At 42.6% G+C, this 141,921-nt stretch overlaps 2 protein-coding genes and 1 long non-coding RNA gene across 9 annotated transcripts, besides 27 other annotated features; 1 reads left to right on the top strand and 2 right to left on the bottom strand.

Annotated features, from left to right (window-relative positions):
* Positions 292–3,817: an enhancer, noted in NCBI's record as "E8I-A; 3.5 kb BamHI/EcoRV fragment". NCBI's record gives its function as "enhancer in T cells" and the evidence as "EXISTENCE:transgenic organism evidence [ECO:0001131][PMID:9354473]".
* Positions 292–7,961: an enhancer, noted in NCBI's record as "E8I; 7.6 kb BamHI fragment (TG-b)". NCBI's record gives its function as "enhancer in peripheral T lymphocytes and intestinal intraepithelial lymphocytes" and the evidence as "EXISTENCE:knockout evidence [ECO:0001091][PMID:9806635]".
* Positions 292–11,084: a biological region, named in NCBI's record as "Cd8 alpha DNase I hypersensitive cluster CIII". NCBI's record gives its function as "regulatory_interactions: Cd8a".
* Positions 1,009–1,120: a conserved region, noted in NCBI's record as "conserved region; ECR6.1". NCBI's record gives the evidence for it as "COORDINATES:sequence alignment evidence [ECO:0000200][PMID:25548254]".
* Positions 1,389–1,522: a conserved region, noted in NCBI's record as "conserved region; ECR6.2". NCBI's record gives the evidence for it as "COORDINATES:sequence alignment evidence [ECO:0000200][PMID:25548254]".
* Positions 2,280–3,280: a DNAseI hypersensitive site, noted in NCBI's record as "CIII-1, also known as HS-1; CD8+ cells; the nucleotide coordinates are approximate for this feature". NCBI's record gives the evidence for it as "EXISTENCE:in vivo cleavage assay evidence [ECO:0001075][PMID:9126989, PMID:9354473, PMID:9354474]".
* Positions 2,818–3,036: a conserved region, noted in NCBI's record as "conserved region; ECR7.1". NCBI's record gives the evidence for it as "COORDINATES:sequence alignment evidence [ECO:0000200][PMID:25548254]".
* Positions 3,064–3,223: a conserved region, noted in NCBI's record as "conserved region; ECR7.2". NCBI's record gives the evidence for it as "COORDINATES:sequence alignment evidence [ECO:0000200][PMID:25548254]".
* Positions 3,812–7,961: an enhancer, noted in NCBI's record as "E8I-B; 4.1 kb EcoRV/BamHI fragment". NCBI's record gives its function as "enhancer in T cells" and the evidence as "EXISTENCE:transgenic organism evidence [ECO:0001131][PMID:9354473]".
* Positions 6,392–7,392: a DNAseI hypersensitive site, noted in NCBI's record as "CIII-2, also known as HS-2; CD8+ cells; the nucleotide coordinates are approximate for this feature". NCBI's record gives the evidence for it as "EXISTENCE:in vivo cleavage assay evidence [ECO:0001075][PMID:9126989, PMID:9354473, PMID:9354474]".
* Positions 6,831–6,973: a conserved region, noted in NCBI's record as "conserved region; ECR8". NCBI's record gives the evidence for it as "COORDINATES:sequence alignment evidence [ECO:0000200][PMID:25548254]".
* Positions 6,992–7,961: a transcriptional cis regulatory region, noted in NCBI's record as "1 kb XbaI/BamHI fragment deleted from construct TG-h". NCBI's record gives its function as "promotes enhancer activity" and the evidence as "EXISTENCE:transgenic organism evidence [ECO:0001131][PMID:9354474]".
* Positions 9,985–10,785: a DNAseI hypersensitive site, noted in NCBI's record as "CIII-3; CD8+ cells; the nucleotide coordinates are approximate for this feature". NCBI's record gives the evidence for it as "EXISTENCE:in vivo cleavage assay evidence [ECO:0001075][PMID:9126989, PMID:9354473]".
* Positions 10,962–11,084: a conserved region, noted in NCBI's record as "conserved region; ECR9". NCBI's record gives the evidence for it as "COORDINATES:sequence alignment evidence [ECO:0000200][PMID:25548254]".
* Positions 17,695–21,194: a transcriptional cis regulatory region, noted in NCBI's record as "E8V; 3.5 kb XbaI/HindIII fragment". NCBI's record gives its function as "promotes Cd8 expression in thymoctypes and peripheral T cells" and the evidence as "EXISTENCE:knockout evidence [ECO:0001091][PMID:12049716]".
* Positions 17,695–23,094: a biological region, named in NCBI's record as "Cd8 alpha DNase I hypersensitive cluster CII". NCBI's record gives its function as "regulatory_interactions: Cd8a".
* Positions 18,020–18,233: a protein binding site, noted in NCBI's record as "L2a 200(L+S)". NCBI's record gives the evidence for it as "EXISTENCE:protein binding evidence [ECO:0000024][PMID:9218488, PMID:20884053]".
* Positions 18,020–18,233: a silencer, noted in NCBI's record as "AccI/BstXI fragment; includes AccI/SstI fragment tested in PMID:7819139". NCBI's record gives its function as "negative regulator of expression in thymic, lymph node, and intraepithelial T cells" and the evidence as "EXISTENCE:reporter gene assay evidence [ECO:0000049][PMID:7819139]".
* Positions 18,073–18,172: a matrix attachment site, noted in NCBI's record as "L2a probe; binds known nuclear matrix proteins". NCBI's record gives the evidence for it as "EXISTENCE:fractionation evidence [ECO:0000100][PMID:9218488]".
* Positions 18,073–18,172: a protein binding site, noted in NCBI's record as "L2a 100(L+S)". NCBI's record gives the evidence for it as "EXISTENCE:protein binding evidence [ECO:0000024][PMID:9218488, PMID:20884053]".
* Positions 18,183–19,183: a DNAseI hypersensitive site, noted in NCBI's record as "CII-1, also known as -4 kb site; CD8+ cells; the nucleotide coordinates are approximate for this feature". NCBI's record gives the evidence for it as "EXISTENCE:in vivo cleavage assay evidence [ECO:0001075][PMID:8350061, PMID:9126989, PMID:9806636]".
* Positions 18,476–18,528: a protein binding site, noted in NCBI's record as "AluI/Sau96I fragment for probe 3". NCBI's record gives its function as "promotes Cd8 expression" and the evidence as "EXISTENCE:protein binding evidence [ECO:0000024][PMID:8350061]".
* Positions 18,637–18,887: a silencer, noted in NCBI's record as "NcoI/HpaI fragment". NCBI's record gives its function as "negative regulator of expression" and the evidence as "EXISTENCE:reporter gene assay evidence [ECO:0000049][PMID:7819139]".
* Positions 18,754–19,089: a conserved region, noted in NCBI's record as "conserved region; ECR10". NCBI's record gives the evidence for it as "COORDINATES:sequence alignment evidence [ECO:0000200][PMID:25548254]".
* Positions 20,125–20,191: a protein binding site, noted in NCBI's record as "HaeIII/DdeI fragment for probe 2". NCBI's record gives the evidence for it as "EXISTENCE:protein binding evidence [ECO:0000024][PMID:8350061]".
* Positions 20,262–21,262: a DNAseI hypersensitive site, noted in NCBI's record as "CII-2, also known as -2 kb site; CD8+ cells; the nucleotide coordinates are approximate for this feature". NCBI's record gives the evidence for it as "EXISTENCE:in vivo cleavage assay evidence [ECO:0001075][PMID:8350061, PMID:9126989, PMID:9806636]".
* Positions 22,294–23,094: a DNAseI hypersensitive site, noted in NCBI's record as "CII-3, also known as 0 kb site; CD8+ cells; the nucleotide coordinates are approximate for this feature". NCBI's record gives the evidence for it as "EXISTENCE:in vivo cleavage assay evidence [ECO:0001075][PMID:8350061, PMID:9126989, PMID:9806636]".
* Positions 22,711–28,455, top strand: Cd8a (CD8 antigen, alpha chain). 2 transcript variants are annotated; one of them, NM_001081110.2, is made up of 5 exons: positions 22,711–23,281; positions 23,787–23,891; positions 24,043–24,153; positions 25,172–25,202; positions 26,144–28,455. In NM_001081110.2, exons 1-5 carry the CDS (start codon positions 22,837–22,839, stop codon positions 26,193–26,195), a joined length of 744 nt encoding a protein of 247 aa, NP_001074579.1. In that variant the 5' UTR covers positions 22,711–22,836; the 3' UTR covers positions 26,196–28,455. The 2 variants fall into 2 exon arrangements, with proteins under 2 accessions (NP_001074579.1, NP_033987.1); NM_009857.1 differs by lacking the exon at positions 25,172–25,202.
* A 9,462-nt stretch (positions 28,456–37,917) lies between these two features.
* On the bottom strand, positions 37,918–89,921 carry Rmnd5a (required for meiotic nuclear division 5 homolog A). 2 transcript variants are annotated; one of them, NM_001355745.1, is made up of 10 exons: positions 89,282–89,921; positions 78,302–78,444; positions 64,069–64,203; positions 62,534–62,634; positions 48,411–48,577; positions 47,645–47,810; positions 46,136–46,238; positions 43,909–44,063; positions 42,387–42,472; positions 37,918–41,261 (listed from the first exon to the last, which is right to left on the bottom strand). In NM_001355745.1, the coding sequence occupies exons 1-9, from the start codon at positions 89,421–89,423 to the stop codon at positions 42,409–42,411; spliced, it is 1,176 nt and encodes a 391-aa protein (NP_001342674.1). In that variant the 5' UTR covers positions 89,424–89,921; the 3' UTR covers positions 37,918–41,261; positions 42,387–42,408. The 2 variants fall into 2 exon arrangements, with proteins under 2 accessions (NP_001342674.1, NP_077250.2); NM_024288.2 differs by having other exon boundaries at positions 37,918–42,472.
* A 16,864-nt stretch (positions 89,922–106,785) lies between these two features.
* On the bottom strand, positions 106,786–128,433 carry Gm30582. 5 transcript variants are annotated; one of them, XR_377757.3, is made up of 5 exons: positions 128,340–128,433; positions 118,310–118,428; positions 114,667–114,713; positions 107,740–107,834; positions 106,786–107,435 (listed from the first exon to the last, which is right to left on the bottom strand). It is a non-coding gene; the product is annotated as a predicted gene, 30582 (long non-coding RNA). The 5 variants fall into 5 exon arrangements; XR_001785281.1 differs by lacking the exon at positions 114,667–114,713; XR_001785280.1 differs by lacking the exons at positions 106,786–107,435; positions 107,740–107,834 and adding an exon at positions 113,340–113,601.
* Positions 128,434–141,921: the final 13,488 nt, after the last annotated feature.

The raw sequence follows: 141,921 nt of genomic DNA on the forward strand, positions 1-141,921 counted from the left end.
TCTGGTCGGCCCCGCTCACTCTGGTCGTCCCCGTTCTGATCAACTCTGCTCGCTCAGTCCCTGATTGCTCCGGCCCAAAGATTTATTTATTATTATACATAAGTACACTGTAGCTATCTTCAGACGTGTCAGAAGAGGGCGTCAGATCTCATTACAGGTGGTTGTAAGCCACCATGTGGTTGCTGGGATTTGAACTCAGGACCTTTGGAAGATAAGCCAGTGCTCTTACCCGCTGAGCCATCTCACCAGCCCCAACCTACTTTTTTTTAACCATGTGAAAAATGAATCTATGGATCCAATCAAACATTCTCTCTCTTTCTCTCTCTCTCTCTCTCTCTCTCTCTCTCTCTCTCTCTCTCTCTCTCTCACACACACACACACACACACACACACACACACACACAGAGGCATGCAAATGTGCATTTATATTTGTTGTTAGAGAAGTTTTGCTCCAACTGATCTCATTTGCCCATGGGGCAAATGTTTACTGACATGAGACTCATTTAGTAGTCAGTGCCTACACTTAAGTATCTGCTGTACGCTTGGCACGGTGAAGTTTAACTGCACTTCCATAGCCAAGCCCTTATAATCTTATGACCTTACTGTTTTACACACAGGACCCTGATCTTTGCTTAGCCACCACACTGGAAGTGCAAGACTTGGCACAAAGGCCACCCACCACCTGGTGGCACCCAGTGGGATATTCTCTTTCTACCCCCAAGAGCCATGATAGTTTACCCTCAGGTCCTGAAGGTACCCCACCAGTCACCCCACTGTGTAAGGTCTCAGAGTTTGTGGTCAATGCACAGAAGTCACCAGCAGGCACTTTCTGCTCTTTGTGTACCCGAAACAGAAACACACCTAACTGACCCCATGAATCCAGAGTATCGATCATTATACTAGAAGAACCTACTATTCACTAGGTTCATCTTCCGAAAATAATCCATGGGCACTCTTTACAGCGTCCTACCTGTGAATACCTCCAGTGATGAGGAAGTCACATTTCACCAGTGGCTTCTACTCAACTGCACTTTTGTCCAGTGTCCCCAGATGAACTTTTTGTTACCATAAAATCCACAGTGATGTGCACACATGTGACCATTGATAAGGCTGGCTCCCAATCTGCCAGCTGGGATTCAATTTCACCCCAAACATCCCATTCCAGGAAGCCTCCTGCCTAATACAATTAAAGAGGATGATCTCGCCTTTGGTGAGGTCGGTCTTGTTCTACTTCTAGAAAGTGGATATTTTTAATTGTCACACTTCGTACTCAGCCAGGGTCACCAGAAGGCATCTATGCTGAGGGTAAAGAGGGTGAGTCAGAATTCTTTCTGTGCAGCTGAGTTCTGGCAGTTCATCTAATTTTCCTGTCATTCTTGCTGTGTCTCCTGCTTTTCCCAAAAAGTCTATGGGTGGCTCCCTGACCCAGAAGTCCTGCAGATTTCAGCGTTGTTCTTGTGCACTGATCAGTGGTTTCTGTTTACCAAGCTTCTCAGAATAGTCCACTGGTGGCAAGAAAGTCTACATCTGAGAGTTCATCTTTGCTCCCAAAACAATTTAGGGTATTTCCACTGTTCGTGGTTGTCACAAGTAGATGGTGCGACCCTATCACTGAAGACGTCGCATGTTCCTATTGTGAGACATAGAAGAATCATGTGAGGACTCAGCTGGAGGCTTCCCCCTTGCTGGACAGCTTTCATAGAGCCAGAGGTGCTGTGCAGGCTTCTAGGGGAGAATTGTCACCGACCCGTCTCACTCAGCTGCAGACTGTGAGCTATACTGCCAACCTGCTAGGCAAGATATACCCACTGGTGTGATCCTGGCACAGCATGATGAAGTAACCAGTTGCTTTCTAATTGGATTTAAGACCTTCTCTACAGTGGGGAATTCATGCCTGCTACTGCGAATGTGGTCAAAAGTCCATGGCTGGACATTCAGAGTTCTTAATGGATTACTGCTGTTCTGTTTTGGGTTGTTTGTTGTTATTGTTGTTGTTGTTGTTCAGTAGAGTTACTCTTTGTCTTGTTTTCATTGTTGGGAAGCACACATTGGTTTCAAAGTTCCATCACCTGGCCACACAACTATGGAGGAGTTGCTGGCTAGTGAGGGTGCACAGGTGTTCCCCTCTCTCCCAGTGAAGCTCAAGATGAACTCCTCGAGGAAGGAGTAGAGCTAGAAAGAAAACTCAGGTTCCCTGACCAGCACTGTGGAGCCCCTCCCAAGACCACACTTCCTCCCTGGTTGTCAAGGGTACATTAACATGAGATATTGACACTTTCTAAAAGCCACCCGAAATTAGGGGTGCCTCAACCTGCTTTGTCTACAGATTCATCAGAGCAAGAGGTTGCTGTCCGGGATGGTTCCCTCCACAAGCTCCGGTCAGAGATGACTACATTCAGGTAAGAACGTTGGTTCAGGACCAAATGATGCCTGTATCTTCCTGGAGGGTGGGGTGTGCAGTTACTCCTTGTTGCATGCCTTTTAGATGGCTGACAGACACGTGCTATGCCATGAAGCCCGCCACAGCTGGGCAATGGGAGTAAAACGTGGGTGAAGGATAAACAAGATCTGAGTAGAAAGTCAAGACAGCGGTTCTTTCTACAAGGCCCCTACAACTCCCGTTTGGCATATGCACCATTTAGACTCAAGGGAGAAGAGAGATAATTCACATTTTCTTTCCTGATGCTGAGGGTACTTTTACTTTTCTTTTAGTTCCCTTTTATATACCTGTGGTATCTGGGGCAACTCATCAGCCATTAAGAAAATGACCAGGCACCAGACCATGCTTTTAGGTCCACCATAGAACCCAGGGTATATACCTGCCACGTTCTTTCCCACCTAGCGTATGCCAGGTACCTCCAGCCAGGGAAGCCATTGACTCTAGTACAATCACAGGGACAGCAAGCCTGCCACAAGCCTTTGTCTCTGTGCCTGAGTTTGTTGTGACAGTCATCAATTCAAATGGGGAAGATTAAAATGACCAAAAAGTTCATTGTGCCCTAGACTCCCAAAGGAGTTCAAAAATGTCTTAAGAAGTGGTTGGGAGGGACCTTTGAGGAGAGAGTAGCTCCCTCCCCAGAGTTGAGGGGAGTCAGGCAGAGCCTCTGGCCCCCAACCCCAAGCTCCCAGCTGCACACCTGCACTCTTTATTGTGGGAATGCTATATAAGGCAACTCTCTACCATACAACACCCCAAACCTTTGTGCTGGTTGGGGCAGAGGGAGCTAGCACGGAAAGGCAGACAAGCCCATCACCTATTCAGTTCCCAGGCCCCTGCAAGTGTCCGGGCCACCCCAGGCTCACTCTTGCCTCTCTGCCTTTTCTAATTAGCTCTGTCCCACTGCCCTGTCACCTTCAAAGCTCACAGTAGGTCCCACACATCATGAGTGCACAACAAACATGACATTAAACAAGGACTATGTGTAAAATAAAGGCAGATAGAGGTTTGATCCTTATTATCTGAGAGCTCAGGTTTGGTTTGGATTTTTTTGAGACAGGATCTTAGTATCCTAGGTTGGCCTAAATTAGGATGGCAGGCCTACAGGCTTAGACCAACCTCAGCCCGTTTATAGAGAGCTCTCTTTTTCTTTTCTTTTCTCCTTTTCTTTTCTTCTTTTTCTCTTCTTTTTTTTTTCCCTCTGTGTTGTACCTACAGCTTCATACGGCAAGTGCTCTACTTAGCTGTATCCTTAACTACAGAAAACTTTAAAAATTGATCTTTACAAATATAATATGATTCTACTTATAGGAGGAACCCAGAGGTCAAATTGATGGAAACAAACAAACGAACGAACAAACAAAAAATAGAGCAGATATCAAAACCACTAGCCAGTGTTTGATGAGTTTGAATTTGTAGTTTAAGGAGTTGGAAATTATGAGAGACCGTGTCTCAAAAAAACAAAAAGGAAAAGGAAAAGAAAAAGAAAGGAAGGAAGAAGAACGAAAGAAAGAGAGGGGAAGGGAGGGAAGGAGGAAGGGGAAAAGGTGGTCCATATTCCCGAGGAACCACACCCCAGGTGATTCTTTGGCTTCTGAGCACGCACACATACAAACCCACACACAAAAATGTGCAGAATACACACACACATACAACCAAAAATTCTCCAACTTCTGTAAATGAAGAATGGTCAAATTCATGGGAACAGAAAACAGAATAGTGGTTTCCGGGCTTTGAGGAGGGGACCAAGTGTTTAAAGTCCGGAGTTTCTGCTTAAGGCAATGAAGAGAATCTCATCTGTGATGGACGGGGATGACGCTGCACACGGAGGGAGGCGAGTTTAATGCTATCGTGCTACTTGCTTAACACAGTGGAGGGGACACTTAGTCCATGTGTGTGTTCAAATACAAACACAAGTACCAAATAACTCTCCAATTAAGTGACTACCTATGAAGAAAGGGAAAAACAAAGCCAGGCAGTGGATTGCCGCTCCAGTGACCAGATGTGGAGGTTCCGTGAGTGGAGGCCACACGGCTCTGTGGGTGGAGCCCACGTGGCTCTGGCACCAGGAGAGCTCTGGAAAGGCAAGCCGCTTCCTACGCTTTTTTTTCCCCTTTTATATACATTGTTTCTTCTTGTGAATTATCTTTAAATTTTGAAGTTTCTTTAAAAATAATCAGAACAAACATCAGGCATGGTGGTGAGAGCCTTAAACTCAGCACTGGGCCAGTGGAGGCAGGAGAGTCAGAAATTCAATATTATGGGCCATTTTAAGGCCAGCCAGGGTTACCTGAGATCCTGTCTCAAAAGAAAGAAAATGTATATTATTAATCATAATAATATACATTTTATGTCATTGTAGAAGCTTAGAAATAGGAACAAAAGAGCAAGGGACATCTTGATATTTTTATTTCTTATATTTAAAAAATTCCACATCATCATGGCCATATTGAGTGTATGTATCCATAAAATATACCGTAGCCATTTCCCAGCTCCGTACATGTTTTTCATAATTCTAATATTTCACAGTAATGTTTAAAGGTGTGCTGGCTGTTCCTTTTGGAGAACAGTTCAGTCTCACCCATGTTCACGTCTCTGTGCCTCCCTCCCCTGCCTCCCTTCTGAGCTGACCTTAAGATTACACCCATGACAGCAGATTTCCACCTTGGAATGACTGAGCATATGGGTGCAAACATTTTAATAGATCGGCCTCTTTTTATAATTTTTTTTTTTACTTTTCATTGGTATAATCATAATTTATGGGATACAGGGTGTTTCCCCCCTTCTCCAAAAGTTGCGTGTATCCTAGACTGGTCTCTAACTCATCATGTAGCCAAGGATGACGTTAAACCCTTGAAGCTCCTGCTTCCACCTGCCCCGTGCTGGGAATGCAGGTTTGGCACCACCACGCCTGGCCTGGTTTTCCCTTGGCTTATTTGCTGGTCGGTTGTGTTCTTACTGCTTTGGATATTCATCCCTCCCTGGATTCTCTGTAGTTATTTTCTCCCTCTTGGCAGACTGCCTCATCACTGTGTCTGTCGAAGCTAATTTGTTTGAAATAGTTCATTTGTCAATTTTGGGTTTTGTTCCCTGTGTTCTGGGGATGATATTCAAAAGATATTTCCCCACTTTTGTATTATAGATTTTTGTTGGTGTGTGGGGAGGTGGTATGCATGTGTGTATGTGCAAGTGTGCCATGGAGTCCAGAAGATAAGCTTATAGCGTTGGTTCTTTCCGTTCACCTTTATGTGGGTTTTGGGGATCAAACCCAGGCTACCAGGCTTGCACAGCAAGTACCTGCTAAGGCATCTCACTGGTCCTAAGTTACAGCTTTTTAATATCTGATGTGAGATTGCTTTCTGGGACACTGCCGCTCCCTCCCACAGTAAGTACCATCCTGTCCCATGTTGTGTTACAAGTGGGAGCTCCTTTTCTGCACTGGTGCTGCTCTATACAAGATTGCTGCATCTTTCTCCCATTTTATAAATGATCAAATGCGCATTGTGCAAAGTGACAGATTTCCACGTGGCATTTTTATGTTTGTATCGTGTTCTTGTATCATCGTCACATCCTCCATTATCCTTTCTGTCTCCTATACACCCCCTTCCATTTTCATGTTATATATTTCCTTCTTTGTAAAAATATAGATTCCATATATGGGCACAAACATCTGGCACCATCTTCCCAAGTCTGGCTCATTCCTTTGAACATGATGGTCCAAGGCCCCTTGTAATAAAATCCATAGTCATAAGTAAGATGGAGTCTTCTGTTTGTTTTGTTTTGTTTTTTGTTTTTGGAGATAGAATTTCTCTGTATAGCCCTGGCTGTCCTGGAACTCACTCTGTAGACCAGGCTGGCCTCAAACTCAGAAATCTGCCTGCCTCTGCCTCCCAAGTTCTGGGATTAAAGGCATGCGTCACCACTGCCCGGATGTAAGATGGAGTCTGAATACAGCTTTGATAGATTGGCAAAATCTTCTTAAAAGGCATGCATTTCCTAAGTGAACACCTTTACTTTGAACACACAGTCCAGTGTTTACAGAGCAAAAGCAGAGGGTTTGGGCTTTGATGCTGTAAACATGGCAGAAACTCAAAACCCAAGACCCAAAATGCTCAGGGACAAATCAAGGCGTGACAGTTCTAGGTACAATCCAAGGAATGGATTGTGCAGAGTTGCTGAATCCAACATTGGAGAGGCAAGGACTCTGATCTGAGCCATGGACAGAGCCTGACATCGTGCCCAAGTCAGCATCAACCTTCCCATGAGGAACAGAGCTGGAAAAGCCCATCAGAAGGGCAGCCGACAGGGAGAAGAGACTTTTGAACAAGCCCAGCCACCCAAGGATTCACCATTCAGAGAGACCTGTCTATGTGGGGGCTACCTCTGTCTCCCACAGCTGTGCTGGGGTCTTGTTAAAAGTGAAACTGACTTTCAGAGGGTTCTGGGGGCGTTTGCTACAGGAAAGTCGATGTTCCACTTCAGGGTCCAACTAGCCTCAAACAAAGCCTCTTGCTTGCTTTCAGCTTCTGGGGCCCCTTGGTTGCCTCTGCTACTTCTAGATGTTTCTGAGGTTACAGCAGGCCACAGCATGTTCCAGTCTAGGCAGAGGAAATATAAAAACCAATGCGAATGTGACTCAAGACCCCCTCGTGCTTCTACAGCACCACACAGCTGGAAATGGCAAAGTCTGCCGGCTTCCGGGTTCCACCATTGCCGGGAAGCCACTTCCTTTTCTCCCAACCAAATGAGATCGGCATCTGAGATCCATTCAGTAGATGAGGAATAAGATCAGAAAGGCTCAGGTCATACTGATCACACCGCATTAATAAAGTCCTGAGCTAGGACTCAGCCCCAGCGGCCTGACCTGACTTAACCTATGAGTGGGATGTGACAGAGCTCAGTGGTCCATTCACAAGCTTCATGGACGTAGAAAAGGAACCTGGGAGCAGGCCAGTGTAGCCTTATACAAACCTGGGGTTATTGGATTTGAGGGGGATAAGACAACAATATAGTTCATTATAGTTGAGTCTGTAGTTCAAAGCAGATAAAGCCAGAGAGTCAGAAGCTGAGTATGGTACACAAGACACTTGGGGGGGGGGGGAGATTGAGAGAAAGCGCTAAGGAGATAACTCAGTAGTTAAAACACTTGCCACTCAGAAGTGAGGACCAGAATTTGGATCTTCAGAAACATAAATATTGAGTGGACCTTCTGGCCTGACTGTAAAAGCAGGCAGAGTCCTCAGCAAGATCCACCTTGGTGAGTAAGGTTGAAGAGTCAGAGAGGACGATTCCTGACTTCGAGTGTCATGCATACCCCACTCTGGAAAAACAAAGTGAAAAAAGCCATTTAAAAAGGCACAAAAGTATAAAGCACTGGAGCATAACTAAATGTTATTATATTGGTTTATTTTTAGTATATATATTTTTTTGGTGTGGCTGGGGCTATAGCTCTGTAGGTCAAACATACATGGAGCCCTTGATTCCATCTCCCAGGGCTGGTTTACAGGATGCTGAGTATGGATCCCGCAAGGCAAGCTCTCCGAGAGACTGAGCTACAGTCCCACACTCATTCTTAAGTCCTTGTGTTACATTTTTATTGGAGGCAAACCTTGGGCGAGCTGTCCAAGCTGGTCCTGAACTCACTGTATAATCCAGGTAGGCCTGCACTCAGCCTGCACTCAGCATCCTTCCGCCGCAGCCTCACTTATAGCTGGGACAGCACCACCAGCCCCAGATGAAACGTTCTCGAACCCAAATAGCAAAGACCATCTTTGTGCATTCCGCACTGACATCCACCTTGATTAAGCATGGTGTTAAAACTGAGTATACCACTGCAGTCACCAAGTCTCTGTGTGTGTCCTTGTTCTCTCTGTTGAGCACATCACAGTTGGAGTCTGAGTTTGTGGGGTTTTTTTCTTCTAAGAAAAAGTTAAAAGAAACAGGGTTTTCTGATTTCTTGGTACTGAAATGAATGGGTTTGGACTCTAGCCCCACTGAGTGTTCTCATCCCATAAGGAACATATTTCAATACCCTTGCCTGGAAACTACAAACATTTATTAAGGAAAAATTGCTGAACAGTGGTGGCGCATGCCTTTAATCCAAGCACTCAGGAGGCAGAGGCAGGCAGATCTCTGTGAGTTCAAGGCCAGCCTGGTCTACAAAGTAAGTTCCAGGACAGCCAGGGTTACACAGAGAAAACCTGTCTCTAAAAACCAAAAACAAACAAAATAAAATAAAAATCCCAGGGCCAGTGAGATGCTTAGCAGGTAAAGACATTTGCTGCCAAGCCTGGTAGAAAAAGACAACTGACTCTCACAAGGCATCCTCTGACCTCCATTCGAGTGCTCACACATACAAATAAATAAATAGGGCTTTAAAAATAGAAGATATAGCTTTGTCCTAAGTACAAATTTTCATACCCAGTCACTCATGCAAATTGATGCCTAAAGTTATTTACTAAATCAGACATTAATCAAAAACCTCAGATTCCAGAAAGCACAAATATAGCTATAACCTTGGTCTACAAAGAAACCAAATTATATAGGAAAGGCAATATTAACAAGAGTGCAGATATTGGCTAAACATGAGATATAAAAATTTTTAAAAGCAGATTGGAAACTGGAATATTCACCCCCAACACCTTAACTCCTCTCAGATCAACTCCCATCAGTTTCATGTCTTCTTTTTAGAGTCTATTTTGTGACAATTTGGGTATCGCTTTTGCTTGTAGTGGGTGTTGGGAATTCCATTTCCCCATTCACTCCCCACCCCAACTCCATATTGCCAATGTGGATCCAACACAGCCCATGTAGGGCTGGTGGTGCTTTCACTAAAGACCGTGGGTAAGTTGGTAGAATACTCATTTTTCCGGGACTTTTATATCTTTCATATATTCTTCCCCTTTACCATTCTGCTACAGCACACACACCCCTTTCCTGTCTCCTTAAAAGGAATAATGTTGAAACAGGGCATGGTGGCACACACCTATAATCCCAGCACTTGATCCAGCAAGAGGCTTAGGAGTTCACGGCCAATCTCAGCAACATAGAATTCAAGGCCAGCCCTGCTACTTTAGATACTGCCTCAAAAGTAAAAGTGTTGGCCTGGATCTTCTCTGAGTGCACTTCCACCTCTACATTCTGACCCACTAATCCTCTAACCCATCAGGACACTCAGGCGATGCCTCCCTTTTATCCCTGCTCCCCTCCCGACCCGATCTAAGTAAGTACCAGTTTCTGCCTTAGTGCTGTGTCTGCTCTAACTTCAGAGTGCCAGACTTGTCCCCTGGGGCAGCAGTAGGGTAAGTGTTGTGGGCTCTGCTTTGGGGCTTTCTATGAACAGGAAAATGAATTCCTGTGCCATCGGGGAGGGGGAACTCTGTATCAACCTAAGTTTTAAACCCTGCCAAGGCTAGCCCAGAGACCTGATGGACCTTCTAGCTCCTCTACCTGGCTGTTGTCATCCTGTCTTATCTCTCCAGCCAGTGGGCTCTGTATTTGTTAGCCAAGATCCCTACCTTCCACCTGCTAGCTAGGCTCTTACCCTTTCTTAGCTCCACATTCCAGTCTGTCAAGGCATTGTTTCTTTTGATTCTGTCTCTGGTAGCCAATTGCACCTCTCACATGGTTTGGAGCCCTTTGGCTGGGCTCCTGTCCACCTAAGAGAAGCTGTGCACTTCGTTATATCATCACCTGTTCTCTTATGGCTGTAGTCTTTGCTCCTGTGCTCCTGAGCACAGAAGACCGCCAATCAGCACAGAATCAGCCAGCTGCAAACAACCACATCTCTGCATGCTGCTCTTAAGAAGCTGCATAGAGGGCAATGAGGAGACTCAAGGTCGTGGCTCTGCCTCTAGAGTTGCAGGGGCACCCCCAAAGGACCCTGCATTAAAAATGCAAAAGCTAAACTGGGAAAGATCGAGTAGAGAGAACTTCCCAAGAAAGCCCCTCCACACCAACCAAAGGAGGATGGACCACGGGGACCAGGGGAAGAAAGAGGAGCAGCCCCTGATCTTTCCCTATCTTCATTCTCCTCACTGAAGAGAATTTCTAACTTTCATCTCTAACTTCCTCCCTCTGCACTCCCCCTGCCCCCTCCCCCCAAGAAATTCTCCATGTGTGGTTCCAGACTTCAGGAGTTAGACCCATGGGCTCTGGTGGGGAGTGGAAACAAGGTGCACCTCCCCCAGGTTCCCATCGCTGCACAGCTCGGCTCTCACGGAACACAGACTGCTCAGATCCCTTCAGAAATCTGACTCGGGCTTGGCTCTTACCAGTAATGAGGTCACAATTTGTAGAATGAAGAAAGGAAACATTTATGGTCGAACTGAGGTTGCTATCTGCCTCCTTGGCCAGTGCCCAAATGAAGGTGTTGGGATTAAAAAGTACAAAGTTTCCATTGACTTTTAAAAGTTTCAATTTGGAGTAATCTGTTTCAAGACTTAACCTCCCACACCAGAAAAAGAAGAAAGTCTGCAAACACAGGGCGGGTGCGTGCGGAGGGCGTGCGCTTTTCCTGGGGCTGTTTTGCCCGAGCTTTCGTTGGCAGAACTCAGGACAACTATCAAACTAAAGGAAAGTCGAAGACTCATTTGGTTGTGGTACATTGGTTAGGAAAGAAATCAGATTCACTAAACACCAATAAAATTCCTCTTTGAGCTGGGCATGGTGGGTCGAAGTTGTAATCTCAACACCATGTAAATTCAAGGACAACCTAGGTTACAGGCTAAGAAAAAGAAATTCTATTATAAGAAATTTGAATATGGAATATTAAAATATCCATGTTCATATATATATATATCCAGTATAGGAAGGTTCCTCAGATCCTGTCATCCTGTTGGGTTGGAACTCCACCAAGCAGTGGGCAAAGGATTCAAAGAGGTGATTTTTGAAGAGGAAGGCTGAGTTGCCAACAGACAAGTGTCAATATACTCACTTTATACCTTAGCAAACTGGAGAGTTCAAGTTCAGACTATGAAATATCAACTCTCCATCTGCAGTTACCAACACAACCTGTAGCCACTTGGAAGGAGGGAGCAGAAATTGAGGAATAGCCTCCATCAGATTGGCCTGTGGGCATGTCCGTGAGGGCATGATCTTGATTAATGATTGATGGGGGAGGACCCAGCTCACCGTAGGCAGCACCCCCCCCCCCCCCCAGGCAGGGGCTGTCTAGGCTATAGAAGAAAATTATCAGAACATAGATGTGGGAGCAGACTTTCAAGCCGTATTCATTCATTCCTCCATGGTTTCTGCTTCAAGTTCCTGTCCCAACTTGCCTCTGGGATACTGTGACCTGGAAGTATAAGCCAAATAATTTTTTTCCTCTTCAAGTTGCTTTTGGTCAGTGTGTTTTTATCACAGCAGTGAGGGTGTCAACACACACAGATCTGAAAGACCAAGCATTGAGAAGTGTGTTGATAAGGTATTTATCCACAGCTTGTGTGACTGTAAACTAATGCCACTGCTTTTTTGGGGGGGGGGCAACTCTTACCTACAAGCACCAAAGGGGAAGAGAAGCTTCGGGTAAGGTACTCTTCTCCAGGTTGATACACACTTCTCAAGTCATCCACTCATTTCCCACCCCAACACTCACAGAAATACCTTTAAAATAAAAAAGTGTGTGGAGCTGGAGAGATGGCTCAGCGGTTAAAGAGTACTGACTGCTCTGCCAAAGGACCCTGGTTCAATTCCCAGCACCCCCACAGCAGCTCATAACTGTCTATAATTCCAGTTTTAGAAGATCTGGCACCCTCACACAGACATACACGCAGACGTGTAAGCAAAACATGAATGCACAAAGTAAAAATAAAAATCATTTAAAAAGAGTGTGTGTGAAGGGAGGGTATAGGGAACTTTCGGGATAGCGTTTGAAATGTATATAAAGAAAATACCTAATAAAAAATAAATTAATTAAAAAAGAGTGTGTGTGCATGTGTGTGCCTTTGTGTACCTGTGTACATGCTAATGTGTGTGCACGTGTGTGTGTGTGTGTGTGTGTGTGTGTGTGCTCCTGGGTGTTCAGATGTCCGTGAGGAACAGATGTGTCAGATCCCTTGGAGCTTGACTTACAGTTAGTTGTAATGTGGGCTGTGATGTGGGCTGGGAGTTGAACTCAGATGCTCAGATGATCACTGGGTGATCTCTCTAACTCCAAGAAATCTCAACCCTTTCTCTCCCAGTTGGAGTTTCATGTAGTCCAGGCTAATCTTGACCTTTCTATGTAGCCAAGGATGGCCCTGAACTTCTGATCTTCCTGCTTCCATCTCTCTAGTCATGGGATTACAGTCATGTGCTGCTACGCCCAGTTCATGTGCTGCTAAGGATCACATGTGTATCTCAAACAAGCAACCCCATTCACTTAGCTACATCCACAGCCTGAGAAAATTTTATATTTGATCTCTAAGTAACACAGGCTAAGATGTTCCATCCAATGTTGATTGTAATAGTAAAATCAGCCTTAAAGATCAGTCAAAAAAGGAATAGATGAATGGCTGCAGTATCCTGTTGTTTTGGGATTCCTCTTGCCTCAAACTTGAAAGCAAATGCAACCATTTATTCATTAAAACAAGAAAGATTGTGGCAAGATACCCATAAAGTTATTGCCTTCAATCTTGTAAACTTGGATACTTAAGTAGCAAAGAATTCACATTGTTACACAGGTGGCCACAGCCTTCTCAGAAGCACTTCTGGTCTTGCAAACATGAAACTCTGTGCTGTTGAATAGTTAACTACCTACCCCACACCCTGTCTGGCAACTGCCACCCTATTTTCCGGCTGATGTCTATCACACTGGAGCCATAAGGAGCCCACTCGTCTCTTGTGAGTGGTTCATATCACCTAGCAAGATATTCTCAAGGTTCATCCATATTGAAGCACTCTCCTGAAAACCCTCCCTTCTTAAAGCTGAACAGTATTGCTTATTTTTATTTTATGTGTGTGAGTGTTTTGCCTGAATATATGTAGATGCACCACATGCATGCCTGGTGCCCTTGAAGGCCAGAAGAGGACATCAGATTCCTAGAAACTGCAGTAACAGATGGTTGTGAGTCAGCACGTGAGGGCTGGAACCAAACCTCCATGCTTAACTGCAGAGCAGTCCTCCAGCTCCTTGAAGTGTATTTCATTGTGTATGCATATGCCATCTTCTGCTTGTCTGTTCACCCATGCATGGACATTGCTTTCACAGATTAGCTCCTGTGAATAATGTTGCTATCGGACTTGTTTTTAGCTTGAAATCAGTGGTTTTTCATCATCAAAACCACTATTTCCAGTATACGTATTGTTCTTTTAAAATGAAACCCCAAAGAGCAACCCTGAAGCCCACACACAGCATGTCATCCTTACTTCAACCATTGTCCAGTTTAAAGACAGAAGAATATATGTTCTTTAACTTTAGGGAATTTTTCATTTCTCTTTTTATCTACTTGAATATAAGATTAAAAAATTTAGGGGGGGTACAGTCCCAAAAAACCAGCACCCCATGTTAAATTCAAACTCAACTATGTAAGTCAGCTGAGAATGGCCTTGAACTGAGCCTCCTGGCTCAGTGTCTCAAGTGTTGGAATTACAGGTGTGCACCATCATGTCCAGCTCTGAACAGAGGAATGTCACCTCACCTCCTCTATAGAAGTCTAATTTCATGTAATATGTGTTTATGCTCAAAAAATCTATGTCCTACTTCTTGGCTAAGCAAAGCACACAGCTGAAATTTTAATTGCCTGTAATCACGTCTCCCTACTTTTCTTTCTCTCTTTCTGGAAGAACGGGTGCTTTTAACTTCTGAGCCTGCCTCCTATTTTCTGAGACAGGGTCTCATTTTGTAGCCCTGACTGGCTTTAGATTCATAAAGATCCACCTGCCTCTGCCTCCCCAGTGCTGAGATTAAAGATGTGACCCACCACACCCAGCCAATAAAATTTTAAAGCAAAGTAACCTATACTATCACACTAGAGTTACTTAGGGTGATGGTGTTAGGGGGAGTAGATGGAGAGCACGGGTCTCTCTTGTGTTGTTCCTTATAACTGAATGTCAATACATAATCATCTCACAGTAAAAACCTGTCTTAAAAGTAGATGGGGGAGTGTTCAGCTCTTGATGAAATAGGTCTATTTCTACAAATTTATGTAGAAATATGTAAAATATTACATATGTGGAAATATGTATTTCTACAATGAGACAGAGTTTAACATCTATGATTTTCCTCTTTTGTTTGCGTGACACGTGGGGTAAGCACTGGAAGTCTTAGCCCGGCACATGAACAGTTGTTACACGTCACTACGTCACTACTCTTTTGACTTTTGCTACTTTTTTTTTTTTTTGGAAAAATAAAAAATAGCAGGCAAATAGTGGTCTCTCTTCAAATTTCACTTAGTCTCATTTACTTATTTATTGCACTGTGTGTGTACCCATTTGCCGTACTGCACATGTGGAGGTCAACAGGACAACTTCTAGGAACAGTTTCTCTCCTTCAGTGTTGGGCTCCAGGTCAAAGTCATGCCATCAGGCTTTCCAAGGAAGTGCATCCACACAGGCATCATCCACACAGGCATGTATGTAAATGGCATGTTGTCAGAGGACAGCGTGAGAGTCCGAGGGATCAAACTCAGGTCATCAGGTTTGGCAGCAAGCATCTTACAGGCTGAGTCATTTCACCTTCAGCCCCTGAATAAATATTTCTTGAAAACCAGGTATGGCACCCATGGATCTGGTAGGGAAGTCCAGATATGCCCAAAGTCCAGATGACACAGAGAGGGATATACATGGTCTTTATAGCTTGGAACTGGGAATACTGAAAAGCATAATTCCATCAGGAAAGCTGGCTCACTGATCAGGTGTGCTTTTATTTTGTCCTGTTTTGTTGAGGTGGACTTTTATATAGTCCAGGCTGGCCTTGAATTTGCTAGTAGCTGAGGATGACATTGAATCCCTGATTTTCCTGCCTCTACTTTTCATGTGCTAGAATTATAAGTGTGCACCGCAATATACTGCTTGAGCTGAGTCTTGAAGAAGAGCTTGCAAGCAGAGAATTGTTCATTCAGTGGTGGGGAGGCAGAAGCAAGCAGAGTATCCTCCGAGGAATAGATACCAACCCTAGGAGAAGTGAAGAAGTTAAATAGGAAAAAGCAGAGATGGGGCCATGGGATGAGTATTGCAGGACCTCACAGGCAGCATATAGGACCAGCCAACATTCTCATAGGATCCCATGGGAAACCCTTTTGGTCCCAAGTACTGAGCTAACAGGATGAGATTTTCACCGGAAGAGATCAAAATAAAGACAAGCTGATATTTCAGAACCCATTACAAAGGCCTAGGCTAGATCTAAAAGCAATCTAGTTGAACTTGGGGGTTCCAGGCAGGGGAAAATAAAAATGAAGGAAATGTGATTATTCTTTTTATTATCTGTATGTATGTATGTAAGTAAGTATGTGTGCATGCATGCGTGTGTGTATATATATATATATATATGCATACATGTGTGTATGCATAAAATATGTGTTCATGTTATATATGTATGCATGCATATGCACAATTCATGTATATGTATGTGTATGCATACATGTACATATGAGTATATGTATGTATGCATACATGATATATTTGGGTATAGTATGAGGACTGAACTCAGGATCTCACATGTGCTACATGAGCACTCTACCACTGAGCTACCTCCTGAGTCCTTGATAGATATGTTTATTCTTTGAGGAATTCATACATGTATGCAATGTTATTTTGATGTTGTTACCACCACTCTCACCCTCCAACTCCTCCCAGATCCCCCATCCCCCTTTCTCCACTTCATATACTCCGGCGTCTAATACATGCTGCCAGTATGCACATGGGTGTGGGACCGTCATCCACTGGAGCACGGTCAATCTACCAGGGACCACACCTCCCTCTCCTGGTAGCCATCAATTGCCAACAGTACCTACACTAGTTGTGGGGCCTCAAGCAAATGCCCCTCTCCCACTAGGCTCAATTGTTGATTGGCTTGTTCTTCTTTAGATCTGGGGCAGGCAACTACAGCTGCTGTGAGTTCATACAACTGAACAGAGTTCTCAAAAGGAGAAATATAAATGGCCTAAAGATATTTTTAGCCATCTGGGGAATATAACTTAAAACTACTTTGAGATTTTTCTCTCACCCCAGTTAGAATGACAACAAATGCTACCAAGGATATGGGGAAGGGGAAGCTTCATGTGCTGTTGGTTTCTAACAGATGCAGCTACTGTAAAAATCAGTTAGAAGAGCCCTCAAAAGGCTAGAAATAGAACCACTATGTGACCTAGTGTATTAGGGATTAATTAGGGGTCTCTGAAAGAACAATTGTTAGAATTAAAGTACACACACACACACACACACACACACACACACACATGATATGTTAGTGTGGCTTATAGCCCATGGTCTGAGCAGCTCAAGGATGACTGTCTCCTGACAGAAAGGCCAAGGATCTGGCAGTTTGTCAGTCCATGAGGCTGGAGTCTCAGCAGTCCCAGTCTGGTGCTGGGGTCCCAGGAAGGACCTAGAGAGTGGTGAGTTTTCAGACCATGCTGGAATCCTAAATAAGTAGGTTTTAATACCAGTGAAGGTACAGAATAGAGGAACTTGCCAGTGAGAGTGAGGGCAAGCAGGCAAAAACAAAAGCTTCCATCTTCCACGTTCTTCTATGTGGGCTGTACGAGAAGGTGTGGCCCAGATTAGAATGGATCTTCCACTCCAAGTAATCCAACCAAGAAAACCTCCCACAGGTATGCCCAGCTATTAGGATTTAGTTAATTCCAGATGCAGTCAAATTGACGACTAAAATTAGCCATCACAGTAAGCTATACTCTCCTGGGAATTTACCCGAAGGATGACATATCCTACTGTAGAGACATTTGCTTATCAATGCTCAGTGATCCCTATTCATAATAGTTAGGACTTGGAAACAGCCCAAATACCCATCGACTGATGAATGGATGATAATGAAAATGTGGTATCTATACACGATGGAATTTTATTCATCTGGAAAGAAAACTGAATGCACAGATTAATGCAGCTCTCTACCATAATAAAAGAAGCTAACACAGTGGAAGGTGGTTGATACAGGGACTCACAATGAGTCAAAGTACAGAGAATACCGAGGGTACTGTGGAGTGCCCAGCCATAAATAGGACCAATACATCATCATACCCCATCTCCGCAAACAGCAAGGGATGTCGTGGAAGGGGGGATGGGGGAGATCCTAAGAGCCAGAAGTTGCTGAAACAGTATCTTCTAGATGTAACAGAACCTCTCGGCAGGTCTCTGTGACTGAGATCAAACTAGGTCCTGATATCTGCCGAGTTACCTGCACCATCCCTAAGGGAAGCAGTGAGCAACTTCAGAGTTAATAGTTCCAGGTTGTCTGCTGTCAGTGGCACAAGAGTCCCAATAACAAGTGTCTTTCCCTCTGCTGTAATTCTGACTCGCATAAGTTAAAATTATTTCACTGCCATGTTTAAAAATCATAAGGCTACTGCCGGGCGTGGTGGTACACGCCTTTAATCCCAGCACTCAGGAGGCAGAGGCAGGCGGATTTCTGAGTTTGAGGCCTGCCTGGTATACAAAGTGAGGTCCAGGACAGTCAGGGCTACACAGAGAAACCCTGCCTTGAAAAACCAAAATAAATAAATAAATAATCATAAGGATAAAGCTCACCCTAGGGTGCCTTATTTATTTTTCTATTACTGTGATAAAACACCATGACCAAGGGTACTTATAGAAGGGAGCATTAACGTTCCAGAGGGACAGGAGTTCATTGCCAGCATGATGGGAAGTATAGTGATGGGCAGGCAGGCATGACACTGGGTCAGAAACTGAGAGCTCACATTCTGATCCACAAAGAGGAAGTAGTGAAAGGACACACTGGGAAATCTTTTGTAACTTCAAAACTTCCCACAGTGACACACCTTCTCCAACAGAAAAACCACACCCCCTAATCCTTCTCAAACGCTTCCACCAACAGATGGCCAAGTATTTAAACAAATAAGCCAGTGGGCTCATTCTCATTCAGACAGCTCAAGGGGCTACTGCTATCTATTCTATCACATCTTATGAAAGAAAGGGCCAGCTATGGTGGTCATATCATTAATCTCAACCCTGGTGAGACAGAGGCAGCCAGCTCTCTGAGACTTTAAGGCTAGCCTTTTTTACATAGTGAGGGAGTTTCAGGCAAGCCATGGCTACGTAGTGAGAATTTGCCCTTTAAAACCAGGAGGAGACACTTGTGTGACAGAAGACAGTCACTGTTCTTTGTGCCATCCCTTTATTCGAATCACTCCATGTGAGTATCACAGAACGGGTGCAGGAGATCAGTTGCTGTGATGGATAGACACAGCCCCAGCCTGCACACCTGGGCTACAGAAAGCAAGCATCTCAGAGCATCTGCTCTGCTGCCTGCTTCAGGGCGGATGTCACTGTGGTTAACACTGAGACCCCACCGGCTTCTGTGAATATTATTGGGGTCACAGAGCCTCTTGGGGGGGTTGACATGTTGCTTTGGCATTCCCCTCACCTCCCATGATGCTCTGTACAAAGGAGAATGGCTCCCCCCATGGCTGCGCTTTCTTAGCTGCAAGACTTGAAGGCCCCTACGCTAGCTATAGCTCACTGCATGGAGATTAAAATGGAATGGCCATTTTCACCCCAAATCCACCCATCATCGTACTCCGGAACCTGGTTCTGAAGATGCACATATCTGAAGGTTGACTGTGGCCCTCATCTGAAAAGGCATATTTTTGTGTCTTTCCATCCTCTTTCATGTTCTCCTGACTGAACACTTTGGCCAGCAGGGTCCTGTGAACATCCTCCTGTAGGAGAAGCAGTGACCAGGTAAAATGGGAAATTGTCAAGTAAAACAAGACAATTTTTTGAGTGGGTGGCCTAAACCTACCTGCTTCCTTGTTGTCTTCATTCATATAAGAGAAGCACTGTGTCTTTCCAGCCAGCCAGCCACATATACAACACACACACATACACACACACACACACACACACACACACACACATATACACACACACACTCACACTTATACTCACACACACACATGCACACCATATGCACACAAATATATACACACACCACACACACATATACAGTATATGTGTATACACACCCATGCATGCATACAGCACCCTATATGCATATACACACACTATACATACTTTTACAGACACAGGCATGCATATATACTTGCTGGTCATTACCCAGGTTTTCCCTTCTTTAACTCGCTCATCTTCCACTTTAAAGCATTATGTGAGGCATGAGTGAGATAGTTACAAGTTAAAACGACTTGCTGACACCTTGACTTCAATCCCTAGGCCCCACCTAGTAGAAGGAAGAAACTGACCCCCATAACTTGTCCTCTGACCTGTATGTAGTGCTGAGGCAGGTTAGTGAACACACACACACTAAATAAATAAATATATATTTTGAAAATTGAAAGTGTTATATGCACTTTATGAATTCAGCGACAGGAATAATGTATCTTTTCATACCACAACCTTGATGGTACAGTAATTATTAAAAGGGGAACTGGCTTAAAGGCCTACTAGTAGAATGAAATAAACCTAACAGCAATGTGAAAGACATCATGCAAAGGAATGAAGTGGGTCTCCAACTGCTAGTGTGAAAAGGTTCTCTTCCATTATCAAGTAAGAAAATTGGCCGGGCGTGGTGGTGCACGCCTTTAATCCCAGCACTTGGGAGGCAGAGGCAGGCGGATTTCTGAGTTCGAGGCCAGCCTGGTCTACAAAGTGAGTTCCAGGACAGCCAGGGCTATTCAGAGAAAGCCTGTCTCAAAAAAAAAACAAAAATAAATAAATAAGAATAAAATAAAAGAAGAAAATTGAAAATAGATTTTGTAACACTACCCCTGTAACAAATAATTTGAAATGATAAACATCTGCACCCAGATTACATCTAAGAGATACAGTCAACTATTACCATGGTTTTACCTGAAGAACTGAGGGCAATGAGGAGAGACGAGACAGAGGGCTTTCTCTGTACTTACTCTTGTACTGCAAGGCATTCAAAATTTATAGTTGTTTATATGTATGCATGTGTGTCTGTGCGGGGGTGCACAAGTGTGGGGTTGCAGGTGCACACATTCAAGAGTGTGGAGGCCCAAAGCAGATGTCTTTCATTGTTCTCCACTTTATATGCTGAGACAGGTTCTCTCAATTGAACCCATAGCGTGATGATTCTGCTAGGCTAGCCAGCTGGCTTGCTTCAGGCATCCCCTGTCTCTTCCTCCTGGCAAAGGGTGCTACGGATCTGAACTCCGGACTTCATGTGTAGCACATACTTTACACACTGAGCCATCTCTCCAGCCCCTTATGTAATTTTTTTCAGGAATATATACTCTTGTGATTTAAGAAGCCACTTTGGAAGCCATAGTAGGTACTGTGCTGTCCACAAAGGCTGTTGACCTAAGTTCCATCCCCAGAAGGAAGCCATGAAGAGGTGGGAGAAGAGAACTGACTCCACAGAGCTGTTCTCTGATTTCCACACTCATGCTGTAACATGTCTGTCCCCTCCCAGGCACACACATCACACACATTAACACAAAATAACAATAAACTACATTAAAATTGTACTTTAAACAACTCTAAACATAAAATGTTAGAGTCAGCATTTGGGTATTCTTAAGAGTAGGGAATACTGAGACCAAGCAGTTTCTAAAGCCCACCCAATACTTGTTTGTATATATACAGAGCTTGGTGGCTCAAGCTTGTAATCCTAGCACCCTGGAGACTAATGCAATTGGACTATCATGAAACTAGGGCCTGCTTGAACTATGTCGTAAGTTCCAGGCCAGCCTATTTGAGATCTTGTCATCAAACATAAACAATGACAAAAGGCAAACCTATTCAGAGGGGTGCAGTTCAGTAAACACAAATAAGAATATAACATCAACAACACACTTGTTTGTGTAAACTGGACATGGTGGCCATACCCAGCACTGTGGCGGTTATGGTAAACAGCGTGCCACTGGGCAGAACTCAGATGTGGGGTAGAGACTGCCAGGCAACCTGTCTCCAACTAGAATGAAGCAGTAACGTGGGAGGCACACCCTGTATGGGGTTCCAAGTGGAAAACCCCACTAAGTACAAGCCACATACAAGCAAGAAGAAAGCACATCCCTGAGACTGGCAGCTTTCAGGACTGCAGTGGGCAAGAAAGAATGAAGTCTATGTGTGCCAGGGACAGAGAAGAGTAAATGCCTGCACCCAAGATTCACCCAGGACACACACATGCATACAAGCAACAGAGAAAGTCAAAGGCCCAAGTCAGATGGCAGGGGCCCAGCATTTGCCAGGCAGAGAGCAGCAAGACCTTAGAAACGTAGAAATAAGTAACCAGGGAAGTGTCTGTCTATGAGGCAGTGGCTGCAGGCGGGCACATGGCAAAGCCAGGGATGGTGGCTTGGGTGGAGCCAGCACCTATCCAAGGGCTAGTCCCCAACCAAGTCAGAGAGGTGTTTTCCTCTAGCTGTGCAGGCCATGGGGTGATGCTGTCAGATCCCCTGGATAAGAATGAGGGTCAAAGTGTGTAGCTGGATCATCCAGTTGGCGAGCATTTGGTGTGGAGGCTGTTGCCATGGTTCTAAGAAGGGATGAGACTGGGAGGTGAGCTTTGCTCCCTGGGTGGGAGGCCAGGGAAGGATATTGTCAGCAGCTAAGAGTGCCACTCAAGGCTCCCATTGAACTGCCCCCTTGCAAGTCCCCTTGATGGGAGGTGCAAGTCCCTTCTGGTTAGTGTCTGGTCTGCTCTGCTGGAATCTCTGTACATTTTCTTTCCACTCAACCTCCAGACAAGAAGCAAAAACACAAAAAGACACTACTGCCAGCAAAAGAAGTGGAAGGGCAGGAGGGTCTAGAATTCAAGGCCAACCTTTGCCATGAAGTGAGTCTGAAGCAAGCTTGGGGAACCCAAGAACCTATCTACAAGAAAAAGAAAAGGGAGAGTGGGCACTCCTCTCCCTTCATGTCCTGTCACTCTCATATTTTTTTTATTAAGATTTAATCTTTATCCTTCTTCTTTCAGCCACTCTTGCAGAAGAACAATTCCTAAGGGTCCCTTCCAAGTGTTTTCTCTTCCCCAAATCTCAGTTTTCAATTCCTCCCACTTGCTCTGCAAGGGTGCATTCTCACTCTGAGTTCCCAGGCCCCTAAAAGGTGGTTGACACTCTTTGGTGGGGACTTTGGGTGACATCATATCCTCACATAGGAAATCAGCTCTGTCTGCAGCTGGCTAAAGGAGCAGTTTCCCCGACCCTACACGCCTCCCCCACCGCACCTCCTCCGCCCTGTTCCTGGGCCCCTCCCCTAGAGCCCTAGCTTGACCTAAGCTGCTTGCTGGTGGAGAGCACACCATGGCCTCACCGTTGACCCGCTTTCTGTCGCTGAACCTGCTGCTGCTGGGTGAGTCGATTATCCTGGGGAGTGGAGAAGCTAAGCCACAGGCACCCGAACTCCGAATCTTTCCAAAGAAAATGGACGCCGAACTTGGTCAGAAGGTGGACCTGGTATGTGAAGTGTTGGGGTCCGTTTCGCAAGGATGCTCTTGGCTCTTCCAGAACTCCAGCTCCAAACTCCCCCAGCCCACCTTCGTTGTCTATATGGCTTCATCCCACAACAAGATAACGTGGGACGAGAAGCTGAATTCGTCGAAACTGTTTTCTGCCATGAGGGACACGAATAATAAGTACGTTCTCACCCTGAACAAGTTCAGCAAGGAAAACGAAGGCTACTATTTCTGCTCAGTCATCAGCAACTCGGTGATGTACTTCAGTTCTGTCGTGCCAGTCCTTCAGAAAGGTTTGGAAGTGGAGGTTCCCGTCTCCTGGGTTTTAGGGGTCACATCTGAACAAGTTTCACGCAGATTCCCTCTTCTTAAATCTCTTGGGGCCTCTTGGAGGTGATTTCTATACTGTCCCCATTTTACAGACCAAAAAGTTGAGGCTGAGGTGCTGGGTGGGATTGGAAGTGATTTTTAAACGCCCTGGATCTGGGCTGGAGTCTGGATGCACGTGTGATCCTGCCCCTGTTGGCTCCAGGATAGAATTTTGGTATTGACTCCAGCTTTGGGTTGGTGGAGGGCCGCAGTCGCTTAGCTGCTGGATCTGATCTAGGCACATTGGCCCCAAATCACACTTGGCTCCGCGTGTGCGAGCAGCGGAGTAGCCCAGCACGTATCCAGGGGTTCCTTCTTCCTCTAGTTAAAAGCTAGGAAACGGCTCCTTCTTGGGTAAAGGCTAAGTGGAAAGGGGCTGGTGCATCCACAATTCCAGCTTGACCCGCAGGCACCCTATTGCTTTTGCAGTGAACTCTACTACTACCAAGCCAGTGCTGCGAACTCCCTCACCTGTGCACCCTACCGGGACATCTCAGCCCCAGAGACCAGAAGATTGTCGGCCCCGTGGCTCAGGTTAGGTGCTCTCAAGCGATTGAGATAAGCAGATAGCCTGGGGTGGAAAATCCTGATCTTGGAGGGAGACCTGGACCGGGAGACGTGCTGGGGGCAGGGTTGGGGGCTGTCCCAGAGGGTTTCTAAATTCCATTCATTCGGATCTTGTCAGTGAAGGGGACCGGATTGGACTTCGCCTGTGATATTTACATCTGGGCACCCTTGGCCGGAATCTGCGTGGCCCTTCTGCTGTCCTTGATCATCACTCTCATCTGCTACCACAGTAAGTTCTGGGGAGTTCCCCCCATCCAGCCCCCCACCCACCCCCCCACCCCACCCCCGCCAAGAGACTGCTTTGTGCTCCAGGAGGAGTCTGCACTTTGTGCCTGCTCCAGACAGCCCTTCAGGGAGATTACTTTTAGGTTGGGGAAAAGGGGGAGGGCGTTCCAGCTGACCTATAGGACCAGTGTAGTGGGTTCTTTCTTGAAGGCAGGAGACAGGTATACCACCCCACTGCTCTTTCCACCCTCTGGGAACTTTTCAGAACAGAGCCCTGTTCCAGGATCCCCAAGAGCAGCCAAATCAGCAGTTAGCACAGCCAGGATAACTTAAGCACACTAAGGAGGGGTTTACATAGCCCTGAGACCAGGGCCCAAGAAGGCTGAGTCACAACCATGACTGGCTTGAGATTTGCCTTAATCCCACCTCACAAACCATTCACTCCTCTGAGTCTATACAGGTGATTACACCAACCAGGTCAACAGATTCCCAGAGACACTCACATCTGCATTTACAATGCCTCTCCCTTCCCAAGAAAGGGTTTCCTTTCATGTTGTCTAGACTATCCTACAACTAGTTAGGTAGCCTAGGATAACCCCAAACTTCTGATCTGATCCTTCTGCCTTCCTTCATTTTGGGAGTGCTGGGACAACGGGCATAGGCCACCAAACCAAATTTAAAATGTTTTCTTTTATTATGTATTTATGCATTTATTTATTTGGGTTTTTTTTAAAGGCAGGGTTTCTCTGTGTAGCCCTGGCTGTCCTGGAACTCACTCTGTAGACCAGGCTGGCCTCAAACTCAGAAATCCGCCTGCCTCTGCCTTCCAAGTGCTGGGATTAAAGGCGTGGGTGACCACAGCCTGGCTGAAATGTTTTATTTTTAATTGGAACTTGAGGAAAGAGTAGGCAAAGTAGTGTTCACTCCAAGTCTGAAGAGTTCTGAGACTCAAAGTTCTGGAGCAGAGGAAGCTATAGAAACGGTATCTGGCAGGTATTCATTCTCCCTTCTTCCTTGTCTAGGGAGCCGAAAGCGTGTTTGCAAATGTCCCAGGTGAGTAACGTCTCTGATCTGTAGGTCTGCTCACGCTGGGCAGCCGTGGTCCCAGTGGTGAGGTTTGGGAATCTTTCCTAGAGAGAGAGGTCATGCCAGTGAAGTCCTGGTGGCAGGGGACCAGGAGTCAGCCAGATCCTGAACTAGGAGAAGCAGAAAGCTGGTGAGGTGCTGGAATTCATTCCTGAGAAAAGGAAGGACCACAGACGTGCTCAGTGGGACAGCAGCAGGACTGAGTTGCAGGGGACTAGCTGAACGAGGAAAGGTGTTCAGTATTTTCAGGACCTGGAGTGAGCTTGGTAGCTTCTGCAAGACAATTACTTATGCTTACTTTTTCTGAATACTCTCATTTTGAAATGTAAAATAGAAAAGCCCGTCCTTGCACTAAACCCCGGAGCTATGCAAATTAGTTCCCTAGACAGTCACAGGTCCAAGTCTCAGCCTAAAGGCAGAGGGTTTCTACAGGGCCACTCAGGTCTCTCACTTTTCGTGTGACATTAAGCTCAGCACTGTGCTTGGTTGAGGGTGCACCTCACACTCTTCTGGATTCTCAGTTTTGGGCTACTGGGATAAGAGTCAGGCCACCCGCTGACTTAAAACAACCAGCTTCTAATCTCACCCTCCTGGGACTCAGGAAGGTTCCAGGAAGCCTAACTGGGCATAGATGCTACTTCAGCTGCCTAAGAGTTGTGTGACCTGAGGCAGGGTCTTTAAACTCTCCTGAGCAGTGCAGACCCCTCTTTGGGTGCCTTGAGGACGAAAGGAAAGGGTGGCTGAGGTAATTCATTCATTAATGTCTAAGGACAAATTCTCAAAGCCATCAAAAACTGAGTGTGTGTGTGTGCGCGCGCGCGTGCGCGCGCGCTCGCGTGCTGGTACTACTTTAAAGAGGTTCTAGCCACAATGATAGTTGATCTCTTGTGTATCTTTGTCTCTTTCAGGCCGCTAGTCAGACAGGAAGGCAAGCCCAGACCTTCAGAGAAAATTGTGTAAAATGGCACCGCCAGGAAGCTACAACTACTACATGACTTCAGAGATCTCTTCTTGCAAGAGGCCAGGCCCTCCTTTTTCAAGTTTCCTGCTGTCTTATGTATTGCCCTCTGTATTGTTTTAGTAGGGGTGTGATGGGGACAGTTCCTTTTTCTTTATGAATTCTCTTTGACACAAAGCATACTTGTATGCATACAATGGGAGTAATGAGCAGACTGTAACACCAGAGCTAGTTCCAGTTTCGGGGTCCATGTCGCTGGTGGCCTCAGCACCCACTTGATATAAATCTCCTGTCTGCCCATCATATAGAAGAAGCTGAAGATCAGAGGTGGAAACAGCAGGATCTGTAGACCCGGAGAGAACCCAAGCTAGAGGAACCCTCACTGACTGGTGCAGGGATCTCACCCCCATCCCCTGAGCTCTCTGTTTAGGTATGTGTCTTTAGTATAGCATGCTTGTGCCTCAAACTGCAAGGAAGCAAGTGGTATGAATCTGTGATCTGCTCAGCTCTGGCTGTGAGCATCAGATGTAACAAATCAAAGTCAGGAGAACTGCCTTTAGCGGTGCACCTGGACATCAGAGCCCCTTGTAAGAACTGGGAAATTGCTGGCAGTCTAGTGGAGCGGTACGGTAAATCTGGAAAACACTCCCCTCTGTCACTGAAGGCTGTAGTAGAATCCAATTAAAGCTATTCAAACCACTGCCGCAGACCCTCTGGGTCCCTGTGTCTGCGTGGAATGGGTCTCTCGAGCAGGTGGGCAAAGCGTAGGATTAAACTGACAAACAGATGCACACAGGAGAGGCGTTGAATCTGAATGTAATGTCAGGTCGAACCTCGGACTTTTTATAATACAGAAAAAATTCCAGGGGCGATATGTCACACCAGACAAGGTACACTGAAATTTACCAGATACAAGAGAATGACTTCGAAAGGAATTTGCAGGAACTAGATAAATGTTTACAATAGAGATTATCAGCCCTGCCTAGGATCATCAGCCTAGTGCCAGGTAAGAATTTCACACTTTAGTGTTAAAAGCACCAGGGGGTAATTACTCTTGGCAGGCCTCAAGAATAATGTAGTGTCACGGACCCCTAAATTCCTAGGCCTTGTTAAATCTTATCTTGTCTGGAGAATCCCCATTTATCAGGAGAGTATCTCAACTTGCTCTTGGCATGGAATGTAGCCTGTACTAAAGATTTTTATCTCAGTGAGATTCCCAGGCTCTTTCTGCAGACCAGATGAGCTAATGGCCTTGTTTATTGTAATGCTTAATTAGTTACTGAATAGGTTAAACTCCTTGCTGTTATCTGGGATCTTGGAACAATGGGGGCGCTGGGGGGGGGGGCGGGGGGGCTTTAGCTATGTCAGAATTCAATCTTAAAAGGCACTTACAATAGGGTAATGCTTAATAGAGGGCACATGGATCCATACACTAGACTAACGCGGGAGTGGAAAATTAATTTATGGTTTAGAGGGAACGCCAGACTCCAGGAGGGAATTTCTGTGAAACTCTTTTCCTTGTGGGCAGCTTCCAAGCTTCCGCTTGTCAAACTGACCCAACTGGAGAGCGTGGCTTTCACCAGACTCCAGGAGGGAGCTTTCGTGAAACTCTTCCTCATGAGATAGCTTCCAAGCTTTCGCCTGTCAAGCTGACTCCACCAGAGTGCGTGGCAAACCACCACTGTGAAATTCCTGTAGAATTATGATTCTCTCTGCTCTTGGACAGCAGAGGGTGAGGTTTGACAGATACGACTCAGGCATCAGAGAAGCTGCAGGCAGGCCCTCTCCCATGTCTAAACATGAGACTTGGATGTGCTCCTGGGATCACCAGCATGCTTTATACTCTATAAACATAGAATCCTTGGAGAACATTCCTTAGCACCCCCGGAAGGCAGATGTAAAGAGGCAGACTAGACGTGGAGGAAGACGCTGACTGTCAAAACTGCTGCCCCAGAGCTAATTTCCTCTCACAGTACCATATAAGTAACAAATAATAGGCAATAAAAACCTGAAGGAACTAAGAGTCACCCATGGTCCTCTATCTATTGTTACTATCATTTTATACCTGATTATTTCCTATGCATATATATGTAAGAAAGATTACACCCTGGGTTTTAAAACACAACAGTTTTTGTAAGCAGATTTAGTAAATAAACATGTATATTATCATTTAATGGTTAAATAGCATTTCATAGTTTGGTTGTATCCATTTAGTATTAAATTGTTTCAAACTTCCCCCTACTATTACACTACTAAACTTGCACAAATCTCTGGATTTTTATTTTGTTTTTTTCATTTGTTTTTGTTGTTCAAGAAAGGGTCTCATGTACAGGGTAGACTTGAGTTCCCTGTGTAGCCAAAGATGACCTTGGATATATGACCTCTCTGGCACCACCTCTGAGTGTTGGGATTCGGGGGCAGTGCCGCTATGCCCTGTTTATGTGCCGCTGTGTGTGGCTGTAGGTGATTAACCTCTCAAATATTCATGTCAGTGGCAGCTCGAGTTCCTCCCTACCTGCCCCAGTGTTCTGGATTCCCGAATGAAAGATGAGTATGCACACACACACACACACACACACACACAGAGCCTTATATTTAATATGCCTTAATCAGCTCAATGGTTGGGCCACTCCCAAACTTCACATTACTAACACCTCCCCTCTGATATTCCTGAATTATTACTTACTAAAATCTATATTCCATCTTTGCTACTCTAGACCCAGTGTGGGTGAGGCAATTCCTAGCTCTTAGATGATTGGCATGTTCTCTACTCTGCAGCCCTCAAGCCTAGATCTTATTCCCTTCCTGGCATGGTATTCTTCTTTTCTCCCTGGTCCCCTTGCCCTTGAGTCCTAAAGTCCTGCCTCTGTTCTCTCTCTTTCTCTCTGCCCAGCCATTGGCTACTGGCAACTTTATTTAACAATCAAAACCAACCAAGGGCAGGGACCCTCAGTGTCTTACACATGTGATTCTCATGCAATTTTGGGAACTCAAATGACATAATACAAGCATTAAACCAAATCCACGACACTGCAGGTATAAACCATACAAGCATTCTACCAACTGTGCTACACTGCCCACTCCTGACACGTCTTTCTTTAGGGTATGTACCTGAAAGTAAAATTATCAGGTCTTTCTCCTTTACCACGGTCCATTATCACATTGGTGAAAATGGATTGATCAACTCTTCTGTTGCCTTCCTTTTCTCTTGGTGACAGATGAAATGACAATTCTCCCACCAGCAATCACAAAATCTTCAATTTTTAGTTGAGATAAAATATGCATACTAGGGTAGGGAGCATACATACAAGCGCCAAGTGCTCATTACAGAGTTAGATCACCCACATAATCAGGACTGGGTCAAAACAGAAACTCACCAGCAACCACCACCACCAGCTAACTGGTCTTCCACTACCAGGCGCCTTGGTATCATGATTTCAGTCTCAGCACTCAGGAGGAGAAGGCAGGCAGACCCCCTGAGTTCAAGGGCAGCCTGGTCTATATGGCTCACATGGCTTGAACTCTGTCCAGTGTGGCAGCAAATGCCTTTACTTACTGAACAGTCTTGCTAGTCCTGACCTTGGCATTCTTGACTTCACTGCTGAAAAAAAACCTTCAAGACGGGCTAGTATGAAGCATGGCTGGAGTTTCTGAAGAGATTTTAACACAGGTGTATCTGAGTTAGCAGAAAGAGAAGCGCTCAGCAAAGGACAATACACGCTCGGGTGTAGGCGAGGCACCTCCAGATTCACACTAGAGTGTCCCAGAGGCTCTATGCAGGATTTTGAAAGCTCAAAGGACTTTTTTTTTTTATGGGTACACTGTAGCTGTATTGATAGTTGTGAGCCATCATGTGTTTACTGGGAATTTGAATTTAGGATCTCTGCTCCTTCCGGTCAGCCCTGCTCGCTCCAGTCTAAAGATTCATTAATTATTATATATAAGTACATTGTAGCTATCTTCAGACACACCAGAAGAGGGCATCAGATCTCATTACGGATGGTTGTGAGACACCATGTGGATGCTGGGATTTGAACTCAGGACCTTTGGAAGAGCAGTCAGTGCTCTTACCCGCTGAGCCATCTCTCCAGCCCAGCTCAAAGGATTTTTAAAGGAATCTTTTTTTTTCCTTTTGTAATAAAGTTCATATATATGTGTGTGTTTGCATATATACATATATATGTATATCCATATGCATAAACACATTCCCCCCCCTCCTGTACATTTTCTCTTCAACTTTCAGCTTAGATACTGTGGTAGCCTGAATGAAAATGAAAATGGAACCCGTAGGTTTACAAAAAGTGGTACTCTTGGGAGGTATGGCCTTGTTGAAGTAGGTGTGGTGATGCTGGAGGAATAGTGTCACTGGGGGTAGGCTCTGAGTTCTCAGCTCAAGCCAGGCCTAGTATGTCTTGTTGTCTTCCTGCTGCCTGCAGATCCAGATGTAGAACTCTCATCTCCTTCTCCAGCACCACATCTGCCTGCATGGCACCATGCTTCCCACCACAATGATAATGGATTAAATCTCTGAACTGGACCCCAGCCTCAATTAAATTCTTTCCTTTATAAAAGTTGCTGTGTTCGTGGTGTCTCTTTACAGCAACAGAAACCCTAAGACAGAAGTTGAACAGCACAGAGGGGTTAAACTTGGAAGACTCTAAAAGGAAATTTGTTTTTTGTTTCTGTACTTGTTTGTTTTTTAGTGATGCACCCACAGAAAGGATTATCCACTTCTGGGTGGGGGGCGGCAGGAATTAACATCTTACTTAATAGCAAGGTCTGATCTTGAACTCACATGTTCCCCATTTCTTGCCCCCAGTGCTACAACATCAAGTGTGAATCAGCCGGCTCTCTTGTGCTGGTTTGGATCAGGAGCAGCTAGACCTTACTGGTCTATGTGTCTACGGGGGTTTTCCCAGAGATGCTCAGATCATGAGTGCTCTCACCTCATCTATTGGTGGATTCGAAGTAGATTATTGAGGTGGTGGAACATCCTGCCTTGTGAGGGGAAGTAGTCATTGGGAACGTATCTTTGAGGTCTGCATCTTACTTTTTGGATGCTCTCTCCTTCCTGTCCATGATGTAAGATGCTCTACTCTACATCTTCTCTACCATACAGCAAACAGCTGTCCTCACAGGCTCTTGCAGCCACGTTTCAGGAGCCCAGAAACAGTCAAGTAAACATACACTGAACCCCACGAACTGTTCTCCCTGGGCTGAAGATGCTCAGTGGTTAAGAGCGCTGGCTGTTCATCCAGAGGACCTGGGATTGAGTCTAGTACCCACAAATGGGTTCAAAACTATTAACTCCAGTTTCAGGAGATCTAATGCCTATTCTGGTCTCCTCGGGCACTGTACATACACACATCACACAGGTATGTATAAATGTGAGAAAACACTCATGTACATAAAAATAAAATTAAAAGCAAACCTTTATCCCTTGAATTGTTCTCTTGGGTATTCTGTCACAAGAGATTTAAGCAACTTACAAGTAAAATGGTAAAAAGCACTTGGAATTAAAAATGAGGACTATTCATCAGAGCTAGCCTTCTGACTCAGAAGACAACAGGAAGTCAAACTGATGGCCATGCAGCCTACTGTATGCTAAGGGAGGGCTGTAAATTTAGACTCGGGCTCACAGATGGCCAGGGCCATCCAATCTGTTTGTTCCTCACATGCCCAAGGAGAACACCACAGTACCTACCATACTGTTAACCTCAGGCTCAACTGCCAATCTGAAGCATTGTTTCTACAAGACCCCAGGGACAATGGCTGTAATACCTTTTTTGAACCAAGGGGCAAGAAGTTTCAGGCTGTAATCTTAGCTGGCTAGAATCCAGCCTCAATATGGAATTAACAAGTATATAAAACATATATCTCGGAGGCTAGAAAGATAGCCAGCTCAATATGAGGACCTGTGCTTGATCACTAGCATCCTTGAAATCGCAATGATGGGGAGACCAAGGACAAGGATCCTTGCAACTCCCTGGCCAGACAACCTGGTCTAAAGGTGACCTTTAAGTCTCAGTGAGACCCTATAAACCAAAGCAAACCAAACTAAACCAAATCCATACAAATCAAAGCAGCACAAAAGAGGAATGCCAACCAAGGGTGTCCTCTGACCTACACACACACACACACACCTACCTCTTCCCTCTCCACAGCTCTACTATGTACATACACTCAAAAATTATAATTTATGTACAGAATCTAGATTTAAATATATATGCATTATATATAATGTTGTAGGATATTTGGTCACACTGTGAACCCCGAGACTGTGCTATTTACTGACAGTATCTGTTTCTAGTTGTGGTGTGGCTTAGCCGTTATCACACATCCTTAATTCATTTGGCTGGAATAGAGACACAACCTTAGTACTCACACACACCCCTACCTTTTCCAAATCACTCCCAAACAATTAAGTTTAAGTAAAGTTAGTTTGTAGAAGGGATCACCGGTGTTTGAAAGTGATGACTAATTGAGTGGCAAAGTGACAATCAGAGAAAGACTTGACAGACCAGGTAGGCCTAGGTTAGCAGATGGAGGCAGTAAGCCTCAGAGAAAACAATTACTACAGGAGAATAAAAGTTACATTTTACATATTTATACACACACACACACACACACACACACACACACATATACTTTCTGCATAAAGAAACATCAGAGAAAACTTTTTTTCTCTAGCTTTTAAGCTGCTTTGAAGAGAGCTTACATCCTTAGAAGGAGTCTGCCGGGCAAACAGCTCAGTTGGTAGAGCATTTGCCTAGAAATTCCCTGAACCACTGCCCAAGAGTAGATGGCTCCCTTTTCTACCAGCTGCCCCTGCAGGAGCTCAAATCCTCCCAGGAGTTTGAGAACCTGAGGTAGCACTTACCTATCATCTCCACAGAAGAGAATCAACAGGTAACAACAGCAGGGGCTAAAGAGGAGGTGAAACCACCTTCTTGGCTCAATTATTTGAATGTGTATTCTCCTGCAAGGGTATTCTCTTGCAAATGACTTCATTTCTGGTAACAAGTGCCCCCCACTTGTAAAATGGAATACTATTCTCTATCTCAAAAGAAGGAATACACATTTATAGAGTTCTTTATTATCTACAACCACGCTCCCAGGACAATAGATATTGAAGAAGTGAACTTGTATTGAATTTTTCTCCCCAGAATTATTTTCATTTATGCACATGAGTGCCTGTGGGTGCACCCCTGAAGCTGGAGTTACAGGTGGTTGTTGAAGGTGGGAATGGCTTTTTTTTTTTTTTAATATCTAATGCCTTCAGAAACTGAATTTATACCAGACGTTGCAACCAAGTTAGCAATATGCCGAGGCCACGTCCATGAAATCAGTTTACAATCTATGCTAAGTGCAGTTTAATTTTAAAACTATATTTTCCTATGCTCCTAACCCAGAATAAATGTGTGTTGTAATCATTTGCTGAAATCAGTCAGTAAGATTGAAAGCAATCTTAAAATCAAATCTGCCATAAATGTTGGAAGTCACCAGCTGTAACCTGTTACGAGAATTAATGTTTGTGATTCTGAGTGCTACTCTGGGTCAAGAGAGCTCATAAAATAACTTCTTTCCTTGTGAACTCTTCCCTTCCCACACCATGTTTCCCATGCTGCTCAGTAAAGAGAAAGCAAAGCCTTTTGGAAGGGACAGACCAAAGAAAGAAACAAGTGGAGAATTCACATCTGGGCCCACTCTTGGTATAAACTACTCCAGGAAGAATGTCTTATTTTTTTAAAAAAATATTTTAGTAGATATTTTCTTCATTTACATTTCAAATGCTATCCCAAAAGTCCCCTATACCCTCCCCCGCCCTGCTCCCCTACCCACTCACTCCCACTTCTTGGCCCTAGCGTTCTCCTGTACTGGGGCATATAAAGGGGCCTCTCTTCCCAATGATGGCCTACTAGGCCATCTTCTGCTACATATGCAGCTAGAGACACAAGCTCTGGGGGTACTGGTAAGTTCATATTGTTGTTCCACCTATAGGGTTGCAGACCCCTTCAGCTCCTTGGGTACTTTCTCTAGCTCCTTCATTGGGGGCCCTGTGTTCCATCCTATAGATGACTGTGAGCACCCACTTCTGTATTTGCCAGGCACTGGCATAGCCTCACAAGAGACAGCTATATCAGGATCATGTCAGCAAAATCTTGCTGGCATATGCAATAGTGTCTGAATTTGGTGGCTGATTATGGGATGGACCCCCGGGTGGGGCACTCTCTGGATGGTCCATCCTTTCGTCTTAGCTCCAAACTTTGTCTCTGCAACTCCTTCCATGGGTATTTTATTCCCTATTCTAGGGAGGAATGAAGTATCCACGTGTTGGTCTTCCTTCTTCTTGATTTTCTTGGGTTTTGGAAATTGTATCTTGGGTATTCTAGGTTTCTGGGCTAATATCCACTTATTAGTGAGTGCATATCTAGTGACTTCTTTTGTGATTGGGATACCTCACTCAGGATGATATCCTCCAGATACATCCATTTGCCTAAGAATTTCATAAATTCATTGTTTTTAATAGCTGAGTAGTACTCCATTGTGTAAATGTACCACATTTTCTGTATCTATTCCTCTGTTGAGGGACATCTGGGATCTTTCCAGCTTCTTGCTATTATAAGTAGGGCTGCTATGAACATAGTGGAGCATATGCCCTTATTACCAGTTGGAACATCTTCTGGGTATATGCCCAGGAGAGGTATTGCTGGATCCTCCGGTAGTACTATGTCCAGTTTTCTGAGGAACCACCAGACTGATTTCCAGAGTGGCTGTACAAGCTTGCAATCCCACCAGCAATGGAGGAGTGTTCCTCTTTTTCCACATTCTTGCCAGCATCTGCTGTCACCTGAATTTTTGATCTTAGCCATTCTGACTGGTATGAGGTGGAATCACAGGATTGTTTTTGATTTGCATTTTCCTGATGATTAAGGATGTTGAACATTTTTTCAAGTGCTTCTCAGCCCTTTGGTATTCCTCAGGTGAGAATTCTTTGTTTAGCTCTGTACCCCATTTTTAATGGGGTTATTTGAATTTCTGGAGTTCAGCTTCTTGAACTCTTTGAATATATTGGATATTAGTTCCAGGAAGAATGTCTTAGTTAGGGTTTCACTGCTGTGAAGAGACAACACGACCAAGGCAACTCTTATAAAGGACAACATTTAATTGGGGCTGGCTTACATGTTCAGAGGTTCAGTTCATTATCAAGGCAAGAGCATGGCAGTATCCATGCAGGCACAGTGCAGGTAGAGCTGAGAGTTCTGTCTTCATCTGAAGGCTGCTAGTGGAAGACTGGCTTCCAGGCAGTTAGGATGAGGGTTTTAAAGCCCACACCCACAGTGACACATCTACTCCCACAAGGCCACACCTACTCGTACAGGGTCACACCATCTAACAATGCCAATCCCTGGGCCAAGCATATACAAACCATCACAAATCTTTGTTCCCCCTCTGTGATAGTAACCACTAATGTAGGTGCTGTAAACTGAACTCAAGTCTTCTGGAAGAGCATCAAGTGCTCTTAACTAGGGAGCCATCTCTCCAGTCCCCATGGTCTCCCCACCTTAATCACTTTCCAAGATAGACAGTAACCCCTCCTAGGATATAAGCTCTCTTCAAAGCAGTTTAAAAGCTAAAGAAAAAGTTTTCTCTGATGTTTCCTTAAGCAGAAAGTATACACACACATATATATATATGTGTGTGTATATATATACATACATATATAATAACTTTTTTTTTTTTTGATTTTTCGAGACAGGATTTCTCTGTATAGCCCTGGCTGTCCTGGAACTCACTTTGTAGACCAGGCTGGCCTCGAACTCAGAAATCCACCTGCCTCTGCCTCCCGAGTGCTGGGATTAAAGGCGTGCACCACCACACCCGGCTACATAGTAACTTTTATTCTCCTGTAAATTATTCCTAGGAATCTGAGCCCCAGGTAACTAAGAGCACCCCTGCATCCTGTAAGACCTTGCCCTAAGGAGAAATGAGATGCCTAGTCTTACTACAACACCTGATTAGTCCCAAATGTGCCTGGGAGGGACCCAGTTTCCCAGATACTCTATCATACTCAGGTATCAAAACATATGCCATAGGAAATCAAAGTCTGAGAGAGTAAGTGTTGGCAATAAAAGATTTATTCAGTGGCAACAGAATGAAAAGGCAGCTTTGTACATAACTTAGCTTCTCTACTCCTGGGATGTATGGTGATCACAGCTAAAGGCTAGCAGTAAGGGAGATGGACCAAACAAAAGGATGGCCATTCATGTCTTTTCAGCATGGAGATCTTTTAGGAACCCAAGTGCTCTGCCTGCATGTATGTATGTGCACCAAGTTCATGCCTGGTGCCTACAGACATCAGAAGGCATCAGATCCTCTGGAACTAGAGTAATGGTGCTTGTTCTTCTGTAAGAATAGCAAGTGCTCTTAATCATCAAGCCATCTCTCCAGGCCCTGTCACTTTTTCCTCCTACTGTCATGGCCTGTGTTTAGTCATGGTGGTTAATAGGTATCACTAGTCTTCAATGGGAGCTGGCAGGGGAGAAACCACCTAAATCTAGCTCGAGTTAATGATCAACCATGTCTACTACACATGCAGACAAGTAGAATCTGACCCAACCTAAAGGTTGGCGCAGAAAAGGAAATGGATGGAACATGAAGGAAGAGATACTAAGCACTTTATCAACATCAGTCATCAACACCTGCAGGTCCAAGTGAAGTGCGTTTCTGACAGACATGTCCTTCAGCTGTTATGTGGCAAAAGCTGCAAACGCAGTGCCTAGACACGTAACACCACGCCCAGTTAGCAATTTTTAAGTCAACCAATGGCTGTTTAGGTTCTTTCCCTCCGTGATATTGTACTGGCTAATTCTTGTCAATGTGAAGAAACCTCAACTGAGGAACTGCCTCTGACAGACAGGCCTGTGGGTAAGCTGCTTTTGCCATGTTGTTTATAACAGCAATAGAAAACAAACTAGTACAGATACCAAGAAAAACCAAAATCATGGTGGCACCAAGACTCTGCACTGAAGACTACTCCATAGCCAGGATGCCTCTAGGGCTTTTTCAAGCAACTTCATGAGCCAAGATTTTTCCTTGGTAACAATGTCTCTTTAAAACCTAGACAAAATGAACATACCTCTTGCTCTGTATGGATGGCCTTCGTTTCCCATTGAGGCTGACAATGCAGCCTCTGCTCTGAGGTGCTGACCCCCAACCCCGTTCCCCAGCCCCAGCAACCTGCTCGACTCTTGGCAGAGCACAGAATGGGCAAAAGGGAGAACCAAGGAAACATCTCAAACTCTAGGAGGTGTCCAGCCACCTCTTCTCACACTGCTGGTGTTAAGATGTTGACAAAAGCCGGGTGTGGTGGGGCACGCCTTTAATCCCAGCACTTGGGAGGCAGAGGCAGGCGGATTTCTGAGTTCCAGGCCAGCCTGGTCTACAGAGTGAGTTTAGGACAGCCAAGGCTACACAGAGAAACCCTGTCTCGAAAAACCAAACCAAACCAAACCAAACAAAAACAAAAACAAAAACAAACAAAAAAAACCAAACCAAAACAAAGCAAAACAAAACAACCCCCCCCAAAAAAAGTTGACAAAAGATATTACTCGCTTCCGCTCCCCCAATGCATGCAGACGCTGGCAGATGCAGACAGGGGCTTTCTCCTCTGACTCTCCAGTCCTTCTGTCAACTGATAAGTTCACAAACTGGATCCACAAAAACAGTTTTTTAAATGTGCAAGTCTTTAATTTTAAAAAATATACACAGAAGAAGCCATGTGTTTTACATAGGAATACACACATTAACAAAGCATTTTTTATAGTTTTCCAAAACTCTATTTTTTTATCAGTCCGAAATTTATAAATTAAATATATCAGAGTTTTTAAGTTAAAATGAAATCCCTGAAACTACTGGATATGTTAGACATCCTCCCTCCCCCACCAAATCAAATAAGCAGAGAGTATCAGTCTGATTTGTTAAATAAGGTTTATTGTTATCTTTATTGCCTATAATCTAGAAGATGCAATTTTATTGTGCCTTTGCAAACAGGATACATCTCTTAAAAAACTGATCAAAAATTTCCATACATATAGCTCTATATGATAGATTACAGTGCAACACTATTCATAATTATAGAAACACCATAGAACCCAGGAGCACGGGGTAAGCCAAAGGAATACATCCTGAGCATCTGAGCCAGATGATCTGGTGACTCCTTAGTGAAGGTGAGAGAAGACATGGTGAAGAGATACATGCACGCTGCAGTCATGAGTGAAGCTCGGCCAACAGCGGTCGCTTGCTAGCTTCAAGGGTTATGATGAATTCCCACACATGCACACTCACTCACAGTCCTATTTCCTTCTGCTCCCCTCCCATACCCAGTACATTCACTCCAGCCCCTTCCAAAAGAAATGTTCAGGCACTAAATCCTACAGAAGCCCACCCCTGCCTGGCAGTGAGGAGTTTAAGACTGCTACTGACAAGTGTAGGTGTCCACCCATACCATGGAGCGAAGCATGTGCTGTAAGCGAGTCTAGCTGCTTTTGCCTCTTTGGAAGAAAATGAAGCATACGCCTGCTACAGCTTTAAAATGCCTTAAAAACAAAACTTTCTCTGGCTACATCTTAAAGTAAAATCAACAGTGAAAAATTCACCCTAAAACTAATTGCCTCAACTGCTACTAAAATACACTTGCCACTCTGTTTTTGGTATCTACTCAATTGTAAATCAGTATGAAAAACTCATGAAGCCTGTACCTGTTTATGGTAAACACTGCAGTACCACATACAGCTGTCAGCAGGCATGCTTATGAAACACCAAGCCTTGTATGTGATTCTCGCTACATGTTTCCTCGGTGTGTTCCCCAAGACTACACTAGTCTAGTGTTACCAAAGATAATGTACAGATAGTTCAATGGTGAAAAGTATTTGGTTTGTCTTCACTGTATACATCCTGGAGATGAACCGAAACAAACCATGCCTCCATACCTTCCCTGAAGATAACCTGAGTCGGCTGACTAAACAGAGTGCAGGCTGTCAGTCCACTGTATGAGAGGCTGCGCTGGGAAACCAGAGGGCTAGTGTAGTCTACCAGCAGCTTGTACTGTGCAGATAAACCAAGAGCTCTTGGCTTTTGAGAGCCACTGTCCCAAAGGCTGACAGCACTGAGGTGGGAACAACACAGCATAAACATAGGGAACTGAGCTGTACAGCCTGTGGGATTGGCGACCTAGAGAAGAAGATTGGGGGTCCTCAGCCCCTCATGATTTGGTGTGGGTTTAATGTCTCCCTACACGTTAGCTGCTGTGGAAAAAGTAAAACGAAAAATTTACTTAATAACTTTCTTATTTCCAATCAAATGCTCACACACTCACAAAATACACACTCTATGAATATGAGGTGGCTCTTTTTCTTCAAATTTTTAAAAATAAAGAGGCACCAGTACCCGTTCATTTATGTATTAAAAGTCTCATATAATCATCAATAAAACAGAAATGGCATCTGTGATGATCACACAAAGGAGAAAAAGATCAACAACAACCTTAGCCACTGTGGAGAGGCTCTGGCTTCACCAGAATCTAAAGGTTTTATTGGGTTAGCAAAGTCCTAAGGCAGCCTTGTCCACAACCAGAAAAGGAAATAGGGTCTCAAAGAAGCCATAGTGCGGCTGTTTCCAATGCCTGTTATCTGTGTGACTGAGTCTTCCTCTAGCATTACCTTCTCTAACAAGGCTCAAAGAAACAGATGGCATCCTCCTGCATGCTAGGTAGCATGAGCATGACATCAGTGATGGCATGGTTCCAGAGTACAAGGATCCCAACACTGTATTTCAGCATCTTTGGTCAAGGTCTGTCTTCTTTGAATCCGCTTCTGCTATAGTCAGTCTCTCACAGATAAAAGTACACACATTTAAAGAAGAGCCTAAGACCTCATTTCCATGGTAAATTTTAAGATCAAGTTTCAGTTCTGGGCCCTTGTCCTGCTTGCCCACTGGGTCTACACGACCTCCCAGAGGAAGCTGTAAGGTCAAACACTTGTTAAAGTTTCATGAGCTTCACAAGAGGCCATCAAAGAGATTCCCAGCACAGGAGGACCAGCAGAGCCTTCGTCCTTAAAATGGCCTGAGCTAACTGTGTGAAGGGTCTTGTTTTTTATTTTCCACCAACCTCAAGGGCATGTCTGTACCACATAAACTTTATGTGTAGTCTAAATGTTATACAGACGCTTGAGGTGGGAAGGCAAGAATAAGTTATAGAGAAAAAAAGAAACCTAAAAACTAAATTTGGCTTAGGAATAACAAAGTTTAAAAAAAGGAAAAGAAAAGAAAAAAGAAAGCCTGACACGCTACAATTTAATTCAAAGGAAAAACTATCCATAGTAAACGAACGTACACCCTCCTCCCTCCACAGGATACTGCCTGGCACGACGCCTTTCTCCTGCAGTCCAGAGGCACCTCTGTTCTTTCCCTGCTTCACAGGGATGAGGAACTTTACAGAGCATCCTGACAGTGAAGCACAAGTCACTGTGAGCTAGGCTGAGTATGAACAGAGCATGCACTCTAAGCTGGACCAGTCTTGACCCAGGTAACCTACACAGTACACAGTAGCCATCACCATGAAACTGACCACGTGGTCATTTCTTGGGTTTTTCTACAATACCATTCTTTCCCTTACAAGCAAATACCGGCTCTCCTAGGAAAGCATCACCCAGGCTGGCATACCACTGTGCATGCTCGCAATTTCTGATTAACTTAGCACCAAAGCTGTCGTCCCCATTCCCTTAACCCAAGTCCGTCTGTGGTTTAAAATAACAAGAGTCACATTTCTCGTTGCTTCTGTGTTTATGCTTTTTCATTTTCTCATGACAGTTTTCCTATGTTGATGTTCAGATTTACACCAGATGAAATAAAGTTGCGAGATATTTGGTGATTTCCACATAGCACTCTTCTCAAGATGAAGTATTTCATGGGTTTAAGTCAGAAGTCTTTTCCATGTAGTTAGTTCCTCAAACAGAGAACAACTCTTACACATGGCTCTTTCTGGGCAGTGCATTAAATGAAGAGACCTCACAAAAGAAAAGAGCATTATCTGTAGCCATTTGAATAATATACAGGTTCACAGTCTATGAGATGAGACACTGCAGAAGAGAGGCATGAACAATATACTAATTAAACACAAAACAGCAAAAAACGAGGTCCATACACGGAAAGTTGCTAGAGCCTGCCCGTAAGGACCTGAAGTGATGAGACTGGCAACTGCGTTTAGAATGGACAGGCTTCTTCCCTTCCACACACACAATGTTTGATGCTGGTGCACACACTTCTATACACATGCATAACACTGCGTATCTGTGATGATAAACTAATGAGACACTCAGCCAAGTCTTAAAGGCAGATGTCAAAGGACAGTATGCTAGACTGTGAAACCATACATCAAATTAGTAACACCCTAACTTCAATATCCATTTATTAAAAAGCACCTCTTGGTAATAAAAGCAAAACAAATAAACAAACAACAACAAAACCCCAGTAATATCTATTTCATTCTCACATCAGCCTGTTAAATTCATGATGGGATTTTAAACAGGCAGCCTGCTGGGCTATAGACAGAACTCAAATGCAGGTGAGTGTGCCGACTCTGAAGCAAGAGCGGGAGCAGAGCAAAACATTGAAAAGCTATGCAAATTTGAAATTTATCACAGCTTTCTTCCTTAGGCCAAAAAAGAAAAACAAAACAACAAAAAAGCAAATTCGTTTTATAACCACAATTCATTTTGTCAAACTCCTATGAAGACTTTTCATTTAATTATGTATACATAAGAAGAAAGTAAGTTCTTCCACAAACACTCTCAAGCTTACAATTATCAAGAAAACGTCAGAATCTGTAAAAGCAGGAGGAATATTAAACACATGTCAGGAAGGTCAACTTCTGTTTCTGCTTTTAAGTAAAAAAATCACCATATAGAAGTACAAAAACCTGCACTGAATGACAACTGCTGGTGTTTACTTGATCAGAAACGAAGACCAAGAGTGAAGAAAGCCCTGTGTGATTCCCATCTGGAGCACCCCCTCCGTGCACACGAGTGAATCGGCAGCCTCTGGAGCATAGCTTATGAACAGGCGGTCCTTGGATAGCTGCAGTCAATGGAACACTCTTGTCTTGAATGTACCCATAATTCAGTTTCACTTACAAATTGCAAACAAACTCATTCTTCAGAAAAATATCTGTTTGGCATCTCCTGGACTCTGTTCCATTGGGCAATATGGACATTTTAATCTATATATAAAATAGAAAAGATTGAGACAAAGAATAGTATCAGTACTGAGCACAGTTATAAAGTACACTTTCACACCTGTATGCACACCTGCAACACGTGCAAGCAAAGCTGAACTGCTTCTTTTGCCTGGAGGATCAGCTATGCTCGTCAGCCAGGCTTTGAGGAGTCACAGAAAACACCACCTAAATCAGACCCTAACCTGAGAGCCTCTCTGATACTTAGTAATCGGTGAAAACTGTTTTGCAGGTAAAATAAAGACAATTTTTTGAAAACTGATTCTTGAGCTTTAGAAGTAATCTAATCTCTGCCTACCGAGGTTTACATTGCACCTGTCCCTAGATGAATTTCCAATGTGTGGCTGTGTAATCTATTCAAGAACAGCCAATCTATTGTGATCTACCAGCCTGCATTAAGAACAGCCCACACGGCTTTCAGTGACAAAGAGCGCTAGTTCCTTGTGGCCACAGTCACCAGTGATCTGTACTGCCAGGATTTCTGTGTGGTCTGGGAAGGTTATAAACACTTTCTCTCAAGCGATAGACCTCCCAGGAAAGGGTCTTCCCACAATAAGGCCAGAACAAACATCAGTGAAGACTAGCCTAACTACCTAAGCCAGAACACCTTTGAGATCTGTTTTGTTTTAAATTGGGCTGTCTGTAAAATTTACAAATGTCTGTGCACGCTGAACCACGATTACACTGGTAGCAATTATCACATATGGACAACACACTCTGGCACTGTATTCACCAAGAAGAAATGGCTAAATAATGGTATTTCCACACTGCAGAGTAGTCTACACTGGTGGGAAGGGCAGTAAAAGTAGGCTGAGACAATCTTATGTAGCTCAAGATGACCCCTCTAACTTGCTATATAGTTGGGAATGATCTTGAATTCTGGGTCCTACTACCTCTACCACTCAGGCGCTGGGATTAGAAGCATGCACCACCATACCGTGCTCCTCTGTAACTTTAACAACAATCACAAACGGCTCTTTTGTGATATATAAAAATATAAAAATAGCATATAAAAATAGCTCCACAATAATGCTCTAAGTGAGAGAAGCGAAACCCAGAAGGGAGAAGGATATGCACAGAAGACAATTCTTAAGCCTTGGAGAGAGGGCCACACAAGGATCCGAGTACATTTATAAGTCTAATTTTCAAATCCTTGAGCTGGCTAAACTAACCAAAGAGATTAGATGCAATCCACTTTCTATGACTAGTTAAGAAAACTCATTTCTAAATATAGTTATGGCTGAGCACAGTGTTACACACTAATTCCAGTACTCAGCCATGGCTATACAAAGAAACCCTGTCTCGGAAAACAAAACAAACGAACAAACATACAAAAGATTTTGGATTCACTCATTTATCCTTATTACATCTTACTTCCTGCAAGACAGATCTACTTAATGCTTAAGAAGTCAGACACTTACTTGCTACCATTAAACATTTTATTCAGGGCGTCTCTTGATATAATATGACCACAAACCAATTTCATGGGTGGATTGTTATCTGTTGTTTGCTGACGAAGAATGGGACAGGCAAATATGGAGTGATACCAGCACTTTTTACCAAGGTCCACTTCAATCTATTCAAAAAAGAGAAATGCACAAAGACTAGTTAAATCTCCTATCTGAAAAACTACAACACTGCTTTTCAAACTGCAATCTGAGGTCTGAGAAAATCAAACATGATGCTTCAGAAGTTGAGTATCTGTTTGTGGTGGTACCAGGCAGCCTGGCCCACCACTAAGCTACATCCCCTGCCTAAATACCTTGTCATTTCACCAGAACATATACCAAGAGCAGAAGCAGACAGTCTGACTGCTCTGTAGAAGTGCTTGGTTAGGTGATAAATTCAGCGCAACAACTCCTCCAAGGGCAGTCTAAATATAGTTACCTTCTGGGTGACTTCAGATCTGAGTTTCCTATGTAATTTGTATGAAATGGTCCAGAAAAAACCTGAAGCAGGGAGGTAGGCAAAGTTTCTGTTTTTGTTTCTCCCCGGTGCTGGAGTCCAATGCAGGGTTTGCATGTGGCTAGGCGAGCTTTAGTCCAGCGCCCCATCCTAGCTCCTGACCATCACCCCTGTGCATGTGCCCCCTTTCTGTGCCTTTTGAGATAGGATCTCCATAAGTTGCCCAGGCAGGCCTTGATTTTACAATCCTCTTGCCTCAGCCTCCTACATATCTGGAATTGCAGGCTTGTGACATCAGCTTAAGCTTAATCGCAACATGACTTTTAGTCATTTGTTCACATTAAAAGCTCACGGCATGATATCAACATTGTGTTTTTGCCACAAATAAATCAAACCATATAAAAGTTTGAAATTATCTATCAGACCTGCTACTGAATACCAGAGCCTCCACAAATACTTCGTGTTCCTTCCTTCTTATTCTCAAAGTCCATTACTGCCAGGTGTGGTGGCACACACCTTTAATCCCAGCAGAGAAAGGGGATTTTGAGTTTGAGGCCAGTCTGATTGATACAATCTAGACAAAACGAGTTCCACGCCAGCCAGGGACACACAGACTTAAGTCGATTAATAACGATCTTTAAGAAAAACTGACAAAGGGGGAGGAATTCAGTGTGCACAAGGATCTGAGTCCAAACTACAGTACTGCAAAAACGGTGGAACACACCTATAAACCCAGTGCCCAGGGGGATCAGAGGAAACCCCAACTGGCCTACATATTAAGAGTATCCCCTGAGCCCCCAAAAAGAAAAGGGGGGGGGGGGCAAAAGCCAAAAGCACAACAAATCTTTCCTGAGGAAAGATTACCAACCACTACCTCTTGTTGCTTTTCCAGTCAAGAGCATGCTGTTAGCTGAGATCCCCTACAGATTACTCTACTTCAGTGTGCATATTTCAAAAACACTCACAGCAAGATCATGCAACTGCCAGAAGCTGGTTATCTGCTTAAGAAAAAGAGTTCTTCATTTGCTCCAGCAGCAGCAGCAGCAGCAGCAGCAGCAGCAGCAGCAGAGTACAGTGCTGCTTATATCCTGAGCACATGTAGCACTGGGAAGACACCTGTGCCTTTAACACAAAGCATCCTCTTGACAAGCTGCTATAGTTGGTGCAACCAACTGACAGGCTTACAACTGAAAGAACAAGCTAGCTACAGACAAATCTGTGTGCAGGTGTGGTAAAAAAAAAAGCAGCTCATGTCAATGGCTGACTAATTTAACCCTCCGGCATCTGTGACATAATTTTCTCACAAATGGAAATTACAGGTTAAAGTCCCTCAAATTTATTTTCTTGTTTCATTTTTGTTGTTGTTGTTGTTAAGATAGTGTCTCACTAAGAGGCCCTGATTACCCTAGAACATAGTATGTAGGCTGGTCTCAAATTTACAAACATCTTCCTAACTCTCCCATCACCTCCCTATACCTATTTTAACTTTAACTAGTTAACTGACTTGTTTCCTTTTTAGAGCGGTGCTGAGACTAGACTCAAAGCTTCAAGCCTGCTAGGCAAATGGTCTTCCACTGAGCTATACTCCCAACCTTATTTTTCACTCATGTTATGTGCATTAAAACAAAAACAGAAACAAAAACAAACAAACAAACAAAACATGTTGAATAGCTACAATAGCGTTTTCTGGTTAAATGGCGAAATTTAAACATTCATCTTCAAGGATTGTCAAGTTGAACTCACAGGTAATTCGTCTTTCTGGTTCCAAACTCCAGTACACTGCCTCTGCTCAATCACAGCTTTGATGTTAATTAGCGCAGGCAGCGCCACACAACCTGCTGAGAAACTGAGGGCAAAAGAGGAAGCATCAGTGCCAACCCCAGGGATGCTAACCCTACAGCAGGTGCAGGACAGCTATTCCTCTAAAAAGAAAACAACTCAACTTTTTTCTCCCTCATGCTCCCAGTCCTCAGCTCTATTTCCTATAATTACTAAAACGTAATCCTCTTTACAAGTAAAACACAAACTTCTAGCACTGTCACATAACCCTAGGCAGCGTGGGAGAAGGAAGAAGAAGAGCAAGCTTTCAAAAGATTGCGTTCTGATAGGACATTTAATTTCCACTAACCCCTCAGTAATTAAAAAGATACTTGGCTTGCCTATCAGGAGAGAGGTAGCGCTGGCCTTCTGTGCTGAGAGGGACGAGCCGTCATCATGAGCACAAATCGCATCACTTCAAGGAGGGGTGAGGGAAATGCAAGGCCTAAAGACCAGTGTGCCTCAGACACGGTGGACTTGTGCTTTAGCATTTAAAGGGGAGGAGACTCTTCTGGGCCTGTCTTCTCTTTAAGTATGATTATGCAAGGTTATATGAATAAAACATTCCAAAGTTTTCCCACCAGTTTACAGTTATTTTTTTTAAACTACAATGTCTTCGCCAGTCTCATCAGAAAAGGCTTTCAAGCTCAGAACCAAAACTTTTAACTTTAGTCTAAAATCGTGACCTTTATCACTGTATGGAAAGATGCACACACTTGCTTCCTTTACTGTGACAAACTTACTTCATTCACTTGGAAAAATAACTTAAAACCAAGAATGTCAATAAACTGTGGTTTGGTTTTCATAGAGTAGATCACTTTTTGTTAGAAATTAAATTTACTGATTGATTCATTTATAAATCACAATAAACACAATAAATTTGAGTGTCTGTCGCAAATGAGTTCAAGTAAAAACTGTATTCTGCAACAAGACATAACACAGGTGCTTTGTCAACACAAGCATCATACTGTGGTGAGAAACTAAACGCTTTATGCAAATGCCCTATTGTGTCACAGAGAATGCTAAGAAGATCCAGACCCAAATATCAACTGAAAGCAAGTATCTATTGCCCACCCAAAGTACTGCAGAGCTCAGCAAGCATTTCCTAGGCAGCCAGCATGGTAGTGATGATACCTGCTGAGGCTGGCATCAGTGTCCCCACAACACAGACCCTGACATTTAACTTACTTCTGCTTCTGCATCATCCGTGCAAATGTCAGCAGTGGAAAGGGTTTTGGGACTCCCTGGCTCCCGGGTCACATTTGGAGAACTTGCTGACCTAAACTGTGTCATTGCCATCTGTGGCAAGCACTTCAAGTACCAACTATTATACGTCTCCAGAAAGACAACACAATCTACTGGTTTGATTAAAGGACCAGGAAAAGCCACCCAGTATAATGCCCATTTCAGAGCAACCAGAGCCCATTACTACACCTGACACTGAGAGGAGACTCCACGGAGAGCCCCAGGAGGGCACAAGCATCCCGTGTAAAGATGTCACAGATGTCAGCCCACTGGTTTGCATCAAGTAAGTGAACATATGGTGAGTTTTCAATCCCTTGTCGCAGGTACACGAGGCTTCCCATCAATACCTGAATGTCTAAAAGAAAAAGCTCCAGCACAATGAAGGTGTGTACTCACGTCTCAAACAGCACTGACTTGTGAAGACATGTCCATCCCATGTGACACAGCCTAAAATAATGTAAACGTGGTCCCTAAGCGTGATCGCAAATCCTCCTCCTTAATTAAGTATACAGGAGAGGAGAAGAAGAAAGCACTGAAAATAACGAGCTCAGACTTTCTAGTCTTACACTGCCATATGTGTTTGGTGAATACGTAGCTACTCTGACACGTGTGGCAGCAGCACGTGGTGAGAGGAAAGTGGCCAAGGAGCAAGCCACAGCTTGGTCTTGGTGTCCTTATATTAAAGAGTCCTTAACTGCCAGTTATCCCAACAGTTTTAGTCATTAGAAAATATGTATGAGAGACACAAGTAGTGGCTACTAGCTCCCCCCAAACACTAAAGACCTCCTCCTCATTGTACTCTTAGCATTCTGGAGGCTGACCTAGGAGAATCACAAGTTTTGAGACCAGCCTGGGCCATACACAGAGACTGTCTCAACTCCTTGTACTCTCTCCACCTTGCCCATGCTCCCTCCCCAAAGAACAAAGGAAAACAGCAGTCTGATTCCAGACTCACCTTTTTGATGATTTAGGGCAAATGGCTGGAAATTTTTCGCATATTGTAAGGCTTCTCGCTGATTTGTAGTTCCACCCATTAACAAGCTAATAAAATACAGTCGGTGTAGCTTAAATTCCAAGGAACTGTTTTGGGCTATGAGCATTTCTCGGTTTGATACTGCCCACCTAAGGCAACAGAAAAATGTGTCAAGGGTAATCAAGGACATGAGTAGGATGCTTTAAAAACTGGTTGACATCTAGCATAAGAGGGTCTAGTTTGCCCTCTTGTGGGAGGTTGTGGTAATATCAACCATTAGGAGATGCAAACACAAAGGAAATTATATTAGATGATAATTACTTCTTCACTAAGGTATTACAGTGAATGGCTCTGGTATGTCACATAATACACTTGGATTTGAAGGGGGCCACACTCTGGAGTGTAAGCCTTGAGATTCACACCTAAATCACTTATAGCCACCCTTCTTCCTATTAAGCAAGCATATTTGTAAATTAGCCAAAATTCTGAAGGGAGCCCCTTACTTTTTAAATTACACGCTTCCATTTCTTACGCTTCCGTTCTTTACTCACATCATAACCTTCCCGGGAAGCTGGAGGACAGCCATGAACTCAAGCAAGGCTTGGTGCAGGCACCTTTACCTGCTTCACTACTTCACAGGCCTGGAATCTCTACTCTGTCTAGCATTAAGAACCTGCAAACATTGAGGCTGTGGATGCAGCTCAGTGATGGGGTGGTTGTTTACACAAATAAAAGGGTCCTGGGTTCAACCCCCAGCACTGCAACAACAAAATACACCAAAGAAACAAACCCAGAAACCATAGATATTTCTCAAGGTTCCCAGTCTTTTTTAGGATTTACTTTTATGTGTGTTTGTGTGTTGTCCCATGTATTATGCACGTGTGCATGTCGCGTACCCTCAAAGGCCACAGGAGAGCACTGGGGTCCCTTGCACTGGGGTTATAGTTTTGATCTATCATGTGAGTGCTGGGAACAAAGCCCAGGTCTTCTGGAAGTGCGACAAGTGCTCACCACTGAGTCCCAGTACTTTGAGAAGATAAAAAAAAGCATACATACACTATGTGCTCTCATGACAAAAAGATTTGTATAGCTATACTATCACTATATCTATACACAGGGAAATAATGTTCTGTTCTGAAACTCTGAAGTGCCATGAGTGATCAGGCAGCAGCTGCACAAGGAGGGACTAATTCATCTTTAACTTTAACTTTATCAGCTGTTAAAGTCAAATTTTACAAATGTGATAAGAAAGCTTCATTTTGATATTCAACTATAAAGCCTATCCTTTAATTGACTTTTATTTGGACATTTTTCAGCTAACCCAATTCACCAAGGACCACTTGAACATGAACCAGGTATGAATATAAAATGTGAGCAAGCCGAGCTGGGAATATATTCTGTGGTGGAGCGCTTGCCCAGCATGTACAAGGCCTCTGCCTTGATCCCTGGCACATGGGGAAGGGAGAACAAAGTAAAGGTGACATAAAATACGAGTAACTCTTCCTCCATTGTACCCAATAGCACCTTCCTTATCTAATAATTTCCCAACAGTACTCTTGTCCCTATCACTAGCTTGCTCAAGTCACCTAACACTAATAAATGAATGACAATTTGAGTGGATGAAACAAAAACAAACAACAAACAAAACAAACAAAAAAAACCCAACAATGTTTTTCCAGATCCTAGACCTGAGATTACAGTCTTCTCCCGATGACTCAACCAACTTTAACATTTAGGCTGCACATTAAGGAAATAATTTTTTTTAAAAATAAAAGTAAAGGCTTTTATACAAAGCAGAAGTAAATATGTCACCCAAGTACACTCACCCTCTTGACTTTGTGACATGATGGTGTCATATTTAAAGTTCATGCTAAAGAATCAGCAGGATGGGAAATAGTGTATGTTTTGTTTTCTGAAACTGGCTGATCATATTTAATATATATTCTAAGTTCATGCATTTCCCTTTAAATTTCATAATTTCACTTTTCTTTAGAGCGGAATAATGTTACACATTATATATGTAACATACTATCATGGTCCATTTATCTGCTGGACTAGGTTGGTTTTATTTCCTAGCTACAGTGATAACTTGGGGTGCAGATCACCCTGCAACACAGGGTTCTTTGTGTATATGCCCAGGAGTGGACTGCAGGCTTTAAGGAAGTTCAGATTTTGTGTTGGAGCACTCACAGGTCTCTTGGGACACATGCAGCTGAGGGCTGGTCAGCTTTTTGCTCACAGTTCAATTCAAATTGAAAGAGACAAAAGCTACTCTGCCTTGGTTTTTACTTTATACTACAGGTTCCTAATAGGGAGAGGGCACAGATTAGCATCACTTTGCTGTTGCCAAAGGATATGTAGATATCACAACCCTTTAGCCACTGCAATCTCTAAATAAGAATTTTGGGATTCTCATAATCAGACCCCCCACCCCCAATAATGGTACTTGGTGACCTAATCAGTAGTAGCCCACACTGACACTCACACAGCACCAACAGCAGCATTCTACCCTGCTCAGACTATGAAAAGGTTTGGGATATTTAAGGCTCTGTATATATAATTTCCATCACACACACACACACACACACACACACACACACACATAATAACATGATGTTACTCACATGGTTAGCTCTCCCCTCTTCTCTCCTAAATTTGCCACTTGGATGGGGTACTATTTCTGGTAAAAATGCATCTGGCCAAGGCTCACAGCCCTCACCACTATACCCATTTTCAGCATGTTAAAGACTACAAATGCCCTTCCCTTCTAATATTCCTGTGGAAGACTTCCACCACTCTTCTTATTTTTTTCCCCCTCTTGGGAATGACTAACAATACTCAGCCCTACAAGTACAAACTTAATGGGAAGCTATTAATAGTATAATCCAAATGTCTTTAAAATTCAAAAAATGGAAAACACCACAAATCAAATTCAGTGGAAGAGCTAGCAATTTCCTAACATCACTGTGGAAACAAAAAGACCACCAACAGTTCATTCAAAGGTATTATCAGCAATCTTGGTGTGTACTCAGGGTCCTGAGCCTGTATCTCCCGGCCTTTCCTCTTATCCCATCTTTGTGTCCTGCTGACCCAACCCACAAAAGCACTCTCAGCCAGTAATCATATACCAGCACAATTAACTAGGATCCAGACAGGGCAACACCAACCAAAGCATGGGATACCCACCCCCCCAAAAAAGACAAGACCAGATAGCTATACTAAGAAACACCTCAAATATCCTAACTGCAGATACCTAGATCCAAGTCCCCAAACACAAATATAAACAGTAAACATTTGGATTGTTCCTCCAGAAACAAATCTATTGCAGTAGGCCTGTGAAATGCAATTTAACTGACACAGAAGATAGGAGCTTCAAAATACCAAGTATAGTATGTTAAAAGAAGGTATGAAATGCCTCAGTGAAGACGATGGAAACACAAAGAGTGGAATGAAACAATAAAAACACTGTAAGACATGAAAGCAGAAACAAAAAACTAAAACTCAGACAAAATTGAAAATGAAAAATTTAGGAGGTCAAATAAAAGCCTCATAGGTAAGCCTCACCAACAGAACAAGACACAGAAGAGAGAGAATTTCAGGTCTTGAAGAGAAAGCAGAAGCAATGGATCACGCAGTCAAAGGAAATGTTAAATCCAAAAACAATCCAGGAAATCTGAGACACTATAAAAACACCGTATCTACAAATAATAGAAATAGAGGAAGGAGAAAAACTCAAGTCAAAGGCAAATAATACAACTTTTTAACAAAATCGTAGAAATTTCCTCATAAGGAAGGAGCTGCCTATTAAAGTATAAACACACAAAACACCGAATAGATAGGACTAGAAAATAAATTCCCTACAACACGTAACAAAACACTAAACACACCGTGGGTGGGGAGGTAGGGGGAGGGAAGGATGTTAAAAGCTACAATGGATAAAGAGCAAGTCACATATACAGACAGGTCCATTAGAATATGGCCGACTTCTTAATGGAGACTCTGAACACTGGAAGGGTCTGAATGGATGTTCTATAAACTGAGGGACCGCAGATGCCAGTCCAGACCTAGTACAGCTCTCTCTCACAACTGACAGAGAAAGAACCATTCCATGGGCTGGTGAGATGGCTCAGCGGGTAAGAGCACTGAATGCTCTTCTGAAGATCCTGAGTTCAAATCCCTTCAATCACATGGTGACTCACAACCACCCATAATGAGATCTTACGCCCTCTTCTGGTGTGCCTGAAGACAGCTACAGTGAACTCATATACTCATATACATAAAAATAAGTAAATAAATCATTTTTAAAAAGAGTGGTGGTGCACACCTTTAATCCCAGCACTCGAGAGGCAGAGGCAGGCGGATTTCTGAGTTCGAGACCAGCTTGGTCCTACAAAGTGAGTTCCAAGACAGCCAGGGCTATACAGAGAAGCCCTGTCTCTAAAAACCAAAAAAAAAAAAAAAAAACCAAGAAGAAACACATTCCACAATAAAAACAAAACAAATTTAAGCAATTTCTATCTACCAATCCATATCTACAGAAGGTGCTAATGGGAAACCTTCAGTCTGAAGAGGTTAACTATATTCAAGAAGACACAAAAAAAATCAGTAATCTTGGAACAATAAATCAGAGAGAGAGTGTGTGTGTGTAAAAACAACTTACATCATAATAACAAATAACAGGAATCAATAAACACTGCTCACTAATAGCTCTCAAAAAGCAATGCCCTCAATACCCCAAATAAAAAGACACAGACTAACAGACTGAATTAGAAAACAGCATTCAGGGATGGAGAGATGGCTCAGTGGTTAAATGCACTTGCAGAGGATCTAGGTTTGATTTCCAGCACCCACATGGTGGTTCACAAACATCTGTAACTCCAGTTCTAGGAGATCCAACTCCTTCTTCTGACCTCCCTCCGAAGGCACCACCAAGCATGCACATGGTACACAGGCACACATGCAGGCAAACCCAAAAAAAAATAAGTTAATTTTAAAAAATCAAAACTGAGTAAGATTCATCTTTTGGCTGCATCCAAAAATATACCTCATCACCAAACAGACATTCCAGGGTTAAAAAAATGACAAAAATATTTCAAGCAAATAAACCCCAAAGCAAGTAGATGTGGATATTTTAATATCTGACAAAACAGACTTCAAATTCAACTGAATCGAAGAGATAGAGAAGGGCATCATATATATACTCACCAGAAGGAAAAATCCACCAAGAGGATATGGCAATTCTAAACATCTATGAACTGAGCACAGGATACCCAAGTTCATAAAAGAAACACCACTACAGCTAAAATCATATAATGACCCTCAACCAGTGACTTTAGTACCCTACTCTCATGAACAGACAAGACAGGCATCAAACCAGAGAAATGTGAAGCCAAATAATGTCATAAGTCAAATGGAACCAGAAGACATTTACAGAATATTTCACCCAAATACTAAAAAATACATTGTCTTACAAGCAACTATTTCAACTTTCGCTAATATTGGACACATATTAGGAAAAAAAGAAAATCTCAATAGATGTCACTACTGAATGAAAAATGGGTCAAGACCAAAATCATGATGAACATATAAAATGTTTGGATCTGAATAAAAAGGAAAAGACACTAGGCAGTGGTGGTGCACACCTTTAATCTCAGCACTGGGAAGGCAGAGGCAGGCAGATCTCTGACTTTGAGATTAGCCTGGTCTACAGGACAGCCAGGGCTATACAGAAAAAGCTTGTCTCAAAAAAACAAAACAAAACAAAACAACAGAACAAAAGGAAATCACAACATACTTATGGGACACTATAAAGGCAGCTCTTGATATGGAAGTTAAATCAAGATCAAATAAACAACTTAATCAGACCCGTAGACCCCACTGAAATAGGAGCAGCAATTAAGTCTCACAAAAAGCCCAGGGCCAGAGGTATCCAACTCAGAATACTACCAAAACCTTAAAAGAAGAATCAATGCCAATATTCCTCAAACTCTTCCACAAAATAGAAATGGAACATTTACTAATTCTTTTTATAAAGCCACTCCCACCCTGATACCAAAACCACACAAAGACCCAACAAAAAAAAGAAAATTATAGATCAATATCCTGTATGAACATAAATACAAAAATCCTCAAATTTCTTGCAAACTAAATCTAAAAACACATTAAAAAGGTTATCCATCATGATTAAGTAAGAGTCATCACAGAGATGCCACGATGGGTCAACATACATAAATCAATAAACATGATCTGCCATATAAACACAAAAACCACATGATCATCCCATTAGCTACAGAAAAGGCCTTTGACAAAATTCAGCATCCCTTCAGGATAAAGGTTCTGGAAGACTTCAAGTACAGGGAAGCACCACAGCACGATAAAGGCGGCTTCTAGCCGTCTCACAGACAACAGCAACCTAAAGTGGAGTTTGGTTTTTTTGTTTTTTGTTTTTTCAAGACAGGGTTTCTCTGTGTAGCCCTGGCTGTCCTCGAACTCAGAAATCTGCCTGCCTCTGCCTCCCGAGTGCTAGGATTAAAGGCATCTGTCACCACACCTGGCTGCAGAGAGAAATGTAAACTATTTCCACTAATATCAGGAGTAAGACAAGGGCGTCCATTTCCTCCATGCCTGTTCAATATAGTACTTATAAAGTCTCAGATACAGCAATTAAGACAACTGAAGGAGACTGTGGTGGTTTAAATATGCTTGGTCCAAGGGGTGATAGTAGGTGTGGTCTTGTTGGTGAAAGTGTGTCACTGTGGAGGTGGGTTTTAAGACCCTCCTCCTAGATATCTGAGGATGCCAGCCTTCTTCTCTTTGCCTTCGGAACAAGATGGTGAACTCTTAGCATCTCCTGTGCTACGCCTGCCTGGACACTGCCATGCTCACACCTTGACAATAATGGACTGAACCTATGAAACTATAAGCCAGCCCCTATTAAACGATGTCCTTTATTTATAAGAGTTGCCTTGGTCATGGCATCCCCTCATAGCAGTAAAACCCTGCAACTTTAATTTTTTTCAAATCATATTTTTAATGATGGTTCTTAAATGCTTTAACCTCCCTTTTAGCCCACCACCCACCAGAGGTAGTGGGAAAGAAAGGATATGGGGAAAGTGGACCTGATCAGCTAGGTTCTTTGGAGTAACTCCCATCTGTGTTGTCTCGAAATCAGCAGTTTGGTTTACAGGTGAGCAACTGCAACTTGATCCACTCGGAAACACTTCATGGATATACTAGCAGTACAGTTCAGTAGAATCGGGATAGCAAACTCTAATCAGTGGTGGTGGCACTACCTAGCAGAAACAGCTAGGTCTCAGCCTTGGCTCAAATCAGCAGAAGTGACATGGAGGGACACCAGGAGAAGTTCTCGGCTGTGCCTCTCTCAACCAAGATCAGCAAAGATGCAAGATCCACTTCAAAACTCTAAGACAGAAGTTGGTATCAGAAGTGGGGTATTGCTGTGATATGCCTGACTGTGCTTTTGTTTGGAGGAATGTGGATTTTGGAAAGCAGTGGAATGATTTAAGCGGGTCTTAATGGGCCATCCTAGTAGGAATATGGAAGGCTGTGTTCCTGAGAGTGCTTTGAACTGTGCAGACCTGGCTCAAGAGGTTTCACTGTGGTATTTTGGTGAAGAATGTGGCTGCTTTTTTCCCTTGTCTGCAGAGTCTAGCTGAGGCTAAGATAAAGAGATTTATATTAGTTGCATTCACAAAGGAAGTATTAAAAAATCCCAGAAGAGACTTTGGTTCTCCAGTTTAGTCTCATGCATTCTGATCAAGCACAGCAAGCTTAAAATATACAAGCTTAAAAATACAAAGTATATGGTTCAAGTAATAATAAAGGGGCACCGAGAGTGAAATGGACCTGAATCCTGTGTTCAGGAGATAAAGAGATCAAGGGAGTGGTAATCTCTGGGCAAGAACACACCCAGCTAAATTTACTGTTTGTGTTTGCAGTTGAGCAAGGAATAATTTGAGCTTTTAATCTGGAAATAATCACAAAAGTTAAGTATATGACAAGGCCAGAGAGGATCTCCAATGGAAAGGGGTAATAGAATACAGTATGATGGACAGATGAAGGGAAAACTAGAATAGGAACATTAAATAGAAGAGGGGAGGGAGAAAAGGGTAAAAGAGAATTTGGGTAGGGACAACTAATACTAAAAGCCATTTGAAAAATCATATGTAAACCTACTATTGTAGAAACTTCCTAACACAAATGAAAGGAATCCAAATGGAGTCACCAAATAATAGGGGAGACAATGTCTCAACTAGATATTCCTACAGTTCCAGAAATGGGTTACTTTTTATTGCATTGTTGGTCAAAGGGGCTCTACCAAAACTCCAAACCATCATAGACTATTGCCAAAGTTATTGTTTATTCGTCACAACCTGATAGTAAGGCTCTATTGTAGAAAATATTTACTTATGTTCTCCAACACAAAGAAGTTAACTTGTGCCCTACTAGAAGCTTCATCCCTGCTAACCAGCGGTCATGGTATCATGGTATGTTACTTGAGAAAAAAAGTCATCATTAATATCACTCGCTACAAACCCTAAGACCTACAACAGTGATCTGCCTGTAAGATAAATATACTGGGTGCAATAACAACATAAATGTTATGGGTGCAACCAACCATTTTCTGATTATATATAAGGTCTACTCCATGAGATGGAAACTGTATTTGACACTGCTAAAATGGCCAAGAATCAGAGTCTTACACTGATAAAAAAACATAGCATTAAAATGACTCCTAGATTCAGAGATCACTGCCTCAACTGAACTCACATCAGAGAAATTGTTTTGGTAGCTGGAAATCTATTTGGATTCTTTTCAGTAGCTTTCAGTAGCAAAGACACACAACTGGACAATGTGCAGACAGTGAGGTAGAAGCCCCATGCCCAGGTGTAGTTAGCCAACACAAAATGAACTCAATTGTTTTTTTGTAAACTTTTGGGTTTTTTTTTTTTGTCTTATTGGTCATTTGCTTATTTAGATTTTCCTTGCTGTGGTTTTGTGCTTTGTGTGTGCTTGGTTTTTTTGTTTGTTTTTGTTTTTTGTTTTTGTTTTTAGAGACAGAGTTTCTCTGTAGCCCTGGCTGTCCTGGAACTCACTCTGTAGACCAGGCTGGCCTCGAACTCAGAAATCCGCCTGCCTCTGCCTCCCAAGTGCTGGGATTAAAGGTGTGCGCCACCACTGCCCGGCGTTCTTGGTTTTTTTGTTGTTTGCTTTATTTCATTTTTGAAAGAGAGAAAAAAAGAACACAAAACATAGGTAGGGAGGCTGTGAAGATCTTGTAGAAATTGGAAGAGAGAAAAATATAATTAAAATATAGTATATATATATATTTTTTTTTTCACAAATGGGGGCCTGTTATTTCCAAATAGCGAAGTCGTGGTTACTGGCTAATTCCATCATTAGAAATACTAATGGTTTCTTCATCTCAGAGATGACATGCCTTTGATTTTTTTTTAAAAAGATATTTTTATTATTTTTAAATTATACCCATGTATGTACATATCTGTGTAGAATTTAGAAGAGTGTCAGTTCCCTGAAACTGAAGTTACAGATGGTTGTGAGTCACTCACTGTGTATGCTGGGAATTGAACTTGGGACCTTTGAAAGAGCAGTGAGTGAGTGCTCTTAACTGCTAAGCCATCTCTCCAGCCTGTCTTTTTTGTTAGCTGTTTAAGAAACTATGCACAGGAGTAAGATTAATTAATGGGCAAAGACAGTTGCCACAGGACTGACAATCTGAATTAAATTTCCAAGGTACATATGGGGAAAAGAACAAATTCCTGCAAGTTACACACACACACACACACACACACACACACACATTAACTATTTTTTTTCTTAAAAGAGTCATAGTCATATATGACGGTACATGCCTGTAATTCCAGCACTAATATTCCAGCTAATATCAGCATGTACTACATAGCATTAGTGAAATTTTGTTTCAAAAAAGAACAGGGGGAGAAGAGGAAAGCAGGGAGGATTGTGGTGTTCCACAGACAAGCTGGCCGCTGGCTCCAGCACTTGTGAGGTCCAGGTTGTAGGATAATCAGAAAGTCAAGTCCAACCTAAGCTTCCTAAGACCTTATCTCATAAGAACAGAAAAGATTAAAACAAAACATAAAACACATATATTCAACTTTACTTGAGGTTCTCAGATATATAGGCTGACTTTGTTCCAATGCTGCTGAACCCTCAGTAGGATAGTTGGATAATGTATATTCTCTTCCTGAGGAATAGGCTTGGATCTTCCTATAGCCTTCCACCAGCAGTAAATTTAAAACAGAAAAAGATGTTATCACCTCAACTATCTTCTCTTTCTTTGTTTTTTGTTCCAGTCTCTATCGAATCCTTTCCCATAACCCTGACACCTGGTATCTCATTATACTCTTTTCTGAGACAGGAAGCCCAGATTGGCCTTAACTTCCTATGTACCAGACAATGACCTTGAATTCCTGATCATCTTGCCTCCATCTTCCAAATGCTAGGATTATAGGTGTGTGCACCATGCCCAATACTCATTTTAATTAGCTTCTCTTTAATTGAAGTGTTCTTTCTCCATCACTTAGCGTATACAGAGAATTAGTTTTAAATGGATCACCTTCCCTTTTTTTTAAAAAAATTGTCTTCTCAGAATTAAGGCCAGTTAATTGGGTAAAAAGAAGAAAATCAAACTCTAGGGGGAAAATCCAACTTGTTTGATCTTGGATACCCTTCACGTGTCTCCTCAGGAGAGCTGTTTCTTCTTCTGTCTGTGGCTACTAAGAGTTGCCTGAAATGAAGGGCTGCACACCTGTGAGAAGCTGTGCACTGAAGAACAAGAAACAAACATCAGAAACTCTTTAAAACTTAAAAAAAAAAAAAGTTTAGATGTTTTGCCTGTATGTAACCATGTGCATACAGAGTCCCAAAGAGGGTAGCAAATCCCCTGGACAAGAGATACAGATGGTTGTGGGTCACTGTGATGGTTTGAATATGCTTGGCCCAGGGAGTGGCACTATTAGGAGGTGTGTCCTTGTTGGAGGAAGTGTGTCACTGTGGGCGTGGGCTTTAAGGCCCTTATCCTAGCTGCCTGGAAATCAGTCTTCTAGCTGCCTTCAGAACAAGAGGTAGAACTCTCAGCCCCTCCAGTGCCATGCCTGCCTAAAAGCTGCTATGCTTCCTACCATAAGAATAATGGACTGAACCTCTGACCTGTAAGTCAATGTTGCCCTTTATAAGAGTTGCCATGATCATGGTGTTTCTTCAAAGCAATGAAACTCTAGGACAGTCACCACGTGGGTGTCAAGAATTGAACCCTGGTCCTCTGAAAGCAACCAGTGAGCCCTCTAAACCATCTTTCCAGCCTCATCCAGAAACAATTTAATCATTGCACCCTCAATTTGTACTTCAAATCTGTGATCATCAGGTGCTTTGTTTTACTTATTCACGCTATAGTCTCTCTTATATTTGACAAGGATTTTCTAACCATAAGATCACTAGCCAAACATTATTCTATGAAAGCATAAGGGCAGTCTCATACCTATCCTTCTGACTTTTCTTTGCACTCCTACCTAATTTCTGGCCCGGGGAGACTCAGCAGTCTGCCTGGTAGTGTTGATAGCCTGTCCCATTAAAACCCTTCTGTAGGGGGCTGGTGAGATGGCTCAGCGGTTAAGAGCACTGACTGCTCTTCCAAAGGTCCCGAGTTCAAATCCCAGCAACCACATGGTGGTTCACAATCATCCGTAATGAGATCTGACACCCTCTTCTGGTGTGTCTGAAGACAACTACAGTATACTTACATATAATAAATAAATAAATCTTTAAAAACAAAACAAAACAAAAACAAAAAACCCCCAACCCTTCTGCAGTATAAACCAAGGCAACATTTCTCTCTTATGTGAAAAACGCTGCAACCTTTACTTTTCTCTTTTCCTTTTTATACCATTTAGTTATTTTTGGTTCCTCAAGTTGTAAAGTAGAGGGTTTTTCACTAACAGAGGCAAGAAGGGATTGCTCTTGCAGGTCCCAGGAAATCATTTTATGTTCTAAGATGGTCAGATATATCATCCATAGTGAGCCTAAGACGTTCCCTCCAGAATCAAAAGATTAAGTAAAACTCATGTAGAACCTCAAACAAAATACTAAGCAGCCACTTTAGAAGAAAAAGTTTTGTCTATCCCATTGTAAGCAAGCAGTTCAAAATTTTCAAGTTAAATGTGTGCATGAGTGCATGCACACACACAGACACACTCACAGTGTAGAACAGTCAACATACAGTGTACAAAGGTAGCACACACCTTTTACAAAGACACACTGTTAGCTCTAAACAGATCATTTATATTTTTAATTTATACAAAAATCTTGTAACATACAGATTAACATAAGAACCTTCTGTTCATCTTGGCTAGTTCTAGCAATATACAATTTAAAAAGAAGCTGATCAAAAGTAAAAAAAAAAAAAGAAAAAAAAAAAAAAAAGAGTATCCTCTACCCTAAACACAAAATTCAAACCCCACATGAGTTATTTCCAATCATTAACACTGATTTCAAACATTCCAAGTTGTAAAACACCAGCATGCTACCTTTCATTATCTTGTTCTTTATCTACACTTCATGTGATTTACTATAAATATCCTAGTAATTGCCACACTAAAAATTTTAGAATGGATTTAGGGTCTCTGGCATTAGATAAACAAATAACTTGTTCCCTATTTTATGTGACACACACAAAACTGTGACCAAATATTTTACAGTGCCAGGCATGCGCTGGAACAGAAGCTCAGAGTTTCCTATCTGATCCACAACTGGGAATGATGTAAGCTTTTGAAACTTTAAGACCACTTCCAGTGACATACCTCCTCTAGAAGAACCCACAACTCCCCCCATTTAAATTACATTTAAATTAAGAAAATGTGACAAAAATCTCATTAACCTGTAAAACCTAAAATAATTATTATTTGGCCTGTCTTATTTAGTGATTTTTTTCTGCTATTGAAGAGACATCATGACCAAGGCAACTATTAAAATAAAGCATAATTGGAAGCTTGCTTACAGTTTCAGAGGGTAAATTCATGACCATCATGGCAGAGGCCATAGAGCAAGGGGGCAAGGGCAGGCTGGCATGGTGCTAGAGCAGAAGCTGAGGTTTTTTCTGATCCACAACTGGGAATGGTGTGGGCTTTTGAAACCTTAAAGACCACTGCCAATGACATACCTCCTCCAAAAAGGCCCACAACTCCCCCAACAACACACCCCTATTCTTCAAATATATAGGCCTGTAGGGGCCATTCTTATTTCAACTACACACCAACCTTGTTCTAACAACAATTACTCAGGTATATTCTGGTAAGTAAATGGCATGTTCACAGAAAATCATCAAAATCCAGTTATTCACTTGTGCATCACTCTGGGTTCAATCCATAGCACCATGTCCACCATGGCGATCTCAGCCAGTGGCATGCCTCAGTTAGGTAAAGGGCTTGCTGGTTTGCAGCAGAAACCTGATGACTTGAGTTCAACCCCGAGAACCCACAGTGGAAGACAAAACTGACTCCCAAAGTTGTTCTCTGATCCCCACATATACAGTGTGACTGACACCCATAAACCTGAACTCTCTTATCTTAGACTCTTAACACACACTCTTCCCTCTCGTCTCCTCTTCCCTCCCCCCCTCACACACTCATGCACATCTTTCATACAGAATTTTTGCTCTGTTCATGAATATCACTTAGTTTCCATAACCAACTTTCAGAATGACAGCACAAACATCAACACATTATAGGAGCTCAAATATCATGTAAAGATTGCCAAAACAAAATGCTTCAGTTTTAATGCTGGTCTACCCAAAGAGGTGTTGCAGCATAGATAAGTAAACCTATTTCTCTTCTGGAAACATGATCAACTGTTACGTTAAAGAGGCTGCCCATGTTCTTCTATTATACAGCTGTATTTCACTTTGTTTAAAGACATCCAGATCTCCTTTCTCAAACCCTCATTAGTCTACCCTAGGTAAGACAGACCGATCCGAATATCTCTCCTGTGTTTTACAAATAAGTGTTCTTACGGAGTTACCCTCACAGCACCTACAAGAAAGAGTAACTTACTCGAGAGCAGGCCTTAGAACTCTGACTTTTAATGCTTCTAATATTCTATTTAACTCCACAAATGGTTCTTTCTGACTTGGGTCTACAGACAGACCAGATTCCTGGAAGGGAAAAACAAACAAACAAACAAATAAACAAACAAACAAACAGAACAAACCTGTTAGTATATTCATTCACAGTGGAAAAAGCTGATCTAGATTATAAAATACAGGACTGTCAAAGATAATTTTCTTTTAGCAAATACTTTTGGGGCAGAAACAGAGGTTGTCCCACCTCTATGCTACCATCAAATCTTCGCAAATCTTCGCACCAGCCGTGGACTCCAGCTGAGTGTGGTTCTGCACACTCAGGCCAATACAATGTAAACACACACTCTTTCCTGGGATGTAAGGTGCAGCTGGAGGTCTGACCACAAGAAGAGGACTCACTGGAAACTAAGTGCAGAGCTACAAGGAGTGTCTAAGAACTTCACAGGACAGATGCTATGAACCTCTCATACTACCTTTCTTTCTAGAAAAGAAAACCAAACTTTGTTTAAGCTGCTATCTTGAGTCTGTTACTTGAAAACAAACTAATTTTCAATGACACAGTTTACTGTGAGGTCTGTATGGATACACACACCTCAAAAGGCACAAAGCTAGACCCACTACGATGGATTTAAACTGTTTCAAACAGAAGAGGCTTAGATTATAGACTGGTTTATGATGCCCTTTACATTATTATATCTTCTGAGTTCTTCTTTTTTTTTTTTTAACAACATAAAAATGCAACAGAATGGAGTTTGGAGAAATGAATGGGGACTAAATCCCCCTGTTCCTTCACACATGCTCCCTGGATGGCCCTGGGTATATTCCTTGGGTATACTTCTTGTGTGTGGAACAGGAACAGTAACTCCTATCTCACAATGTAGTAGAAAGGAAAAGCAGGGTGTGGCCTGGAGAAAACACATAATACACAGCAGCTACTACTACCATGAATACATGGTGCTCCTGTCCAACAGAAACACGACGGGCAATGCCCACTGGACATAAATTTTAGCCTGAAATTTCGTTTGATATAGCTCTACTGTATCAGAAAAGCAAGCACTAATATTTTTGTTTCTTTCCTCTTTTCTGCTCTATTAACATCTGTATCACAGGGAGAAAAGGAGCCGGAGTGAATGGTGCATGCCAATAAGTGTAGCACTAGGGAGGCTGAAACAGGGGAGCCTGGGTCACACAGGAAAAGTAGTACTACTTTCCATACTCTGACTCATGACCAGCAATCAACCTAACAGACTCAGTATAAAGAAACAACAATTTGAATGTTAACTCTGAGTCTAATTTTTTAAGGAAAGGGCAATTCAGATACTAAATTATAGCATTATAATTTCTAAGAACTTAAAATTTTTCTAGCAAAATGACTTATCCATGATAATTAAAATATTACAAATCTATCTACAGTTTGAGGTACACCCAAGACCCATCTGCAGACACTGCAAACTCCACCAGCGCTGTCTTGTTTGTTTTCCCTATGCCTCACTGGCATGTGCTTACCTGGCAAAGCTCCTCAGCTACATCCAGCATTCCTTGTCGGAAGAAGTGTTCCACCATGACCTCATTGAGAAGCCGTTGGCTGTCTGCCTGCCAGCAGCCATCTATTCCCACACTGCTAATGTCAGAATCAAAATTCTGGGGGGGAAAAGAACAAGAATCATGTATAGATGACTTCCTTTTTCAACCTCACCTAAGAGAAAGAAACGTCTTATAGAAAGGTCTAAATCTTACTTTGGTGTTATCAGAAAGTACCCAATTCAATTCATCTACACAATCATAGGCAAGGATTTTCCTATTGCTTCTTTTAAATCTTTTCACTCTTGGGGATTACTGATGGAATAAACATATTTTTTTTAAAAAAAATTGGGAAACACTCTAGGAAAATATAGATTTAACACTGACTTCTGTGAAACCAAAATCAATAAGCCAATTTCCAGGCATTATATTATAGCAATATTTTCAGAAGTATGCTATAGTAAGCTGTTAAAAGCATGCTTACTGCAGCACTGTCTGCAATGTGAAGGACAGAAACCACACACACACACACACACACACACACACACACACACCTCAATCAACAAAGGACTGCTACATGACAGCCCACTAGCTGCAGCTCTGAGGCTGAGACTGATGAGACAGATGATGAAAAGGGTGGTTTCTATTACTAGGCCTACATTTGAGCTATGGATACTAGTTTTGACCCCACAGAGCACACTTTAGACTTTGAAAACTGAAGTAAGGTAGACTGGCTACTCAGAAGTACAATCAAGACAACTGTGAGCCACACCGAAATTGCCACCCACAGAATACTGGCATCCGCTCGTCAGAGGGCAGCTCAGATTTGTTTGGCATACAAGGAACTGAGCACAGTTCACAGTGTATGGAAGAGGAAGTGTCAAGCACCAAGGCCAAAATGGCAAATGCTGAAACCCAAGACTTCCAAGCTATCATTACAAATGTTCCCCCAAAAGGGCAAACTCTCTTTTTAGAAATGTATTGTTGTTCTCTCTTTCTACCACATGAGTTCTAGTGACAGAACTCAATTTGTCAAATTCTGAAGCAGTCTTGCTGGCTGAACCCAATCTCAGGCCCCAGAAGGCAAACACTGTTGAAACATCAAGGACACAGAGTAAAGAATTAGAGAAGACACAGTACCCAAAGTAAACTCACTAGAGACACAGAGAAGCAGGAACAAAGTGGCAGTGCAAGAAGCCAGCATGTATTACCCAGTTAGAAAACAGAAAAACAGGATGCAAAGGAAAACAAAACACAAATTAGCAGAGCCTCAACAAATGGGCAAATAACAAGATATAGTATGTGTCACCAAAGAACCAAAGGATAGGAAAAAGAATTGCCAGAGAAATACACTTAGATACAAAAAACAGGAAACTTCCAAAAAGGACAAGAAATCCCACTTGAAAGCATAAAAATGTTAACATCTAAACGAAACAAAATTAAACAAAAGCCCAAGGCAACCAGCTGAGGAAAAAATGGCCTGTTGGACTAAAGAGATGATGGTTCCGTGGAGCTAAGACTAGTTCAGATCCCAAGCACCCATGTAGAGCTGAGTACAGTAGCACACATCTGCAATCCCAGAGCTCCTATAGCAAGCAAGGCAGGAGGCAGAAACAGGAGAATCTTCAGTTCACAGGCCAGCTAGCTTGACATACATATACAGCAGGAACAAGAACACCTAAAGATGCCATGTACAAATGTGCATGTGTGCACATGTGTGTAGACTTAAAAAAAAGAAGAAAAAAAAAAAGAAAAATGGCCTGTTACTTACAGAGGGACTATGATTTCAATGATTATAATTTCGCAACAGAAACTATGGAGTTAAGAGTATAGTACCCTACCACCCCACTCCCAAGAAAAATCAGTATTCCAGAATTATATATCTAATAAAAATATCCTTCAGAAAGAAAAATGAAGTAAGCATTCTCGGACAAAGAAGATTTTGTTTTGGCAAATTTACATCAAAACTAAAAAAAGAAGTTGGGTGAAGGTGACACATGCCTTTAATCCCAGTACTGAGGCAGGCGAATTCGAGGCCAGCCTGGTCTACAGAGCTAGGTCCAGGATAGCCAGGGCCACACACACACACACACACACACCTGTCTCAAAAACAAAACAAACAAACAAACAAACAACAACAACAACAAGAGTGAGGAAAGCAAATCTGTATCCTGGTTTCAAGGTTTTCTGGCTAGTTCGTTTTTGCCTTCTTTGCCGTTCATAAGTCTCTACTGTTTAATTTTTAAATTTTTTGGAGGAGGGGCTGAGACAGGGTTTCTCTGTGTAGCCCTGGCTGTCCTGGAACTCACTCTGTAGACCAGGCTGGCCTCGAACTCAGAAATCCGCCTGCCTCTGCCTCCCAAGTGCTGGGATTAAAGGCATGTGCCACCACTGCCTGGCTTCTTATCCAATCTCTTGAACTAGACCCTAACCAGTGAAAAAAACCACAAATAACCTAATGCTAAAATGACGCACACATAAACTGACTGGTCCCCAGTACTAATGAAGCACAATCACCTATAAACGTCCGAGTTTCACTTCTACTTAACAGACATCCTACATTTCACAGTTGATTCATGGCAGCTCACTGACACTTTTTAAAAAAGCAATTTACATTTTGTGTGTTGTCTGTAACAACCAGAAAACTGGACTGGTGATATTTTGCTTTTCTTCTAGACTCAGCTAGAAACCCACAGTACACTGGGGCTATTTTATACCCTAGAGGCCATTCAAACAAATAAATAATGGGTATCTAAAGATGTGATTCACTACAAACTCAGAATCTGCCTATAATTCTCCACATGCCTAAGCATATGTAATAAGCAATATCCACCTGACTGAGTTACATCCCTCACTGGTTTGTGAATAAACATAGCCCCGGGTAGAAATGACTTGTCTAATAATTACTTCTCAATCTTATCAACCAGCCTACAAACTTGTCAACAGCGATTTAATTCACTAGGAAAGAAAGAAAACCACCACGGAAAATAAAAAATGCTTTCAAAGATATCTTTACTCGTTAATATATATTATCAGTTTGCTTGTTTTTAGAAACAGGGTTTTATGTAGCTAAGGTGGCCTCAAACACAATGTAATAAAGATGATCTTGAACTCTTGACACCCTGCCTTCCTTACAAGTGCAGAGACTAAGTATACAGACTCCATAACATACAATCAGAATTTTAATAGTTACTGGTAGCTTCCTGCTGAAGGACTATACCTCCCAGCTTCTCTTGAGGACTATGGAAGTCATTTCCACATCCCATCTTCCTCTGTAGGCATTCTGGCCATTCAAACATGTGGGTAATAGTGAATATTCATGCAGTGAATAGACATGTCTTAGGGTTTTACTGCTGTGAACAGACACCATGACCAAGGCAACTCTTATAAGGACAACATTTAATTGGGGCTGGCTTACAGGTTCATAGGTTCAGTCCATTATCTTCAAGGCAGGAGCATGGCAGGATCCAGGCAGGCATGGTGCAGGAGGAGCTGAGAATTCTACATCTTCACCTGAAGGCTACTAGCAGAATACTGGCTTCCAGGTAGCTAGGATGAGGATCTTAAAGGCCACATTCACAGTAACACACCTACTCCAACAAAGCCATACCTACTCCAACAGGGCCACACCTTCTAATAGTGCCACTTTCTGGGATGAGCATATGGAAACCATCACACTGCCTAAGGTCAGACCAAGCCTTTCTTTCCTTCTGCCTTTTTTCTCTACAGCTGCTTTTAAAATAATCTAACAGTTACCACTAACACTATCTGTTCAAATAATACAATTCTTTGGATAATTAATTTCCTTGAGATATATACCAAAAAATAAATGCTTATTGAGAAACCTTTTAAAAGTCTAGCATTTAAACAGTGGTATGTATGGAGTTTTACAAGGATGCCCTTCACATCTTCACTTTCCCTTCACAAAGCCTTCTATGGTTACTACTACATAGGTAAGAAAAACAGAACACCCTTTCCAGTAGGATTATCTTTAACCACAGTGAAACTTTCTAACATAGTTGCGGTCTTGGACAGAAGAATACATGTTTCTAAACTCCCTTCAACTATCTATTCTTTCATTTTAAGCAATTAAGGAAGACAAGAAACCCTTTTACAGTTTATGTTCTCGTTGCACGTAATAAAAATTAAAGCCAAAATATAAATGGATGTTGAGGGATGAAATACAAGTCAACTCCCTTTGTGGTAACTGTAGGTTCTTACTCAGTGTTGCATCAGAGCTGGCATTGCTTCCAGCTTCTGTTACTAGGTGACCAAACACATTTACATGGCTAGCCAGGAAATCAACAACACGGTAAACCAGCAGAGGCACTATGTGAAGAAACACCTCTATTATTAGCACCACATGCTTGACTTTTCCCTTTCATATTTGTAAAACAATGAGAGTTACATACCATTTAGGAAGCAGAGGCCTGAGGATCCTGAGTTCAGTGTCAGCCTGGGTTACACAGCAAACTAAAAGCAAACAATATGCCAGGCATGGTGGCACATACCTTTAATTCCAATATTGGTAGGCTGAGGCTGGCAAATCTCTGAGTTTCAGGCCCTGCTGGTCTACAGAATGAGTTACAGGATAGCCAGGTTTACCCAGAGAAACCCTGTCTTGAAAAACAAACAATAAAGCAAAGAGAAGCCTGGCATGATGATCTTACACTGGGAGAAGGAGTCAAACAAGAACCAAAAAAGGACAACAAAGTGTGTCCATTTATGCAGGACACAATAAAGCTTGGAAAAAGAAAACCACAACATACTAAACTTAAGAGACTGAAGGGTAGAGAAGTCATGAGAACTAAATTACAGCCTATATATGCTATCTCTTTAACCACTTCATATATACAATCAGGTAGGTTTAAAGAGTAGTTTTTATTGCTCACCTAAATGCATTCGTGAATCACAGTTACTGAGCAGTCCATTGTAAAACAGTATTTGCTTTAATTCCTAAGTGCCAATTCTCAGTGTTATTTCTAAGCTTCCCATCTACTTATGAAAAACTGGCATATGAACCCAACAATTGGTTACTGTTGGACCTACAAGGAACTGGTTCTTTCTCAGCATCTAGTTAATCTGGGTTAGTAAGACAAAGCAAACTCCAAAGGACTCTCAACAGAGTAAGGAGACCTGGATTGAGAGAAATCACTACTTCATATTCAACTCACAAAGAGTATTGAAGCAACCTCCAACTGAAAAGACAGACAGCCAATCTAAGAGGAAACCATGGGCAAAAGAATATGAAATTCACAAGAAGTCATCCTAATGTTAACATGTGAAAAGATGCTCCACTTCAAAACACAGGAAAGGCAAGGTGAGTCTGACCAGACACTATTTCACACCCACCTGGTTACTATCTGGCCATTGCAAATGTGATGAGAAAAGAGGGAACAGCACTGCCCCAGGTGTGCTGAACAGGACTGTAAACTGGTATAAACCCTAAGGGGAAAGTCTGGCAACACCCTGTAAAGCTGATGCTAAGGTTCAAAACCTATGAGGAAATAAACCTGTACTTAGCATATGCTAGACCACAGTCCTTCACAAGCTATGGCTGGGAAATGAGCCTGGTAGTGTAGCAGAAGCAGAAGCGTAGGTGGACTCTAGATGCCAACACTATCTTTTTTGACATCCTATTACCTCCTCTGTACAATACTCACACCTCTGCTTTGGTATTTGAAGTTAAGAGAAAGACAGGTTCAAACTGCTAAGCTTTTACTTTATAAACATAAAGACATACTAAGCCACACCACAGGCTGCACACTTACAAAGATAACATGCTCCACAACCTGTCTGTCGCTTCCCTATCTCCCTCAAGGACAGAGAACAAGGATAGGACAGAGCAGAGCAATGCCAGTGACTTATTCTCCCAAAGATGGCAAACATACTTTCCCATTTTACAAGGAAAGGAGAAAGACTCCTGTGCATACTGCAGATCCTCCAAAGACACCAATTCCCAAGGAATTCTACTTGAGAAGGTTCCTTAAAATCTCAGCTCTAGGTTTTAGTATCAGTTTTCCCCATTTGCTCTCTGGCTCTAACATAAACCTCAGTTTTCACATCATACCTAGGACTGAAGTTGCTGGGATTCAAATTAAACCATTATTCAAGAAGATGTAAACAATGCACAAAGTGTTCTACCAATATTCATCCAAAGTAAATATTTAACCTGCAAAAGGTGAGTCAGTCCTTTCCGCCGCCGATTCTGATGCCACATGTAAGATAATCTCCACTAGAAGCACAAATTTTTATTAAAGTTTTATCAGTGTTGTTATGTGTATATGGTGTGACTGTAAAAACAGGCGGATAATTTCTCACCACGGCACATCCAGTTCTCTCCTTCACCACGAGTTCTAGGGATCAAACTCAGGTCACTAGTCTTGCTCACTTTGCACTTTGTTTTTCTGCTGAGCCATTAGAAAATGCAAACAAAACAAGCACATAAAAAACCAACAAATTCACTAAGTGGTGATGGTACCCACCTTTAATCCCAGCAGGTGGCTCAGAGTTTGAGGCTAGCCAGGTCTATAGAGTGAATTCCAGGATAGCTAAGGCTATAGAGAGAAACCGTGTCTCAAAAACACAAAACGCCACAACAAATTCCTTAATTCAAAATCACTTAAACTGGGTGTGGTAATAAATGCGTGCACACACCACTTGAATCCAGTCACAGCCCAGATTTATTTGCACAACTTAATGTATAGGTCTTTTTGTGCTTTTTGGCCTAATGTGCCACAGGTGCTGGACCAAGCCCAGTATTCCATCTTCTACCTTCGTGATCACATGAAGTGGGAATACACCAGTCCAGAGAAATCTTCTGGCCCTAATCTATGAGCCCCGACTACTAGGCTTTCTTTTGTGGTCGGCACTATAGTTTAATAAACAGTTATCATTTAATTAATGTAGCTTCATTCAGTTTGAAACAATTTTATTTTAAAAACAAAAACAAAAAAACGTAAGGCTTATAACCTAGAGCAGATATAAAACAGATGGCAGAGAAGGCAAAACTCCACTCAGCTTCTGTACGGAAAATGGTGTTCAGGCTATGAGGGGCAGAGGCAGTGTGGTTCCACACCAGTGCTTATGTTCAGTAAGCAAGGAACCACAGATCATCTAGCTGTTAGGATGCTGGGTTCTTATAGGGAGTAGTTCTTTTCACTCAAGCAAGCTGGTTTTAAGGAAAGTGGTGGGCAGGGGGATAATGCTTCAGAGATGCTCCCTCCTCTCTTGGCACCTGTGCTTTGTCTCCCACCTCAGACCAGATTCCTTCCAGAACCACTACCCCACTCCTAGGACACCTTCCGACCTCATACACTCCCAGATTCCCTGTTCTAACTAGGGTTAATATTGTTGTTAGGGAACACCATGACCAAAGCAACTTAGGGGAGGAAAGGGTTTATTTGGCTTACATCTTCACATCATAGTGTGCCATCAAAGGCAGTCAGGACAGGAACTCAAAACAGGGTAGGAACTGGAAGGCAGGAGCTGATGCTTGCTCTGCACGGCTTGCTCAACCGGCACAGCCACTCACCATATGCTGTTCCCTCCTCCATTAATCATTAATTAAGAAATGCCCAGCAGGCTTGCCTGCTGCTTGATCTTATGGAGGCATTTACTAAGTTGAGGTTCCCTCCTCTCAGATGACCACAGCTTGGGTCAAGCTGACATAAAACTAGCCAGCTCACTCCCTTCCCTAAGGCTCTAATAAACAACTACCCCGCCCCCTCACATACACACCTGGGGGAAAACTGGAAAATGTCTGGGGCACAGTGCACACATCTGATTGGGAAAGGTCCATCCTCAGAAAAGTACTATGACCCAAGTAGACAAGAAAGAGAGACTATAGCAGCTCCTACTGATATCCATGCAATTTCAAAAGAAAGACCTTCCATCCTGACCACGAAGGTCAAGCTACTTTACACTTTACTGCACCTAAATAAGGTTCACCATGGCAGGCTGCATTTTTTTTTTTTTTTATTACTCTTAGTTATTTGGGGTGGAGAGTAGTTTGGTATGTTTTATTTCATTCTTAGGGAATGCCTTCCTTGCCTTTTAATCACCATTTTCTCTTTATATCCTATATATTTATGTCAGCTACCAATTCCCTTTCACTAACTTAAAAAGTACTTTCCAATATAAAAAAAAAATTACATTTGTTCTTCAGAACTCAATTTAGCTTTTTCTTCTTAATCGGAGACAATCATCTACTCTTCTTAATGCCTTTTTTTCTCTTTTTAATAACATTTCTCTACCACAGAAGGATGCATTCACCACACACTGACTTTAAAGTCAGTCTGTATTCAGCTTCACCCAATTCATCTCAACCGTCGCTGTAAGCTAAGCACGGGATTTAATTGCTGCATTGTCTTTTATCTATTCTTGAAAGTAGTTATACTGACATAGAATTCAAATAATTACCTTAGTTATTTAAAAAAATATTAGCTACTTAACTTTTGATAGTATCATTCTTTAACATCAGCATTTTGCTTCTCCAATGTAGCTGCCCCACCTAGTGGCAGAAAACCAGTTTGGGCAACACAGTTAAAACTTTTTTTCTTCATAATTTCATTGTTTATTAATACCAAAAGGACCCTTCTTTTATAATCCTGACCTATTTTATTTCTTTGTTTAGAATTTGTATTGTTTTAAAAAATGGATCTCTTTTGTTATTGATTAGTAGGACTTATTTACAAATTGAAATCTTCTTATCCTTTGAAATTTATCTGCTTTGTTTTTTACACTCCCACCTCATCATTATGTATATTTTCAATATCTCTAAAACCTCAACTATCATTAATGGCACATTACCAGAAATTCTGTAGTAATAAGAATATTCATAATTATATGCATCTATCTATGCATGCTTTCATACTGGGTTGACTTTGAACTGTGCCTATGCTCAACATGCCATTTGACGCTGAGCTTGCAACCCCACCCCCAGGCCCAGAATAATGTTTTAAATAACAGTAAGTAACTCAAGCAAACATTGGGTTATTTATTCTTCCAAAAGTAAATGTTTCCTCATTAATAAAGGATAAGAAATCAGTTACTAAAATTATTCTCTTTTTTAAGGCATTTTTAATTAGATATTTTCTTCATTTACATTTCAAATGCTATCCCCAAAGTCCCCTATACCCTCCCCCTGCCCTGCTCCCCAACCCATCCACTCCCTCTTCCTGGCCCTGGCATTCCTCTGTACTGGGGCATATGATCTTCACAAGACCAAGGGCCTCTCCTCCCATTGATGGCCAACTAGGCCATCCTCTGCTACATATGCAACTAGAGACACAGCTCTGGGGGTACTGATTAGTTCACATAATATCCAAGATACAATTTGCAAAACACATGAAACTCAAGAAGGAAGACCAAAGTGTGGATAGTTCGCTCCTTCTTAGAATGGGGAACAAAATACCCATGGAAGGAGTTACAGAGACAAAGTTTGGAGCTGAGACGGAAGGAAAGACCATCCAGAGACTGCCCCACCTGGGGGGTCCATCCCATAATCAGCATTATTCACTATCCATTTTAGCTACTCTCCCTCACCCCCTCTAAATACAATTTCTAAAAAGTAGGAGGTAGAAAATTAAAAACAGCAGGGCGGTGGTGGCGCATGCCTTTAATCCCAGCACTTGGGAGGCAGAGGCAGGTGGATTTCTGAGTTCGAGGCCAGCCTGGTCTATAGAGTGAGTTCCAGGACAGCCAGGGCTACACAGAGAAACCCTGTCTCAAAAAAAAGGAAAAGAAAAGAAAAAAAGAAAGAAAGAAAATTAAAGTCTAACACACCATTTCTTTTTTAAAAATAAGTGAATTAAAAAAAAAAAGACAAAAAATTTTGACAAAATCCAAGGATTAAAATACTTTAATAGGTAACACATTAAAGTAAAAGCTTCAATGTTTTAAATTCACAATGATAAAAAGCTAGAAAATTCCTTTGATAATATAAACTTCTCTGCTTACATTTTCAGAAAAAAATAACAGTAAAAAGGAAAAAAAAACCTTAAATCATTAAAGGTAAAAATTTACTACTTAGAACTTTAAAGATACACTAAACACTTTTCATTCATACCCACTTGTCAAACAAAACATCACAAGCATATGAAACACACACTAGATGTAACACAGGCTTTTGGAAGAAAGGATTTTAACCTCAACTTCGACTTTAAGCTACCATTCCTTTAAGTCTTCCAAGAAAGGAAGCAACGATTAACCTGAAGTTTCCACTGCAAATTGGAATGACTTGGGTCTTGTTTGTACAAATACACATACACACCTAATAGATGATGCCTGCCTGGCTAGTCCTTTAAATGTTGCCTTTTTAGGGCTGGAGAGGTGGCTCAGCAGTTAAGACCACTGGCTGCTCTTTCAGAGGACCTGGGTTCAATTCCCAGCATCCACATCCAGCTCATAACTGTCTGTAGCTCCAATTTCAGGAGAGCTGGCACCTTAAGACATATATGCAGGCAAAACATTAATGCACATAAAATAAAGGCAAATAAATCTTTTTAAATTCCTTTTCCCTTAAAGAAAGGTCATAATTTTTCTTCTACAGCTCTTTCAAAATCCTATGTTTGGAATCTGTAGAAATTACAAACTCATTCCTGTTCACAGAGCTGAAAGCTCTATTTTTTACTTTAGACTGTTCATTGTTGATATGCTTTTGTTTTGTTTTGTTTTTGTTTTTTTTTCTTTTTTAATATTTTTATTAGGTATTTACCTCATTTACATTTTTGATATGCTTTTTAAAACAACAAATACAGCCTGCTCCTAAGGAGGCAACTGTTTTTCTGGGAGGAGCAAGTATCCATAAAACAGCACTCACAGGCAACTAGACAGCATTCCAGTCTGCAGGTTGGTCGGCTTGCCTTGGTACCCACAATCCATGGACCACAATGATTTCGGCTTTATCCTGTTTGCTTAACACCAATACCTGAATGTACCCCACCTTGACCCTAAGTTTCCCAGAGCTTGCATACATTTGCCAAGTTCAAGTTAAATATGTAGGACTTAACAAGCTAGAGGAGTCTTATGTAATAACAGCCTACACAGATTCCTCATATATACATGAAGCCTTTTCACAACATCTAGGAATATCCAGTCGGAAACCAGCTTCCTCTTTGGGCAACATAGTAGACACCAAAAATACGCGGAGTATGTGCAGAAAGATGCCTGAAAATGAGCCCTACCGCCAAGTACTTAAGTATTCGTGAACTGCTGTAATTTCCTATGCTGGATGAAAAGAGTCTTTGTAACTAAAACCTAAGCTACTTTCCTAAAAATTGTAAACACATTTCTGGAAGAAACTATTCTGTTTCTTTCAGAACTGTAGTTATTTGAAGACCTTGCAACTTCCAAGTACATGAAACAGATCTTAAAACTGTGAGACTACATTAAGAAACATGTTTCAAATATCCTCTCCCATCCCAAGTCAGAATGTAAATTATTAACTATAAATGTGTTCCCTAGACACCCATTCTCAAAGTGGTACTCAATTTAAACACCAAGTACATCTTACTTTGCTCAAAAACTAGTCAAAATATCTGACAACCTGTAGTGATCTTTATAAAAACCTGCTGTATCTGGGGGAAGCCATGCACAGCATGTCAACTGCAGAAAGGGGTCTAAGAGCAAAGAGAATTCTTATGATAATTATGGCAGAATAATAGAAACTGGTACTTAGCTGGAAGGTGGCATACACACAAACCTGAGATGACAGCTGAGACCATCCCCATTTAATCCAAGCAAGGGTTCTTGTCCCAGGTAAGACTGGCTGCCTTGGACATTAGCTCTTCTCACTGTAAAAACACTCGGGTCTGCTGCCCAGATGATGACTCCCTTAGTTAAGGCAGAGAGCAGCAGGCCCAGTGAGCTGGCAGATCACCCAGGAACTTCCTAGGGTTCTCTGCCATCAGAACCACCAGTATGTTTTGGCCACAAAGATCTGAAGCTGCTGCTTCTTTTTTTTTTTTTTTCGAGACAGGGTTTCTCTGTATAGCCCTGGCTGGCCTCGAACTCAGAAATCCGCCTGCCTCTGCCTCCCAAGTGCTGGGATTAAAAGTGTTCGCCTTTGATGATCTGAAGCTTCTTAAGCAAATGCAATGGCTCCTCACCCATAGAAGATTTAAGACAAATACCTACTCCACATACATCAAAACCACCCCTTTGGTGCCAAGATGGTTCTATTGTTCTGTCACCTGCCACTGCCCTTCTCCAAGACGCTGCTACCTGCTGAAAGGCTGAACCTGCCATCCTGAGAAATTCCTGAGACAGCTAGCAACTGGCGACTGACACCTTACTGCCAAACTAGTGCTGTCAGCCTAATTGCTTACAGGCTGGTAACAGGCATCAAGAGTGGATCGGCAGGACATGGGCTTCCCCCCTTTATAAGCACAGAATTTCAGTAAACATTGGGCTTTGATCAGCATTTGTCTTGGCCTCATCTCTTCTCTCGCACTTCTCTTTCTTTCTCTTACAGCTCTGGCCTCCCACTCAGGAACACAGGTCATGTGGCCACAGGCGGCCACAGGTAGCGTCTGAACAGGGACCTGAGTACAGGTGGAGAGAACACTGTCTTTGTAGAGCTCTACAGGAAGATTAAGAAGAAGATGTATCTGGCACAGTAAGCAACACTTTGTATTCATGCTAGCGCTGGCTTTAAACTTCATCTTTTTTAAATTGTTGCTGTAGGTACAAAAGGATACAGGCTAATCAGCGTTGGCCCAGCACTGGTCGGAAGGTGGTCTCATTCACAGTGGCAAGGTCTGAACCAGCCTGCTCAAGGCTGGGGGAGGCTACACTTCAGCCAACTGATAACTTCCCGTGCCACCGCCCCATGATGGTGTGATGCTAAGCTTACTTCCACAGCCATATTCACCCATATCAAGTTACCAAACAGGTTTCAAACTCCAAAGGTATTTCAGAGAATATTCACTGCATTCCCAGCCTTTGCTTGTGACTGCCCTCACTAACCCAAGACCATCACTCTGATGGGCTACTAAAACTTCCCTGTCTTACAATCCCCAAAGTCCCTGCCACTTGCAGTCCTGTGGTACCACACCTACCAGCAAATGTATCTCTTTAGAAGCTGTCCTGACTTAAGACACCTGCAAGCCTAGCCTTTCAATACTTTTACCCCACAGGGTAACTTCTAACAGTGGAGCTGCTCTTGCGTTTCTCGGACGGTCCAGATTACAGCAGCTTCTACCATCTATGTTACACCACCATCACTGTACACACGGGGGAAGTGGTTCAGGAGGTATGTTTGCTATAAAGAGCTCTCCACCAAAAATCTGCTTCTTCTTTCAAAAGTTTACAACATATAAACAGAGATGGTCATGGCCAGTCACACTCCCTAATAAATGGAGCAGTCAGAGACATCAGACCAGAAAACTTGGCTGCTCCTCTTAAACTCCATTCGGACTGTGAACCCCATGGGAAAAACAGCTTCAGTGCTAAAAATGGAAAGTCTTATGAGTCAATCACTAAGTGAAGGATGGCTTATTAAAAACTATCACTAGGAAAAAAAAATCACTTAACAAAAATGGCTTGCCTGGCTCCCTAACAAGCAAGTCCCTCACCTGAATAGAAAGAAGACAACACTAAAGAAAAGCAACCAGCCTGCCTACAGAAGACAAGAGTCAGGGTGAGGCGAGAGGGACACACATAGGGTGTTAGTCTAACCATCCCACAACCGTCCCTGGGCATAGCCAAGGACTCACTTAGGAAGCAGCAACTTATTCCTATAAACAAACTCCCACACAGTGGCTCACAACTTCTCTGCAACTATATTCACCAGGACTCTAGCCATAAAAGCAGATGGAAGAGTAAAGCTACAAAGGCAAGAATTGTCTTGCTTTATTTTTATTTCTGTTTCTCAAACAGCAACAGGGAACTTTAACAAGGATAACACAGTAAACAAGACCTGTAAAAGTTATCCTAAGCAACAAGAAAGAAAGGAATGGCATAAAGTACTTTAAGAGAGAACAAGGTATCAAGATGCTGGTAAAGGAAGAATGTTAGAAATACAAAGGCTCCTCTGTGGTTGGTGAGTGGCTCTTGATGACCTGAGTTCAATCCCAGGGACCCACATGGTAGAAAAAGAAAACTAACTTTCAAGTTGTCTTCTGATCTTCATCTGCATGCTCACACATACACACAAGCATATAGCAAGTAACTAAAAGGAAATTAAAAACAAAAAACAATGTCTTCAATTCCATACCTTATCAATGGCTTTTCCAACTCGAGAAACACTGCTATGGATGTCTTTGTGGTCAGAGGCCAACTTCTGGACAGTGTCCTTTATTCTTTTGCAGCACTGTGTCAGAACAAGTGAAAGTGTCCCTGATAATTCAGCATCTTGACCTATTTAAAAAGAGAGAGAGAGAAAGAAAAAATTACTGGTGACTCACTAAAGCAAACTCCACAATGACAGGAAGAAAAACGAAGGAAAACCAGTATCTTCCTTGAAGCACGTGACCACAGTTACAGATGTTATTTTTCAAGTGTACACTAAGAAATAACTGGATTTATTTATTTTTAGAAATTAAAAAATAAAATTTTATTATGAAACAAACTATTTCCGCAATAACCTTACCACAGACTGTGAACTATACCATCAGGCAGTTATCATATCCATGTCTAGTGACTCCACTATGGGGCAGGTGACGGCAGTGAAACAGCAGTCAACAACCCTTGCCCCAAGACTTACTTTCTGATGCAAGACAGATACCACAATAAGGCAAATGAGACAGTATGGGAAAGATCACTGCTGTAAGGAAAGTGGGGGGAGACAGAGGTGTGTGGGATCAATCAACTGCAAAAACAAAAATCATGATGAACAGACATGGTAGATGTGAGTAAATGACATAACTAGCTACCTTGGGAGGAGAGGACGAATTCCAAAAGGCAACAACAGAAGTCTGTCCTATTGTAGGTGCATGGTAGATAATGCCTACAACCTCAGTTAAGGCAAGAGACCAGGACCCTGAGGCCAACCTGGGCAGCCTTGCACAGAATACACACACCTAGAATATTGACAGCATAGTGAAGAGGCTAGTGTGTCTAACAGCAACTTCTGGCTGGGGAAATAGCAGGAAACAGGTCTAAGAGACAACGGGCTCCTGGGCCCTGTAGGTTCTTTTTTGTGCTGAAAAGACTAGTTTTTACTATAAGTGACAGAAGGAATGAGCCACTACACTGTTTGAAGCAGAGCAAGTACCTACTGATATTTTAATATGACCACTCTGATGGACAAGAAAAGGGCAAGAACAGACTCAGGACAGCAAGGTGGGCAACTGTGGCAACAGCCCACTTGACAGCTGACAGCCTAGTACACTCTGACTGGCCTGAGGAAGGGAAAGCCTCACACTTGCCTCCAAGTTTCATACTGAGCCAAAGATGGTGTTGCCTACAAGTAAGATGAAACAGAGAAAGATGTGCACATCAGAGGGCCAGGAAAGAGAGAGGTTAAACTGGTACTTAACTAAACTGGAGATGCTGACCAGTGCACTCATGGGAGACAGCCACATATGCAGGCCTGGAGGTCAAGATCAGTGTCAGAACTAGGGAGACAAACTGGTATAGTGATGGTACACCGATTATTCTTAAACTATGAAACTAAATGAAAGCGCAGTACAGATTCAGAGAAGTGGTGAAAGGCAGACATGAGATAGAACTGAAAAGCAAACTAACAGACTACTGAAGCCTAATGATAGGGAGGAAATCAAGTATGGTGTTGGGAAAATCTATCAAGAGCAAAGAAAATCTGCCAAAGCACAGGAAATAAAGAACTATGCTAAAATAGATGGGCGTGGTGGCACACGCCTTTAATCCCAGCACTCAGGAGGCAGAGGCAAGCGGATTTCTGAGTTCAAGGCCAGCCTGGTCTACAGAGTGAGTTCCAGGACAGCCAAGGCTATATACAGAGAAACCCTGTCTTGAAAAAACAAGAAAAAACAAAAAAAAACAAAACAAAACAAAACAAAAACTATGCTAAAAGCACGAAGTCGCTGTAGACTAAACACTGGCTACTAAATTTACAGCATAGATGTTATAACCACAAGAAGAGTTTCTCTACCGTTTCAGGAAAAGACATCCTACAGGGTTGCAGGGATTGTTGAAAAGGAATACAGTAAGCAAGGCAGCCTAAGACCCAAACAGAAGCATTACTTACAAGGTGTCTAATCTGCACAGGGCAGCCCCAACAGAAATGCCCTCATCTCTAAACACTATCACACAAACTTTAAGCTAAACAATTCCAACTTCAAACACAATTTGTCTAATTTTGCTCCTTTGCAGCAGAAGCTTTTAACTGTACCAGTGTGGGGCATTGAGGTCTGTACTAATAATCTGTGGTCTTCCTCTACAAATGACCTTCCTTCTCTACAAACTTATCAGTCCATTGAATTACTCCCTCTTCTGAATCCCTGCTAATCCCTGTCCTCTCCACCATTCCATTCTTCTGGTACTCGTTTATACCATATAACAATTTCTTTATGTTACAGAACATACTATATGAACAGTATGAATATTTGCAAGTCATACTCAATATATCAGGCAAAACACACACACACAAGAAAGTACCCAAGAAAATTATGATTCAGATTTTCAAAGTCTAAAATCTACCACCTAAGATAAAAATATTTTGGTAAAAATGAACTGTCAGATTTCCTAGAAATCACAGACCCTATTTCTATATTTTTATGAATATGCTAGAGGCAAAAAAAATAGTTTATAAACATATACTGCATTTGAGCTCTCCTGAGTTATTCACTTTCACAAAACGGACAGAGATCTTAGCAGAATAGAGAAAACAAACTAGGAAACAAGTTATAATGCAGAGAAATAAAGGTCCATTTAGAAAACATAATCCTAACTACACCTAAATAAAAACTCAGATCTTGTAAATCTGTATTCCAGAATTCAATGAGAATAGTTCCTAAAGATGAGAACAAAATAAACCAACAAGTGCACAGTGTTGGAACATAAGGGTACTTGCCTAACACACTTACAACGTTAGGTCCAATCCCAAGCTCGGGGATGGGGATGCATGCACTTGTGATCCCAGCACTGGAGTGTAGGTGGGGGAATGAAGGATGCTCAGATGTTTATGGTCATCCTAGGCTACCTACAGCAAGCTCCAGCCCAGATCAATAGATTGATAGACAGAGTGATTCATTCTTAGAGCTCGAATTCAAACAAGTCAAAAGAATATTAGGTATCAGTAATAAGACTAGAGGGAGATATATTTATATCCCACTCTTTTATTAGAGTTCTTTTTTCTTTTGAAACTGTTTATTTTTGTTTGTTTGTTTTCAAGACAGGTCTCACTATGTAGCTCTGGCTATCTTGGAACTCACTAAGTAGATGAGGGTGGCCTTGACCGCATCCAAATGCTTGGATTAAAGTTGTATGTACCACTATTCCCAGCTTAGAATCTTAATAGTTAATGATAAAAATGAAACCAAAACAAAACCCTCAAAATGTCAAAAGCAGGGAGAAATGAAGACATTTGGATTCAATTAACATTTGAGTGTCAAAGCCTTGGCCAGCAGTGTTCCCTCATGTTACCAATTCCTAGAGAAAAGACATTAGGACTTAAAACTGACTCTTAAAAAGTCACCACCTGTCAGAGTGAACATGGGTCTCCTTGAAAAGTATTAAAACAGAAACTTGAAAAGCTAAGCCTAATGTTAAAAATAACAAAGAACTATTTCATAGCATTAACAACCTAAACGTGGCCAAGGAGAGCAACTTTAAGGCCTATGCTATAGCTGTTCAATAGATAAGTTTTCAGACCTCACCCAGAGGAAGGGGCCACACTCATCAGATTTACTCAAGATTAGCAAATCTATAAAGAAAGCATTTTAGTGTTCAAGCCCTGCCTGACAATTTAGGAGAGAGCAGTGAACTCACAGATGGGTATTCTGAGGCAGGGACATTATTAAAGACCATTGCATCAAATTACAAGCCTAGCGCATCAAGCAGGAAACCTGAAACAATCAAGTTTGTATTTAAAGGCTCAACTGCATGGTGCAGACAACAGTGTTCTGGGAGCAGAGAACTAACCAATGACCGTCACTGGTGGGGGTGGAGGACTTCAAAGCACCCAAGATGAGAACTACAGAGAAAATAAGGAGAAATGCAGGTACACGTTTTTTAATGTCTTCCAGATAGTCTTTATTTTTAAAGATCCCATATTCAAAATACAAACATTTAATCTCTAAGTATCTCAAAACTGAATGATTGAACCCAACGTAACTTTTAAATCTGGATTTCATATTTTAAAAAAAAAAAAAACAAACAAACACATTTTTTCCTCCCACTTTTCCAAGCTTATTTTTCTCTTAGTTCCATAATTCTCTCTTTCACTCCTGCTTAAATGCTTAGATTTACCTTTGATTTTTCCAACCTTTACCTGACTCTGCCCAACTCCATCCTTGCACAAGTCCCAGTCACTCTCAAAGATCCCTTAGGAAGCCACGTTTCCACCACTACGGCTCAAGAACAGGCCCAAACTTCATCTTGAGGGCTGTGAGCAAAAGGTCTCCAATCACAACCCCGCCCTGTCCTTACTAAAATGTCACCTCGAGACTCAACGTCAGTCTTCCTGGTGTCCATGATTTTATGGAATGTTTCCAATTCTAATGCTTTTCTCCCACTCTCTCCCCATCTCCCTTTCTGTACCTTTGTTCTTGCCACCCTCTCCCAGTTCTTCATCATTTCCCTGCTTCCCACATCTCCACCTGTTATTAAACCCTACCACAGGTAGGCAGCACCCACTCTAAACCAGACTTCTTTCTCTACCAGGATCACCTCGATGGTCTTCATTACAAGGCACTGTTCCTGTTAAAATTCATGCCAATCTCCATCTCCCTAATAACATACAAAGTTCATAGATACTTGTCCTTTGTAACTTTTCTAAAACAAGCTATATCTGGATATTTCTGGGCTAGCCCCTGAGCAGTGTTACTATCCAGAATTAGAAGACACCTAAGAGATAATCTTAGAAATGTCTTTATATTTACTACATGGCATCAAAGCCATGTCAAACAAACCCAAAGGTGCATGAAGTAAGATCCACTTAAGCTAGGACAAGATCATTTTAAACAGCTCAGTATTTACTATTGTATGAACACAGGCTACAAGACTAAAGCCAGGCAGGAAAGGTCAGGCTAGTCACCAGTGTTCCTCAGGCAACACAATGGCTGGTTTAACTTGGGTTCTTCATTTTCAACAACATATGCTATGGGCAATGTGCCCTTCCCAGGCTCTTCAAGCTCTTCCTATGCCTGATATAGGCAGGACGAGCAGAGCTCAAGGTGACCAGAAATATGAAACAAGAAAGTAACGTTGGGAAATGTTGCTAGACATGTTCCTGTCTTTTGAGCTAGATCAGTCATCTTCCCCTCTAAATGAAGAAAACTGAAAATGCAAGTAACCATGGAAAGCATTAATGATGGAAGACAAGGCTTCCTGATGTCACCTCCTGTGGCTCAGATGCCAGCCTTGCTTAACTGGAGCCTAGTCAGTCATGGTTAAAAATTCTACTTTAATTAAAATTGCCATGCCACTTGAAACCCAAAGAATACTGTATAACACACACATCTAAATGAGCAATGTTCCATATAACAAAGAATTGTCCTCTCCAGGAGCCTAGACAGGAATGGGCTAACGAAAGTTAAATCCACTTTTAAGTCCAACTGGAAACACATTGACCTTTTATTTTCCTGCTTAAAATAGCCTACGTAGCTTGGCAACCCATCTATTAGGCTTTTACTGTGCTTGAACAATGGTATAGCCATCCACCCAAACTTTTATTTATGATCCACTCACAAGCTATTTTCCACAGTAGGTGTTTATTGTAGACCACACTGTACTCAATTCAAAGCTCAAAAGTCTTTCTTCTCTCAAGAGTATCTACGAGCATTTAGCACAATTTCAACAAATGGGGGCTGGTTATGTGATCTCACCCGAGTTAGCTAACCTTACTTGGTCTTTATGAGTCTACCAGGCCCTAACTGATTCCTTCTACTTGTATACTTGACATAGGCAGGTCACACTTAGCACACAATACTTCTCTATATACACATATGCATATTTTTCAACATGTATTTGTAATACATACAACCCAGTTTCTAGACTGGAAGCTATCTATGCATATTCAATCTCCAACCATTGGTTTCTCTCTATTAACACAATAGTGTATTAGACCTAAATAGTATGCATTTAGATCTCGGTGATCTAAATATGAATTTTTATTTTTTATACTCACTTGCTGTATTAGCTAGTTTTGTGTCAACTTGACACAGCTGGAGTTATCACAGAGAAAGGAGCTTCAGTTGAGGAAATGCCTCCATGAGATACAACTGTCAGGCATTTTCTCAATTAGTGATCAAGGGGGAAAGGTCCCTTGTGGGTGGGACCATCTCTGGGCTGGTAATCTTGGTTCTATAAGAGAGCAGGCTGAGCAAGCCAGGAGAGGTAAGCCAGTAAAGAACATCCCTCCATGGCCTCTGCATCAGCTCCTGCTTCCTGACCTGCTTGAGTTCCAGTCCTGACTTCCTTGGTGATGAACAGCAGTATGGAAGTGTAAGCCGAATAAACCCTTTCCTCCCCAACTTGCTTCTTGGTCATGATGTTTGTGCAGGAATAGAAACCCTGACTAAGACACTTGCCTAATTAGCTTCACATGTTCAGGCTCAAGCACATGTGTGCGCTCACACACACAATAAATGAATACATGAAAAAAATTGTTTAAGGTGCTTTTATGTGTTCATAACTACACACACAAAGTCTTTAACCAATTCAGGAATTGTAATGATAGTTGAGTGTAAATACACAGCCAATGACATTTTAAAAGGTGACACATGATCATATTGCCTCCATTTTTGGGGTATTAGGCAAGAAATCTACTAGTGAGCCCCATTCTTTTTTTTTTTTAATGGAAACTAGCATCTCCACCTGTCAGGTGATAAGGAGGCTCTGGACAGTGGTGAAGTTTGTTCCCAGGAAGCTTTTTTTTTAGATTCAAACTATCTGCATTTATTACCTACTCAAAATAAATACAATTAAAATTTAAAAAAAAAAAGCAAGAGAACTTCTTTCAAGTGCCGGGGATACACAGACAGCTCAGTGGTCTACAGCTTGCCTAGTGTTCATAACTGGGTTTGATTACCAATACAGTCAAAATCCTTATAGTACTAGTATAAAAGTAACCAAAAACTTAATATGGCACATCCTTAACTCTATAATTTCCCCAACTATACTTTAAGCATATTGTGAAACTGTTAACAAAATTGTTTTTTTTAATTGTTTCAGTCTCTTTTTTTTTGTTGTTCTTCTACCACAAGACATTAACAACATTTTTTATTGTACTTTCCACTAGAAAAGTATGAAACGGGGAAGGAGGAGCGGAATCTTCACGAGCCAGGTCACTAAAACCAACAAGTGCTTTGGTTTATGATACCTGATATCCAGTCTATGACCTCAGTACCAGTGTCTGGAACTGAGCTTAAATCTACTGACAGAAAAACCCTCAAGCATATGTGAAAATTGAGTGCACATACAGGAATGAGGAAGGCATCACCCACATTAGACCAAGAGCATCCTGGAAAGGATCCCCAGGCAACAGCCACCATGATGATCTACAGCCAATTTCTCTCTTCTGGGAAAACTTCCACTGAAAGGTGGGCACAACTCTGTCTGGAATGCACCCTCTCCTTTCAGTTGGGGAGTTAATGAAAGTGAACTTCAAAATAATTCAGGCTAAGCCGCAGAGCTCAATACAATTCTTGAACATCTGACAAAGGAGGTTAAAAAGTGGTCTTACTGTCTCAGACCAACATACTGGTCCCTGTTTTCTATTTGCCATGAATAACCCTGTCTACTATCCCTCCCTCCCACCTTGGGCACCCCACAGAGGCCCATCCTCCTGCTTCTGTGCCCTATCCAAGGCAACAAAGAGACACATCTGGTATCAGGCTCCGCATAAAGCAATGGCTCAGTTCAGCCAGATTTCTCTAAGCTCTCCCTAGCCCCGGCTGCCCCTTCACACTCCTATTACCACCTTAGCTACCCTAGAACCACCCACACTCAAAGCCTGCATTTCCTTCTTATATGTCAACAGTATTCCTCTAGCAGATACCGGAGCTTCAGTTTAAAAAAAGGAAGAAGGAAAAAAAAAAAAAAAAAAGACTTGCCCATCCCATTTCCAAGCGGAAGAACTAGGGATGGATAAAGTGACAGCATAACTAATCCACCAAATGCGAGTGACTATCCACATCATCCTTACTGTCTTCAAGTATGTGCATTAAGAAAGCTACATTTTAAAAAGACACAGCTAATAAAGAAATTTCACATGGAACAATTTCAGGTTACAGAGAGGTCATTTTGAGCTGGCTGGACAGTTCCAGGTCAGCCCTAGGGCAGTGTTTATAACCTGGAGGAAGGCTGTGACAAGGTGGGTGAACTTACAACCATCTAGCTGTGTTCGGTTAATATAGTTGTCTATGATCCCTTTTACCTCAGACATCTCACTGCAGACTCGAGTAAACCTAAGAAATTATAGCTTTTTAAAATTGGACTGATTTCCCAATTCTGGTAAAAAGATGCTTCTGCAAAAGGAAGTCACCTTCCAGTATGATACAGCGACTGCCCTCTATCCTATCTGGCAGGTGATGTTTACAGACCCCAAGGTTCTACTTTACTCATTCTCTTCTCCCAGGAATATTACCTACCACTCATAATAAGAGCCTAGATAGAAGCAGAATAGAGCCCCTCCCTCAGATCAGAGCAGCTACCAGATTACTTGCCCAGAAAGCACATTCCAAGCCTTAAAGTAGAGGGGTAAACTCTGCTTTCAGTAGGCACACCTTTGAAAGGAGCAGGTTTAAGATTAAATATAATATCCACTGCCCGTCACCTGCTTGAAACTCTAACTTAGAAATTAGTTGCTTCAAGAAACCCGCAATCATTTCTGAGTTCGAGGCCTGGTCTACAAAGTGAGTTCCAGGACAGCCAGGGCTATACAGAGAAACCCTGTCTCGAAAAACCAAAAAAAAAGAAGAAGAAGAAGAAGAAGAAGAAAAAGAAAAAAAGAAACCCGCAATCAAATACCAAAGCATGTTTATCTTTATCTTCACTCAAAAGAAACAAGACTGCCTTAAGAACCTGACCTAATATCCGTATGTATTTCTTTCGTGTTTAACTACTTTTCATTACTTAATTCTAGTCAACTGATTAAAGGAAAATAACAGATGCCACAGAGGCATTGTTACACAGAAATGTTTAAAAAAAAAAAAAGAGGCTGCCAATCAAGAACAAGCCCCACTACCTGTTATAACAGCATGGTATATACACTGTGCCTACTACCCCTCACACCACAGGCTTTGTGAAACATTCCCTTACTAGCAAAGAGGCCTAAAATCCCTGACCTGGCAATTTTTACAATCATTTTAACCATCTGGAACTGACTGCAACTTCCCTAAAACAAACCTCACCACCACTTCTCCTCTTCCATAATCACTCTTCTGGAAAGGACTCTGTTCTCTATCTTTTCTCTCTCAAGCAACCCCTCAATCTCTGACCTGGTCCCCCAAAAGGGAGTATTCCTTCTGCCTCTCCAGGTGTAGGCCCTATGTTCATTCTCGTCCCCTACTGGCTTTCTCCTTTTCGGTCAAAAGACAAAGATGTCCTCTGGGAAAGGGGGGTGTTCGGTGTCTTTAAGCCCTGAGCTAGGACCACCTTGGATTGACTGCCTTCTACTTCGGTATGCACTATTTTTTTCTTAGCCTGAAATAATCTGGTTTGTCCACAAAATGTCAAGTACCAGCTAAGCAGCTCTCTTTTTATCCTTTTCTGCCCTTTTCATTTCTGCTCTACTTTGGTTGTGTTTAGAGCCTAAGATCTTTCATCTCACATCCTATGATCTCCACTGTCCTTCTAGAAATATCTGAAAACACAGAGGGGCACACTGGGAATCCCAACACTAGAAAGATGAAGACAAGATTATAAATTCAAAGCTGGCTTGGGCCACACAGAGAGATTTTACCTCAAAACACCACAAGCAAAAGAAAACAACCAATTTTAGCTCACATATATTCCAAGAATATCTATATCTATCCATATATGTGTGTATGTATATATGTAATATATATATATATATATTATATATACACCTCACATATATTCAAACCCTTTAATCTCATGAGTCAAAATTCAACAGATTTTCTCACACCCCACCTTATTCTGTTAGCATCAAGTATACCATCACCATCAATTCAGTCAAATAATCTTTTCGCATGAAGCCATCAACATGTTTTGCATATATTTATACAGCGTTCCAAAGTGACAGCTGTGTCAGAAGTTGTCAGACTCCTTTACCAGGGAGGAGCAGTCACCCACAACTGAAGTGTTTGGGAAATAAAGGTGTAGAGGAAAGGAGAGGAGAGGCAGGGCTAACACTGCCTTAATCTCACCTGCTACATCCTCATTTCTCCCTGACTAATAAATATCCCTTTAATTTCTGTTCAGCCCACAAAACTGACAAGGGCCCGGACTCTTGAGTAAATCCATAATATTACAAGTCCTTTATCTCTCATTCAGAAAGAGTCAGCATTGTGGCTCCAAGGTACCAGACCTTTAGTGTTATTTTTAAAACACAAAACTCTTTCTCAGAGTTAGCCTTGGCATCTGTGGTACAAGACGTAGGGCCACTGATGAAATAACGTAGGCAAAACACCTTCTACGGAAAAGCTGTTTTCTGAAAGGATTATTAACAAGTACAAACTGGACTAGGTAAGTAACTAGCAACTCGACATCTGCCCGGTCGGACTGTACAGAGGCTACAGCAGGGACGCTGAATGGTTTAAATCGGCCGGCTTCCTAGGAAGAGTTTAGAAGAACTGCCTGCCCACATCAGTCCAACTCTGAAGTTGCAGCAGCCGATGATGTAGAAACCAACCCACAGCTAAGAACGTTAAACTAAGAACCATCAGGGAGAAAAGTCTGCGAGGCCGAAAACTAGACAAAGTCCTGCGCAGACCCTCGTTATCACTCGCACACCTGCGGCCCGCAGGACCCCGCAAGACCCCCAGCCCCGCCCCAGGCCACCGCGTTTCCGGGCGGGTCGCCGCGGCCTGGGGACCAGCAGACGCAGCGCAGGGCCCCGACCCCCGCGCGCCCACGCGCCCGCCCTCACCGTGGCTCTGCAGGATCTCGTGCTTGAGGCCGCCGGTGTAGTCGATGAGCTCCTCCAGGCCCCGCTCGCACAGCTGCCCGTAGCCCGAGAACTTGTGCAGCACCTTCTCCAGCTCGCGCTCCACCGTCACGCACTGATCCATGCCGGAGACCGCGGCGCTCGGCTCCCCGGCGCCCGGGGGTCCGCAGTGGTTCGGCCCGGGCCCCACCGAGGCCGCGTCCTGCTCCTCCTCCCCCAAGGCGGCGAGCGGGCGGCGCGGGAGGCGAAGGCAAGACGGGCGCGCTAGCCGCGGCGCCGGGGGAGCCCCGCGCAGCCTGTGCCCTCCCGCCCCATGGCGCCCCGGCCCCGCCGCTCGCGCTCGCTCGCCCGCCCTACCCGGCGCCGCGTCTCGCCCCGGGCCCCCCTGGCTCGCCGCGTTCGGCCGCCCCTCGGCGGCGCCGCCGATTGTTTTTGTTTTCACGGGAACCGGCCGATGACCTGGTTCTCCCGGGCGGCACCAATAGCCGCGGCCCGGGAGGGGGTCGAGCCTCCCTCACGAGCGGAGGAGGCGGCGCGGGCCGTACCAATCGCGGACTCGGCGAGGGGTCAGGGGGAAGCAGCGGGCGAGCACGGGCGGAGGGCGCGCGGGCGTTCTGAAGGTGTGGGCCGTACCACGCGGGAGGCCGTGAGGGAGCGCGGCGAGGGCGGGGCGAGGGCGGGGCGAGCGACGCAATTGGCCCGCGCAGCTGAACAGGGAACTTTAGCGATAGCGTCAACTACGCGGCCGGTAAACAAGAGGGTGGAAACCGTCCCCGGATGCTCCGCCCAGAAGCAGAAGAGTGACCAATCGACGCGGGGGTTAGGAGCGAGACAAACATCCTCCAATCCTGGGCCGAGGCGTAAAACTTCAGCCAATCCAGACTGAGGAGCCAAACCAATGCGCTCGCTGTTGGAGGGGGGTTGGCTTGAAGAGCGGAGCTTGGCGCTTCTACTGGGAAGCCGCGAGGGGAAACATGACAGCAATTAACGGGGCTGTTTTCTCCAGGATTTCGCCCTGATTGCAATTTGTGTTTTCTCCGCATGGAATTTTGGCCGGAGTTTCGACTGAGAGGCCCACCTCCGGGGCCAAAGGATGTCTGTCTGGCCGCCTAGTGGCGGAGGGCCCGGGCGGGGTCACTAACCCGATGGAAGGTGGTAGCTCTTAGAGGGATGGCCCGCGCCCAGCGTTGGCTCGTTCTTGACGCCCCTCGGCCTGCAAGTGGCCTTCCCTGTCGCCTTGTCCACGTGCTGGGCATCTTGGCGGCGGTCACGAACACGCGTGGGCGAGCTGAGCAACCTGGCCCTTGCTCCTTGCCCTTACCTTGGCGTAGGGCTTTTGCCCTGGTTTACCACGGGGTTCTGGCCTTGGCCTGTGCCCTCTTGCTCACCAGGCTTCTACCCTACTAGCTTTTCGTCAAGTCCCTGCCTCACAGCCTGGGCCTGGGAGAGTCCGCCTTCCTGGGCCTGCAGTTGCCAGCTTGCTTGCCTGCTCATAGCATTCCTACTTCCACCATGGTTGTATCACCTCTGCCTCCCCGAATTTTCTCCATCAATTCATTGTATCTCTTACAGCACAATTTTTTTTTTCTCTCACACATCACTTGTCAAAGTCTAAAATAATAATTGTTTGGAGTTTTGCTTGTTTTGGTTGCACCACTTAAGTAATACTATGAAGGGTAACCCCTTTTGTTGTGGCCTGTTTGTTTCTAGAACACAGCCAGCACCCTGGTGGACAGTCTTTCTTTTCCTTTAATTCAGGTGGTAACCTTTTTAAAGTTCAATTTCCGTTTTTATAATGTGGCAGCTAGTGGGCGGGTGGTTATATATGATGGCCTTTAGTGGTCCTGGATATTTGGAAGTTCAGCTGATGGTATTTCAGGGCTCCTTTCTGTCCCTCATCACGCCATTTGCTTTTAGTCCTCTTTCTTGGCAGATGGCCCTGATTCCTACTTCTCGAAAATAAAAAACCTTTTAGCTCCATCAATCTTGCCATTCTCCTCAAAAGGTTTTCTAGCTACCATCCATTTTGTGAAAATACTCAGGCATCCAAAAGAAGAAAGGGCCCTCTTCCTTTGTAAAACAAGCCCGAGGGTGCCTGGCATCATCTTACTGCTGTCTAGAGCGTCCTTGCCTGGCTGTACTTTAGTTCTTCCTGCTTGGGGATGGAGTGGACCTGACTTAGCAACCTTCACTTGACCCCTCTGAAGCTGTTTCCTTCTTTAGCTGCCACACTGCACAGACAAACCTTGTTCTTCCCCTTGAACCAAGGATCTCCTTGATAGTTTCAGTCACACCCACACTCTCTCTCTCTCTCTCTCTCTCTCTCTCTCTCTCTCTCTCTCTCTCTCTCTTCTTCCCCTTTTTTTTCCTAGAAGTTGTTTGAATAACTAAATAAATGAGATAATCCATGTAAGACCTTCAACATAATGCCTGGCGCATGTAAGAGCTATTCTTTTTCTTTTTCTTTCTTTTTTTTTTTTTTTTTTTTTCGAGACAGGGTTTCTCTGTGTAGCCCTGGCTGTCCTGGAACTCACTCTGTAGACCAGGCTGGCCTCGAACTCAGAAATCCGACTGCCTCTGCCTCCCAAGTGCTGGGATTAAAGGTGTGCGCCACCACGCCCGGCTGTAAGAGCTATTCTTAGCTACCAATCAGAAGTAATGACTCTTCACTAACTGCAGTTTCAAATCCAGTGAGCTGCATGATGCCCAGTGTGACCTGTCACAGCCCCATCCTACTACCCAGCACTGTTACTCTCAGTGTGAGCCGAGCACGGCTCATTCATGCCAAGCCCCATGCTGATTACTTATCATAAGCTTTCAGATTTTTCTCTTCCAGCAACAGGACAAATTCTATCTATTGATAACACCTGAGTCTGCACAGATACACAAAGTACCAATCCCAGGTAGCTACTTAAAATTCATGTGAAATCAAAAATTCAGTTCCTTAAGTGTACTAACCACATTTCAGATTCTCAGTAAGCTACGGTGACTAATCAGGATATCTCCCTCCATGGTGAGAGGTCTAATAGTGCTGATTGAGACCATGACCACAGTAAAATTACTAGGACTTCATGCAACATGGACATGCCCCATAGTTTAGTATCTAGTTGACTACACCTTGTGTGTTGGCCTGGCTAATCTATTGTCAACTTGGCAATATTAGTTATTTACAAAAAGGAACCTCAACTGAGAAAAACTCTGTCTGTCAGGCCACCTGTAAGCAAGGCTAATAACTATTCTCTGGAAAGACCAGCTCACAGAGAGTGTGTGTCACCTCTAGACAGGTGATTCTAGGTTGTCTAAGAAAGTAAGCTGAGCAAGTCAATAAGCAACACTCCTCAATGGCCTCTGCTTCAGATCCTGCCTCACGTTCCTGTCTTGATTCCTGTCCTGACTTCCCGATGGAGTGTTATAATCAGAAATAAACCCTTTTCTCTCACGTTGCTTTTGTTTGTGGTGCTTTATCACAGCAATGAAAACCCTCACTGAGACATTCACTTAACTACATTGGTAGTTCCTAGATCAGAGCTGACTTCTTTTCCTTCTCTTTGACTTAAACAGAAAAGGTGCTCTCAAGTGTACGTTGAAGGAAAGCAGGAAGTTAGGTGAGAAGCTTCAGAGATACACTAGTGCTTGGAAAATCAGAGACTTTTCTGTCCCCTTTTGGGATGGGTCTTCTCACACAGTCCATAACTGTGTTAATCCCAAATGCTGGGTTCTCAAAGAAGGATCGTTAGAAGCAAGAAGTATTGGAGGGACTGGAGAGATGGTCTGGGGGGTAAAAATCCTTGCTACTCCTCAGGAGGACTTGGTTTTAGTTCAAAGCCAGCAATCTGTAACTTCAGTTCCAGGGGATCTGATCCCCTCTCAAGGCACTGAACTTAGATGGCTGAGTGTAAAGACTTAAAAAATTAAGTAAGATGAAACTTTAAAAAAGGATAGGTTTGAGTGTGAAACGTTCCCTGTGGGCTCGTGTATGATCACCTGATCCCTATCTGGTCTCAGTAGTTGGGAATTCAGATTTTTCTCTTCCAATAACAGGACAAATTGTATTTATTGGTAACACCTGCGCCTGCACAGATATACAAAGTATATGTAGCTACTTAAATTAAATTAAAATTTCTGGAAACTGTAGGATGGGTAGCTTCATTGGAAGAAGTAGGTCGTGTGGGTGAATCTTGGAAAGTTACTGCTGGTTCCCAGTCCCTCCCTTGATCTCGGATTTTCGCCTACTGTGAAGTGAAGATCCTTCTCCATGCCAGGCTTCTGCCACAGCTGTGTTCTTCCTGGGTTCACGAATCTGGATGGACTCCTCTCAAACCATCAGCAGGGTAAACCTCTTCCCCTTTTAAGTTGTTTCTGTAAGCAGTTTGTCACAGCGATGAACAGATATGGGAGGGTCACTCAGTCTCCAGACCAGCCACAAATAATATCTCTATGATTTTTGCATTTTTTAGAACCACAACGAGAAATTTATACACACAAGGAAAGTCCTGTGTGGTGTTGAATGGACTCCTTGCGACTGTGTTCTGTTCAGCGCAGAGAACCTTTTCTTTGCAGTTAGTTATTCCGGAATCTGCTCTGGTCCTCCCCTCTACTCTAAATTTGACACTGTGGGATGTAAATAAACATTAACTAAAAAGTAGAGAAGAGCTCGGAGATCCTGTGCATGCCTAAGACCCCGCATTTTATCCTGAACCAGGCTAAATAAAAGAAACGGCATGTGGTGGATAATATTAACTGCCAATTTGATGAGAACTAGAATCACTAGGAGCCTCTAAGAATACCTGTAAGAGAGTCTCTAGATTAGGTTATTTGATATGGGACGACATATCTGCCCCCAAGGTAAGCTGGCACTATACCATGAGCTGTGCCCCAGACTGAAAAAAGAGGAAACACTGGCTGAGCAACATAGCACTGTCTCTCTGCCTCTGGACTGTGGCTGCAATGTGACACCTCACACTTCTGCTGCCTGCCATGACTTTACTCCTACCACATAGCTGCTCCTTTCATTTTTGAGCCAAAATACACCCTTCCCTGAATTGCTTTGGTCAACACTTGGTTGCAGCAACAAGGCAATTAATTAATATGGAAGGGGAAGCTTTTTATCTTTTGATCAAAAAAACATTAATTTTAAGAAAAGTAGAAAACAAAAATCCTTGGAAACTCCAAGACCTGGGATGGGGATTTAGAAGCTCGGCTTTGGGATGGATTTCCCTAGTTATTCCTATAGGAACGCCGCCACTTGCATTTTTACCAAGGAGAGATTGCATCGCATTTACTACTCCATTTTATTGTTGAGAAAGAATCTGGAGTATCCCAAGCTGGATTCAAACCCATTATGTAGCTGAAGATGACCTTCAACTCTTGGTCTTCCTGTGTCTACAGCCCCCGTGCTAGCCCTGCTGGTATCCCAGATACATACCACCACAACAGACTCCAGATGGTACCCAGGACTTTGTGCATTCTACCAACAGAGCCACATCCCCAACTCCACTCTTTTATAAACAGTTCAGTAACAACAACAAAAAGAAAGAAAACATTACTCTTTGTAAATAACTCCTTCGTCCTGGGGCGAAGTTTCAGGGAGTAAAGCATGGCCTATACAAGATTAAAGCCTGGAGTTTGGGAACCCACAACCCACACATCGCTGGGTGCACTAGTTGTGTCTGTAATCCTGGCACTTCTGCAGAGAGATAGGGAGGCAGAGATAGGAAAATTCTAGATGCTCGTAGGACATTAGACTGGTGTACTCAGTGGCTAACCACACAAGACCTACTGCCTCAAACCAGTTAGAAGATAAGGACTGACACCCAAGGTTGTCCCCTGAATCTACATGTGCCCTGACTTGTGCTTACCCTCACACACATAGGTGAGTACACATAGCATACACAACGTTTCAAACTAGAAATAAAATGTCCTGGTATTTTGTCAACGGGACACAAGTTAGTGTCAGATGGGAAGAGGAACCTGCAAGGCTCTATAGGGTATTTTCTATATAGGTTAATGATCGGTGCAGTAGTGCCCAGCTCACTGAAGGTGGTGCCACCTCTGGACAGGGGATTCTGCAACGTCTAAGAAAATAGCCTGAGCAAGCCATGGAAAGCAAGCCAGCAAACAGCCTTCCTGCCTCAGGTTCCTGCCCTGAGTTCTTAGCCTGACATTCTACAACAGTGGGCTGTGATGGGGAGTTTTAAGAGGAAATAAGCTCTTTCCTTCTCAAGTTGCTTCCAGTCATGACCTTGAGAATCTGAAAAGCAGAAGCAAGACTAAAAAACAAACAAACAAACAAACAAAGACAGAGAGAGAGGGGGGGAGGGAGAGAGAGAGAGCAAAAAAGAAAAATCCCTAAATTCCATCTCTCAAATTTGGAAAATATTTTTTTAAATGTACTTCCTTAAAAATATTTTTATGCAAAATATATTTTGAGGCAAGAAAGACCCTGATTGTAGTTTTGAAAATGAGTCAGCAAGGTTTTCCCAGAGCTGGCTGTCAGTGCCTGGCTGGGTTATAGTTCACAGCTCGTGGGGAAGGGCAAACGGACAAAATGTACTACTAAGAAATACTGAATCATGAAAACGTTGTTCCTCTTCAATATTTCACAAAATCAATTTTCATCATATTCATTTCTGGAAATTACCACTAAGACCAGCTTCAGAAGTGAATGAAAGCACAAGGCCTAGTGGCATGTATCCGCTGTGTGAGTGCTTTCTGCTCTTTGTATCCTCGGTATGCTCTGGGAAATATTGACCTTTGCCAGCTGGGTGAATAGTATTTGTCTGCATCGTGACCTACTCTCTAGGATCAGTGGGCAGTGCAGAAATCGTCATGCTTCTTTAATGTCAACCTGCCCCCCTTTCTGCTCCATGAATGTTAACAGAGGTTAGCCCGTTCACAGCAGCCAAGCTCACACAGCACCGCTTTCACTACTTTTCAGGTTACCATGGTTCTAATCTGGCTACCAAGCAAATACACTATCTCCCCCCACCCCTACCCCCACCCCTATCCCCACCCCCACTAGAGTTCTGGTGAGGGTGGTTCCTCCTGTGTCTGGTACTCAGCCCCAGAGTTATTTATGACTTGAGCATGCTCCTTTGGGTTATATTGGTCGGATTCATTTTCTTACTGTAATCTGGATGTCTTAGTTTCCTGACCTCTTATTTGTGTGCTTTACTGGGTAGAGCAGGAAGGGTGGTAACACCGTAACCTTGAAGTAATTGCTTCAATGCCCCCCCAGCCTCAATTTCCTTATCTATCAAATGGGTAACTTAGAAGAGATGAGTTGTATGTTCGTTCCCACCAACTCTGAATGGCAGAGATGTCAGTGCTTCTGAAGTAACATGAGATGCTGCACAATGGAATCGGTGTGGGAAGTTACATCCTCCGTGCTTCTGAAAGCTCTGAGTCCGAATCATGACCTCCTCATTATGGGGCAAGGTGTTTGCTTCTAATAGCAGCTATCATTTACAGAGTGCTTAAACTATGAAATGTGCTCTGTTTTAATCATGTGACTATCTCTGACTAGAGAGATGGCTCAACAGTTAAGAGTACTGTTCTTGGTGAGGGTTTGATTCCTGGCACCAATATCCTCACACCTGCCTGTAACTCCAGTTTCAGGAAATCTGATGTTCCCGGGCCTCCTCAGGTACCTGCACATGTGGTACCTGAAAACTGATGAAGACACCATACACATGCATACACACATACACGCACTGCAATCCAAATAACCACAAAAGTTAGGAGCCTACTAAGGGGCCAGAGAGGATCTCCAATGGGAAGGGGTAATAGAATATAGTATGATGGACAGATGAAGGGGAAACTAGAATAGGAACATTAAATAGTGGGGGAGCAAAAAAAGGGTAAAAGAGAGATGGGTAGAGATGACTGACACTAAAGGCCATTTGAAAAACCATTTAGAACCCTATTATTATAGAAGCTTCCTAAAATATATACATATATGAAAGGAATCCAAATAATAGTGGAGACAATGCCCCCAGCTAGATATCTCGAACCACCAAGAAAAGCCTGCCGTGCTAGGAAGGAGTTACGTCTTGTTGAGTCATTGGCCAAAGGGACCCTACGGAAACGCCCCCACATCAAAGCTATTGGCTTCTTTCTATAGCGTGACTGTAAGGCCCTATTGCTGAAGACAACACTTATGTCCTTCCAAAAAGAAACGTTCAGCTGGTGGCCTTCTGGAAGCCTCATCCTGCTGACTAGCAGTCACGATACTGGAAGGCACTCTGCATGTTCCCCGAAGAGAGACAAAATCATCAATGTCACCCAGCTACAGACTCTGCAGCTGACATCTTGTAAAATCTACTGTGTAATGGTGGCACTGTTATAGGAGCTGCTAAACCCTTTCAGCTTGGATTTAAGGCCCAGTCCATGAAATGAAACACATGCTTGACGCTGCTAAACAGACAAGAACCAGAGACTAGCTAGGCCGTGGGTCTACTCTGATTCTGCTGAAGGAACATAACATTAAAGCAACTCCTAATGACACAGTGCTATACCCGTAGATCAATGCCTTCCTCAGCCCACGTAAAAGAAACTTCTTGCAATACATGGCAATTAACACAGAAATCCGCCACTGGATACTGTGCAGGCAGTGAAATAGAGCACTCAGTCTTAAATGGGATGTTTTCATCAAACCTCGTCCCTCAAGGCTCAGGAATCAATGGGGGGGGGGGGGGGGAGAAGAGTGTGAGAGCCAGAGAAGGAGGATGACTGTAAAGAAACAGTGTCTTTCAGACACAACAGGACTGATGCACTTATTACCTCATGGAGACTGTAGAAGCATGTGTGAGACTTGCACAGAATCAAGCCGTATGGGTCCCTGCACTCAGATGGGGTCCCAGAGTCCCTCCCCTAACTGAGAAGCTGTCTGCAGTTGATACCCACTGGCAAAGGAAAAGGAGCTTTCCCCAGTGGCGTCTCTTTGATATTTAACCACACTTCAGGGCAGGTCCTATGCCCTGGTGTAGTTGGCCAACACAAAAGGAACTCAGTGGTATTTTTGTGGATGTTTTGTCTCATTTTGCTTTGTCGATTTTTCAAAATGTCTTATTATTCTTTTTCTTGTCATAATTTTTGTTTTTGTGCTTTTGTGGGGGGATGTTGTTTCTTTTTGTTGTCGTTGTTTTGTTCCTTTATTTTTTTGAAAGAGAGGAAAAAGAACATAAAAATTGAGAGGATAGAGATCAGGGGAGAATCTTGGAGTAACTGGGAAAGAGAAAAGTGAGGTCCCAGGTGCCTGAGGCTGACCTTGAACTCTTGACTCTTCCTGCCTCAACTCCCTTCACTCTACGTTTTGCTTTGATGTTGGTGTTGTTTTATTTTGTTTTCAGACATGGTTTCATGTATCCCAGGTTGGCCCTCAAACTCACTATGTAGGTGAGGATAACCTTTAACTTGCAGTCTGTCTGCGTCTGCCTCCTAAGGTTTGGGAGTGTGAGCATGTACCTTCCTCACTCAGTTATGTAGCACCGGGGATTAGAGCACCATGCATGCTAGGCTAGCGCTCTATCCAGCAGGCTACCTGCCCAGCCTACCTCCGTCACTTTAGAAGGATACTTTCACAGAGTTCAGAATTCTATGGTCATGAATTTTTCCTCCCCACACTTTAAGGACTTGGCTCTGCTTTCTCCCTGCTTGCTCAGTTTCTGAGTTGGCTGCAGTCCTTTTCTCTGCTCTTCTTTGGGTGAGATGCTTTCCTCTATTCCTTTCTTTCAAGATTTCTTTTTCATTACTTTTGGGTGATGTAGCATAGTTCAATATGTCTGCTTTGCCTCGCTTCCTTCTAGAAGTCCCAAGGGATTTTTCTGGTATAGGCACCATGAGAACCTGGTAACACTCCTGGAAATAAAATTCACAAGGGCGACTGGGTTCCCATGACTGGGAACCTCCTGGAGTTGTTTGTGTTTATTTATTTATTTAAAAGATTTATTTGTCATTATATCTAAGTACACTGTAGTTGTCTTCAGACACACCAGAAGAGGGAGTCAGATCTCATTAAGGATGGTTGTGAGTTACCATGTGGTTACTGGGATTTGAACTCAGGACCTTCGGAAGAGCAGTCAGTGCTCTTAACTGCTGAGTCATCTCTCCCACCCACCTCCTGGAATTGTTAACTCTCAGATGTGTCCACATAGTCTCAGCAATTCCTCAATTATACCTCATGTTTGTCCTATCAAAAACCGTTTCCCTCAAAGATGGTATTTTGTTTTGCCTTTGTTATTTAGTTTGTTTAGTTTGAGACAGGGTCTCATGTATCCCACATTGGCCTGAAATTCCTGATTCTTCTGCTTTCACCCAGGAAGTGTTAAGACTATAGCAGGAACCACCATGCCTGGGCTCCCTCAAAGGTTTGTGTTTGTTCATTTCTTCTCCAATACTGGAAGATCCTCTGTACCCGCCATTGTCTCTCAATGGGCATCTGGGTGGAGTGGGGCCTAGGATGTGAACTTCTGAAGTAGAGTATTCATGGATATTGACATCCTACAGAGAACTCCAACTGCTAACCCAAAAAAGTGGTTTTTCTATGACTTTGGGGGCTCTTCATGGTGCTACAGGACGGTAATCCTGACCCTCGAAAGATAGAGGCCAAGAGTCACACAAAGGCAAGCCTGAGATGCACAGAAAGTTCCAGTCCAGCCAGAACAAGATAAACAAACAAATAAATGGCTATTAGGTATGCCTGTGTGTGTTCATGCACACACACAAACACACATCACAGAATAAGAGTACCAAGATTTTTAAAACCGAGACAAAGGAGCTGCAGAGATGTCTCAGTGGTTGGTTAAAAGCACTGGCTGTTCTTCCAGAAGACCCAGGTGAGATTTTCAGCACCCACAAGACTGTTCACAATCATTTGTAGCTCCAGTTCTAGAGGGTGCCCCAATCTCTTCTGGTGTCTGAGAGCACCAGGTGTGAATATGGTACCCAGACATGCATGCATGAAAAACACCCGTACACATAAAAATAAAACAAAAAAAAAATTTAAAGGTAAGACAAGTTGGATTCCCAGGCATCCCACTTAAAGAGAAGTATGGCAGCAGACTCCCTCAGTTTCTTTAGCCTTCCCACATCCTAACAGGCCACCCCAGTACTACAAGTCAATTTACCAAACAAAGGTCCAAGAATGGCCTGTGTTCCCTCATCAAAAAATGCAGAAATGTGGCTCAATCACAGAAAGCCAGGCCAACATTATCTGCCCTAGGTTAATCAGACACTGGTGGCACAATGGATGCTCAGTGGTTCCTGACCCCTTCACTTGTGGCCGTGGGAAGCAGCACTCCAACACCCTTGTGGGTGACTGGCAGGGCTGCCTTCAGAGCTGATCTCTCATTCCAGGCCTAGAAGAAACAGGAAGTACTCAGAAATTCTCACAGGTAAAGTCAGCTGTTGAGTCTGACGCACACTCAAAGGCAGTCAGGTAGTAGGAGCTGGTGCTGTGCTCAGCCGGGGGTTTGTCAGTATAGCAAGGGCAAGGCTGAACTTTGCAGCATTTACATGGTGTCTGTGCCCTCCAGTTTTGTCAAAGTTGTGTTAGCATGGCCCAGAGGGGCACTGCCTGTTAAAAATCAAGATGAGCAGGGGGTAGGGGATGGAGGGGTGGAAAGGGGACTAGAAGAAGAGAGCAGAGCAGACAGGAGGAGACACAGTTACAATAAGGTACCTGTAGTGGTTATTCCTGATTGTCAACTTGACTATATTTGGAATGAACTACAATCCAGAATTGGAAAGCTCACCAGTGACCCTTATCTGGAGGCTGGGAGATAGAGGTTTCTGATCTGGATCTTGGTCTGGAGATCTTGAGGCATAGTGGCTATGGATTCCAGAAGATTAAGACAGGGAGGTCTCCGAGTTCAGGGTCATCTGGGATTAAAGGTGTGGTGGCACACACCTTTAATCTGGGCTACACCTTCTGCTGGAGACCATATAAGGACATTGGAAGAAGGGAGTCATGCTCTCACTCCTTTGCCTGCTTGCCACGTGGGACTGAGCAATTGCTAGATCCTTGGACTTCCATTCACAGCTGCTACTGAACCATTGTTGGGAATTGGACTGCAGACTGTAAGTCATCAATAAATTCCTTTACTATATAGAGACTATAAGTTCTGTGACTCTAGAGAACCCTTACTAATACAGTACCCAAAATGTTCAGGATATGTAAAGAAAACCATCCAATAACCAGGAAAACAATGTATAAAAAGAAAAACCAACATACGTTAAGTTGTAAGATGAAATGAATGTCAAATTACCTAAAAGGGATACTAAAATATATATCATGAAAGGCTTCAGCAATAGTTTGAAAATCCTTCTTAATTAAAAGTTTAAAATTCATCAGACGGGTGATGAATGGCTTAGTGGGTAATGGCACTTGCCACTAAGCCCAATAGCCCGAGTTTAATACCTGGGACCCACATGATGGAAAGAGAAAAATAACTTCTGAGAGTCACCCTTTGTCCTCCATATGCTCATGCACTCTCTCTCTCTCTCTCTCTCTCTCACACACACACACACACACACAAAATAAATAAATAGTAAATTACACAAAATGTTAAACCTCATTAAAGTGCCAGAAATTGCCAAATGAGCTAACTGAAGATAATAGAATTAAAAAGCCAAGGAGAAACAAATAGAAGTGTGCCATATAGACTCAGTAATGATCTGCAACTCCAGAGGCCGTATCAGTGACAGGCCTGTGGAACGCACTCAATCTGAACAGAGAACAGAGTCCTAGAGATCCATGAGGTGTGTGAAGTATTCAGAAAGCAACCGAAAATGTCTCCTCATTTGTCAAAAGACATGAACCTACAAATTCAAGAAGCTGAATTGAATAAGGCAAATCTGTGCCATGACACATATTCATTGCTGAAAGCTAAAGCTGGAGAAAAATTATTGAAAGAAAGCAGAAGTAGGTGTTCCTTATAGGAAATGCCACTGTGAGCAACAGCAGGTTTGTTTGTTTTTTTCTCTGAAACTTTGGGGATTGAGGAAGTGGTATACATTTTCCCCCCAGAGAAGTCTCACACTAACCCAGCATAGCTTCAAACTCTTGCTGCAGCCGCCAGACCATTGGGATCACAGATGTGTTACCATGCCCAGCACCAAGAACATTTTTAAGTACTTAAAAAAAAAAAAAAAAAAAAAGAATCACCAAACTAGAATTCTATGTCCAGATAAAGTTTTTTTCCAGTGATGTAATGGAAATCAAAACATCTCAGCTAAAAGAAGTCAGTCCCAGAAAACCAATCCAGAAAGTGACTAAACAACAGCCCAAGGCAGAAAGGAAATGAGAAAGGATGGAACTTTGGGACAGTAGGAAGGAAAGCACCTCCAAGAAAACCCGTATCATGCAACAGCACTAGTGGTGTAGCTTGGTTGGTAGATCACTTGCCTAATGCTCACCAAGCCCTGGATTCAATCCCTTGCACTGAATGAGCCTGGAGTGTTGATGCACAGTGGAGATAGAAGGACCAGAAGTTCAAGGTTGTCTTTGGCTACATAAAGGTTTCAAGGCTAGTTTGGGAAACATGAGACCATATTTTAAAAAAGAGAGAAGAAGAGAAAGAGAGAGAGAGAGAGAGAGAGAGAGAGAGAGAGAGAGAGAGAGAGAGAGAGAGAGAGAGAGAAAGAAAGAAAGAAAGAAAGAAAGAAAGAAAGAAAGAAAGAAAGAAAGAAAGAAAGAAAGGCTTTCTGAGTTTTGTTTGTTTTTGTGTCAGGAGCCATCAGAGGACAAGCTAATAACTAGCAGGTGATCTTCCTAAGATGGTCTGCTTTGAATTATAATCCACAGCAAGGCCCAGGAGAAATTCATTTTAAGAAAGATTCCTGCTATTAATATACTTTTCTGTTATTATTAAACATATTTAACAATCACTAGGTATTAGCCCACCCTTTTGAGCAGATCTCTGCAGATCTACAAAGATGTACTGTCTTGTAGTGATGCTATACAGACAAATAGATGACTTCTTAATTCTTAATGATGATCCTGTAAGAATTCCTAGAATTATATCAGTGATTATTAAGCTCTTTTATATTGGGACTGTTAGTAGGTCCTTTTCTGATAGTCAAAACTGCAATGAGAACTCTGCCAGTCTCCCATGTGACACCAGTTGATTGCTTCTAGATAGTAACCAGACTTTCTACTACTCAGAGCACATTCCAAGAGGTTATAAAACAATTAACCAAAGATCATAAAAGGGAACTAACAATTTATTACAGGTGCTAGGATAGAAGATAAAATATTGACTGGGTTTATCTGTACAAAACTTCACTAATAACTTAGTTATGGCTTTCAACTTTCAATGAACCTATGCAGCTGAGACAGGTGATGGGTGTTTAGCCAGATAATTACTCCTAATGGATATGCATGTAAACATTCTCTGCTGTAAACTTCTATTTCCATTTATGATTTGATTTTATGTGTGAACTTGTGATGAACTTTTTACCATGTGATCATGTTTTCTGAAAAAAATGCATAAGTGTTGGGGACAAAGAACAGTCAGGGGGAGGAGCAGGAAGGTTTTTCCTTACCATGGAACAGAACAGGTCCTTTCTTAATAACAAGGTAGGCTTAGTCTTATTAAAGGAACAAAGCTTTCTTCTTATAAACTTGGGTTTAATTCATTTATATTAAAAATTAAAAGGGTAGAAGCCTTTTCTTTCTCTACACAATAAAGACTGGAGCTCATTTTTCATCCAGAATGAATGAGTTCTTTCTGCACTGGTGCTTGGGCTTTTGCTCCATATGCATATGTAAGTATGGATGTGTGTGTGTAAGTATGTAATTGTGAGAATGTATGCATGTGTGTTTGTAAGTATGTAATTGTTAGAATGAATGCTTGATCCAACTGGTAAGAAAGAAAATGTATAAATGCCCATGCATGAATCTGTATAGAAATTTATTTGAGTTTACACATATTTGCTTATGTAAAAGTTTTTCTTTCTGCCAGTGTTATTCTCTTCTGGTTCAATAGATATGTATTGCTCCAAACTTCCTCCTAGCCTGACAGTAAGAGGCATCTGGACAAAAAGGAAAGGCTCTAGCAATTAATCCTTTACTTAATCTCCTGCTGTTTTGAGGTACTAAGTGCCAGAGACTGCAGTTTCTGGGCTTAGAGGAACACAAAAGGCAAGTCAGCCACAGTAACTTAAACTTAGATAAATAAATGTTTTATTATTATACAGCAATCCTCTGCTGATGCTCTTACCCCTTCGAAGACCCCACCAGGGCTGGCCCCCTCCTCCGGCAGTTTTGTTCAGTTTTTGTTCTACTCTGTTTTGTTTGTTTTTCTCTAGACAGGGTCTCTCTGTGTAGCCCTGGCTGTCTTAGAACTCACTCTGTAGACAAGGCATAACTCAGAGATCCTCCTGCCTCTGCTCTCTGAGTGCTGGGATTAAAGGTGTGTATCACCATGCTCAGTTCTTTTTGAGTCTTTTAAGTTTCCCAAATGTTAATAATTATTTTTAACACTAATGCTATTGTAGGTTATGTAGAAGTGATGAAAAGAGGTATGTTGTAAACAGAATGAAGCATAACTCAAAGGGAGGTGTATTAGATAATTTTGACTGTCAACTTGATTGCACGTGTGTTGGTGTCATTAGAGGCCAAAGGGGGATGTCAGATTCTCCTAGAGCTAGAATTACAGGCAATTATGAGCCATACAACGTGGATATTGGCAACCAAATTCAGTCCTCTGCATAAGCAGTGCTTTTAACCACTGAGCCATGTTTTCCAGCCCCCAAAACACTTTCTCCTTTAACTTGCTTCATGTTAGGTATTTGGTTGTACAAACAAGAAAGCAGCTAGTACTGACAGTGAGATTTCTATATTTGTCTTGAACTAGTAAAATGATGATATTAGTGGACCATGGTAGAGTCACATAATGTGAACCTAGGGACCCTAAATAACAATAACAAGAACACAAAGAGAAACTTTAACAGTTACTGCTGAAGGGGAAGGAGAGGGTTACTTTTAATGGGTACAAAGTTGCTATTTGGCTGACATAAAGATTCTAGAAATAGATCCTAATTACAGTTGCATAAGTAGACCACAAGGATGGTATAAAAAAGAAACTAAATGACAAAAAATAGAACACAGGAAACAAAACACGAAATGTCATATTGAAGATGACTGCATCAGGAATTATATTAAATATAAATGTTCACTATAAATACAAGAGTGAAAAGATTAAACAGGAAAAGTGAATTTAAAATTACAACCCAACTACATGGGGGACTACAGTATGCTTATTGCAAATATGATAAGGGCATATTAAATGTAAAAGCATGTAAAAGTCGATATCATGCAAACAATCAAAAGAAATCAACAAGTCCTGGTTGATACTACATGAAGAAAACTTCGGAGCCAAGAAAATTATCAGAGACACAGGTGGGCTCTGTATTAGGAAGAGATCAATCAACTGAGAAGCCTAGGCATTTAAAACAGGTAAGTACTAGACAATAAGCATGACACACACACACACAAACCTGATAGAACTAGAAAGAAAGATCAATTACATTTATAATTCTCAATCTGTCAGTAATTTATAGAACAACTAGATAGAAAACTTGTAATGATGTAGAGGTCAAAATCATGGGCAAGGAGAGGGTGGGAAAAGTGCCTACCACCTAAGCACACAACCTAGGTTTGCATCCTCAGGACCCAGGTAAAGAGCTAGGGGTGATTGTATGCTCCTGTTACGCCAGCCCTGGGGGAAGGTATGGAGCCAGGTACCCTGGAGCCTGGCCAAACCAGTGAGCTTACAGGTCATTGAAAGATCATGTCTCTAAAAAAGAGCAGGTGGTAAGGAACTGGAAAGATGACTCAGTGGTTAAGAGCACATGTTGCCCCATATAAGAACCTGGGTTCAATTCCCAGTACCCACATCTTAACTCACAACCATTCATTACTCCATTTCCAGAGGATCCGATTCCCTCTTCTAATTCCCACTGGTACCTGGCATGCACGTGGCACACAGACATACATGCAGGCCAAACCCTTTTACATATAAAGTAAAAATAAATAAATCTAAAATAAAGAAATAAGTAAATGTGGAGAGCAATTGAGGAAGGACACTCAACACTGGCTTCTAACCTCTATACATGTCAGCAAAACATGTGTGCACCCCACATGTGCATGCATTCATACTAACTTCAGGAGCCTCTCTGCATGCACTTAAACTAACTATAGGGACCTCTTTGAGTGATTTCTTTAAATTACATGAAAATATGGCTGGAAAGATGGCTCAGTGGGCCTATCTCTGAGTTTGATGGCAACTGAAGTTCAGTTCCTCAGCCCACAGGTAAAAGGAGAATTTACCTACAAGGTAAATGGGTTCCTCAAGTTGTCCTATAACTTCCACATGCACACATTCCTCAAATTTTTATTAAAGGCATGAAAATATACGAATATTTCAAACTAGTTTTTTATTCTATTTTTATTTTACATTAAGTGTGTGTGTGTGTGTGTGTGTGTGTGTGTGTGTGTGCGTGCGCGCGCATCCCCCAAAACCAGAAGAGGGCATCAGATTCCCTGAAGTTGGAGTTACAAGTGGCTATGTGTCTCCTGACATGGATAATGGAAACTGAACCCAGGTCCTCTCTAAGGGAAGTTTGCATTCTAAACCTCAGAGACATCTCTCCAGTCCTCAAACTGGTTTGTAAATGGGCTTGAGAGTAAGCATAAGGAAGAGAAGAATGACCACTCTTCACGTCCTAACTGTTGTGTCAAAAGCCTCTTACCTGAGTTTTCAGTGTTTGGTTTTATTTTTCCAGGGATCGAGTGTGTGCTACAGTTAATTTCTTTGTCTTCTTCTCCCCTCCCCATTTTCCTATCAGATAATCAACAGGATATTTGGTGCAAGAGCATTAAGTACAAAGATTTGATTGTTGTTCTTGAGCTTGTGACAGATCTTGCCATTTGTCCCGAGGGCAATGCACTAGTTACTTTTCTGTTGCTGTGATAAAACACCACAGCCAAAGGCGACTTCAGGAAGAGAGAGTTTAATTTGGCTCGTGGCTGCAGAGGGATATCTGTCCGTCATCGTCCATTGTGGAAGGGAGGCACAGCAGCAAGCAGCAGGAACAGGAACAGCAGCGGGAGCAGGAAGCTGACAGACCACATCTTTAAGAGCAAGCATGAAGCAGAGAGAAATGAATGACATGTGCCTGCCCCCAGTGACTTACTTCCTCCAACAAGGCTGAGCCACCAAACAGTGTCATTTACCAGCCTGATGGTGTAAATTATTTGTCACATTAAGTCATTCCAAAGTTATCACACAATCCAATGCCTTAACAAACACCCTCTCATTTAATGTGGGTTAGGAATCTGGGAGCGCTCAGATGGGTATAATTAATCATTGCTCACTGGGCTGTGAATCAGCTGGGGAAGAGTCTGTTGGTGAGGTCACTCACATGGTTAAGCTTACCCTCAGTTCCTCCTGAGGCCACCTATTTTTTTTTTTTTTCTTTCTGCACCACAGAAAAGGTCTTCATAGGGCACTTGAGATGGCAGCCGGCTTCCCTGGGGATTGGATGAGCAAACAGGAAGGGGTGAACAGGACAGACGACAGGCTTTTTTTTACCACCTCATCTCAGAAGTGACTCACCTGCTGTACTGTCAGTTGTTAGAAGTCAGTGCTAGATCCAGGCCACAGTGCAGGTGACAGAATCGGACAAGAGCAAGAATGAGGTCAGGCAGGTCACTGCGGGCCATCCTCAATGCAGTCTGCTTTCTGACCCCGAGGCTTCACACTGCAGTCACATGCAGAGCATACAGCCTTCCAAAGCCTCCCAAAGACTTACTCGACTGTAGGCTAGTAACTGAACCCTATTCATAGTTGGAACTGTGTTCATCTTTTCTTACTTTGATTTTAACAAGATGAAAGGGCAATGGTCTTCACTAAGGAAGGAAGCTATAGGAATAGACACCAATAAAGCCAGCCTAATAAATAAAATTCTAGAAAAAATATATAATCAAGGGTTTTTTTTCTTCCTGGATTTTATTTTGAATAGCCTGATACTTTTTGGAGAATTTAATAACCAGATTTTACATATTCTCATTCAAATTCATTTCCATATTTGATTTAGATGTCAAGTGCCAGGTGATGAAAAGGTAACTTATGCAACTTAAATGACAGTCAGCTAACCCACGTCATTCTGCTTATAGCTGACGTGGTTACACCGAGTAATGTGGATCATTTGTATTTCATGTCACAACTCAACTCCTGATTCCAGTCATCCAATGAGATACAATCAACAAAACCACATTGTTGCATGGAAAGAGAAGTCTCCTCATCCAACCATCTACAGAGCATTGGTCTAATTGTTGTGTGCAGTGAAAGAAAGGTGGCAGGAACTGCCACAACTTGAGTCCTCCTACTCTCTAAGCTGCCTCTTCATGACTCACATTTTCTTAGACATAACAAACACCACATGGTCAATTCCTGTGCCACTGAGCCTGGCCAAGAGTCTCCAACATCCATTTCTCTTATTAAAAGATGTATTTCATTTTTACTTGTGTTTATATAAGTTTGTAGTGTGTATGCGCACAATTGAGCACATGTATGCTTCTGCATGCCCTTGAGTGCAGGTGTCCACAGAAGCCAGAAGAGGACATTGGATACCCTGGAGCTGGAGCTACAGATGGTTGTGAGCAGCCCGATATGGGTGCTTCAGAACTGAACCCTGGTCCTCTGCAAGAGCTCTTAACAGATTGTTAAACCATCTCTACAGACCCTTCACCAGCTGTTCCCTTGAAAAGTAGAGTTCCTTGGCACAAACCAGAGGAACTAAACCTAAATCAACAGGTCCCACAGCATCCATGGGGCATTGACTTCAGGACAACCAAGGTCACCAACACGAGTGATGCTCAGGTCTTTTATATAAAATGCCTTAGTATTTGCATATGACCTCACAATTCTCTCCCATACTTTATATTCTATCTCAAGATTACTAATGCAATGTTGCTATTATGTAGTTGGACTATATTGTTCAGAGGATAGTGACAGGGAGAAATGCCAGTACCCATTCAATACCGATGCTTTCCTCAAACATTTTCTATATTGAATTCCTCAATGGAACCCACATTTTTGGAGGACTGACTGTATTTTGATCATATGAGTATCAAAATCGATCTTTCCTGTCCCCCTTCTAGAAGATCAGAGAGTTTCTTCTCTGTTAGAACTTTGAGGGCTTTAAAAGAAACAAGTTTTGAGGATTGAATTATCAAGGTAAGTGGAGATTCTTAAGTTATCTCATTCATTAGAGATAAAGAGTCATTCTTAGCTTTGGGGAAAAACTAAGAAAAGAAATCCTTCAATGGGGACCTAGTATGCATTTTTGAGATGAGTGCTGTTTTTAAAAAAAATGTGTAATGAGTTATGCATGCATGTGAATGTGCAGGTGTGTGCACTCTTGTACATTCATGTGTGAGCCAACACGATGTCTTCCTCGATCATTCTGTCTTATTGCCTTGAGTCAGGGTCTCTCAATGAACTGAAAGCTTGCCATTTTAAGATAGACTGGTTGGCCAGTGAGCTCTTGGGAATCCTGCCTTTGCCCCTGAAAACTGGGCTTACCCATGCATATGCTTGGCTTCTCCTGTGGGTGCTGGGGACTTAAGCGCAGGTCCTCTCGCTTACATGGCGAGTGCTCTTAGCCACTGAGTGGTTTTTGTTTGTTTGTTTTTTTTTTTTCCACAAGAAACAATGAAGGGAACAATTCACTAAAAGTCAAAAGGCATATTATAAATAATTAGTAGATATCTTCTAAAATATGCCTTTTAGGGGTCACCATGCACTGCCCACTCATTAAAGTCAATGGCCTTCCTGTCTCTCTCATCACTGACCCATTGTTCTGGAAAAGGCTTCTCAGCTTTCTGCTCTAACTTAAATCCACCCAGTTATATTCTTTGCTCACAACATTCTTGCTGCTGCTCTATTTCCCAAGCCTTTGAAACCCTCTTGAATCCTGCTTGGTCCTCAAAGATGACCCATTTTACTTGAACCATCTGGTCGATGGGATGCTCTTGTATATGGTTGCTAATTCTTCTCTTTAAAAAAAGATTTGTTTTTAGTGTGTGAGTGTGTGTGTGTGTGTGTTACCTGCATATATATATATATATATATATATATATATATATGCATTGTGTGTGCAAGTGCCCACAGAGGTCAATGAGGGCATCCGATACCGTAGAACCAGAGTTAAAGGCAGCTGTGAGCTGCCATGTGGGTACTGGGAATGAGAGCTGGGTTCTTGGCAAGAGCAGCCTAACCCCTGTGCTCCTGACCCTGCACCATCTCCCCAGCCTGTTTGGATTCTTAGCCTACTCACCAGTTTAGTTACAGCCATTCCATGTCTAATACCTTGAGATATTGGTTTCTCAAGTTCAGCCTGATCCATCGATTGGAGGGTTCCTGTGAAATGGGGCATCTCTGAGGAGCAGAAGGATGCAAGAGGGGCTCGAAGGAGTGGGAAGAAGCTTTTGAGCAAAGAGCACCTTTGGAGGTGAGCAGGTTACAGATTGGGAGGTAGTACTGGCAATGTCACCACATGGTGGTAAGAGGTGATGCACATCCCAGGGATTTACAGGTGTGGGAGCAGGGGGATGACCTTACTCCATTAAACAGAGGGTTTTGCCTGCTTTAGGGAAAATTAAAATTCCAGAATACAATCAAACAGTATTTGGTTCACATGCAGCTTAACACTCTCCTACAACTGATGTTTTATAGCATCTTGCTAGAAATGTTATATGTCTCAAGTATTATATATGTGACGTGTGTGTGTGTATGTTTTTATGATATATATGGATTTATTTCATCTTTCTTCTATTTCCAATATTTTGTTCTTTATAAAATGTCTTGAATTTTTACTTAAGCAAAAGTGGTGGGCAGTTTTTCAAGTTACCTACTTTTCCTAGTACCATTTATTTATTTTAATTGTGTGTATGTGTGCCTGTCTGTGTAGGGAATGTGCGTGTGAGCACAGTTGCCTAGGGAAGCCAGAAGAGGCTATCCCTTAGAGTTGCAGTTACAGGTGGTTTTGAGACACAGACATGGGTGCTGGTAACTAAATTTAGGACCTCTGCAAGAGTGGCAAGTGCTCTTAACTGTTGAGCCATCTCCAGCCCACAATGGCACCTGTTTTATATGAGTGTCCTGAAGCCCAGAAGTAAACTGTCTACACATTTCCTGACATAGCTTTTCTCTTTAGTCATTTCTTTATATAAAATATACAACTTTCAGAAGGGTATATGGTGGTACATGCCTTTAATTCCAGCACTCAGGAAGCAGAGGCAATCAGATTTCTGTGAATTCAAGGACAGCCTGGTCTACAACGTGAGGCCAGGTCAGGCAGGGCTACACAGAGAAACCCTGTCTCAAAAAAAAAAAAACAAAAAAAAAACCAAAACCCAATAACCAACCAACCAAACAAACAAACAAATATAAAACCAAACCAAACAAATCAAACAAACAAAAACATCAAAAAACAAACCAAAACAAAACAAACAAAAAACCAAATCACTATAATCAAGAACAAGAACCCATAGATTTTCCACCAAATAGATTACATTCAAATTCAACTACTTAGGAAACTTCAACTTAATTTTACTCTCCATGGCTATTTATGTAGAAACCAGTTTGGCTATTTTCATTTGCTGAGTATCTTAGGGTTACTTTGGTGTGAAGAAACACCATGACCAAGGGATAACATTTATTTGAAAAACATTTATTTGAAAAAATTTATTTGAGGGCTTTTTTTACAGTTTTAAAATGTTAGTCCATGATTTTCAAGGTAGGGAGCATGGTGAGAGGCAGGCAGGCATTGTGCTGTAGCTGAGAGCGTACATTATGATTTGCAGGTCGCAGACAGAGAAAGAAAGGAACTGAGCCTGGTGTGGGCTTTTGAAATTTCAAAGCCCACCCTTGAGTGAGACACAGGCTCCAACAAGGCCACGCCTCCTAATCCTTCCTGAACACTTCCAGTAACTGGGAACCAAGCACTCAAACACGAGTCCACGGGCATCATTCTCATCCAAATGACCATGCAGACCTATGGTACCAATATATCAGCTCCTTCACTAGTTTTCCTTGGCATATCCCTGGTGTGTGTGTGTGTGTCTGTGTGTGTCTGTGTTCATGATTGACCTCAATTTAACTCTTTAAGACAACATCACTTTAGCAATATTACCCTAGCTGTAGGTTAATCTATTAGTATTTTTGTCAAAGATTATTTTGTTTTAATTAGTGCATCTTTGCTTTGCTTTTCACTATTTCCTTCCTTGCTGTAAGTTTAATCTGTTTTATGCCACTGGCTCTGGAGCTTTTGCTCTGCTCTAACCTGGGTGTTTGTGTTATTAAATTATCCTGAGGTGCTGCTGAGAGCATGCCCCAACATCTTAATGATTGTGCTTTCATTTTCCTTCAGTTCAAAAATACTTTGCAATCTCCACTTTGATTTCTTCTTGGCTTATTGTTTTGTTCCTGAGTGTTTGGGGTCTTTCCAGCAATTTTTAATCAGGCATTGGTACAGGAAATACTTTATATAATTTAAGTTCATCTTACTTTATTGACACTTGTTTTATGAAACAGAATATATTTTGATAACTGTTACCATGGACACATGAAAAGAATTCATAGTTTGATACTATTTGATGGAGACACTTATAAATGCCAATACATGAGGTTGATTGACTAGAGTGTCAGCTGTGGAATTCTCTGACTAAAATTGTAGCTTCCAGAGTGGGAACATATATTCCTAAAGGCATACAAAATATTTATTAGACATATACCAAAAATAATTTACTAAAAATGGCATGTGTATATAAATGTTCTTAAGATAAAGAAGAAACTGGGGCTGGTGAGATGGCTCAGTGGGTAAGAGCACCCGACTGCTCTTCCCCGAAGGTCCAGAGTTCAAATCCCAGCAACCACATGGTGGCTCACAACCACCCGAAATGAGATCTGACGCCCTCGTCTGGTGTGTCTGAGGACAGCTACGGTGTACTTACATGAAAGAAAGAAAGAAAGAAAGAAAGAAAGAAAGAGAGAGAGAAAGTTGGCTTCCAAAATGGCTGATCCTGGAAGTGTTTTGACTTTGGGTTATATTGACCAGATTTGCATCCATGGGACAAGATACTTGAGGATAATTTGTTGAAAAGGAAGAAAAGTTTTTGGCTCATGGCTTCTGAGATTTCAGTCCACAGGTTCTTTGTCCCATGGCTTTGGACCTGTGGTGTCACAGTAGATCATGGCCAAGAGTGTGGCAAGAGACCATTGTCCTTGAGAAAGCTGTGTAATGAAAGTGAAAGACAAGAAGTAGTCACAGTCTATCCCTTCAAGGACACATCTGCAAGCCTTGGAGGTAATTCCAGATCCAAACTGTAGCTGATTTAATATTTACATGTTCATCCATCTTGGAGATGAGACTCAAATCTGAACACAAGGTTCAAACATACCTTCTAAACATGGGCTGAAGGTAATTTTATGTGTTCTTAGTGATCTTGGGTTTGAAGCAAGGTTTGTGTGTTGTACCTTCAGGAGCTGAGTTCCCTCACGGTGGGCAGAGAGGGTATGCTGAAGAAACTGCTCTGTGCAACTGTCTTAAACATAGTCCATCACGTGGGGGTGGGGGATCTTCCACTTGCAGTATATCATGCCTGAAACACTCTGGCTTTGAAACATTGGGCAGGTATTTTCAGATTAGTGATGTTCAACAGTACATTGCTATGGGATTCATGAACATGGTTGATTTTATTTTTAGAAGGGTATAGTTGTGCGTGGTGGTATTTGCCTATAATTCCGGCACTTGGAAACTAGAGGCAGGAGGATCAGGAGTCTAAGGCCATCCTTAGCCGCACTGTAAGTGTGACGTACTTGAGACCCTTTCTCCAAAATCAAACAAGGGCCTGCAGTGACAGATCTTATGCAATACTTGGTCTCGAGGTAGGGTGACACCATGCAATCTTTAGTCCCACAAGGAGGTTCACAAGCATAGTCTTTCTCTGGAGAACCCCTGAAATAATTTCCATGTCTTGGGAAAACTCTATCTGGGAATCATTAAGTTGAAGATGTGACAACCTGATAATAGTTGCCAATTTTCTTTTGAATAGGTGATGATATTCCTCTGAAGATCTTTTGTTTTGGTTATCTTCTTAGCTAAAGTTTTTGTACAGTTTCTCCTCCCTGCGATGCTTATTTTTTAACCTTATGCATACAGATCCAAACATCACAACTCTCTACCAAAGAGGTTCTGACAAGCTTGATACACAGTGCATGTGTGCAGCTGTAGCGCTCTTCCTCATTTAAAATTCAAATGTCTCTGAGCCATCTGTTATTTAGTTAAAATTAGCTTACCTTTCTTGAAATGAATGTCCTTAGTGCCTTTTCATCAAATGTGAAAACTTCGGAGGGAAAAAAGCAAACAGATTTTTGTTAAACTACTTGCTCAAGACAAAATGAAATTTGACTTTTCTGAAAGTGGAAGAAATAGACTTAACTTTTATAGCTTATCAGTTGATTTTCATTAATGATATATGCAATATGAAAATTTGTCAGCAATGTTGTTAGAAGGAAAGCTATTAAAAGTATAAACAAAATAAGGTGGTGGATTAAAAAAAGGATGAAAACTGTTGGTTTGTGGGTTACTTCTTAGATTATTTTATTTTTATGTGTATGAGAGTTTTGCCAACACACACAGACACACACACACACACACAGACACACAGACACACACCCCTTTATAGAACAATAAAGTTAGAGCAAGGCAGAGGTAATTAGTATAACCTCTCGGTAAGGACAACCTGTAAATCCATGAATTATTTCATTAAAAAAAAAAAGAAAAAGAAACCGACTAGCTTGTCAGAAACAGATTAGCCAGAGTCCTAATGTACGAACACTATATTGGGACTGCAGCTTACCAATTTAAACATTAAGCATACCTTTCCCTCTTTCTCTTTTGAACACATTTGTAAGCTTACAGCTCAGCAGATCCAACTCCACCTTTTCAGGTCTGACACTAAGTTGACTCTCCCTCCCCTCCCACTCTGCTGCCCCCCCTCTCTTTCCCAAGGCAGCAACACATAATGCTTCTTTTTTTTTTTTAATTCATAAATTTAAATGAAAAACTTCATGCCATGGTTTTTTTTGTTTGTTTGTTTTGTTTTTTTGTTTTACTTTATTTTACAAGACAACCACTTACCACCTTGCTGTAATATAAATGTTTCCCAGCCTGGCGGTGGTGGCGCACACCTTTAATCCCAGCACTTAGGAGGCAGAGGCGGGTGGATTTCTGAGTTCAAGGCCAGCCTGGTCTACAGAGTGAGTTCCAGGACAGCCAGGGCTATACAGAGAAACCCTGTCTCAAAATAAATAAATAAATAAATAAATAAATAAATAAATAAATAAATAAATGTATGTATGTATGTTTCCCATGCTTTCAAAATATGTTCCCCCTTATAATTTTGAAAAAATTCTAAAGGCCCAGAGTCATTAGCCTCTGGCACTCAAAGCTCATAACAGCTAACAGGAGGAAGTTGCACTTTGCCTTTTCATGACTTTATCTATATGAATAGGACAGCAATAGAACCCTTGGCCAACTGATGACACAACCATTCTGTTCCCCATCACTCCTGTTATTCTATTATTTGCACAATTTCCTCCCCTGGATCAAGACCTCTCTGCAGCTCCCTGCTCTGTTGGTCATAAATGCTAAATTCTTCAGCATGGCTAAAATAGCTTTCACCCTCTGATCTCTGCCCATCACTCCCCCTCCCCCTTACCTCTTTCTCAGCAGTACTTGAAAGTATTAAAACAGCTCTAAGGTACCAGCAGCACATTTGTTCAGCAATTGAAACGAGTTTTTAAAACATTGCTTAATAGCATCAAAACACAAAGCACCCAAATTCCAACCATGTATAAGTAAGTGATAGCATACTCATTTAGTGGAATAATATGCAGTGATTAAAAAAAAAGTATACAACAGCAACATAGGTGGATTTCACAGATATAATGATGAGCCAAAGAAGGCAGGCTAACATTTCCAGTTTTGGGGCATTCAAGATTAGACAAAACTATTTGGTAGTAAATAGTAATTGGCTTCATATGGTACAGTGGTGCTGCCTAGAAAAGGATGAAAGAGAAGCTTCCGTGGAGCAAGAAACGTGCTGTTTTCTGCCTCTGTCTCTCTGCTTTTGTCTCTGCCTTTGTGTTTGTCTTTCTCAGTTACTGTCTCTGTCTCTGTCTTGGTCTCTGTCTGTCTGTCTGTCTGTCTGCCTCTCCTCTGTAAGCCACTTTAAAGCCACATTTACAGGCCTCAAGCTCATCACTTCCCAAAGGCTTCATGCCCTAGCACCGTGGTTCTCGACCTTCCGAATGCTGTGATCCTGTAATACAGTTCCTCATGTTGTGGTGACCCCCAACCATAAAATTATTTTTATTGCTACCTCATAACTGTAATTTTACTACTGTTCTGAATCCTAATACAAATATCTGGTATGCAGGGATCTAATCTATGACCCCTGTGAAAGGTGTTCAACCTCCAAAGGGGTTGCAATCCACAGGCTGCCTGTCCTAATACCACTACTGTAAGGGTCAAGATTTTCAGCATACAAATAGGAAGGCACAAAGGTTCTGATGTCAGAATACCTGATTTAGCAGTATGAGAAAGCTTAGCTTGAATATCTGTGTCTGACGTTGTCTGGAGGACTGCCCGTCTGGTTCTAAACATGTCTATCATGGAGAGAAGGAGAATCCAAGCTGCTGATACAATTGTTGTTCTCTTCCTCCTCTTTTGTAACTTTCTTCCCAAGCTGACCTCAAGTTCTCTCGCTAGCAGCGGAACCTGTGAGGTGAGTGCAGAGCATGCCCCACTACACCTCATTTATGCACTACTGGGATGAAACCCAGAGCTTCCTGAATGCCAGGGCAGCACTCTGCCAACCAAGCCACATTCCCAGCCAAGCTCTAAGCTTCTTTGCATGGTGCTTGTGGCGTTGAAACAAAGCAAATCCAGAAACCGCTGCTACTCAAAGCCAGCCACAGGCCAACAGAGAGGCAAGAGAAGAAAGAGGCCATGGATTCTACCTTCCAGTGGAAGGCACATCTAAGCTACACTATAAAGAGGGAGCTGGCCCTGGTCACACAGTGGTTGTCCCCCAGGCTCCAAATGAACATGTAAAGCAAATCTGTACACTGAAACAAGTTGGCGAAACAGCCACAGAACTGTAGCAAGTTGTTTTATGTATATAAATTTTCCTATAAAATTATTAGTGAAGTCTTCAAAACTTAAGGAAAAAAACTGTAACATATCAAGAAACACTACTTGACCACATTAAAGGGAAAGACAGAAAACTGCTTTGTTCACAAGCAGTACGCATAAACATACCAGTTGTGCCCAGCACAGGGGTGCATACATATAGACTCAGATGCTTGGGAAACTGAGGCAGGAGAGTTGTTTAAGTCCAGGAGTTCTAGGCTGTAATGTGCTATCTTCATCAGGCATCCATGTTGAGGTCAGCATTAATATGGTGACCACCTGGGAGCAAAGAACCACCCGCTTGCCCAAGAGCTGATTGAGGTCAGAAAACATACCAGACGAATGACTCTAGCATTAGCTCCTATACTTTACTACAGAGTAGATACAACAAGAACAAGATGGGCTTTTGAATTTTAACTAAAACATGATAGGTGAGCTGGGCATGGTGGGGCTCACCTTTAATTCTAGCACTTGGGAGGCAGAGGAAGGCAGAGAGTTTGAGGCCAGCCTGGTTTACAGACTGAGCTCCAAGACAACCAGGGCTACACAGAGAAATCTTATCTTGAAAAACCAAAAAGCAAATATATGTATGTGTGTGTGTATGTATATGTATGTGTATGTGTATGTGTGTGTATATATAAGTGTGTGTGTGTATTTGTATGTATGTAATAGATAGATGGATAGATAGATATAGATATACATTCATATATAATTGGTGGCCTTTTTGAGGAATAAAAGACTTACCTGTCTCACAGGGTGTAGTCCATCATGGCAGAGAAGCTTGAATGAGCTGCCACATTACGTCGTTTTCAGCATCTTAGGCAATGGCAGTGGATGCAGTAAAGTCTCCCGGGGCTCCTAAGCTGAGGCAGAACAGGGAACAGCTCTCAAGACACAGACTGACATTCCTAGATCTATGACCCAAAGGTTTCCTGATTTTTCCCAGTTTGTTACAGAAGCACAAGCTTCTATCTACTTATGAGCAAACACTTTGTATTTCATCTAGAACATCAGGTCTCTCCATACCCATCATTGTGGGCTTCTGTCCTTTCAGTCTTTCTGACTCTTTTTTGCACTTCAGTGTTGTGGAGAAAATTCTTCTGCCTTCCCTGAAGGTTAGGCATCAGTCTGGTGTTTACATTCCGTAGTGGCTTTCTGCTACTGAGAAGCCAAGGGGCAAGCTTCAGAGTTCTGCACGTGAGGCTCCACATGCTCCAGTGCCACTCCAGTCCTGCTGACCACTGAGTCCTTGAATTGCTGCCCTGACTGCCCTCAATGATGAAGTTGTAAGCTGAGATAAACCCTTTCCTCCTCAGAGTCCTTCTGGTCATCATGTTTTATCACAGCAGCAGAAAGCAAACGGGGATAATCTCATTCCACTCCAAACAGCTGAGCATGGATATTAATTTATTCTAAGCAACCAGAACTTTTTGAAGTTTATGTGTCTTATTTTGCTTTCTATTATTTGATGAACACCATAACCAAAAGCAGCTTAGGGAGGAGAGGGTTTATTTCAGCTTATAGTTTTTTGTTCATTATGAAGAGAAGTCAGGGCAGGCACTAAACTAAAGCTCGAGGCAGTAACTGAAGCGGAGGCTGGGGAGAAACAGTGCTAACTGGCTTGCTTCTCTTGGCTTCCTCAGCTTGCTTTCTTCTACAAACCATGCCCACCAGCCCAGGGATGGCACCAACCATAGTGTGGCATGCCCTTCCCCAACAATCATTAATCAAGACAATTGCCCCCACAGGCTAATCTGAAGGAAGCATTTTCTCAGTTGAGATTCCCTCCTCCAAGATATGTTTAGGCTTATGTCAAGTTGACTAAACCAACCAGCAGAGGAAATGTATGGCAGGCAGTCCATTCCCTTTCCTAATGCAAATATCCACACCCTGTATTCATTCACTCTCTGCTTTTCTGGGATCTCCATCCTCTGACTGCCCTTGAACACTTGACTTGGAATACTTTTCCATCCTTATCACTAATTCCTTCCATCAGCGGTCCCCAGTCTTCTACACCCATTGCAAATATCTCTCATTGAAACATTTTTCCTAGTGTAAAGAATGCCTTGTAATTAGCTATTGAGAGGCTTTTTAAAAAAGTGTTTCTCTTTCCTCTGACAACATAGCAGTCTGGATAGAAGGGAAAATTAAAAAAAAAAAAAAGCTGTTGCTTAGTAACAGCAACACAAGTAAGCAATATAACAAAATAACATGTTTGGAGGCTTGGATTGGAGATAACTCAATTGGTTAGGAGTACTTCCTAAGCAAGTATGAGGACCCAAGTTCAAGTCCCCAGGGTCTACATATAAAGTAAGACAAGACTGAAGATGCCAATAACCCCAGCATTGGGGGACAGAGACAGATTCCTAGAGCCGAATGTTCAGCCAGCCAAACTAGTCAAAATGCTAAGTTCAATGAGAACTGTGTGGTGGTTTGAATATGCTTGGCCCAGGGAGTGGCATTATTAGGTGGTGTTGAAAGAAGTGAGTCACTGTGGGGGTAGGCTTTGAGAGAGCTTCTTCCTAGCTGCCTGAGGGTGCCAGTTTGGCAAACAAATCATGAGGTCACTCAGTGCAGCTGGGGCTTCTCTTCTGTCCATTTCATGCTCTATTACCTGGCTCAGGGTGTGCTTATAACAACAGCTATTGATGTATCACACAGATTACGTTTTCTAACTAATCAATCACCTATAGCCAATTCATGTGATGAACACTTGTGCTAAAGGCCTTCTGCAGTAGCCACTCTATGTCTATCAGGGAACTTGCTTGAGGACCCACAGTCAAAATATTCAATGGCCAATGGGGAAGAAAAGACCAGTCCAGTGAGGAAATGGTCAGATAACAAGTCTGATTGTCTTGGCTGGTATTATATATCCACCCCTAGTCTAGTCCATGTAGCCAAAGAGATGGAATAGTATCACTGACTAAATCTAGGTCATGGCTCCTCTTCTAAGCAAGAACCAGGTTATCAATAGAAGGAGCTGTGGAAACACAGGTACCGTAATAGACAAGAACACTAACTAATTACATGAGTCAAACATAACATTGTATCCCACAAAATGTTTAATTATGTCAATTAGAATAAATATTTATGTGTATTGTATGTATGTGTTTAAACATGCATACATGCCTATATATGTGGACACTAAAGGTTGATGTTGAGTGTCTTCTTTTACTAATCTCAAACATTTTAGTTTTAGGCAAGGTCTCAAAATATAGCCATGACTTGCCTGAAACCTACTCTGTAGACCCAGGTTGGGCTCCGACTCACAAAGATCCAGCTGCCTCTGTTTCCTTGGTGCTGAGACTAAAGGCGTGTTCTACCATACCCAGCAACCTCACCTTTTGAGAGACAGTCTTCTCACTAAAATTGGAGCTCACCAATTGATTAGCCCAACTCACAAGAGAGCCCTTGGATCCTGTTTCTGTCTCTCAGGCCCTAGATTAGAGGCTCACACTGTTCCTGCCCTTTTATATCGTGAGTATTGGGACCCCCAATTCAGGGCCTCTTGTTTGAGGGGAAAATACTTTACCCAATGAGCCTTCTCCTAAGCTCCGGAAAAGAAATAAGAAATCTTAAAATTCAACTGGCCTCTCCCCCTTCCCCTCCCCCTTCCCCTCCCCCTCCTCCTCCCTCTCCCCCTTCCTCCTTCTTCGATAGCCCTCTTAGCCCTGTCCCCAGATTTGCCTCTTTTCTCTTTAGATTCTCCTGGGGTGACTCCCACTGCCCACTGCTTTATCACTCCATATGTCAACACTCCCATGCTTTCAAACTCTGGCCTCTCCCTGATAGGACTAATCTGTTCAAGTTTCATAAAATTCAACTATGCCCTCTTTTGGGCTGGGCATAGTGACACACACCTTCCATCCTAGTACTTGGGATGTAGAGGCAGGTTAATCTCCATGACTTTGAGGCTAGCCTGGTCTACAAAGCAAGACAAGACAGCCAGGATTCTGTTACACAGAGAAACCCACCAACCAAACAACCTCTTTCATACTCTGTATAAATTAGGCTCATAATTACATGGTTGTAAAAGACAACTCATTATACTGCTCAAAACAGTGTGTGCGGCCAGGTGCTGGTAGTGCATACCTTTAATTCCAGAACTCCAGAGGTACAGGCAGGCAGATCTTTGTGATTTCGAGGAAAGCCTGGTCTACAAAGCAAGTTCCAGGATAGCCAGGGCTGGAAACTAACTAACTCCAAATACCAACACCTCTACCCATCCACAAAAACAAAACAAAAAACAAAACAACCAAAAACAGTGAGTCTAAGAAGTTGACTCTCTGTAGTGTAATTTTGGCATTTAGGTTTCTAAAAAAAAACAAACCACAGAAATTAATCCTAGGTGTGACATATGGGGCTGCTTCAGACTGTCCAGGGCAGCTGACTATAATTTGCCTCATTCTCTAGCAGGGGTGTGATTTTGCTAGCAGGATAGTTTCTGCAATTATGTGACGTTTGGAATTCTGGGGAGTTTTCAGAGGGTATACATGCTAGGGCCCTGAGAAGCAGGGTGGGTTGTTGATTGGTGGTTGTTTGCTTTGGGTTGTTGTTTGCTTTGGGTTGTTGTTGGTTGTCAAGTAGTTATGTTCTAAGAAGAAACAACAAGAGGAAGTTAGATATCCTGACAATGAAGAGCAAACTTGCCCCAAGAAACTTGATGTCCCTAATCATCAAGAAGTAGTCTATTGATAACATGGTTCCCTTTCCTTTCTATCCTCTTTTCTCTCTTATCTAGTGTTAGGGAGTTGAAAGGGTATAAAGGGGTGGAAGAAAGAAGAACCACAAAGTAGCTAAAGACAGCTAGAAGTGGTGCCCAGACACGGACAAGGCAGAATGGAAAATGTGATTTTAAATGCCATAGAGGAAATGACATGGGACAAAAGAATGGGTTTTTGATTTTTTTTTCAAGACTCCAGCAAGACAGCTACAGATCTCTGTGAGTTCAAGGCTGGCCTGGCCTACAAAACAAGCTCCACACCAGCCAGGGCTACAAAGTGAAGCCATATCTTAACAAAAACAAGCAAACAAGCAAACAAAATTGGAGAGTTCTTAGCCAAAGGAAGTCCAGGGTTGTAGTACAATGGTAGTATGTAAACCCCCATACCCTGCACGTGACTCCTACTATGTCCCTTCACATCATTAAAAAAAAAATCAGGTAAATTGTAAAGGGCTATATAGTCAGGAGCTGCAGTTATATGCATTGTATTGGTAAATTTCCGTATGCTGAATGCAAACTCTGGGAAGAGGCCCTTCCTTGTCTCTAAAACTCCTTGCCCTGAGGCAGGCTGGCCCCTGACTCCACAGCAAGGAGAAAGGGAAACAAGCAAGCATAGGTACCAAAGCCAACAAGTCATGGAGGACAGCTAGAAAGTGAACAGTTCCTAACCAAGCTTACTATTTTCACCCGGTCATATTAAAATGCCTACAGCGGGAACATGAGGCCAGAAGTTCATCCCGGGAGCTTATCCATGAAAGGGACAGAAAGGAGTCTCTGCCCCAACCTCTTCCAATCAGGACAGCCAGCAGACTGCCTCAATCCCCACAGTTCATTTTCTGCTGGACGCTTGTAACCTCTGATTTGACGGTGTTACCTTCTGTCCATGTTCTCAGTCGGGCTTCTCCCGACTCTGTAGATGTTGTGAGCCCCTGACCTGATCACATTTTGTTGTCTGCCTGCTGCTTCTCTCTAGTGGTGCTCACTATTTGTTCTCTTACTTTTTGCTTACTAGAGACTTAACATAAACTTGCTCATTGAAAAAATAAACAGCGATCACAGATCATTCTCTGGACCTCACAGAACAGTCATTTACATTTTATTCCGCACATCTCCCAGGGCCTTCTTTTCTACTGACTTTGACCCTTCAAGTCTCCTCCTGGGACTGTCATCCTCCAGCTTTGGAATGACCCTTTAGCCCCCCCCCCCTTTTTTAAATGTATTAAAAAACAATTTTACAAGACTAACAAAAATGGGTATATTATTGATTGCTTCCTATCTCCTCAAGAAGGCCTTTTTTTCTTCTATTTTTATACAGAGGTGAATGCCTTCTGTTCCTAGTTCTATGGAAATTTATCTGCTTCACTGTGATTACCTTGAGCTGTGTATCCTAACTCCAATTTAGATGTAGAAAGCAGCCTCATTTGCATTCCATTTGCCCACACACGGATAAAAAAGGGTCACAGAATATATATGATCTTCATGCTTGCTCTACACTTATGGAGTATATTTTGAAAAAAAAAAGTATGTGCAGTGATGGTGAGGGATGTATAACTTCTTTGATGGGTAATAGAATATATCAAAAATATTTTAAATATTCCTGCCCTTTGGTTAAAAATATTTTTTATAGAATTTCTCCTAAGAAAATGATCAGTTATGATAACTTGTGGGATCATGTAAGAGAATCAAAGATGGTTGGCAATGCCCATTGGAATTCCAAATATTGAAAATGTCCATCTGAAAGATTAGAGGTTTGGTTGCATAGATTATGATATAGCTAAACACGGATGAATGGTGTTACAGGAATGAAAGAGCAGAATACATTTCTAAGTGAAGAAAGTAATTTATAAAATTGTATGTATGTGTACTATTGTCCCATACTGTGTGTGCATGTCTATGTGCATTTTCATGTGTGTAATTGGGTGCATGCATGCCACAGAATGTCCACATAATGGTGCATGAGTGGACTACAACTTTGGGTGTTGGTTCTTGCTTCTACACATCCTTAGAGACAGCTCTCTTTTGTTGTTTTCGTTCATGAATGGCAGCCTATCTGGCCCACAGACTTCTATGGATTCTCCTATGCCTGCCTCCCATCTTGTCTTAAGAGGACAGGAATTATAGACACTTGCTGCTGTACTGACCTTTAATGAGTTCTGGAGATTCAAACTCAGGTCCTTATGCTTATGTGTCAAGTGCTTTTACCCATTGACATTGATATTTTATCCCCAGCCCTTGTTTATCACATTAAATTAAAAATTTTTACAATAAATCTGAAGTTGCCCTTATAAATGTGCCTCTGCATGTAATGTGCCTTTCTGACTACTGTCAAGCTTTGTTTTCATGACTATTTTTCAGATGCTAAGATTGGATGATCTGTATCTTAAAGGCTTGGACCCAGGTGAAGCTATTTGGATATGGTGGGTCCTTTAATAGACAGGTCCAGTGAGAGGGTGTCTTTAGGTCATTGAGGGTGTACCCTCAAAAGAGATTATGACTCCAACAAATGATGGTAAGGTAGAGAAGGGCAGAGGAGGACACTAAGTTCTGGCCTCCTCTTTTCTTCCTAGCAATGAGCTTTTTCTTGCCACATGTCGTTGCTGCTAAACTACCTCATCATAGATTCAAAGCCAACCACCATTGGCGGCGAAATCCTCTCAACTCTTGAGCCAAGTAATTTTTTTCTCTTTGTAAGATCATTTCCAATGTTTGTTGCAGTGATAAAAAGCTGATAAACATACTAGCAAGCTCTGCTCTGGTGTGTAACTGTTACTTTGGAACAGTGATACTTTGGACCTTGCCTTCCTGATCTGTCAGGTGAGAGCAGACCAGTGCAGACATTAAAGCTAGTTACTCTCCCAATGAGGTGACACTTTGTATGTTAGCCAAGGTCTTATAAATAATAAACTTTCCCTCCCTAGTCTGTGGGGGAAAAGCCTTATTCTCATTTCTGCGTGAATTCCAGTTACTGATATATCTATTCCTTTTAGTGGCTCTTCATCCAGCTTGGGAAATTCTTTCTCATGCACACATTGATCTATATGTGGTCAAGTACTCAAGAGATACCCTCTGAACATCTCTGGAAAAGTGTCTCCATAAAACTTTCTGCTCTGTGGGCTGGAGAGATGGCTCAGCAGTTATAGAGAACTTACTGCTGTTCCAGAGGGAGGACCTGTTCAGTTCTCAGCACCCATGCCAGGTGGCTTACAACTGCCTGTAAGTCCAGACTCCTGGCCTGGCTGGGCTCCCTGTCCCTATATTATGGCATTCAAATTGTCTCCATACATACACAGTTGGAAGAAGAATAGTACAAACACAGTGCATATAGCCAGGGTTGCATAACTACATGGTTAAGACTTCGCAGGTGGCTTTTAGGTATGGATTGAAACAAGATGGAGTTTCAGAAATGGAAATGCCACAGGTTGAGGTCGCTGCTAGTGGGTTAGCTCTAGGGAAGTAAGAAGGAAATCCTGGGTGTGTTGTGAGCTGAGACACAAAAGTCAAGAGGAGAAATAGGTGAACAGGGAACTGCAATCTGTAGCTTCAGGAAGTGGAGAGAGAGAGGAGGAGCAGAAAGGAAGGATGGCTCTGAACTAGACACAAGGGGAGCAGAGGGGAGGTGTTTGTGGAAGTAGTTGGAAGAAATGCTAAGGTATGACAAACCATAAGGTCAATGACAGTCATTCAATGGCTCAAGGGCTAAAGGCACAGCTGCCAAGCTGATGACCTCAGCTTGATCCCCAGGACCCAGGTAGTGGAAGGCAAGCCCTGGTTCCTGGATGCTGTCTTCTAACCTCCACATATGTGCTACGTGTGCACACACAAAATAAATATCACAGAAAAGAAAGATGAATGAAAAGGGGAGGTCGAGTGGGAGACATTTCCAGGGAAGGTTCCTTGGTGCACTTGATACGACCTCAGAGGAGAATGGAGAACCAGTGTGAACATGATACTCTGAAGTCTGTCTTGGCTAGGGGAGCTTTTGCAATAGTCCTAGTGGTGTTTACTTCCCCATGGTAGATGGTAATCGGATTAAATGGTTCAGGAAAAGAGACGCTTGGGCTAGCTGGCTGACCCCTTATCTCTGCAGCACTCTTAGCCTATTGAGTGGCATTGCCCACATTCAGGGGAGACACCCCTCTCAGCTGCTGTACCAACAGTCTCTAGAAATGCCCAGTGACATGCTCACAAGTGAATTTTTACTAGTATAGGCTCTTCTCAATCCAAAGTTGACAGCTAAGTTAACCATCACACTATTTGATGTTCAAACCAACCTTGAACATAGATACAAATATTCCCTGCTTGAGACCCAGATTTTTAAAAGTCTGCATTCAGCCGGGTGTGGTGGCACACACCTTTAATCCCAGCACTCGGAGGCAGAGGCAGGCGGATTTCTGAGGCCAGCCTGGTCTACAGAGTGAGTTCCAGTACAGCCAGGGCTATACAGAGAAACCCTGTCTCGAAAAACCAAAAAAATAAAAAATTAAAAGTCTGCATTCCTGAAAGCAAAGCCCGAGAAAAATACTTCAGAGTACAGTACTTATTTTTATCTATCTATCTATTTATCCATCCACAAGGTGTCATACTACATAGCCTGGCTAGCTTGCCCCAGGGTGGCCTTGAACCCACATAGACTTCCTCCCCTGCCTCTGTCTCCCCCAAGTTAAGATTAGAGATTTACATAATAATGTCTGGTTTGAATAAGGGTTTTAATTGAAGAAAAAAATAATAATCCCAAGGGGAAAGAGTAGACTGACAAGAGGCTGTGCCTTGAGATGAACAGCACTATAGAAGGCTGACTGTTTCATCCCATGCAACCTTCTGAACATAATCTGTCCAAGGATGTCAGAAGACATATTTACCCATCACCTACCCTAGCCCACACCCCATAGGTAAAGGTTCACTGCACAGTGTGTTAAAGTACTATCCTTCCATGCTGCAGGTGACAGTTGTGTGGGGTCCTACAAACAGCACAAAGCAAAAAGGTCCCAGGCACAAAGCAAGGGCACATAGGGCAGATGCTGTCAGAGTAACCCACATAGAAGTATGGGATATACTTCTCCATGCCAGTCACTATAATGAGAGGCAATGCTGAGAGCTTTTGAGGAGCTCAGGATGATATCACAAACTGGCATATGAACAGAAAGCTTGTGAGTGCCCCGGTCAGGAATGTATATCCTTGTTAGGTTTTCATTTTTTGCTTTTGCTTTTGTTTTGCGTTTTTAACAGAGCTGCTTTTAATAGCTTGAGATGTGTCCTGGAGAAAGGGTATATTAGGGTACTCTAGAGGATAGAGGAACAGAACTGACAGAATGTGTGTGTGTGTGTGTGGTGGGGAGAGTATTAGATTGCATATAGGATGCAGTCCAGGGAGTCCAGCAATGGTTGCCTCATACTGGAGAGGCTGAGAATCCTGTAGTTGCTAAGTCCTTGAGGCCAGAGTCCTCAGCAGTCCCAGTATGATGTTGGAGGCCTGGAGATTCCTGGAAAACCACTGACCTGCAGTCTACATTGGAAGTCCAAAGCAGCCTGAGTTCTGATGTCCTTGAAGACTAGTATTGGTGTCAGCTGAGGTAGATAAACTTGCCTGCGTGACAAGAAAGCAAGCAGGCAAAACTCAAAAGCTTTTCTTTCTCTGACTTCCTCTGTATCTGGGTTGTGTGTGAGCAGGGGGAGCAGGGAGGGGTGGAGGATTGCTTCATATATTTGGGATACCTAGAGGCAAAAGTTACAGATGAGACTTGGTGCCACTACCATGACCCGAGTAACCAGTCTGAGCCGGCTTCTCTGAGAACAGGAAAAGGCAGAGCCACTGGGTCATGCTTGGAGATAGGTTTCTGCTGCTACCCACAGACAGAGGGATTCCAAGACCAGGCAGCACAAGCAGAGAAAGATAGGCCAGAAGGAGGGGCCCCAGCAGGTTTGTTTCCACTTCAGTGAAAACAACCAAGAAATTCCCTCACTAGTATGCTGAAAGACTTGTCTGTTAGTTGATTCTAGATCCAGTCAAACTGACAACCAAGATAACTATCACAAAGCAGTAAATTTCTCAACCTCAGAGGTGGTCCAATCTTGCGCACGCCCGACTGGCCAGCAGTAACGACGCTGCAATAGGATCCTTCTGCACACGTTTATTGGGAGAGCTTGATTGTAGAGGCGAAAAGACCCCAAGCCCAGAACTGGTGCTGCTTTTATAGGCCTAGGAGAGGCGTGTCTTACACCCGGATTGGTTATGCACTACGCCTCATTTGCATGTCTCACATCTGATTGGTTACTCTCTCTCAGTACCTTACAGAACCTCATTATCATACCTCATTTGCATGCCTCACATCTGATTGGTTATACTCTCAGTACCTTACAGAACCTCATTATCATACCTCATTTGCATGTCTCACATCTGATTGGTTATACTCTCAGTACCTTACAGAACCTCATTATCATACCTCATTTGCATGTCTCACATCTGATTGGTTATACTCTCAGTACCTTACAGAACCTCATTATCATGCCTGGGCCAGGCAGTGTCTTTGCAAAAAACTTTACTGCATATGTACACATTGGTTGTTTGTCCAATCTTATGCGTGGTGGCCAGCAGTAGTCAGTGCCACTCAGCAACGGCACATGTGGCTTCCCACAGTCCAAGGGTAGAGAAGATGCCAGAGGAACTAACAAGAGAGACTTACTGCAGACCTGGATCAAAGGGAATGATGGGGCTTGGCCCCAGGAGCACTACCTGTAGACACAGCAGGGCCAACACAGGGCAACAGGATTGTTGACACAAAGCCACAAACCTGCTGGGGCCCCTCCTTCTGGCCTATCTTTCTCTGCTTGTGCTGCCTGGTCTTGGAATCCCTCTGTCTGTGGGTAGCAGCAGAAACCTATCTCCAAGCATGACCCAGTAGCTCTGCCTTTTCCTGTTCTCAGAGAAGCCGGCTCAGACTGGTTACTCAGGTCATGGTAGTGGCACCAAGTCTCATCTGTAACTTTTGCCTCTAGGTATCTATAACTCTTAGAGTTGCTAAAGAGACTAAAGAGAAGGGCAAGTTGGGCAGTAGTAGTGAGATAACTGACTATTTTGTCAAGTGTGCTACATTTTGTAACCCCTCCGAAGCATTGTCTCTTCCTCCTCCTCCTCCTCCTCCTCCTCCTCCTCCTCCTCTTCCTTCTCAGTCTTGTACATAAGGAAGTACCCTACCATTCACAATAGCTTAGATTGGCCTTTCATTCACTTACAGTCCTCCTGCCTGCCACCCACAGATGTCTGCCATTACACATTACATCTTAAGGCAGGGCTACAGATCTGCAAAACTCACAGTCACATGGGCGATCAGATGCTTGCCTCTACAAAACCACTTGGGGTAGGGGGTTGGTAGATGCATCAACATAGTTGGAAGGTTCCTCTGTCAATACTTTTAATCTTGCCAGTTTGGCACATGTATACAGTGTGTATACTCTTATGTGCACTCCCACTAACTTCCCTTAATGCCAGCTGCCAAAGAAACTCAGGACAAATGTCTATTAACATCTATTAACATACCGTAGTGGCCACTGGCAGCCAGCCACACAGCACAGGTGGCTCCCCTCTCCTCTTCTCACCTGCAACCCTGCCCTAACCCTCTCCAGCCCAGAGGCTTCACTTTCCTTCCCCCAGCTTCTGATTCCTCTAAAAACTGGTCTTTTTGGCCACACATCCTCTTTGTCCTCTTGGCTCAGACTGGTTACTGAGGTCTCAAACTCACAGAGATTCACCTGCCTCTGCCTTCCAAGTGCTGAGATCAAAAACATACACCACCACCACCCAGCTATTTTTTTTTTCTTCCTCCAGTGTTTATAATCTTTTCACTCTCTCTTTCTCTCCGTGTTTGCTGGCTCTTGTGTGACTGTGTGTGTGTGTGTGTGTGTGTGATATAGATGTGGGGGGCTGAGCACCCGACACTGTGTGATCACACCACTTTGGCCACTTAGGAGTCTCCTCATTAATTACCTACTCAAAATGAAGCTTTGTCAACCCAGATGCTTTCCCCACTCTCAGTGCTAGTCTAGGGGGTGACATTTAGAAAGCAGTTTGATCTCATGTCCATTTAACAAGACATCTGTAGCACATTCTTCCTGATGGATTGAGACCCCCCCTTGCCATTCCTATCTCCCTCTCGGCTGACTGCCTCCACTGTGATCTTCTTTAAGCAGCCCAAGGCCCCAGAGCACCTTCCTCTTCCCTTACCCAGACGTTCACCACTTTCCTCCTTCTCCCCCAGCTCCTTGTGGAGTGTCTCTAGCCTAATATGTGGTTTTAAAATGATTGTTTCTGACAACACCGGTTCATTGAACACAGACAGACCTTCTTTGACTCCTGCTTCTTTCTGTCACGTACAGCTCTGGGTCTCTGGCAGATTACTTGCCTGGTCCATTGTGTAAGAGCAGGCCTTGTTCTCAAGCTTACAAACGCCCCAGGACATTTTGGTTGTCGTGGTGCCTATCGCAGCACAGGTTATCCTTGGTTGTAGGGAGTGGTTTCACCAGGATGTTTCTGGGTAAATAATTCAGAACCATTGCTCCTTTTACTTCTGTCAGTAAGTCTTTGAGCCTTGTGTTATTCTAGGTGTAGATCAGTGAGGTAGTCAGGTGACAGATAATTCACACACAGTAAGTGAATTTTAATTACAGTTGATAAGGTCTGTAAAATAAATAAATTGGGACATTGTATTAGAAAGTGGCCTGGAAACAAGGCAGCACAAGAAAAAAAGAAAAAGAAAGAAAGAAAGAAAAAATAATCTTAAACCAGAGAGGGGGGAGGGCATCTAGAGGAGGTGACAGAGCTGAGTATGAAAGATGAAAGTTGTTGCTGTGTGTATCAGTTACCTACTGCCGCGTAACAAATTATCCTGCAATGTGCGGTGTTAAGACAGCAAGCATGATCGCGCTGTTCTAGTATCATTTCCGTTGCTATAATAAATACCCTGACAAAAAGAGAATCTGGGGAGGTTTATTTGACTTACAGCTCCAGGTTAGCGTTGGCTATGTGGGAAAGTCAAGGCAAGAACTCAGGTAGCCAGTCACATCAAAACCATAGTCAAAAGAGCAAGAGCAAAGAGAGGATAAACTCAGTTTTACTTTTGTCATCTAGCTTTCTCCTTTCTTTCAAGGTTCAGGAAACCCTGCCTAGGGAATGGTGCCATCCACAATGGACTAAGTCTTCATATGTCAATCACCAACTAAGACATCTCTCAAGGTCATGTTCTCAGACCAAGGTGTAGACCACTGGTTCTCAACCTGTGGGTCTTGACCCTTCTGGGGGTCGAACATCCTTTCACAGGGGTCACATACAGATATCCTGCATATCATATATTTACAATAGAAACCATTACAGTAGCAAATTATAGTTATGAAGTAGCAATGTCATTATTTTATAGTTGAGGAGCACCACACATGAGGAACTGTATCAAAGGATTGTATAGCCTTAGAAAAGCTGAAAACTACTTGTATAGACATTCCTCTTAAAGATATCTTCCTAAGAGATATTCTAGGCTATGTGGAGTTGACAAACAAAAACCAACCAGCACACCTAAACTATTTCTGAGGCTGTGGTCAGGTATGATTGATGTGGGTGCCTCTACTTAGAGTCTCTCAGAGTCCTGAATTTCAAGTTTTAGCTAAATTTGTGGTCAGTGTAAGGAATCAGAGGGGATAAAGGGGGATGAGATTTCACACTCATCCCTGTGGCTGCTGGTCAGAGCTCAACTCTTTGTCACATGGGCTGTTGGCTCTTCTCAGAGTAAGCTAGTAGGAGAATGGGCATATTAATACATGCCTGTAACCCCACCACTCAGGAGGCTGAAAGCAGGAGGACCACAGGTTCAAGGCCAGGTAGGCTATGCAGAGGGACCACGATTCAAAAGGAAATAAAGTGAAGATGCTGGTGAGGATATGGCCCGGCAGAAAGGAACCCTTACATATTGTTGGTGGGAGTGCAACTAGTACTGGTTCTATGGAAAACATTATAGAAGTTGATTTAAAAACAAGAAAAACAAAGAAAGAAACAAACAGAAACCCTGGACCTAGATCCAGCTGTACCATCCCTGGGACCTACGGAAAGAAATCAAAGCACACCACAATATAGATAGCTACACATCTGCAGCATTATTTACAATAGCCAAGTTATGGAATCAGCCCAGGTCTCCATTAATGGATGAGTGGATAAAGAAATGTGTGTGTGTGTATCACTTGGTATCTCATATATATATATATCAGTCTTCTTTATCATAAAATATAATATTTATGGATATGCTATAGTTCATTCATTCATCTGTTAATAGGTAATGAAATTGTTTCTACTTTCCAGCTATTACAGTTAAAATTTGGGAGAATAAGTCTTCATGCAGTCATACATTAATGTGGGCAAACACCTTTGGTGTTTCTTACACATTGTGGATTTAAACTGCCAAGTTATTGTCCAGGCTAGTTGGATCATCTATGTTGTCAAAGAGGTTCACAGGTGTACTGGCTAGTTTTGTGTTTCAACTTGGCACAAGTTAGAGTCCTGAGAGAAGAAGGAGCTTCAGTTGAGAAAATTCCTCCATGAGATCCAGCTGTAAGGCATTTATTGATCAGTGGGGGAGGGCCCAGCCCATTGTGGGTGGTGCCAACCCTGGGCTAGTGGTCCTGAGTTCTATAAGAAAACAGGCCGAACAAGCCACGGGGAGCAAGCCTGTAAGCAGCACCCCTCTATGGATTCTGCATCAGCTCCTGTCTCCAGGTTCCAGCTCTGTGTAAGTTCCTGTGCTGACATCCTCCAATGATGGACTATGATCTGGAAGCATGAGACAAATAAATCCTTCCCACCCCAACTTGGTTTTTGGGCATGGTGTTTTGTTGCAGTAATAGGAACCCAAACTGAAAACAGGTATCCTGCTTTCTCTATATCCTCACCAACATTTGGTGTGGCCAATCTTTCCAGTTTCGTTTGCTCTAATAGATAGGTTGTGTCCTCTCATTGGGTATTAAAGGTTGTCAGCAGTTTTGGTATGTTTACTTGTCAACCATATATTAAATAATTTAAATACATTAAATATTAAATTGTTATAACGTTATTATGTTACAATTATATATTATATAATATATGTAGCATATAATTATTGTATTTTAAATTTTATATTCATAATATAATGCATAATTATATATGTAATATATTATATTAAATAATTTATACATTTACTTTTATATATTATTTTTATATGTTGCATATCCATATTATTATATTATATATTATATTATATTATATAAAATTAATATATTTATAAATTATACATTATTTATATATTATTATATAAAATTATATAATTGTACTTTAATAATTATATAATTATAATATAAATTATGATTTTATAATATAAGTATTATATCATATATTATACACTATTATCATATATTATTTTATTTTAAATAGTTTAAATAGGTGAGCAATTTTGGTATGTTTACTTGCCAACCATATATTAAATAGTTTAAATCTTTAAAAAATTTTTATATTTTGAAATTATGTCTGTGTGTAAGTATGTGCACAAGAGTTTGCAGGTAGCCATATAGGTCAGAGAAGTTTGATCCCCTGGAACTAGAGTTACAGGTAATTGTGAGTTCCTGAAATAGGTGCCATGAATCAAACTCAGATCCTCTGGAAGAACAGTTCATGCTTTTAACCACTGAGCCATCTCTCCATCTCTTGATTAAACCTTCTGATTAATTTTTTTATTGCTTTGTTTGAGCTTTGAGGGTATATATTTTGGATTATCAGACTTAAGTTTTGCAGCTATTTTCTCCTTTGATGTATCTTGTTTCTCGTGAGCTTAAGAATGTCTTTAAGGGCCAGTGGGGTAGCTCCGTGGGTTCAAGTGCTCTCTGGGCAAGCCAGATGACCTGAGTTTAATCTCTGGAACCTATGTAAAGGTGAAGAGGGAAGACCAGCTCCATAAAGTTGCCAGCTGACCACCATTTGTATGTAGTGGCACAGACACCGTGAGCACAACCATACAATTTTCAATATTGATAAAATTAAAAGTAATTGAACAGCCCTTTCACAGAGGTTGAGCGAGACTATCAGAAAAACAGGTATTTACATTATGATTCACAACAGTAGCAAAATTATAGTTATGAAGTAGCAACAAAAATAATTTTATGCTGGGGGGTCACCACAACATGAGGGTATTAAAGGGTTGAATCATTCAAGGTTGAGTACCGCTGCGTTATAAAACATGTTAGCCAGATTGGCCCTTGAGGAGAGAAAAGGGGAGCTGGCTCTCAGCCTCAGCCAGCATTGCCATTCCCATGGTCTGTGCTGGCTGTGATGGAGGGCACCAGCTACACGGCACCCGTGACCTTCAGTGTGTTTGTGGAGGTCAGCGGACAGAGCAGGATGGCTTGTTGAAAGTCTCTGGAGGGGGCAGTTTCAGTTCATAATAATCCTGGAGAAGGAAGGCTGCAGTTGCCAGGTTTTCTATAAACGGGTCAGTTCTTGGTACACACTAGTATTTGCACATCCTGCCAGCATTTGCACTGGGACCAAAGGAAGGCTTTGCTATCCCTCTGAACCCCATCCAAAGGACAGACACTTCTCATGGTCACAGCAGAATACGCACTTGGAGGAGGCACACTGAGCCTGCTAGGTTGTTTTCTCACAGTAACAATAAACAGTAATAGGTAAGCTACTTGCCTAAGGGCACAGTCTAAAACCTTCTTTTTCAGTGACTATAAATGTTGCATTGAAATCAATGGGACATATAAGTATACACTGTCTAAATAGCTGAGACTCGCTGTGTCCCACCTCTTCCTCTCAGTCCCAGACTGCTGGTGGCCATATTTGAGTACCCTAGGTAGGATTCTTCTTTGGGGAAAGCAAACAGATCAGAGAAAGTGAGGTGGCTCAGTTCTGCTTCTCACCCCACAGGGGCCCTGCCCACTCTCAGAACACTAACTGCCAATGAGTAGTTTGGCATTTCACATTTATGAATCTGTGAACAGAGAACCAAGATGCTCTAAAATTTTAAAACAAATCTCTATTTGGAGGAACAAAACCCAAAATAAGCAAATAGAAATTGATCACAAGTGGCCCAAACTTGTGGTCCCAAGGAGTCGGGACTCTTTGGCAGGATGATTCCCATAAATCCAAGATCACATAACAAATTCAAGGTCACAAAGCAACCTCCAGGTCAGTCAGGGTACAGAGTGAGATTCTGTCTCACAAAAACAAAGTGGAGCAAACAAACAAGCCCATGTGGAGAGGAAACCAACTCCAAGAGAGTGCAAAGCTAAAAAGACACTGTAGGGGAAACTGCTATAACCAACATTTTCAGGTTGATCACACAAAAAGAACGGGAGACAGGGCATGTCCCAGGTGTACTAGGAGATGGAAACAGAAGGCTCAGAAGTCCAAGGTCACGCACATAGTAAGTTGGAGGTCAGCCTGGGCTGCAGGAGAGCCATATCACCTTTAAAGGGCAGCAATCAAAAGTGAACCAGCTTTCCAACAAAATCAACTGCAGATGAGTGTTGTTAATTTTTTTTGAGGGGGGCAGGGGAAAATGATTGCTAATTTAAGGTTCTATACTTAGCAGTAACAATATAATTTAAACATGAGAGGAACCTCAGCTAACTCTTAAATGGCTCAAGAAAAGAAGTATGTGTATATAATCTAGAGAAAAGATGTGTTTCCTATCTGCTTGACACTCAGTAAACAAAAGATGTGATAGGAAAATCGGGGTAAAATATTAACTATTAGTTCTTTCTAAGAAAAGTGAGGAAAGAGACAATGAATTTTTGTTTGTATGTTTGCTTGGTTTTGGCTTTGTTTTTGTTTGTTTTGTTTTGTTTTGTTTTGTTTTGTTTTTAAGATAGAGACTGTGTGTCCCTGGCTGCCCAGGAATTTGCTTTGTAGACCAGGCTGGTCTTAAACCTGTCTCTAGCCTCTGCTTCCCAACAACTGGGATTAAAGCTGTAGGCCACCAGGCTTGAAATTTATCCAGAGTTTGCCACTATGCTGGTTTCCTGAGTAGCCTCTGAGGAACTAGACTTGGTCCCTGAACACAAGGAAGTGAAAGAAGTAAGTACATCTAAGGGATGAAGAAAAAAAAAAATCCCACAGAACACACAAGGGTCCTGGATAACAGCTCTGCAATGCAGCTTGGCCCAGTTTGGAACAAGGCAGCTAAGGGCAAAAGGGTTATTACCAACATAGTGTAGAACCCGTAGTATTTGAAATAGTTTTATAGTGTTGGGAGTTTGGGGATAAGTAAGTAGATGGCCACAGAAAATAGAAAAAAAAAAAAAACCAAAGTATGAATTAATAATTTTATTTTTGTTTTGTGTTTGGCTTTCCTGGAACTTGTTCTGTAGACTAGGCTGGACTCGAACTCACACAGGTCTGCCTGTTTCTGCCCCCCCAGTGCTGGGATTAAAGGTATGAGCTACCAGGTCAGTCTGTATATTAACTATTAACTCCAGAGGAAATGAATAATTACACTATAAAGGAAAGATAAATTTTGTGGTTCAACCATGAAAAAGATTTATGTGAATATATAATGTAATATTGGAATTGAAGGGAGGGAAATGGTATGAAAAAGATATGAAAGGTCATTCTATGGCAAAAAATTAATATGTAATTTATAAAATTTAAAAAAGAAAAACAATAGAAAAATATTCTTTGAAAATATAGATGTAGATAAAAAAAAAAAGAAATGCAAAAATAGAAATGAGGAAGATGGCTCAGAAAATAAAGTGTTTGCTGTCCCAGTCAGAGGAATTAGGTTCAGTCCCCAGGACCAGTAATCCCAGAGCCAGGAGGATTCCTGGGACTTGTTACCCCCTGAGTTACCAGCTCAATCTGTGAGCTCCTGGTACAATGAGAGACGCTGTCTCAACAAAGAAGGCAGTGAGTGATTGAGAAAACACACACACACACACACACACACACACACACACACACACACACACACACACACACACACACACACGGAAGCAAGCAAGCCGGGAAAGAAGGCAGGTAGGCAAGCTGGCTGGCTGGCTAGATTGAAGGGAGTAGTCTCTGGGTAATGGGAGAGTCTTGGGAAGTTCTGCTGTTTATTTGTCAGGTCAGGCCACTTTATCAGCATTGCCTTCTCGCTCAGAGTGAATTGTCCCAGTCAGAATGAAATGCTGACATGCGCCCTGCCTGTGTTAACTGTGTGTTACCTCTGTGAAGGTAAAGGAAAAGAATGGGTGGACTCTAAACCCTGCTTCCTGGAGCTCAGCCTGATCTTTTCTTTCTCTCTTTTGCCTCACAATCTTCCTGACCCCTCTTTTTGAGACAAGGTTTCATTCTGTAGCCCAGGTGGTGTCTAACTCAAGGTCCTCCTCTTACCTTAATTTCCCCAGTGCTGAGGCTACAGATGTGGGTCAGCACACGCGGCTACCTTTGACATTTTTCCCATTAAACTTAGTTCAAGTGATACAAGTAATGTGTCAGAAATACATGCAATGTCTGCCTCCGAACATAGTTTCTTTTAGTATCTCACTTAATCAATCTCTCTTTCTTTCTCTCTCTCTCTCTCCCTCCCTCCCTCCCCCCTCTCTCTCCCTCTCCCCCAGCCTCTCTCTCTCTCCTCCCCTCCATCCCTCCTTTCCTCCCTTCCTCCCTTCCCCTCTCCCTCCCTCCCCCTCTCTCCCCCTCCCCCAATCTCTCTATCTCCCCACCCCCCTTTTTGGTTTTTCAACCCTGGGTTTCTCTGTGTAGCCCTGACCTTCCTGAACTCACTCTGGCTAATCAGAGCTCTGACTGCCTCTGCCTCCAAGGGCTGAGCTTAAAGACATGCAGCACCACTGCCTGGCTCTCTCATTTAATCCTTTCAACAACTGGAGTAGACATTCGATCTCATTTTATGAGTGGTAAAAATGAGGTCAAGGCAGAGCCCCACAGCTTCAAAATGGCTATTCTCTCTGTACAGGAGGCCACAGGGAGTGTAGACTTTGGGTCTGGTTAATTCTGCTCTATGATTTTTTTTTCAAGTTCTTTAAAAGAAAGTTTTTGGCTGGAGAGATGGCTCAGCAGTTAAGAGCACTGACTGCTCTTCCAAAGATCCTGAGTTCAATTCCCAGCAACTACATGGATGCTCACAACCATCTGTAACGGGATCTGATACCCTCTTCTGGTGTGCCTGAAGACAGTGACAGTGTACTCATAATAAAGGAAAGTTTTAATAAGTTAAGAAAAAAAGATAAAAGAAAAGAAGGACAAAAAAAAAAATCTTAATCCCAGTATCTCTTAAACAAGAAATACAATTGCATTTTAGGGAATGCCTTTTGCTTGTGTGTGTGTGTGTGTGTGTGTGTGTGTGTGTGTGTGTGTGTGTGTGTGTGTATTATGTGGAGGCCAGAGACCAACTTAGGGTGTTTTCCTTTATCTCTATTTACCTTATTATTATTATTGTTGTTTTTTTATTTTTTTTTTTAGGCAGGTTCTCACTATATAGTCCTGGATCACCTGAAACTCACTATGTATAAGACCAGGCTGGCCTTAAACCTATAGAGAGCCACCTGCTTGTGCCTCCCAAATTGTGGAATTACAAGTGTATGCCAACATGTCTGGCTCTTCTTTGTTTTTTTAAGATAGAGTCTGTCCCTGAGCCTGGAGCTCACTAATTGAATAGACTGGCTGGTTATAGCTCCAGGGCTCCATCCTCAGCATTAGTCACAGGCACGCACTTTCACATGGATTCTGGGGCTCCAAACCCAGGTTCTCATGGCTGTGCAGCAAGCACTTTACCCACTGACCCATCTCCGCGTCCTCTTTCTAATACAAGCCTAAAATTAGAAGCATCACGTAAATGTCTGAGTCAGCTACTCTTTCTTCTTCTTCTTCTTCTTCCTCTTCTTCTTCTTCTTCTTCTTCTTCTTCTTCTTCTTCTTCTTCTTCTTCTTCTTCTTCTTCTTCTTCTTCTTCTTCTTCTTCTTTTTCTTCTTCTTCTTCTTCTTCTTCTTCTTCTTCTTCTTCTTCTTCTTCTTCTTCTTCTTCTTCTTCTTCTTCTTCTTCTTCTTCTTCAGTATTTTGGACAGGAGTCCATGTCTCTAACCATTTGACTATCTTTTTCTTTTAGTAGATGTGTGATACTAAATCCATTGTGTTATTTTATTTGGTTAGTTCTCATGTTCTGTTAATTGTTTTGGTTTTTTAACTTCTGTGACAAAAGCAACTCAAGACAGAAGGGCAGAAGCATGTTTTGATTTGATTTTTTTTCTTTTTTTCTTTTTTCTCTTTTTTTTTTTTTTTTTGGCTCACAGTTGAAGGAGGTACAGACAGTCCATCACGGTGGGGAAAACATGGGGGCAGAAGCTTGAGGTGGCGGCTTACCTTATGTCCGCAGCCAAGAAGCAGAGTGATGAATGCTGCTGCTGCTGCTGCTCCTTCTCCTCCTCCTTTTTCTTCTTTTCCTGCTTATTCTATTCAAGGCCTCAGTCCACAGAATGGAGCCACATTCAAGATGGGTTTTCCTTTTTTGAGTTAAACCTCCTTGGAATCTCCCTCACACCTATATCCACTACTTTAGTTCCTAGGTGATTCCAAACTTAGCAATGAAGATGAATCATCACCTGTGAGATTTTCTTTCTATTTAACTCTGCCCTTAAGGCAAAATGTTATACACATCTTTGTATCTGTGTCCAATAATTTCCTCAAGATAAGTTTCCTGAAGAAGGCTTCCTGGACCAAAGGTCACGTATTCGTGGGGATCCTCTGACTCACATCATAGATCACCCTCCTGGAAGTCATCCACATCCACCCATAGAGGACATGTGTTCACAGGTGTCCATGTGCCACCTTTACCCAGCGTGTCCACTTTCATCGGTGTGTCTCTCTTTCCTAAGGGTTAAACCACTGAGAGAACAAGGCAAAGGGTTGGGAATTGAGGCAATGGAAACAAGTGAAGTCAAAATTGTTTCTTTTTTTTTTAAAATATTTCTTTTATTTTGGGAAGAGTATAATAGAATTACATCATTTCCCCCGTCCCCTTTCTACCTCCAAACTCTCCGATATACCCTTCCTTGCTCTCTCTCAAATTCATGGCCTTACATTCCATCAATTGTAATTACATACACATTTGTATATACATATATTCCTAAACACACACTATGTCTCTGTCTCTCTCTGTCTCTGTCTTGCTCTCTGTCTATCTCTCTGTCTCTCTATCTGTCTGTCCTCTTACTTTGTATACTGTTACTTGGTTTTTTTTTTTTTTTTTGGATACCCAAGATATAAGATACAATTTGCTAAACACATGAAACTCAAGAAAAATGAAGACTGAAGTGTGGACACTATGCCCCTCCTTAGATTTGGGAACAAAACACCCATGGAAGGAGTTACAGAGACAAAGTTTGGAGCTGAGACGAAAGGATGGACCATCTAGAGACTGCCATATTCAGGGATCCACCCCATAATCACCTTCCAAACGCTGACACCACTGCATACACTAGCAAGATTTTATCGAAAGGACCCAGATGTAGCTGTCTCTTGTGAGACTATGCCGGGGCCTAGCAAACACAGAAGTGGATGCTCACAGTCAGCTATTGGATGGATCACAGGGCTCCCAATTGAGGAGCTAAAGAAAGTACCCAAGGAGCTAAAGGGATCTGCAACCCTATAGGTGGAACAACATTATGAACTAACCAGTACCCCGGAGCTCTTGACTCTAGCTGCATATGTATCAAAAGATGGCCTAGTCGGCCATCACTGGAAAGAGAGGCCCATTGGACACACAAACTGTATATGCCCCAGTACAGGGGAACGCCAGGGCCAAAAAAATGGGAATGGGTGGGTAGGGAAGTGGGGGGGAGGGTATGGGGGACTTTCGGGATAGCATTGGAAATGTAATTGAGGAAAATATGTAATAAAAAATATTTTAAAAATTGTTTCTTAATATCTCTCTCCCCCTCTCCCTCCCCCTCCCCCTCCCCCTCCCCCTCCCCCTCTCCCTCTCCCTCTCCCTCTCCCTCTCCCTCTCCCTCTCCCTCCCTCCCTCCCTTCCTCCCTCTCTCTCCTCTTCCCTCTCATGATTTGATTTTTTTAACTTTTAAACTCTAGCCTGTCTGGCTCCATCCTCAGCTCATCCACCCAGCTTTCCCTACCTGTTCTTCTTTTCTGTTATTGCCTCTGTGTATTGACAGAGTCTATTATTACTAAAATGCATTCCTTCGAGGCAAGGCATATCATTTATGTGTTTAGACTTGACTAGCAATGCCACCATATAACAGTGCTATACTGTGAAATCAAGAATGCTGAAATTACAGAGCCAAGTCTGTCAGCAGGAACAGTTTAATACAGTCTCCACGTGGTCTGCTGCCCTGGAAAACCACCACACTGTTCTGTAAGTCTGAAGCTGTACATTCCTGCCCACCCTGCTCCTAGGCTTCTTCCTTCCTAGCTCCTCCACTAGCTGTACACCGAGATGCCTTTGTTAACTGCGTTATAAAGGGGTACTATCCTTTGTCTACATTTTATGATCCATTCTTTGTTTTCCATGGCTCATTTGCTCCCTGATTGAGGGTCACACTCTCTCCCTAAAAATTTCACCCCTGGTTTAGGGTTGTTCATGCTTTTCCTTGCTGGCTAACATTTCACCTGGAA

This window comes from Mus musculus, chromosome 6 (assembly GCF_000001635.26).
Source record: "Mus musculus strain C57BL/6J chromosome 6, GRCm38.p6 C57BL/6J".
NCBI lineage: Eukaryota > Metazoa > Chordata > Mammalia > Rodentia > Muridae > Mus > Mus musculus.

What these genes read in the sequence shown, in the direction of transcription:
- Cd8a (NM_001081110.2), top strand. Translation starts at nt 22,837, where the DNA reads ATGGCCTCACCGTTGACCCGCTTTCTGTCGCTGAACCTGCTGCTGCTG. An exon ending in TTGTCGGCCCCGTGGCTCAG is followed by an intron (nt 23,892 to 24,042) that starts GTTAGGTGCTCT and finishes GGATCTTGTCAG; the next exon opens with TGAAGGGGACCGGATTGGAC. An exon ending in CGTGTTTGCAAATGTCCCAG is followed by an intron (nt 25,203 to 26,143) that starts GTGAGTAACGTC and finishes TGTCTCTTTCAG; the next exon opens with GCCGCTAGTCAGACAGGAAG.
- Rmnd5a (NM_001355745.1), bottom strand. Translation starts at nt 89,423, where the DNA reads ATGGATCAGTGCGTGACGGTGGAGCGCGAGCTGGAGAAGGTGCTGCAC. An exon ending in TTGGAAAAGCCATTGATAAG is followed by an intron (nt 64,204 to 78,301) that starts GTATGGAATTGA and finishes TTTCCCCCCCAG; the next exon opens with AATTTTGATTCTGACATTAG. An exon ending in AAAATGTTTAATGGTAGCAA is followed by an intron (nt 42,473 to 43,908) that starts GTAAGTGTCTGA and finishes TTTTATATATAG; the next exon opens with ATTAAAATGTCCATATTGCC.